A 144,179-nucleotide genomic window follows, 5' to 3' on the forward strand; every position below is an offset into this window, starting at 1 on the left:
CACCTGCGCCATACTTCACAGCAGGCGGCCCTCCATGCCCTGCGTGAGAGGAGGTTGGGTGGTTTTGTCCTGCGTGGGGGGAGGAGGGGCCAATGCACCCCCCACCCAACAGAAGAGGAGGGGCCCCATGCCCTGCATCAAAGGAGGCGGTGCTGCCATGCCCTGCCTGAGAGCAGGCGATGCACTTGCGCCCTGCTTGACAGGAGGCGGCGCTCTGAGCCCTGCGTGAGAGAAGGGGCTAATGCGCCCCACTCACTGTTAGAAGGGGCGGGGTCACAACGCCTTGCTTAAGAGGAGGTAGGGCCCCTTGCCCAGAGTGATAGGAGGTTTAACCAATGCCCCCCCACCCCACCATTTGAGCAGGTAGGGCTGTGGCGCCCTGCATGAAGGGAGGTGGGATGGCCACGCCCTATGGGGGAGGAGCCAGGATTCCTCAGCCAATCATGGGAGGAAGTGGGGCCCCCATGGCCCACGGCAAAGGAGGTGGGGCCCCGTACCCTACATGGGAGGAGATGGGGGCCTCAGTCTAAAGGGGGGGAGGTGGGGCCAATGCGTCTCACCCACTGTTAGAGGAGATGGGGCCACAACACCCTGCTTGACAGGAGGCATGGCCCCTTGCCCAGAGTGACAGGACGTTTACCCAATGCACCCCCACCATCGCTACAGCAGGCGGGGCCTTCGTGCCCTGCAAGAGTGGAGGTGTGATGGCCACACTCTATTGGGGAGGAACCAGGACTCCTAAGGCAGTCCTATGAGGAAGTGGGGCCCTGAAGCCCCACGGAAGAGGAGATGGGAACCCCATACCCCAGATGAGATGAGGTGGGGGCCCGAATCCACCATGAGAGGAGGTTAGGCTGCCGTACCCTGCGTGAGATCAGCCGGGGAACCTTGCCCAGAGTGAGACGAAGTTTAGCCAATGCATGCCTCAACCATGAAAGCAGACGGGGATGCCGCACGCTGCCTGAAAGAAGGTGGGATGACTATGTACTAGGGGGAGGAGCCGGGACTCCTGAGCCAATACTGGGAGGAAGTGGGGCCCTTATGCCCCACAGAAGAGGAGGTGCGGCCCCGTACCGTACATGACAGGATGTGTGGGCCCGAATCCAGCCTGAGAGGAGGTGGGCCTGTTGTGCCGTGAGTGAGAGGAGGCGGGGCCCCTTGCCCAGAGTTAGAGGAGGTTTAGCCATGCACTCCCTACCATTAGAGCAGGCGGGACTGCGGCGCCCTGCATGAGCGAAGGTGGGATGGCCACGCCCTATGGGGAGGAGCCAGGACTCCTGAGCCAATCCTTGGAGGCAGTGGAGACCCATGCCCCACGGAAGAGGAGGTGGGGGCCCAAATGGAGCGTGAGAGGAGATAGGCCTGCAGTGCTCTCCGTGAGAGGACGTGGGGCCCCTTGCCGAGAGTGAAAGGAGGTTTCGCCCATGAACATCCCCACCATTAGTGCAGGCGGGGCTGATGGGAGGTGGGATGGCCACGCCCTACGGGGGTGGAGACAGGACTCCTGAGCCAATCCTGGGAGGAAGTGGGGCCCTTTGCCCCACGGAAGAGAAGGTGGAGTCCCGTACCATATATGAGAGGAAGTGGGGTCCCAAATCTGGCGTGATAGGAGGGGGGGGCCTGCCGTGCCCTGCGTGAGAGGAGGGACCAATCCGTCCCACCCACTGTTACAGGAGGTGGAGCCACAATGCCCTGTTAGAGAGGAGGCAGGGCCCCTTGTCTAGAGTGACAGGAGGTTTAGCCAATGCATCCCCCCACCGTTAGAGCAGGCGGGGCTTTTCACCCTTCATGAATGGAGGTGGGATGGCCAGGCTCTATGGCGGAGGAGTCAGGATTCCTAAGCCAATCCTGCCGGGAAGTGGGGCCCCCATGCCCCACGGAAGAGGAGGTGGGGCTACATACCCCAGATGAGAGGAGGTGGGGGCCTGAATCCAGTGTGAGAGGACGGGCCAATGCGTCCTACAGGCTGGTAGAAGAGGTGGGGCCACAGAGCCCTGTTTTAGAGGAGTCAGGGCCCCTTGCCCAGATTGAGAAGAGGTTTAGCCCATGCAACACGCCCCCCGCCAGCCGCCAGAACAGGCGGGGCTACCGCACCATGCAAGAGAGGAGGTGGGATGGTCACGCCCTATGGGGCAGCACCCTGGACCCCTGAGAGAATCCTGGGTGGAGGTGGGGCCCCCATGCCCTGCAGAAGAGGAGGTTGGGCCCTGTATCCTATATGAGAGGAGTTGGGGTCCCGAATCTTGTGTGAGAGGTGGGGGGGGCCTGTGCCCTGCGTGAGGGTGGAAGGGGCCAACATATCCCACACACTGTTAGAAGAGGCAGGGACACAATGCCCTGTTTGAGAGGAGGCAGGGCCTCTTGCCCCGATTGAGAGGAGGTTTAGGCAATGCACTCTCAACACCCTTAGAGCAAGTGGGGCTGCTGCGTCCTACATGGGGGGAGGTATGATGGCCACGCCCTATGGGGGAGGAGCCGGGGCTCCTGAGCCATGCCTGGGAGGAATTGGGGCCCCCATGCCCGACTGGAGAGGAGGTGCTTACCCATACCCTATATGAGGATGTGGGAACCCGAATTATGTATGAGAGGAGGGCGAGCCATGTGCCCTGCATCAGAGGAGGCACGGCACCTGCGAACTGGTTAATATGAGGCGGCCCTCACTGCCCTGCGTGAGAGGAGGAGGGGATGCTGTGTCCTGCGTGAGGAGAGGAGGGGCCAATGTGCCTTCCCCCACAGAAGAGGACGAGCCCCGTGCCCTGCATCCGAGGAGTCCGTGCCGGCCTGCCCTGCATGACAGGAGGCTGGACACCTGCGCTGTGCTTCACAGCAGGTGGCCCTCCATGCCCTGCGTGAGAAGAGCTTGGGTGGTTTTGTCCTGCGTGGGGGAGAGGGGCCAAGGCACCCCCACGCCACAGAAGAGTAGGGGCCCAATGCCCTGCATCAAAGGAGGCGGTGCTGCCATGCCCTGCCTGAGAGCAGGCGATGCACTTGCGCCCTGCTTGACAGGAGGCGGCGCTCTGAGCCCTGCGTGAGAGAAGGGGCCAATGCGTCCCACCCACTGTTAGAAGAGGTGGGGTCACAACGCCTTGCTTAAGAGGAGGCAGGGCCCCTTGCCCAGAGTGATAGGAGGTTTAACCAATGCCCCCCCCACCATTTGAGCAGGTAGGGCTGTGGCGCCCTGCATGAAGGGAGGTGGGATGGCCACGCCCTATGGGGGAGGAGCCAGGATTCCTCAGCCAATCGTGGGAGGAAGTGAGGCCCCCATGGCCCACGGCAGAGGAGGTGGGGCCCGGTACTCTACATGGGAGGAGATGGGGGCCTCAGTCTAAAGGGGGGGAGGTGGGGCCAGTGCGTCTCACCCACTGTTAGAGGAGATAGGGCCACAATGCCCTGCTTGAGAGGAGGCATGGCCCCTTGCCCAGAGTGACAGGACGTTTACCCAATGCACCCCCACCATCGCTACAGCAGGCGGGGCCGTCGTGCCCTGCAAGAGCAGAGATGTGATGGCCATGCTCTGGGGGAGGAACCGGGACTCCTAAGGCAGTCTTATGAGGAAGTGGGGCCCTGAAGCCCCACGGAAGAGGAGATGGGACCCCATACCCCAGATGAGATGAGGTGGGGGCCTGAATCCACCATGAGAGGAGGTTAGGCTGCCGTACCCTGCGTGAGATCAGCCGGGGAACCTTGCCCAGAGTGAGACGAAGTTTGTCCAATGCATGCTTCAACCATGAAAGCAGACGGGGATGCCGCACGCTGCCTGAAGGAAGGTGGGATGACTACGTACTAGGGGGAGGAGCTGGGACTCCAGAGCCAATACTGGGAGGAAGTGGGGCCCTTATGCCCCACAGAAGAGGAGGTGCAGCCCCGTACCGTAAATGACAGGATGTGGGGGCCCGAATCCAGCCTGAGAGGAGGTGGGCCTGTTGTGCCCTGAGTGAGAGGAGGCGGGGCCCCTTGCCCAGAGTGAGAGGAGGTTTAGCCATGCACTCCCTACCATTAGAGCAGGCGGGACTGCGGCGCCCTGCATGAGCGAAGGTGGGATGGTCACGCCCTATGGGGAGGAGCCAGGACTCCTGAGCCAATCCTTGGAGGCAGTGGAGACCCATGCCCCACGGAAGAGGAGGTGGGGGCCCAAATGGAGCGTGAGAGGAGATGGGCCTGCAGTGTTCTCCATGAGAGGGCGTGGGGCCCCTTGCCGAGAGTGAAAGGAGGTTTCGCCCATGAACATCCCCACCATTAGTGCAGGCGGGGCTGATGGAACCCTGCACGAGGGGAGGTGGGATGGCCACGCCCTATGGGGGAGGAGCCGGGACTCCTGAGCTAATCCTGGGAGAAAGTGGGGCCCCCATGCCCGACAAAAGGGGAGGTGGAGCCCCATAACCTATGTGACAGGAGGTGGGGACCCGAATGCAGCGTGAGAGGAGGTGGGGCTGCTGTGCCCTGCGTAAGAGGAGGAGCTTATACATCCCACCCACTATTAGAGGAGGTAGGGCCCCTTGCCCAAAGTTAGAAGAGGTTTAGCCAATGCAACCCCGTACCTTTAGTGCAGGCAAGGATGCCGCACTGTGCCTGAGGGGAGGTGGGATGGCCGCCCCCTATGGGGGAGGAGCCGAGACTCCTGTGCCAATCCTGGGAGGCAGTTCTACCCATGCCCCACGGAAGAGGAGGTGGGAGCCCAAATGCAGCATGAGAAGAGGTGGGTTTGCTATGCCCTGTGTAAGAGGAGGCGGGGCCCCTTGACCAGAGTGAGAGGAGGTTTAGGACATGAACCACTCCACCATTAGAGCAGGCGGGGCTGTCGTGCCCTGCATGATGGGAGGTGGGATGGCCACGCCATATGGGGGTGGAGACAGGACTCCTGAGCCAATCCTGGGAGGAAGTGGGGCCCTTTGCCCCACGGAAGAGAAGGTGGAGTCCCGTACCATATATGAGCGGAAGTGGGGTCCCAAATCTTGCGTGATAGGAGGGGGGGCTGCCATGCCCCGGGTAAGAGGAGGGACCAATCCGTCCCACCCACTGTTAGAGGAGGTGGAGCCACAACACCCTGTTAGAGAGGAGGCAGGGCCCCTTGTCTAGAGTGACAGGAGGTTTAGCCAATGCATCCCCCCACCGTTAGAGCAGGCGGGGCTTTTCACCCTTCATGAATGGAGGTGGGATGGCCAGGCTCTATGGCGGAGGAGTCAGGATTCCTAAGCCAATCCTGCCGGGAAGTGGGGCCCCCATGCCCCACGGAAGAGGAGGTGGGGCTATGTACCACAGATGAGAGGAAGTGGGGGCCTGAATCCAGTGTGAGAGGACGGGCCAATGCGTCCTACAGGCTGGTAGAAGAGGTGGGGCCACAGCGCCCTGTTTTAGAGGAGTCAGGGTCCCTTGCCCAGATTGAGAAGAGGTTTAGCCCATGCAACCCACCCCCCGCCCACCGCTAGAGCAGGCGGGACTACCGCACCATGCAAGAGAGGAGGTGGGATGGTCACGCCCTATGGGGCAGCACCCTGGACCCCTGAGAGAATCCTGGGTGGAGGTGTGGTCCCATGCCCTGCAGAAGAGGAGGTTGGGCCCTGTACCCTATATGAGAGGAATTGGGGGCCCGAATCTAGTGTGAGAGTAGGTGTGCCTGCTGTGCCCTGCCTGAGAGGAGGAAGGGCCATTGCGTCCCACCCACTGTTAGAGAAGGTGGGGCCCCTCTGGCAGAGTGAGAAGAGGTTTAGCCAATGCCCCCCCACACTGTTAGAACAGGCGGGGCTGCCGCGCCCTGCATGACGGGAGGTGGGATGGCCACACCCTAGGGGGAAGGGTTTGGGAATCCTGAGCCAATAGTGGGAGGAAGTGGGGCCCCCATGCCCCCCGGAAGAGGAGGTGCGGCCCTGTACCGTACATGACAGGATGTGGGGGCCTGAATCCAGGCTGAGAGGAGGTGAGCCTGCCGTGTCCTGCGTGAGAGGAGGCGGGGCCCCTTGCCCAGAGTGACAGGCGATTTAGGCAATGCACCCTCCCCACCATAAGAGCAGGCTGGAGTGCCGGTCCTTGTTGAGAGGAGGTGGGATGGCCACGGCCTCTAGGGGAGGAGCCAGGACTCCTGAGCAATCCTGGGACAAAGTCTGGCTCCTATGCCCCGCGGAAGAGGAGGTGGGGCCTCGTACCCTACACAAGAGGAGGTTGGGACCCGTATTCAGGTGAGAGCAGGTGTGGCTGTTCTTCCCTGCATGAGAGGAGGAGGGGCCATTGCGTCCCACCCACTGTTAGAGGAGGTGGGGCCACTACAATCTCTTTGGGAGGAGGCAGGGCCCCTTGCCCAGAGTGAGAGGAGGTTTAGCCAATGCAATCTCACACCGTTAGACAAGGCGGGGCTGCCACGCCCTGCATGAGGGAAGGTGGGATGGCCACGCCATAGGGGGGAGAGTTTGGGACTCCTGAGCCAATAGTGGGAGGAAGTGGGGCCCCCATGCCACACGGCAGAGGAGGTGCGGCCCCATACCGTACATGACAGGATGTGGGGGCCCGAATCCAGCCTGAGAGGAGGTGGGCCTGTCGTGCCCTGAATGAGAGGAGGCGGGGCCCCTTGCCCAGAGTGAGAGGAGGTTTAGCCAATGCATCCGCACACCGTTGTTAGAATAGGCGGGGCTGCCGCGCCCTGCATGAGGGGAGGTGGGATGGCTACACCATAGGGGGGAGGGTTTGGGACTCCTGAGCCAATAGTGAAAGGAAGTGGAGCCCCCATGCCCCACAGAAGAGAAGGTGGGGCCCCTTGCCCTACATGAGAGTAGGTGGGGACTCAAATGCAGCGTGAGAGGAGGTGGGGCTTCCGTGCCCTACCTCATAGTAGGGGGGGCCCCTAGCCCACAGTGAGAGGAGTTTAAGCGAGTGCACCCACCCCACTTCTAGAGCAGATGGTGCTGTTGCGCCCTGGATGAGCGGAGGTGGAATGGCTATGCCCTATGAGGGACCACCCCGTCATGTGGGCTCTGGGCTTGTCACATGGCTGGTCACCTGGGCCCTGGGCTGGTCACGTTCCTGGTAACATGGGCTGGTTATGTAGTCACGTGGCTGCTAAGGTGATGGTTACCCAGCAGTAATGATTGTCAGGTGAAGATCATGTGATCATCACGTGGCTGCTCACCTCGGCTAGTTACATGGTCACGTGATTGTCACATAGCTGGTCATGTGCAGGTCATGGGATGATCATGTGGTGGTCACCTGAAGGTCACGAGGAGGTGACGTGGAGGGCACAAGATGGTCACGTGGCAGTCATGTGATGGCCTCCTGAAGGTCACGTGATCATCGTGTGGCAGTTACAGGGCAGTCACGTGATGGTCATGTGGCCGGTCCTGTAGCGATCGTGTGGCAGTCACGTGATAATCAGGTTATGGTTACAGGGCCAGTCACGTGGGCAGGTCACGTGACCTCAACATGACCATCACGTGACATCAACGTCATTGCTACGTGACCTCCACGAGACTACCACGTGATCACCAGGTGACCTCGACTTGACAGCCACGTGATTGCCACGTGACTGGCCACGGGAGCATCCCGTGACCACCAGGTGACCCTCATGTGAACAACATGTGACCGCCAAGTAACCATCACGTGGCCACATAACCAGCCCATGTAAGCAGCCCACGTGACCGTTACTTGACCAGGTGACCTCCCACGTGACAATTCCACAGCCATTGACCTTGACCCAACCCTAACTGTAACCGTAGCCCTAATCCTAGCCTTAACCCTAAACCGTAACCCTAAACCACAGGCCACGTGACCAGCCACCTGACCAGCCCACAGCCAACATAACCAGCCATGTGACCAGCCCACAGCCCACATGACCGGGTGGTCGCTCATACGGCATAGCCATCCCACCTCCCCTTGTGCAGGGCGGGACAGCACCCTCTGCTCTAGCAGGGGGGGGGTGCATTGGCTTTACCTCCTCTCACTGTAGGCAAGGGACCTCCCATCCTCTCACGGAGGGCACGGCAGCCCCCCCCTCCTGTCACTCTGGATTTGAGCACCCACTTCCTCTAATGTAGGGCAAAGGGCCCCACCTCCTCTTCCGGGGGGGATGGGGGCCCCACTTCCTTTCACGATTGCCTCAGAAGTTCCGGCTCCTCCTCCATAGGGCGTGGCCATCCCACCTCCTCTCATGCAGGGCGCAGCAGCCTCACCTGCTCTAACAGTGTTGAGACTGCATTGGCTAAATCTCCTCTTACTCTGCACAAGAGGCCCTGCCTCTTCTCAAACAGGTCATAGTGGCCCTACCTCTTCAAATAGTGGAAGGGACGCAATGGCCCCTCCTCCTCTCACGCAGGGCACGGCAGCCACACCTGCTCTCACGCTGGATTCAGGGCCACACCTCCTCTCATGTAGGGTATAGGGCCCGATTTCTTCCTCCAAGGGAAATGGGGACCCATTTCCTCCCAGGATTGGCTAAGGAGTCCCAGGTGCTCCCCTATAGGGCGTGGCCATCCCACCTCCCCTCATGCACGGAGCGAAAGCCCCACCAACTATATGGTGGGGAGGTGCATTGGCTAAAGCTCCTCTCACTCTGGGCAAGGGGCCCTGCCTCCTCTCACGCATGGCACAGGAGGTCCACCTCATCTTACGCTGCATTTGTGCCCGCACCTCCTCTCCTGTATGGTTCAGGTCCCACCTCCTTTTCCGTGGGGCATGGGGGCCACACTTTCTCCCAGGATTCGCTAAGGAGTCGGCTCCTTCCCCCATAGGGCGTGGCCATCCCACCTCCCCTTAGGCAGGACGCGACAGCCCCACCTCTCTAACGGTGGAGGGGTGGGTAAAACCTCCTGTCACTCTGGGCAAGGGGCCCTGACTCCTCCCACGCTGCATTTCGGCCCCACCTACTCTCATGTAGGGTACGGGGCCACACCTCCTCTTCCATGGGGCATGGGTGCCTCACTTCCTCCCAGGCTTGGCTCAGGAGTCCCGGCACCTCCATCATGGGGCGTGGCCATGCCACCTCCCTTTATGCAGGGTGTGACAGCCCCACCTGCTCTAACAGTGGGGGTGGTGCATTGAGTAAACCTCCTCTCACTCTGGGCAAGGGGCCCTGCCTCGTCTCAAACAGGGCGTTGTGACCCCACATCCCTCTAACAGTGGGTAGAAAGCATTGGCCCCTCCTCCTCTCACGCAGGAAATGGCAACCCCACTTCCTCTCATGTAGGGTATGGGGCCCCACCTCCTCTTTCGCTCGGCATCGGGGCCCCACCTCCACCCAGGATTGGCTCAGGAGTCCTGGCTCCTCCCTCATAGGACGTGGCCATCCCACCTCCCCTCAGGCAGGGCCCAGCAGCCCCGCCTGCTCTAACGCTGGTGGCGTGCTTTGAACAAACCTCCTCTCACTCTGGTCAAGGGGCCCTGGCTCCTCTCAAGCAAGGCGTTGTGGCACCACCTCCTCTAAGAGTTGGTGGGAGGTATTGCCCCTCCTCCTGTCACGCAGTGCACGGCAGCCCAACTTCCTCTCATGCTGGATTCCGGCCCCCATCTCCTCTCACATAGGCTATGGGGCCCCACCTCTTCTTCCGCGGGGCAAGGGAGCCACACTTCCTCCCAGGATTGGCTAAGGGGTCCCGGGTGCTCCCCCATAGAGCACGCCCATCCCACCTCCCCTCATGCAGGGAGTGAAAGCCCCGCCGACTATAACCGTGGGGGGGGTGCATTGGTTAAACCTCCTCTCATTCTGGGTAAGGGGCCCCGCCTCCTCTCACGCAGGGTACAGCAGGCCCACCTCCTCTTACGCTACATTTGTGCCCGCACCTCCTCTCATGTATGGTTCAGGTCCCACCTCCTCTTCCGTGGGGCATGGGGGCCCCACTTCCTCCAAGGATTGGCTAAGGATTCCCAGCGCCTCCACCATAGGGCATGGCCATGCCACCTCCCTTCATGCAGGGTGTGACAGCCCTGCCTGCTCTAATGGTGCATGGTGTGCATTGACTAAACCTCCTCTCCTTCTGGCCAAGGGGCCCTGCCTCCTCTCAAGCAGGGCTTTGTGGCCCCACATCCTCTAACAGTGGGTGGGAAGCATTGGCCCTCCTCCTCTCACGCAGGAAATGGGAACCGAACCTCCTCTCATATAGGGTACGGGGCCCCACCTCCTCTTCCGAGGGGCAAGGAGGCCACACTTCCTCCCAGGATTAGTCAGGAGTCCCAGCGCCTCCCCATAGGGCGTGGCCATCCCACCTCCCCTCATGCAGGGCGCGAAAACCGCACCTACTCTAATGGTGGGAGTGTGCATTGCCTAAAACTCCTCTGACTCTAGGCAAGGGGCCCGGCCTCCTCTCACGCAGGGCAAAGCAGCCCCACCTCCCCTCACGCTGGATTTGGGCCCTCACCTCCTCTTATGTAGGGGACGGGGACCCATGTTTTCTTTCGCAGGCATGGGGACCCCACTTGCTCCCAAGATTGGCTCAGGAGTCCCAGCGAATCCCCCAAAAGGCATGGCCATATCACCTCCCCTCATGCAGGGCGCGACAGCCCCGCCTGCTCTAACGCTGGGGCAGTGCATTGGCTAAACCTCCTCTCACTCTGGGAAAGGGGCGCGGCCTCCTCTCATGCAGGGCACAGCAGGCCCACCTCCTGTTATGCTGCATTTGCGCCCGCACCTCCTCTCATGTATGGTTCGGGCCCCAGCTCCTCGGGCCCCACCTCCTCTTCCGTGGGGTATGGGGGCCCCCACTTCCTCCCAGAATTCGCTCGAGTCCCGGCTCCTCCCCCATAGGGCATGGCCATGTCACCTCCCCTCATGCAGGGCAGAACAGCACCTCCTGCTCTAACAGTCGGGGGGGAGGCGGTGGATGGCATAAACCTCCTCTCAGTCTGAGCAAGGGGCCCCACGTCTCTTCCGGGGGGTCATGGGGGCCCCACTTCCTCCCACTATTGACTCAGGAGTCCCTGCGCCTCCCACATAGGGCGTGGCAATCCCACCTCCCCTCATGCAGGGTGCGGCAGCCCCGCCTGCTGTAACGCTAAAGGGGTGTATTGGCTAAACCTCCTCTGACTGTGGGCAAGGGGCCCCGCCTCCTCTCACGCAGGGCACGGCAGCCCCACCTCCACTCAAGCTGGATTCGCGTCCCCATGTCTTCTCATGTAAGGTATGGGGCCCCACTTCTTCTTAGGATTGGCTCAGGAGTCCAGGCTCCTACCCCCATAGGGCGTGGCCATCCCACCTCCCCATATGCAGGGTTCAGTAGCCCCGCCTGCTCTAACGCCGCGGGTTGCATGGGATAAACCTCTTCTGACACTGCGCAAGGGACCCCGCCTCCTCTCACAGAGGGCACAGCTAGCCAACCTCCTCTCATGCCGCATTTGGGCCCCCACCTCCTCTTCCGTGGGGCATGGATCGCACTGCCTCCCAGGATTGGCTCAAGAGTCTGGGCTCCTCCCCCATAGGGCGTGGCCATCCCACCTTCCCTCACCCACAGCGCGGCATCCCCGCCTGCTCTAATGGTAGGGGGATGCATTCGCTAAACCTCCTCTTACTTTGGGCAAGGGGACCCACCTCCTCTAACAGTGGGTGGGACGCATAAGCCCCTCCTCCTCTTACACAGGGCATGGCAGCTGCATCTCCTCTAACGCTACATTCGGACCCCAACCTCCTGTCATGTAGGGTACGGGGCCCCACCTCATCTTTCCTGGGGCATGGGGGAGGGCCTACTTCCTCCCAGGATTGTCTCAGGAGTCCCGGCTCCTCCCACATAGGGCGGGGCCATCCCACCTTCCCTTATGCAGCCTGAGGCAGCCCCACCTGCTCTAACGGTAGGGGTATGCATTGCCTAAACCTCCTCTCACTATGGGCAAGGGGCCCCGCCTCCATCACGCAGGGCATGGCAGGCCCCCATCCTCTCACGCTATATTTGGGACCACACTACCTCTCATGTAGGGTACAAGGCCCCACCTCCACTTCAGTGGAGCAAGGGGACCCCCACTTCCTCCAAGGATAGGCTCAGGAGTCCGGGCTCCTCCCCCACAGGGCGTGGCCACCCCACCTCCCATCATGCAGGGCACAACCCCACCTGCTGTAATGGTAGGGGTGTTGCATGGCCTAAACCTCCTCTCCCTCTGGGCAAGGGGCCCCGCCTCCTCTAATAGTGGGTGGGACACATTAGTCCCACCTCCTCTCACGCTGCATTTGGTACCCCATTGCCTCCCAGGATTGGCTCAGGAGTCCCGGCTCCTCCCCCATAGGACGTGGCCATCCCACCTCCCCTCACGCACAGCAGGGCATCGCTGCCTGCTCCAATGGTGGGGGAATGCATAAGCTAAACCTCCTCTCACTGTGGGCAAGGGGCCCCGCGTCCTCTCACGCAGGGCACGGCAGGCCCACCTCTTCTCACACTGCATTTGGGTCCCCACGTCCTCTTCCGTGGGACATGGGTCCCCTCTGCCTTTCAGGATGGGCTCAGGAGTCCTGGCTCCTTCCCCATAGGGCGTGACCATCCCCCCTCCCCTCATGCAGGGCGCAACAGCCCCGTCTGCTCTAAGGGTGTGTGTGTGGGGGGGTGCATTTGCAAAACCTCCTCTCACTCTGAACAAGGGGCCCCGCCCTTTCTAACAATGGGTGGGATGCATTGGCCCCACCTCCTCCCACGCAGGACACAGGTGGCCGACTCCTGCCAAGCAGGGCGTTGGTGCGTCGTCGTCTCCTTTCACAGAGGGCAGAGTCCCCGCCCTCCTCTGATGCAGGGCACGGGGACCCTCCTCTTCTGTAGGGGGGCACCTTGGCCCCTCCTCCTCTCACGCAGGGCACAACCACCCCACCTCCTCTCACGCAGGGCACGGAGAGCTGCCTTCTGTCAAGCACGGCCCAGGTGCCCCGCGTCCTGTCACGCAGGGCTTGGCGGCACCGCCTCCTCCGATGCAGGGCATGAGGCCCCTCTTCTTCTGTGCGGGAAGGCACATTGGCCTCTCCTCTCCTCACGCAGTACACAGCAACCCCACCTTCTCTCACGCAGGACACGGTGGGCGGCCTCATATCAACCAGTTTGCAGGTGCCACACCCCCTCTGATGCAGGCACAGGGCTCCCCCTCCTCTCAAACGTGATTCGAGCCCCCGCCTCCTCGCATATAGGGGACGGGGAGCCACCTCCTCTCCAGTCGGGCATGGTGGCCCCAATTCCTCCCAGGCATAGCTCAGGAATCCTGGCTCCTCCCCCATAGGGCGTGGCCATCATACCTCCCCTCAAGCACGGCGCAACAGCCACGACTGCTCTAACGATTGGGGGGTGCATTAGGTAAACCTCCTCTCACTCTGGGCAAAGGGCCATGCCTCGTCTCAAGCAGGGCGTTGTGGCCCCAACTCCTATCCCGCTGGATGAGGGCCCCCAATTCCTCCCATGTACGGTGCAGGGCACCGCCACCCCTTCCGTGGGCCATGGGGGCCCCACTTCCTCCCACGATTTGCTGAGCAGTCCTGGCTCCCACCCCATAGGGCATGGCCATCCCACCTCCCCTAATGCAGGTTGCGACAGCCCTGCCTACTCTAATGCGGGGGAGGGGTGCATTGGTTAAACCTCCTATCACTGTGGGCAAGGGGCCCCGCCTCCTCTCAAGCAAGGCGTTGTGACCTCGCCCTTCTAATAGTGGGTGCGACGCATTGACCCCTGCTCCCCTCAGGCAGGGCACAGAGGGCCGCTTCCTGTCAAGCAGGGCGCAGGTGCGTCGCATCCTCTCACACAGGGCATGACGGCACCGCCTCCTATGATACAGGGCAAGGGGCCCCTCCTCTTCTTTCAGGGGAGGCGCATTGGCCCCTCCTCCCCTCACACGGGACACAACCACCTAACGTCCTCTCACGCAGGGAATCGAGGGCCGCCTCATGTCAAGCAAGGCGCAGGTATCCAGCCTCCCGTCATGCAGGGCATGGAGGGACCGCCTCCTCTGATGCAGGGCACGGGGCCACTCGTCTTCTTTGGGGGCAGGCACAGGGCTCGCCTTCCTCTCACACGTGATTCAGGTCCCCACATCCTCATGCAGGGTATGGGGAACCACCTCCTCTCCTGTCGGGCATGAGGGCCCCAGTTCCTCCCGGGCATGGCTCAGGAGCCACCGCTCCTCCCCGATAGGGCATGGCCGTCACACCGCCCCCCATGCAGGACGCAGCAGCCCCACCTGCTCCAACGGTGTTGAGAGTGCATTGCCTAAACCTCCTCTCACTCGTGGCAAGAGGCCCCGCCTTCCCTCAAGCACGGCGTTGTGTCCCCGCCTCTTCTAACAGTGGGTGGGATGTGTTGGCCTCTTCCACCCTCACACAAGTCACGGGCTACCCCTCCTCTCACACACGATTCGGGCCTTCACCTCGTCTCATGCAGGATATGGGGCCCCACCTTCTTTCCGCGGGGAATCGGTGCCCCACTTACTCCCAGGATTGGCTCAGGAGCCCTGGCTCCTCCCCCATAGGGCGTGGCCATCCCACCTCCCCCATGTAGGCTGCGACAGCACCGCCTGCTCTAAGGGTGTTGAGAGTGCATTGCTTAAAACGCCTCTCACTCTGGGCAAGGGTCCCTGTCTCCTCTCAAGCACTGTGTTGTGGCCCCACCTCTTTTAACAGTGGGTGGGACGTGTTAGCCCCTCCTTCCCTCAAGCAGGGAATGCGTCCCCACTCCTCACGCAGGACACGGCAGCCCCACCAAAGCTCATCTGTTGGCTGTCCAGCGTTCTCTAAATCCCAGAGGTGGGAACTGACCTACAGAACAGGGCTCATCTGTGCGCTGTGTCAGGTTCTCTAAGTCCCTGGAAGGGACCAGCTGAAGACCAGGGCTCATCTCTGGGCCATATCAGGTTCCGTAAATCCCTTGGGGACTGGTGTACAGACCAGGGCTAAACTGTTGGGATGTCCCAGATTCCCTAAATCCCTGGGGGGACAGGCCTCCAGGCCAGGACTCATCTGTGGGATGTCCCAGGTTCCCTAAATCCCAGGGGGGCCTGGCCAATATAACAGGGCTCATCTGTACACTGTTCCCTAAATCTTGAGGGGACTGGCCTACAGACCGGGGCTCATTCTTGGGATATCCTAGGTTCCCTAAATCCCTGGGGGGACTGGCCTACAGACCAGGACTCATCTGTTGGCTGTCCCACATTTTGTAAATGCCAGGAGGGGGGACTGGCCTACAAAACAGGGCTCATCTCAGCAGTCTCAGGTTCCCTAAATCCCTGGGGGCCTGGCTTACCACCAGGGATCCTCTGTGGGCTGTCCCAGGTTCCCTAAATTACTGGGGGGATGGGGATATAGAACAGGGTCATTTGTGGGCCGTCCCAGGTTGCCTAAATTCAAGGGGGGACAGGTCTACAGGCCAGGGCTCCGGTGTGGCCTGTCCCAGCTTGCGCAAAACCCTTGAGGACTGATTTACACACCAAGGTTCACCTGTGGGCTCTCCCAGTTCCCTAAATCCCTGGGGCAGACTGGCCTAAAGACAAAGGCTCATATGTGGGATGTCCCAGGTTCCCTGAATCACTGGGGGGAGTGGTCCACGGACCAGAGCTGTCCCAGGTTCCCTAAATACATGGGGGGACTGGCCAAAAGACAAGGTCTCATCTACAGGATATCCCATGTTCCCTAATTTCCTCAGGGTCTGGCCTACACACCAGGGCTCATCTGTGGGATGTCCCACGTTCCCTAAATCCAAAGGCGCAACTGGCCTACATACCAGGGCTCATCTGTCGGATGTCCCAGGTCTTTAAATACCTGAGGGGACTGATCTACAGAACAGGGCTCATCTGTCGGTGGTCCCAGGGTCCCTAAATCCCTGTTGGGGAGTGGCCTACAGCCCAGGGCTGCTCTGTGGCAGGGCCAAGATTCCCTAAATATCTGGATAGGACAGGCCTATAAACCAGGGCTCATTTGAGGGATGTTCCAGGTTCTGTAAATCACAGATGGGGAGGAGTGGCGTACAGACAAAGGCTCAACTGTGGGATGTCCCAGGTTGCCCAAATCCCTTGGGGACTGATTTACAGATCAGGGCTCATCTGTGGGCTGTCCCAGTGCCCTAAAACCCTGGGGGCTTACCCACCAGGGCTCATCTGTGTGATTTCCCAGGTTCCCTAAATCCCTGGGGTGGACTGACTTGGAGAGCAGGGCTCTTCCGTAGGCTGTCCCAGGTTCCCTAAATCCCAGGGAGGGACTGCCCTACAGACAAGGGCTTATCTGTGGGCTGTCCTAGGTTCCCTAAATCTGTGGGGGGACTAACCTACAAAACAGAACTGTCCCAGGTTGCTAAATTCCTGGCAGGACTTGGCTACAGAGCACAGCTCCTCTGTGGGTGGTCCCAGGTTCCCTGAATCCCTGGAGGAGACTGGCCTAAAGACCAGGGCATAATTCTTGGATGTCCCAGGTTCCCTAAATCCCTGGAGGTCTGGCCTACAGACCACTGCTCATCTGTGGGATGTCCCATTACCCTAAATCCCTGGGGGGAACTGGCCTACAGAGTAGGGCTCATCTGTGGGCTCTACTAGGTTCCCTAAATCCAAGGGGGGTACTGGCCTGCAGCCCAGGGCTCATCTGTGGTATGTCCCAGGTTCCCTAAATCCCTTGCAGGACTGGCCTACAGACCAGAGCACATCTGTGGGATGTCCCAGCTTCCCAAAATCCTAGAGGGACTGGCCTACAGACCAGGGCTCATCTGTGGGATGTCCCAGATTCCCCATATTCCAAAGAGGACTGGCCTAGAGACCAGGACTCATCTGTGGGATGCCCCAGGTTCCCTAAATCCCTGGGTGGGAACTGTCCTACACATCAGGGCTCACCTGTGGGATATCCCAGGTCCTTCAACCCCTCAGTGTACCGATCTAGAGATGAGGGCTCATCTACGGGCTGTCCCAGGTTCCCTAAATCCCTGTTGGAGAGTGGCATACAAACTAGGGCTTATCTGAGGGCTGTGCTAGTTTCCTTAAATCACTGAGGGGACTAGCCTACAGACCAGGGCTCATCTGTGGGCTGTGCCAGGTTCTGTAAATCCCTGGGGGAAACTGGCCTACAGACCAGGTTCATCTGTTGGCTGTTCTAGGTTCCCTAAATCCCAAGGAGGGACTGGTCTATTAGCCAGGGCTCATCTGTGGGCTGTCCCAGGATCCCTAAATCCCTGGGGAGACTGTCTGCAGACCAGGGCTCATCTGTGTGATGTCCCAGGTTCCCTAAATACTTGGAGAGAATGGCCTTATGACCAGGGCTCATCTGTGGGCTGTTCCAGTTTCCATAAATCCTTGGCATTGAACAGACCTACACACCAGAGCTAATCTGTGGGCTGTCCCAGGTTCCTTAAATCCCTGGGGGGACTGTATAGACCAGGGCTCATTTGTGGCATGTCCCAGGTTCCTTATATCACTGGGGGGACTGCCCTACAGACCAGGGCTCATCTGTGGGCTGTGCCGGGTTCCCTGAATCCCAGGGGGGAACTGGCATGCACAACAAGGCTCAACTGTGGTATGTCCCAGATTGCCCAAATCCCTTGAGGACTCATTTACAGACCAGGGCACATCCGTAGGCTGTTCCAGTGCCAGAAATCCCTGGGACAGACTGGGCTACAGATCACGGCTCATCTCAGTGATGTCCAAAATCTCTAAATCTCTGGGGGGACTAGCCTACAGACCAGAACTGTCCCAGGTTCCTCAATCCCTGGCAAGACTGGGTTACAGAGCACAGCTCCCCTATGGGCGGTCCCAGGTTCCCTAAATCCCTGGGGGTGGGACTGGGCTACAGACCAGGGCTCATCTGTGGGCCATCCCAGGTTCCCAGAATCCCTCCCATACTGGCTTAAATACTAGGGCATAATTCTTGGATGTCCCATGTTCCCTAAATCCCTGTGGGTCTGTCTTACACACCACGTCTCATCTGCAGGATGTCCCATGACCCTAAATCCCTGGGGGGAACTTGTCTACAGACCAGGGCTCATCTGTGGGTCTACCAGGTTCCCTAAATCCAACAGGGGACTGGCCGGTAGGCCAGTCTGTAGACCAGGGCTCATCTGTGGGATGTCTCATGTTCCCTACATCCCAAGGAAAACTGGCCTACAGACCAAGGCTCATCTATTGGCTGTCCCAGGTACCCTAAATACTTGCGGGGTCTGACCTACACACCAGCGCTTATCTGTGGGCTGTCCCAGGTTGCTGAAATCATTGTGGGACTGTCTACAGACCAGGGCTCATTGGTGGGCTTTCCCAGGCTCCCTAAAACCCAGGGGGGTCTGGCCTACGCACCAGGGCCTATCTGTGGAATGTTTGAGGTTCCCTACATTCCAAAGGGGACTGGCCTAGAGACAGGGCTCATCTGTGGTCTGTCCCAGGTTCCCTAAATCCTTGGGGAGGGACAGCCATACACACCAGAGCTCATCTGTGGACTGTCCCAGGTTTTCTAAATCCCTGGGTGGACTGTCTATAGACCACGGCTGATATGTGTGATATCCCACGTTCCCTAAATCGCAGAGGAGACTGGTCTACAGACCACGGCTCCTCTATTGGAATGTCCTAGGTTTCCTGAATCTCTGGGATACCTGCCTACAGACCAGGCCTCAACTATGGGATGTCCCACGTCCCGTAAATCCCTTGGGGGGCTGGCCTACACACAAGGGCTCATCTGTGGGATTTCCCAGGTTCCCTAATAATTCCCTGGGGAGGACTAGCCTAAGAACAGGACTCATCTGTGGGAAGTCTCAGGTCCGTAAATCCCTTGGAGTACTGATCTACAGACCAGGGCTCATCTGTGGGCTGTCCCAGGTTCCCTAAATCCCTGGGGAGACTGTCTGTAGACCAGGACTCATCTGTGGCCTGTCACAGGTTCCCTAAGTCCCTGGGGTGACTGTTCTACAAAACAGGGCTCATCTGTGCAGTGTCCCAGGTTGCCAAAATCGCTGGTGGATTGTGTACAGGCCAAAGATCATCTGTGGGCTCTCCCAAGTTGCCTAAATCCCTGGAGGGAGGACTACAAACCACGGATCATGTGTGGTATGTCCCATGTTCCCTAAATCACATGGGGGCCTGGTCTGCAGACCAGGGCCCATCTGTGGACTGTCCCAGGTTCCCTAAATCCCTGAGGTGACTAGACTACAGACCAGAGTTGTCCCAGGTTTCCTAATGCCCAGGGGGCATGGGCCTACCCACCAGGGCTTATCTTTGGGATGTCCCAGGTTAACTAAATCCCTGGGGTGGACTGACTTGGAGAGCAGGGCTCCTCGGTGGGCTGTCCCAGGTTCCCTAAATCCCATTGAGGGACTGCCCTACAGACCAGGGCTTATTTGTGCACTGTCCTAGGTTCCCTAAATCCGTGAGGGGGTACCAACATACACAACAGAGCTCATTTATCGGCTGTCCCAGGTTCCCTAAATCCCTGGAGGGACTGGCCTTATGACCAGGGCTCATCTATTTGGATATCCCAGGTTCACTGAATCTCTGGGGTACTGGCCTATAAATCAGGCCTTAACTCTGAGATGTTTCACGTTCCCTAAATCCCTGGGAGTACTGGCCTACAGACCAGGGCTCATCTGTGGGATTTCCCATGTTCCCTAAATGCCTCGGGGAACTGGCCTACACACCAGGGCTCATCTTGAGATGTCCCAGGTTCCCTGAATCCCTGGTGTACTGGCCTACAAATCAGGGCTTACCACTGGGATGTTCCAAGTTGCCTTAATCCCTGGGAGGTCTGGCATACAGACTAGGGCTCATCTCTAGGATTTCCTATGTACCCTAAATTCCTTGGGGCAGTGACCTACTCTCCAGGGCTCATGTTGTAATGTCCCAGGCTCCCTAAATCCCTGGAGGGACTGGCCTGCACACGAGGACTCATCTGTGAAATGTCCCAGGTCACTAAATTCCTGGTCAGAATGATCCAGAGACCAGGGCACACCTGTGGGATGTCCCAGGTTCCCTAAATCCTTGGGGGTACCTGTATACAGACCAGGGCTCATCTCTAGGCTGCTAAGTTTCCCTAAATCTCTTGGGGGCACTGGCCTAAGGACCAGGGCTCATCTGTGGGCTGGACCAGGTTCCCTAAATCCCTGGGGGTACCTCTATACAGACCAGGGCTCATCTCTAGGCTGTTGAAGTTCCCTAAATCTCCTGGGGGCACTGGCCTAAGGACCAGAGCTCATCTGTGGGCTGTCCCAGGTTCCCTAAATCCCTGGGGGGACTGGTCTACAGACCACGGCTCATCTATGCAAATTATCAGGTTTCCTAAATCACCTTGGTGGAACTGGGACACTGAGGGACAGTCTCAGAAACACTTCCAGAAAAAGAAAACTGGAACCGAAGGGAAAGACACATTTTTCTCCCAGTTGGGGATGGTGGTGAAGTGGGCCTGGTGGATCGGACTGTCAGGGAGAAAGGTGTATTTCCTGATTTGGGGTTAACGGTGATGACCTGGGAGCGTGTGGCTGCTGCAAAACACATGGTAAAACACACGGGAGTACTTACCGTGAAGTAGCAGACCTCACACAGCAATGACGCTGGAGACTCTGAAGGCGGGATACAGAGGACTTGGCGCTGCGAAGGCACGTTGCCTGGAAGGATGAAATTCCTGTAGGGAAACTATGTTTGTGACCAACCACCTGAACACCCTACCAGTAAAACAGAGATGACAACGAACTCCCTCACAGAGGCTGAGCCAGACCCACATCCAGCTCAGAGTATGATACCCTATTAGGGTGGAGAGGCCACCGCGTGGACGTCAGACCCGTGGCCACCACGTCCTGGGCGTGGGGGACCTCAGTGTCGTGACAACTGTGGGTTCCCCATTTCCAAATGTCCACACGGAGCCCCTCCCGGGTCTTTGAGGACTGGCCGCCCCTCAGCAGGCAGCTGCGGACAGGAAGGCGGTGCCCGTGGGGCTCGGACAGGAAGGTTGAACTCACCCTCGGGGCCTCACGTCTGAGTGAGGACAAGGAGGTCGCACTCGCTTCGGGTCTGAGGCCCGGCCAGCAAGCGGCAGATGGCTAGTACTGGGAAAGCTAACATGGCGGCACTGCGTCCTCTCACGCCACCTGTAACGCCGCATGCAAAGCCGCGGGGCATGACGGGCGCTCCGCCCCCTGCCAGCCGGCACCGGCCCTGCAGCCCTCGGTGCTCATGAGGGGGGGGCGGTGGAGAGCACTCCCTCCTGGCCTTGCTGGAGAACCAGTTAAAATCCAAGTTAAGCGTCTTCGGAGCCAGGATCTGGAAATTCAAACTCAGATGGGCTCACTGTCCTGTGTCTTTCAGGAAAATGGGGAGGCCCCTGGGAGGGGCTTGTGCTGAAAGGGCCCCACCTAAAAGGGGTCTCACCTGGGAGGGGGATCACCTTTAACAGTCTCATCAGAAAGGGGCCTTATGTAAAAGAGGCCTCTGCTGAATGGACCTTCAGCTGGAAGGGCCTCACCTAAAGGGGACTCACCTGACAGAGACCTGCACTGAAAGTGTTCTCAGGTGAGTGGGTCTCACCTGAGAGGAGCCTCACCTGGGGGGGGGGGGTCCTCAGCTGAAAGGGCCTCACCTGTAAGGGACCTCTGCTCTTCTCAGAGATCCCTCACCTGAGAGGCCCCTCAGCTGAAAGGGCTGCAGCTGAAAAGGGTCTCGGCTGAGAGCGTCCCTCAGCTGAAAAGGACATCACCTGACAGGGTCCTCAACTGAGAGGGGCCTCACCTGGGAAGGGCCTCAGCTTAAAAGGGCCTCAACTGAGAGGTGTCACACCTGAAAGGGGCCCTCAGCTGTGAGTGCCTCAGCTGACGTAGCTACTGAGAGGACCTCACCTGAGCAGGCTTCACTGAGAGGCCTCACCTAAAGGAGCCTCATCGGAGAGGTGACTCACCTGAAAGCGGCCAAAGTTGAAGGGGCCTTACCTGAAAAGGACTGAAAGGGGCCTCACCTGACAGGGCCTCAGCTGGAGGGACCTAGCTAACAGGGCCTCACCTGAAAAGGACTTCACCTGAGGGGGCCCCAGCTGACAGCAGCCTCACCTGAGAGTGGCCTCAGCTGAAAGGGCCTCACCTGAAATGGCCTTTCCTGAGAGGGTCCGAAGGGACCTTGGCATTGCAGACAACCACGTGGCCATGGCAGATTCAGCGGCTGCCGATGCTGATGTCCTTGGTGCCGTAATAATACTGCACTGCAGGCCCCTGAGCGCCAGGGCCCAGGCTCACCCACCCGCGTCCCAGGACCTCAGGTCCCGGCTGCCCCCCAGAGCCGGCTCCCCCCCCCATCCGCCAGGGGCTGCCCCACATGCTAGACAGGGTGGGCTCACCCGGTGCATGACTGTGGGGTCCCGCAGCGCCTTGCCCATGAGGTGACCCAGCAGTGTGTTGGTGCGCAGGAAACGTAGGCGGACGTTGGTGGCTTTGGTGAAGTTGCGCAGCAGTGGCGAGTAGGAGTAGTTCATGGACCCTGGGCACTCATTCACCAGGGACACCATGATCTGCAGAAGGTGTGGACGGTGAGGCCAGGTGTGGCCACCAGGAGCAGACTGGCAGAACTCACCACTACGCTGTCCTCGGACTCACCTCGCCATTCTCCAGGGACACTATGCGTGAGTACTCAGTGGTGCAGATGGCGTCGTCATCCCACGTGACCGCGGCCCAAACCGCTCCAGGCAGCCCCTCTTGGAGGCTGCAGGAAAGGGCTGGAAAAGGAGTGCTGAGGCCACCAGAAAAGCCCGTGGGCCAAGAGGCAGGGCCCCTGGGCTCCCTGACTTCCCTGAGCCTGAGCACCTGGAAGGCTGCCTCTTGGACTGGTCACCTGAGCCTGAGCCCGGCCACCTCATCTTGAGGTGGGAATGCTGCGCCCTCGACGGGTCACCCAGCCAAGGCTCCACCAGCCAGTAGGACTTGGGGAAAAGGTCACTGAACCCTGCTGAAGGAGGAGCTCCTGCCCCGCCGGCCACGCTTGGTGTGCACAGCTGCACCGGCTCACCACCCACACCCCTGCACCCCTCTCCCTGGGACATGTCTAGACAGCAAGTATCTCCCGGTCCCCTTGGAGGACTGTCTTCATGTCCTTCCTTGGGGCAGTCCCCCACTGCCTGTGAGAGAACTGCCCCTCCTCCACTCTCGGGCCAGGGAGTTTTGGGGGACATGTGACCAGGCCGCCAAACTGGAGCATCCCCATCCTGCCAACCTGACCCATCAGGGTGGCAGGTGGCCAAAGGCAGCCGGTGAGTGAGTTCCAGGACCCGGCTCTCCTGACACAGGCAGCTGAGCTGGGAGGAAGCCAGCTGGGAGCCACCAGGGACCTGTGTCACCACCACAGGGAGCTGTCAAACATGAAGGCAGCGCAGAGGGAGCCAGGAGATGGCACCGAGATTCCTGCCACCACCAGCCCCTGGGCCTAGCTGTGCTGAAAGTCGGGGGTGACCTGATGAATTCCCCTTTGCTTCTCGGTCCTCACACAGATGGTCCTGACCCACACAGGGGTTGGGCATGAGGGCCGGGCTGCTGACCGAGACCTCAAGAAACCATGGTCACAGCGGCCCCGCTGCCCAAGTTTGCAAACTTGATGAGCACATAGGCCACGTGGAAAACTTGTGGGGACCGAGGGTATCAAGGTGCCCCTGCCAATCGGGAGGGCCACAGCAGGTGATGCAAGACACAGGTGCCCCACAGGGGCATATGTGGATTTGCCTGCCAGGGGCAGAAGGACCCAGGGGACAGGCCTGCACTGTGGACAGTGATGAAGATAGTTACCATCCCTCTGAGAAATCCCCTCCCGAGCCTGGGGTGTGTTGGCCGGAAGCTCGGGGTCACACTGATCCTTCAGGCTCTGTGGTTGCAGACAGGGCTCACTGGGGGAGGTCCCAGGCAGTGGGCCTGGCCAAGGTGGAGACACAAGCACATTCCAGTGTCCCCACAGCATGATGTCTGGCCAGGACAGGTGGCCAGACAGTGCCCCCACCACCAAGCAAGTCCAGCCCCCAGAACATCTGACAGTCAGTGCCGTCCCAGGACGGGCTCTGTCCTGTCACCCACTGACTGGCCCCCAGCCACTGAGTCCCGGGCCAGGTGGAATGAAGCAAGTTGGGACCCAGTGCTGCCATCAGAGCCCTGGGGGGAGACAGATTGGCAAATGGGCCCTTCTAGTGCTGAGCCAAGCTGGGAGGCCTCACTAGCCCAGGACTGGGGGCTGCAGCTTCCCTGTGGCCCTGGGCTCATGGGATAGCCCTGGCCCAGGGCAAAGGGAAACTGTTCCTCGAGATGCACCTGGAACCCCCAGGCCCTGCCCAAGGGGCCTGGGCCACCTTTCCTGCTTTCTCCCCATGTTGGCCCTGCCTGATCCCAGGGAGGTGCCCGTAGCCTTATTTCTCATTGTTCTAGCTGGAGGACCACATCTTGGGCCATCTCCTATGCCTGTGCCTGGGACTTAGTAGGGTCATTCCTCAGCACAGCCTTCGTAGGGCACTTTGGACACTGCCTCCGGGAAGCCCTCCCTGACTGCAGCCCATCCACCCCACCCTCGGCCCTGGGCATCCCCTCGCTGGTCATCACTGCCCCAAATGGGCATCTGCACACACCCATGATTGTCCCACTGGCCCCATGCCTACATCCAAGGCGCACACGCGCCCATCAGCCCAACAGCGTATGCTGGGCCCAGCTCGTCAGATCACCCAGGCCTGTTGGGACGAGCCCCTGAAGCAGCAGAGGCTCTTGGGGGCTGAGGGTCCTTCTGGGCTGGGGGCTGGGGGTGAGCTCATGCTGCCACAGGTGCCCCCCAAAGCCCCCAGGGACTTAGCACTGGGCAGGTCCACCCCCACCCACCACAGTAGTGGCTCCCTGCGGGTGAGGGCTATAGCCCCCCAGGAGAGGTCTCTGGCCCCTGAAAACCATCAAGGGCGACAGGCTGACCATGGAGTAGGGTAGGGGGGCACAGAGATCCTCCCAGGAGAGGACGAGTGCCTTGGTGGGACCCCACCGTCACAACCCCGGTGTGCATGTCCCATGTAGATGTCCCCACGTCCCATCCACCTGGGGGGCAGCCAGTGTCTAGGCTCAGCCCCCACATGACAATGAGGAGGGGGTGTAGTTTCCAGGGAGGGTGACAGGGCCCTACACACACACACTGCAGTGCAGGAAACAAAGGGGAAAAGGCCCCGGGGGCCTGCCGGGAGGTCCCTCCATCTGCCCCCCATCTGCATAAGAACCCAGCTCCCAACAGGAGTGGGGGGCTCCCGACACAGGGCAGAATCTCAGCTGGCGCGGACCCCTGCTCACAGGTGGGCTCTGAGCTGCCCGCCAGGCCTCTGAGGGTGACTTCAGACCCCAGGGTCCCCCGGCACCTTCTGTTCCAGGGGATTTCTCTGCGTAGGTGCTGCCGGGGACCTGGAGGTGCTGTTGGCCTATGGGTCTGCAGGAGAGAGTGGGGGTCCCTCCAGGGCTGCTCAAGGCCCGCAGTCACCCTTCCCAGACTGAGTTGGCTTGCGGCTGCTGTGCTGTCCCCTATGGAAGGACCACAGGCCCCTTATGGCTCCAGCCCTTGAGGGGCACATGCTGCCCAGAGTCCAGGCAGGACAGGGTGCCAGGACCCCAAGACACACCAGGCCTGAGTCCTGCTGGGAAATCTTGGCATTGCAGGGACACCGAGTGGAACCCAGCGTGGCCCCCAGGGGGTGGGGGTGGGGACACAGCTTATTCACCCGCTGCTAGGCTCTGAGGTCATCCTCCCCTCCCCCATGGGTGGGGACAGAGGGACCAGCACTGTCCGGCCAGGCAGGGCTTCCAGTGTCTTCGGGAACCAACCCTACACCCAGCCCCGCACCTTGGGCTCAGCAGACCCCTGTGGGCCCAATGCAGAGGCACTCCAGGAAGCCCGCACGCTGGGGCATTGACACAGCCTGTTCCTGGGGAACTGGCAGCACAGCCCCCCACCAAAGTCTCCCTAGGAGAAGGAAGGACCCCGCGGGCCCTGGGACCTGCCCCTGTCTTTTCCTGAGCACTGGGAAGGCTGCACCCTCCGATGTCCCTCCCCTCGCCTTTCCTTCAGGCTGGTGGCATTTTTCCCAGCTGAGAGCACTTGCACAAAGATTGACTGGCAGACACCGATCAATTGGCAGGGAAGGGCAGCATGGAAACTTTGCCCCCACACTGCTGGGATCCCGGCATGGGAGTACAAATACTTGTTAGAATTCTTGCTTTCACTTCTTTTGGGTATATACTCAGAAGTAGAATTGTTGGATTATATATTAATGCCATGTTAATGTTTTGAGCTACTGCCATATTGTTTTCCACAGCAGTGGTGCTATCTCACATTACCACCAGCAATGCACAAAGCTTCCAGTTTCTCCATAACATTATTATCTTCTCTTTTTTGGGTAATAGCCATCCTAATGCCTAGGAAGTGGTATCTCAGTGTATGTGTGTGTGTGTGTGTGTGTGTGTGTGTGTGTGTGTGTGTGTGTGTGTGTGTTTTGAGATGGGGTCTTGGTATGTTATCTACGCTGGTCTTGAATTCCTGAGCTCAAGCAATCCTCCTGAGTAGCTAGGACTACAGGAGCATGCCACAGCGCCTGGCTTCTCATTGTGGTTTTTTGTTTTTTGTTTTTTTTTTTTTGAGACAGAGTCTCATTTTATTGCCCAGGCTAGAGTGAGTGCTGTGGCATTAGCCTGGCTCACAGCAACCTCAAACTCCTGGGCTTAAGGGATCCTACTGCCTCAGCCTCCCGAGTAGCTGGGACTAAAGGCATGCGCCACCATGCCCGGCTAATTTTTTTTCTATATATACTTTTAGTTGTCCAGATAATTTATTTCTATTTTTAGTAGAGACGGGGTCTCGCTCAGGCTGGTCTTGAACTCCTGACCTCGAGTGATCCACCCACCTCGGCCTCCCAGAGGGCTAGGATTACAGGTGTGAGCCACCGCGCCCGGTCCTCATTGTGGTTTTGACTGCTTTTCCCTAATAAGTAGTAATATTGAACACCTTTTTGTGTGCTTATTGGCAACTTGTGTATCTTCTTTGGAGAAATATCTACTCAGATCCTTTGCCCATTTTTTATTTCGGTGATTTTCTTGTTGAGTTGTAGTTCTTTACATATTCTGAGTATCAATGCCTTATCAGATATATTTAAGTCATTAAATATGAAATGTCTAACTTTTTAATCAAAAGTATTGTTTATTATATCTTAAACAAGAAGTAGTACAATTAATCAAAGTATGTGCCTAAACTACTGACACAGTTTTGCCATCTTAATGGTAGCTTCTTTATGCCAGCAACGAAGAAGCCTGGAGAGCAAATGGCAATGAAATCTCAAAAGGTGTTTTCCATAGCTTGTTGAGAATTGAGTATTTTTCCTCACAAGATGTGGTCCAAACCCTGAAAGTGGTAGTCAGTTGGTACAAGGTCTGGTGAATACGGTGGATGACAGAGTTTCCAAGTCCAGCCTCTGCAGTTATAGCAGTGTTGTTTGTGCAATGTGTGGTTGAGCATTGTCTTGCAAGAGGACTGGCCTGTCTCTATCAACCAATATCACTGCTTAATTTCAAGCATCCTCATCATTTCATCCAATTGGCTGCAGTAGACATCCACTGTAATCCACTGACCAGGCTTCATGAAGCTGTAGTGGATAATACCAGCGCTGGACACCAAACAGGCACCATTAGCTTTTTTTGATGAATATTCAGTTTTGGACTGTGTTTTGGCACTGCATCTTTATCCAACCATTGTGCCAAATGCTTGCAATTGTCAAAAATAATACATTTTCCATCACACATAACAATATGGTGTAAAAATGGCTCATCTTTATGTTGTGACAGCAAAGAAAAGCAAGCTTTGGGGTGATTTCTCTCCTGACACTCATTTAATTCATGCAGAACCCATTTATCCAGCTTCTTTACCTTGCCAATTTGTTTCAAATGATCCAATGCCACTGGAACAGTAACAGCAAACCTTGCTGCTGGCTCATTCACGCATCCATTGAGATGGATTCATTTCCACTACAACTTTTAGCTCATCATTATCCACCTTGGTCTCAAGTTGCCCACGTGGCTCATTAGCAAGTCCTAAGAAATTTGAGTTGGTCTTTATTATACAAAGAAAGTAGGAGAAAGGGTATTACAAGAAACTTCTTATGGACATATTTTAGAGTAGGACTATACTTGTTTTTCACATATAGGATTTATAAAGTTTTACATACTCAAATTTATCAGTCTTTGTGTGCGTGTGATTTTTTTCCCCATTGCTTTAGGGCTTTGGATATTCTTCTCCATGCTCAATCTTACAAACAGGTGCCTATATTTTCTTATAGCTTTTGAAAAAAATCTTGTGTTTTTACAGTTGTATTACTTAAGTGATTTGGACTTTGTAAAAAGAGTGTAGTGTAATGTAAGGATATATTTAATTTTTACAGAGACAAATTTTCCACTCCAGTTTGTTGACTAATCCATGCTTTCTCTATTTATATAACATGTCTCAATGCAGAATCTGGAGAAGTGGTATACTGGTCAGGTGTTATGAAACACAGAGAGTGTTCGTTGGGGCAAGGAAGAATTTGGAGGGCCATGTCTGGGGGTCCTTCCCTAGGTGGTCCCGGCTCTGAAACTAGTTGATGAAAAACCATACCTCATGCCCCATTACTCTCCCTTTCCCTTCCTTCCCCTCACCACCTTAGTCTCTTGCCCTCTCTTCACAATCTAGTAGATAAATTCATAAATTCAACCTAATCCGAATTAGGTTGCATGGAAATAACTCTTTTGGTCTTCTGGACTTCCCCCCAACCTCCAGCCCCTGGCCACCAGACCCACACACACATTCACTCAGCTGAAGGACAAAAGAGATAAATAGAACCATTGTAAAGGGAAAACAGAGCCAAGGGTTAAATGCTAGGCAAAACCATTTAGAAATTCATAGATAAGTTACGTAATTTACATTAGGTTGAATGAGAGATGGTATGGGGGTACAAAAATTGAAATGATGCCCACAAAGTATAAGAGGAGAAAAATGTGCAGTTATGCAGCCACTACTTTCCTACACATATATGATGCTGTCTTACTCGAGTGGTCTCTGTGAAATATTAATATATAGAACCATACAGTCCTCTATTTTATAAATTAAGTACCAGACTTAAAAAAAAAGGCGATTCACTTAAAGCTTTTCATTGTTGGAAGTCCAATGTTCAAACCAGTTATGGCTTGCTTTTCTTCTCACATTCTTTAACCTCTCTACTAAATTTTAATGGCATATATTTATCCTTAAAATCAAAATAAGTTAAAATTATTTTGTGATGGTCTTTGAGATAGACAAAAACTCTGGGATGTATGAGAACAAGGGCTGTGAATGGTTTGAAAGATCATGTTTGACTGATGTACATCATAGACCTATTCAAGTACCACCTGTTTCTAAGTTCTAACTTAATCTTAGAGACCAGCAATGAAAGCTAATTGATAAATTGGATTAGATTCCCAAAATTTCTAGAACAGTCTCTTTCTGATGATTCTCAGGTATAGTGGGCCCCCCTTAAGCTGTAGGGGTTCCAAGACCCCCTGTGGATGCCTGAAACCAGGATACTATCAAACCTTACTTATACTATGATTTTTTCCTACACATACATGTTTATGATAAAGTTTAATTCATAGATTAGGCACAATAAGAGATTTACAACAATAATAATAAAATGGAAGAGTTATAACAAAATACTATAACAAAAGTTATGTGACTGTGGTCTCTCTCAAAATATCTTACTGTACTGTACTCGCCTATTTTCAGACCTCACTTGACTGCTGGTAACTGGAACTAAGTATAGGTGCACGTGCCCACTGATGATGAGAGCAAGACGTCTTAGCCAAAATGTCTTCCTTCCAAACTCCTGGGAGAAAGGACAAGAGGGAAAATATGCGAGCATTATAAAAGTATGCCTATTGCTGACACTTTCTTAAACCACAGGTGTGCGGGGTCTCCTCCCGTTAGATGTCAGATGCAGACTGACTGACTGATAGACAACCTACTTGGAACGCAAATTTGCGGTGCTCTTGCCAAATTGGCAAGGGCTGGTCCTGTTCTTGTTGAGGTGCTGCTTGCCTGTGCACGGAACGGGAGTGCAGCACCTGTCTGCAATTCCTCCTGACGACGGATTAAAAAGATGCTAGAACCAGGTGGCCGGTTTTGTGGCTGCAGAACCAGCGGCGCTGGGACCGCGGAGCCGGCTGCCCCTCGGCGCGCGTGCGGACGGAGGGCGCGTGCGGCTGCGCGGGAACGCGCTGAAGCGGCTGCGGGCAGCGCGCCGAAGCCGGGACGGAGCGGAGGTAGGAGCGGCGCGCGGGGCTCTGGCGGGCACAGCCCGGCCGGGCGGCAGGGACGGGCGGCCCGCGGGGACGCCAACCTTTCCGGCGACGGCGCCGAACTTCCTTTCCTGGCCGTGGCCACCGCTCAGAGGACACACAGACAGTGCGGACGCGCTGCCAACATGGCGCCCCCCGCGCCCGCCTGGCGCCGGCTCAGGCCCCAGAGGCGCCGGGCGGCGGGAACCGGCGGCTCCGGAGGGAGGGCCGGGCGTGGCGGCGGCGGAGCCGGAGTATAATGGTGGGGAAAGCTCGGCGGCGCGGGGCGGAGGCCCGGGAGGACGGCGCGGGGCCTGGTCGGGCCGGGAAGCTGCATAGTCGCGTGATCACGTCCGCCGGGCCCCAAGCCGCCCGCCCGGCCAGGCCTCCGGCCGTGCGCGGTGGGGCCGGCGGCAGCGCGGGCCCGGCGTGTGGACGGCGGAGAGGAGAGGACGCTTCGCAGTCTCTGGGCGCCGTGGGCGGTGGGAGCCGCGGCGCAGGGTTGGGCCGAGGCCAGGCGGGGGTCCGTGCCTGTCCCGGGGGCTGCGGGCGATCCCGGGGGTGAGGCCGCCGCTGCCTCAACGGGTCCTCGCAGGCCTCCGGGACTGTCCCGTGGGGTCCGCCGCCCTCCTCCCGCCGGAGCTCTGGGGAGAAGCTGCCGGGCCGCGCTGGGACGAGGGGGCTCCTTGGGGACGGCCGGGCCGCGAACTGTCCTTTGCTCTGTCCTCCCTTGCGGTTTTCTTCAGAGCCAGGCTGTGGAGGCGCTTTGCGGTGTGTGCACAGCACCTGGTGTTTTACACGGCGTCCTGTGCGGGGTTGTATGTGGTGTGTACTCAGAGTCATGCTGTGTGTGCACGGCATCCTTGTCCTTAAGCTGTGTATGCAGTACCGAGTGTCATATAGAGTATTACACAGTACCCAATGCCATGTACAGTGTGTTCATAGTACCTAGTGTTCTGTACTGTGTGTACACACTGTCCTTGTCACGCTGTGTATGCAAGCGCTACCGGTTGTCTCATACAGTGTATACGAAGTACTTGGTGTCATATACAACAGTGTATACATAGTTCTGCATGTCATACATGGTGTGTAGGGAGTATTCTCGTCACTTATGCTGTGCATACGGTACTCAGTGTCATAAATAGAGTATATACATAGTACTTGGTATCATGGGGTATGTACATAGTACCAAGTGTCATATAACGTGTAGATGGTATCCCTGTCATGCTGAGTACGCAGTATACAATGTATCGTATATAGCATATACATAGGACTGCTGTGTATGCAGTATCTTTGTCATGCTGGGTACACAGTACTCGGTGTCATATACATTATATACATAGCATCTGGCATCACATACAATGTGTACATAGTACTTGGTGTTATATACAGTGTGTACACAGTATCCTTGTCACTTTTGCTGTGTACCCAGTTCCCATTGTCATATACGGTGTGTATGCAGGACCCACTATCCTATACATTGTATATGTAATAAGTGTTGTCATATATGGTGTGTACAGTATCCTTGTCACTTCTGCTGTGTACCCTGTGTACATAACCAGTGTTATATACAGTGTATGTGCAGCATCTGGTGTTCTATGCTGTATACATACAGTACCAGTGTGCATGCAGTACCCAGTGTCATATACAGTGTGTATGCGGTACCTGATGCTCTATGCAGTGTGTACAAGGTACCCTGCTGTCATGTACAGTATGTATGCAATACTCAGTGTCATACAGTGTGTACCTAGCACAGTACCTGGTGTCACATATAGTGTGTCTGTAGTACCTGATGTCATATTTGGTGTGTATGTAGTATCCTTGTCACATAAGCTGTGTACCCAGCACCCACTGTCAGATGCAGTGTGTACACAGTCCCCAGTGTCCTATCCAGAGTATGTAGTACCCTATGTCATACAAAGTGTAAACATTGTCCCTGGTAATAAGGATGTTTGTGAGGTTGGAAGTGATGCCCAGGTGGCCCCCTCAAGGAGCGGGCATCCTACAGGCAGGCTGGGTTTTTAGGAAGGTCCTGGGTCCTTGCTCTGCCTCACTGTGGCATTCTGCACCCCACAGTCGCTGTGTCTCATGAGGCAAGACAATTCTTAAAAATAATCTAATTTGTTTGTCCACAGGCAGAAAATTAATGTTTACTTGTTTACTTTTAAACTGAGAAGCACAGTAGTATCAGCTTACTAATAATGGAACGTTTAAACTTTTCAGATTTTGGGGTCATTGGTTCTAATTAATGGTCTGAAGTTATCAGAGAGAGAATGTTGGTTGTACTTTAAAAGTTTAAAGGTTTGAGTGCTTTCTGGTAGGCAAGGTCATATTTGTAATTCTTCTGAATGTCTGATTTGTACATGCAGGAGATAAAATATGATTTTCTGTACAGGCATATTATTTTACTTGTCTTTGACTAATTGATGCAGATTACATTACAGTCATTATTTTTGGTTGACTCATCTTTATAAGATGAACAGGATACAGAATCAGATCAGAAGATATAGTTTGTAATTATGACAGAATCAAAATATTTTTCTTATTTAAGTATGAGATTAAGAGGATTTCTGTATTTTACAATGTCTTTGTTTTCTGTAGAAATTGCTGATGTGAAAACTGAATCTCCCTTTTACATTCTCTAAATTGGGCACCTTATTTTTGCAATTACCATTTGTGAGGTATTTAAATAAGCATACATGTCCTTCCAGCTTTACAAAGAAAAATCAATTAAAATGTTAAAATTTAGCTCTTTAGTTCATACTAAACATTCCTAGGATGTGGTTATGTTGGTGCTTTGAATAGATATCATCTTGCATGCTTCAGTAAATGACATATGTTTGTTTGAACTCTTACCGTTTTGTAACCCCCCCTTTTTTCTTTTTAGGGTTGCTCAGATAATGTATAATACGGGCATTCATATCCTTTGGCATACCTTAATTGAGACACTAATTGGAGCGAACTAAGAATTTTAACATTTGTAATAGAAGTATGAAATGCTGCTCTAACTTGCTTACTTAAAGCCCTAATGCTCTGATGTCAGATTGTCTTTGTCTTCCTTGTCCTTCAATTGAATTCTACACAGAGACCATCATTACATTTAAGCAAAGAGGCTGTGTCTTAAAAAAAAAAAAAATGGAGAAAATAGTCTTATCCTTGATAGTTAAAAACTTTTCACTGTTTGCAAACCTTAACTTGGATTTACTATTTAATTTTTTTTACAGGGTGATAGGGGTTTTTTTGTTCATTTGGCTTTTTTTTTTTTTTTTTTTCCTTTGTCATTAGAGGTAGCATGGCAAAATGATGAAGAGCACAGACTTTGAGACACAACAGCTCAGGTTTGAATCTCTCCTCTGTCCTTTACTAGCACAGTGACCTTGGGCAAATCACTTTAACTTGCCATGCCTTGTCTCAGTTTCCTTATATGAAAAACAAGGGGGATAGTAATTGCAGCAAACTCATAGGGTTATTGTGAAGATTAGATGAGGTACCATTTTTAAAGCACCTGAAACAGTGCCTGGCTCATAATGAGCACAGCAAAGATAGGTAAACACAAGTTGAGCTCCTTCTTACAATACATTATTTTCAAGTTGATTTAGGAAACACAGATCCTCAACCTGTAGTCTCAATAAAGGTATTTCCGTACTGTGTTCTGATATAGGCTGTCTTGTGTTCCCAGTGACAGTCTAACCTTAAGAATTCTTTCTAAATTTATTTGTTTTTTCTTCATTCTACTAGGAGAAGGAATATGTGTAATGCATGCCCGTCACTATTTTTTAAAAGCTGCCAGTATAAAAGTTGCCTATTAGAAATGGTAGTTTTAGTATTTGGAGCTCAAGTACCATGTACCTTAGGTTTTGAAACCTCATGTGCCCAAAGCATGGATTTAAATGAAATTCATAAATAACCTAAAACATCATTCATCATTGATTTTGACTGTTGTTTCCTATGATAGAAGTTAGACAGTTTCTGTGTTTAGTTTGCTTTGTTTCTGCTTTGCTTTTCCTAGTGTGCTCTTATTATTTTTTTATAAGTCATATTAAGAATAGAAGGAAGAAGAAAATGGACTGTCACATACATAGAAGGTACTCAAGGTGGTTTATGAGTCAAATCTAATTCAGGAAAATAGTAATTAAACTAGTGTGGAAAGGGATGAGATCTGAAATTATGGTATGATATATTCACATACGATATGCCTTGTCTTATTAATTTGTATTTAACTCTCATGACATACATCTGAATCTCTGCTTTTGCACAGTAGTTATCTCAGAATGTTGGAAAATAAGCATTCCTTACACTCCTGAGGGCTTGTTTACCTGAAGCAATTTTAATGTTTTTTATCATGACTCAATCTTTGACGAATAATACAAATATCTGAAATACGCATTGTGAGAGTTCTTATTTTAACCATTAGTTTTAAATTAATATTTCCCCCCACATCTGTCACCCTGTCTGTAATTGTTTCAGGTTGTATGTTTTATATTTGTTTGAAACAGACTTTTTGAATAAAGAAAATCTTTGTCACCTCTTCATTTGATCGTCCTTAATCCCTTACCAACATTTTTACTAGGAATTTTCACAAGAAGTAAAAAGTAACTGATTTGAGTTCAGTGTCTACCTGTATCTGTCATGTAATAACTTTGAGTTAGTTACTTGCAGTACCACTGTCACATTTCAAAACAAGTATGAATCTGCTTTGGTGCAGAGACTTTGTGCAGAGGTTGCACTGCAGGTTATGAGTGTTTTGCCCCCCAGTAGTCTTGGTTTTTGAAATGTTTTGGTGTCTACAATTTTATAACACAGATGAGTTATAATGATATATATTAATATCATGTATTGTCCATCTACTGTATGTCAGCCACTGTGCAATTATTTACATACATTATCTCACTTAAAACCCTTATGTATTATCATCTTAAAAGCATAGCAGTCCTCCTTTAAGTTATGGAAGGTTCACCTCCTTGTAGCACACCCCTCATCCCCTCCCATTGCAGGACAAACAGAAAAACACACAAGCAGAAGAGAAGTGGGTGAATCAGATGTTTTGAGAGAGAATGTGATCCATGTCACATGAAAGTTTGAGAATCCCTGGAATAAGAGGTAAATGATAGAAATGAAGATAATGGGAGGGACATAAGACTCTAAATTTAAATACTCAATAAAATAGTCTTTTTGAGTAATCACGGCTTAACTTTAATTTTTAAAACATACAGAAATGAATTATTGCTTTAAAGAAAGAGCTTATGTGTGTGTAGGTACCTGCTGTTATGTTTTTTCTGTAGGAAATTCATAAAAAGTTATTTAGTTTGTATTGTGAAAATGCTATATAAGCTTTAATATCAAAATTAGTTACAAATGGAAAGAAATAGTCTATAAAATAAAAATTATTTGGAATTTTTCTTAGTACTTGTATAATCCATTACATATTTTAGGAGGGAAATTTAGCAAATTAGATATTTAACTCAATTCAACAAATTATTTAGATATTTAGTTAATCTTTGTTTTTTGTATATTTTCTATTTCAGAGTAGTATTCTGATTTTTAACACAGGTTTCTTTTAGGGGAAATTTAGCATCTTGGAATGTATTTTCACAATTAAGGTGCAGGGTAAGATCTTTTAAATGTGTTTGATCAGATAGCAGTATAAATACCCTTATGTGCAAACACTGAAGTAATTTATTCACACTATTAAGTCATTGGAAAGTTACGTTTGCACTGGGTATGTGGCAGATTGCACTTAAAGTTGGTAACATCAGCAATTGTCCAGAGTGTTTGCTCCATAAATGGCTAAAAGTTTGTCTTTATGTAAAATTAAAAAGAGAAATGATGAGGGTAATAGAATACTGTTGCATCAGAGTTTTAAAGGAGTCATATAGACTCTTATCTATGTGTTCTTCAGAGATGAGAGTGATATATTTCCAGATCACATTATCTTATACATTAGTTGGAAAATGTGTTGCTGAAAACTTGTACACAAAGTTTTGTTTTTTAAACTGAATAATAAGTATAGTAGGTAAGCTAGTTTTATTTTAAATAAATGCTTTTATAGTTCAAGTTGCTTCATAATTAAATCTGTTTCATAAAATCATATTAAAAATTGCATTTTTGTACAAGTAGAATATATGCAATTTTAATGTCTTAACTTCATTTATTAATACATTGTTATTTATTGGAACTCTGCTATGTGCCATACACTTGCTAGGTGCTGAGGTGAACAAGATAAGAGTTCTAGCCATTGCAGAGTTTATAGTTCAGAGTAACACAATTACTGAAGGAAGCACAATAAAGTGTAACAGAAGAGAGTAAGTCCAGGGTACTGTGGAACAGAATCTGAAGTAAGATACATTGTATTTGAGTTAAGATTACTTGTGAGGTGTTACCACTGATGATTTAAAATTTATTCTAATTTGTAACTTTGAGATTTTACCGTATTAACCACCTGCGGGTTTTTAAAAGCAACTTTCTTTTTTTTTTGAGACAGAGTCTCACTCTGTTGCCCTGGCTACAGTGTCCTGGCATCAGCCTAGCTCACAGCAACCTCAAACTCCTGGGCTCAAGCAAACCTACTGCTTTAGCCTCCCGAGGAGCTGGGGCTACAGACATGTGCCACCATGCCCGGCTAATTTTTTCTATATATTTTCAGTTATCCAGATCATTTCTTTCTATTTTTAGTAGACCCGGGGTCTCGCTCTTGCTCAGGCTGGTCTCAAACTCCTGACCTCTAGCAATCCACCTATCTCAGCCTCCCAGAGTGTTAGGATTACAGGCATGAGCCACCACTCCCAGCCTAAAAGCAACTTTCTTATGTTAATTTTTTACAGTACTCTGTTAAAAAGTAGACCTGTATTAAATATCAAACATATATTATGTTCTCCAGATATTATCTGAGCATTTAAGTGAAACATACACCCATTTAAAAGTTTTAGTGTTTTTTTTTCCAGTTTGGTCAGCTTGTATGTTAAATAAATTTAAAATATAATTCAAAGAATGTAGGATCTTCTTTCTTAGTTTAAGCATTTATCATATGGACATAAAAGCAAGATATACAAATATTTTTCAATGGATTTCTGTTGAGAGCTTGTCACATTAATTCTCATAAGTGGGATTAAAAATACTATTTAAAAAATTCAGTTAGATACTATGGTTTATAGCAAGAGAATCTGACTTATATACATTTTAATTTGACTATGCACATTAGATCACTTTGCAAGTCCACTTTGCAAGCAGTTTCTAGCAAGCTAGGTTTTATCACAAACAGTGCCTGTGGCACTACCATCTTTTTTTTAAGATGTCCATCATTGAGCATCTTCCATACTAGGCAATGTATATTTTCCATTTAGTCTTCACAACAGCATCATGAGGGGAATGTTGTTATAACGATTTTACAATAAGGGAAGAGACACAGTTAAATTGCTGGTACCCAAGTTCACACAGAGTTAATCAAATTGGTTTCAATCCATGTGTATGATGACTACCAAACCTGTAGTATGTTATGCTAGCCTGTCTCCCTAAAACCCATCAACCTCTTGGGTCTTTGTACTGATATGCCTTCATCTTCCCAATGTATCTTTATAAGTCTGCAAAAGTATGTAATATTAACAAAATGTAAAAACTATGCTCATTCTACCTACAGAAGCAGAAAGTGGAAAGGCAGGGATATTAGGAAACTCCTGGTAATCAAAACATTCCACACATAAAATTCTGGTTAATTCCAGTTTCACTGGTGATGATAGCTGGCAATCTAAGAACAAGTGTGGGTAATTGGCTCATTTTCTTGCTGTCACTATGGTAGCTCACGTTAGTTATAAAGATAACTTGAGGCAGGAGCAGTGGAGGTGGGGAGACCTATGATCTTTATTTTAATACTTATGTAATGGAGAAAAATGTTTGAAAACACTTGGAATTAACTCCAACATTAAAGCATTCTTGTCTTCAAAGGGGAAGTCATTGTCTTGAGGAATCTTTTAACACCTTCTACTGGATAAGTTCAATTTAGATTGAAATAGCTAATTTCTTGAAAGCTGCGGTAAATGCTAAGGCTTCAGAATTCCATTAGGTGTGCACTGTCATCTAAAATAAAATACCCTTTCATGAGAAGCATGTGGTGAAGAGAGTAACAGACCAAGTGAGTTATAGCATCCACAGATCCAGAGCATCCTGACAGCCATCAATAGCAATGTTCCAGTGGGTTATTAAATGATTTTCTCATATTTGATAGCTATGGAAAGATTTTTAAAAAGAAATTTTTTAACAAAGGCTAAGTATAGAGAAGCTCTCTGAACTTGAAAGCTATTATGAATTTTTTACTTTTCTCTTTTTGTAGATTCTTGATTTACTTGCTTATTGTTTGTTTTTTGTATCTCAAAAGTGCATCTGAAAAATGCTGTTTGAGAGAGCAAGTCCTTAATTTTCAAATGAATTTTGACATGGGGCACTTCCCCAATTAATATAAAATATGCCTGTTTTAACTGTCCAGTCAAAAAATAAGAATAATTTATTTGGGGTTTCCATTGATGGCAAATTTAATAGGTTTTGGGAGGAGGTGTATTTACCATTAGAGATGTTGTCTTTTTAAATTATAGACAATATAAAGTCTAAAGTAATTTTTTTCTACTGTACTTATAATTTATCATTTCTCTTATATGTTTGGAAATACCAAGTTTAATATCACTTAATATCAACATACCTGAAATGTTTCTTTTGAAATACCTACTTATTTACCACTCTTCACATACATGTTCTACACAATCTTAAGAAGCCTCTTACTTGTGATTAATATTCATGTTGGTTTGTTTCAGGCAAGAAACTGCCATTTGAATCATTTGAAAGTTAAATTTTATGTTTTTTAAGGACTATTCAAATAAAATTAGTTTTAGTCCTAGTTATTTTGGTTTTTTTTTTTTTTTTTTTTTTTTGAGACAGAGTCTCACTTTGTTGCCCAGGCTAGAGTGAGTGCCCTGGCGTCAGCCTAGCTCACAGCAACCTCAAACTCCTGGGCTTAAGCGATCCTACTGCCTCAGCCTCCTGAGTAGCTGGGACTACAGGCATGTGCCACCATGCCGGGCTAATTTTTTTTCTATATATATTTTTAGTTGTCCAGATAATTTTTATTTCTATTCTTAGTAGAGACGAGGTCTCACTCAGGCTGGTCTCGAACTCCTGACCTTGAACAATCCACCCACCTCGGCCTCCCAGAGGCCTAGGATTACAGGTGTGAGCCACCACGCCCGGCCAGTCCCAGTTACTTTCAAGTGACTTAAAAGCCAAACGACCAGCACTCTAACATAAAGTTGGACTTTCTCTTGGTTCATCTGCATTTTTAGACAAATGCTGATTAAAAATGTACTATTGTAAGCCTTAGTTGCAGTAGTATTTGTACCGTATTGTTTTAAATGAATTCTTTGGGATTTTAGGTGACAGTGCTACACAAGTCACATTAGGAAGAAACAATATTTAGCATGCTGGTTCTCAATCATGAGTAAGCATCTAAATTGCTTTTTAAATTTTGTTTTATAAAAACATTAAACCAGAATCTCTGGGGATGGATCTATGCTCTAAGTTTTAAAAGTTACACTTTTTTAGGCCGGGCGCGGTGGCTCACGCCTGTAATCCTAGCCCTCTGGGAGGCCGAGGCGGGTGGATCGCTCGAGGTCAGGAGTTCGAGACCAGCCTGAGTGAGACCCCGTCTCTACTAAAAATAGAAATAAACTATCTGGACAACTAAAAATATATATAGAAAAAATTAGCCGGGCATGGTGGCACATGCCTGTAGTCCCAGCTACTCGGGAGGCTGAGGCAGTAGGATTGCTTAAGCCCAGGAGTTTGAGGTTGCTGTGAGCTAGGCTGACGCCACGGCACTCACTCTAGCCCGGGCAACAAAGTGACACTCTGTCTCAAAAAAAAAAAAAAAAGTTACACTTTTTTAAATGTTTACATTTCAAATTTTTTATTTTTCTAAGTGGTATTCATGCTTTCTTTTTAAATATTTCTTTTTGGAATAGATTATAGAAAATGGTGTACCCTGGGACCTTTAGCTCTAAATCTCAGAAATTCTCTTTCAAGAATCAGATCAATTAAGTTTCCTAGGGAAAAAAAGACGATAATCAAAGCAACCTGGGGGAAAAAAACACAACCTGAAAAATAAGTGCATCCTGGAAGAAAGCCTTAAGTCTTTTCAGGTTCCTCGGAAATGCTACTCTGTTGCTAGGTAAGATGGATAGCAAAAGTATCATTGACTGATGTTCCCTGATGGGCTCAGATATAGCTATAATCACAGGTAAATACGTACCGTATCTTGAGGTAGGTAATATTCAGGAGATAGGCTGACATCCAGTTTGAATGTCTGGGCATTCCAGTAATTGGACTGAAAAGCAGCAGTGTGGTGTTCCTGCCCCTTCTGCCCTCAGTGCTCTGGATTCCTCATAATCCTGTACGAAAATCAGAAAAGCTTGAAAGCCTTTCCCTAGGGCAGTCAGACCAGCCGTCTTGGGGTCACATCTGCAGTCCATGATGAGACAACCTCAGAAAGTTTTCCAGGCTCTGCCCTGCTCTCTGGCTAGCCCCCTCTTTTCCCTGGCCTTTGTCTGGATTTCAGATGATTCTTCCTGTCCCTTCAGATTGGGGGTGGCATTTCCACCTACAGGTGGTTCAGTGGGTATGGCCATCCAGAGGAGGAGACTCAAAGTCTTTCAGCTGAGCTCTAGAAGATTATTACTTACTTCCTTTGTCCTGGGAAGAAGTCCTTGAGCTGCAAGACTTACTGTGGCTTCAGCCACTACTGGACAATATCTGTGTTCACTCCTCACTAACTGTATTTCTCATACAAGCATTTTGAGGCTTCATAGTGATCCTAGGACCTAGACAGTTGTGATAATTTCCACAGGTTTCTTTAATTCCTCTTTAATATAGGTTCATAATTCTCCACCAGTTTCACAAAGTCAAGGTGCATGGCAGATGGGTTTTAAAGGAGGAGGGACATCTGGGAAGTGACAGGGAAGCCTCCCTGGGCTGGCACTGTTGACAGGGTGTTCAGCAGAGTCTGGTCCGTGTTCTTTATTTGCTTCTCCCACTGCATGACATGGCCCTTCCCCAGGTGGCTGGATTCCCAGTGGTATTAGTGTTCTGTCTTCTCAGTTTGCCTCGGGGATAACACACAAAGTTCTGTGTTTTTAAAGTGTGTTCAGTCAAATTTTCTAAATACATATCATTTTCTCAGTCTCAGATTATCAGATACAGTCAAGAATTATATTCTTAATTGCTGCTGTTAGAATTACATTTTAAAGAGAATATTTTTATAAAATTTGATCTTGAACAGAGTAGAAAATGTTAGGTGGCTATACTATTGTGAGTCAGTATTCTTAAGTAGGTACCATTTCATAGAATTATCCTAAATATTGTAAATAATAGGAAAGCAAAAGACTCTGAAGTATTAATCATAGAAAATAATTGGCTTTGAAAAATCTGAATTCTCTGAAAAAAGGCTAAACTGAAAATTGGCCACTTCAGTCTCTGGTCTCTGTCTCTGCAACTCAGTCCTCAGACTCCTTTTGGATTCTCTGTCCCTGCACTGTGGCCTGAGAACTGCTTCAAGGCAGTAAACTGGTTATTATTTTAAAAATATAGTTTACATTTGGAAGAGCAACACACTAGTAAAGTATAACTAAATATATTCAGTTACCTTGCATTTTAAATATTTGTACTCTACATTCTGGGTATGTTTTAGTGTATATGGGGATGGATTTTATACTTTATCAAGCCTTACCCTTTAACTAGACATTATATCACTTAGGAGAATGGCACTTTATTGTGAGAAAGGACAAAAGCTGAAACAGTCTAACGACGTGCATTGTTTTCACTCTTTCACTTCCTTTTTTATGGAACCCTGCTCCTTAGGTGATGTAATGGTCACTAGTTACCTTGCCCATCCTATCTTCAAAGATAGTGAAGGGGAAATTTGAGAAATGTCATTGTAAGTGAAGGAAATAGTTTGCCAGAATTCACCCAAAGTTAGCCTGAAAGTGTTACATGACTGGCCCAGCACCATCCTGGCAGGTTTGAGTGATTAGCCATGCCTCAGGCTATGGCCTGGGTCTTGGCAATTTCAGGAAAATAATTTAGATTTAAAATACATGGCACATGTTAATGAACTATTGTAGCACAAAAGGCTTATATAATTCTCTCTACTTTTGTATGCTTGAAAAATGTCCATAACAGATACTTTTAAAAGTTAATAGTAACAGTAACAATGATGAAAACTTTCCTAGAGGGTGGGGGAAAGTCGCAAAGGAAGGGGAGACACATGGAAAAATCAGGAATCATTGAAAATTCTTTGTAAATTGATAATTTTAAATAGAAGCTACAAAAATAATCCTCTGCTGACTCCCCACTTGAACAAAGTGACATGTAAATTGGCTCCAGTGACTTTTTTCTTTAAATATACAGTTCAGTGGTTTCTAGTATATTTACAAGGTTTTGCAGCTGTTACTAGTATCTGATTTTAGAACATTTTCACTGCCCCCAAAAGAAACCCCAGATGCAATATCAGTCGTCTCCCATTCTCTTCTCACCCCAGCCCCTGGCACTCACTGTTCTACTATTTGTCTCTGGATTTGTCTATTCTGGACATTTTATATGTGTGAAATCATATAATATATGACCTTTTGTGTCTGGTTTCTTTTACTTAGAACGTTTTCAAGGTTCATCCATGTTGTAGCATGTATCACTATTTCATTCCTTCTTATGGCCAAATAATGTTTCATTGTGTCAATAATATTCCATCTGATGTAACACATTTTGTTTATCCATTCATCAGTTGATGGACATTTGAGTTTTTCCCACTTTTTGGCTATTATGAATAATAATGCTGTGAATACACATGTACCTGTTTCTGTGTGGACATATATTTTCAGTTCTTTTGGGCATATATATAGAAGTGGAATTGCTGTGGTCACGTGTCAACTCTGTTTTCTTTTTGAGGAACTGCTGAACTGCTTTTGAAAGCAGCTGTACCATTTTACATTCCTACCAGCAATGTATGAGAATACCAGTTTCTCCTCATCTTTGTCAGCACTTGTTATTGTCCGGATTTCCTGACTATAGCTACCCTGGTGGTTGGGAATGGCATCTCATTGTGATTTTCATTTGCATTTCTCTAATGACTAATGATGTTGAGCATCCTTGTGCTTATTGGCTGTTTGTTGATCTTCTTTGAATAAATGTCTGTTCACATCGTTTGTCCATGTTTTAGTTGGGTTGTCTTTATATTGAATTGTAAAAACCTTTTATGTGTTTTGAGTAGAAGTCTTTTATCAGATGTAGGATTTGCAGGTCTTTTTGACCATTCTGTGGCTGTCACTTTCTTGATGGTGTCCTTTGAAGCACAAAAGTTTTTAATATTGACGTAGCCCATTTTATCCATTAAATTTTTTCTTTGGTTGCCTTTTGACATGATATGATCTCTTTTTTCTAGTTTGTTTGCATTCCACTGTGTAGATGCCTTGCACTGTATTCCACCAGTTAGTTCCTTGTGGATTTACTATTACAAATACTGCCATAAGACATGCATGTGTATGTATATCATTTTGTGATTTTTGCCAGTGGGATTGCTGGGGCAAAGAGAAAATGCATATGTAATTTTGGTGGTTATTGCCACATTCCCCTCCATAAACATTGGGACATTTTCTGTTCCCACCACTGCTATATGAGAATCCCTGTTTATAGTTTTGCTAGTCTGATAGGTATTAAATAGAAATGCTATATTAGATGTAGTTTAGAAATTGGTCTTCTCTAAGAGAAATTGTCTTTCCATAACTTGACCTTTTGTGTTGTGTTTTCTGTTTGTCTGTATCTTTTGCACATTTTTTTCATTGGGTTTTTGGGGCTTTTTCTGAAATTTTAGAGGTTTCTTTTTTTTTTTTTAACATACCAAGGATACTAACCCTTAATTCATAATTTAATTTGCAAAAATTTCTTTTACCTATCCCATTTGTCATGCATATTTTTACCTTGTTTATGGTGTATTTTGGACATGTAAAAGGTTTTAATTTTGCTTGTTTGTTTTTAGGTTTTGTGGGGTTTTTTTGTGTTTTTGTGTGTATGTGGTGGTAGTCCCATTTTTCAGCCTTTCGCTTGCTTTGTTTCTGGATTTGGAGTCATAGGAAAGGGTGAAGCAGGAGGATCTCTTGAGGTCAGGAGTTTAAGACCAGCCTCAGCCACATAGCAAGACCCTGTCTCTATAAAAAATAGAAAAATTATCTGGGTGGGGTGGCATGTGCCTGTAGTCTAAGCTACTTAACAGGCTAAGGCAGGAGGATGGCTTGAGCCCAGGAGTTTGAGGTTGCAGTGAGCTATGATGATGTCGCTGCACTCTAGCTCAGGCAAGAGTGCAAGACCCTGTCTCAAAAAAAAAAAAAAAAAACTGGAGTCTGTCTTCTCAAGCCCTGCTACTGCTTTATCAATTAAATTTATTAAATCCTTTGTTGTCATTTAAATGATGTTCACTGTATCTTCACCAGGAGTAGATTCTATTTCAAGAAACCACTTTCTTTGCTCATTCATAAGAAGCAACTTCTCACGTGTTAAAGTTTTATCCTGTGATTGTGGCAATTGAGTCACATCTTCATCTTCCACTTCTGGTTTTTTTTTTTTTTTTTTTTTTGAATTTAGAAGGCATTCTCCATGATTTTCTAGCTTCCAGGTTGCTACTGAGAAATCTGATACCAGTTTGTTTTATGACCTCTCCTGTCACCCACCCTGCGGAGCCTTTCACCTCCTCTTCGTACCACCAGTGTTTGACTTTCCAGGTGGATGTGCTTTGCGCTTCCTTCCATTCATATGCTGGGCATTTCATGGTCTTTGTCCATTTGCAGATGCCTATTTTTCATTGGCAGGCACTTTTCTTGAATAATTTTTCCCATTTTCATTCTGTAACTCTTGTTATGCAGATATTGTATCGCAAAGTTTTTTTCTCTTATCTCCTATTTGTGTATTTCTTGTCTTTTGTTTCTACTTTGTGCAAGATTGCCTCAACTTTATTTTCTAACCCTTTTACTGAATTTGTTTATCATATTTAAAGTTTTTTGAATATTTCTATTTAGAGTATCCTGTTTATGGTTTATACGTGCGATTCCATTTCTTACTTTTCCATGATATCAATTATATGTATTCTGTTTGCTCCATGTGGCCTCTTTCTCTCTTTTGTGGAGAAGCTGGTCTCAAATGTCTGGTGATTCCTGGCTGTCTGTTTGTATTTATGAGTGAGACATGGGGAAGCTAATTGGACATTCTTTGTGTGGGTTTTACTGTTGGGATGTCAGGTGGTCAGATGGCTTTTTCTTTAGGTTCCTTTAAATGTCAGTGTCTGAAAATTCTTTCTTTGGGATCATTTAATTTCTCCAGAAAGGTACTGTTTGGTCTCTTGTCTGTGCCTGAGATCAGGCAACTGGAATTTGGTGGTAGAAAGGGACTTTACCTGTTCATGATTCATTAGGTAGCTTTTCCCTTAAAAGCCCCCCGATGCCCATCCCACCCACTCCAGCTTAAAATCCCCACCTTGCTCACCTATCAAAATGGTATTAAGCCCAAGCTGCCCACAGTCTGCCTTCAATCCTGCGTGGCCTGATCTGAGTACAGTTCTCCACCTCCTTCATACTGATTCTCCTTATTCACCACACTCCTTCCACTGTCCTTTCTCAGTTATGTCTTTGCATGTGTTTTCCCCTTGGTGTGTCTAGCTCTTTTTCATCATTTAAGTTTTACTTCATTTATGATCTCCCTAACTTTCTATGATAGGCAGGATTGGTTAGGTTGTGCTCTGAAACAAGCAACCTCAAACCTCAGTGGTTCAAAAAATGGGTCATGCTCATGCTACCCATCCATCATGGGTTAGTGGGAGCTCTGCCTCGAATGGTCCTCATTCTGGTAAGAGGCTGACAGCAGCCACCATTGGGGCGTTGCCATTGCCCGTGGTATATAGAAAAAGCGTAGCAAATCAGAGTAAAATTCATGAATCTTCAAATGCCAAGTGTCATAAATCACTTTTTTAGGGTTGTGGGGAAGTGTGACAACCCAAATAGGTGGCCAGGCAAAGATCTCAATCAGTGGAGGGTTACGAAGCCAAAGTTCAAGGACAAACCACAGAAGCACCTGTGCTATCTGAAGAGGGATTTGGAAACTCAGTATTTAAAGAGTGAGGGCATATAGAAAGAAAAAAGGGGAGAGGGTGGGCCGTGATGCAAATGGTGACATTCTTGTGTTAGTGCCAGGAAATCTTCATTTTACACAAGATTAGGTAAATGTTTGAAGAGAAAAGGGAGTAAAGGAAGAATCGGTTATGCAGATGTCCCTGGGTAGCTGGAAGAAAGAATGGTCTTGTCTCTGTTCTGCACTTGGGAAGATAAACGTGTAATCCACATTATTAGTGTGGAATCAAAGTGGACTTTTGTTTTAGGAGCTAGAGTTAGCCTGCAGACCTGGAAGTTACAATTTGCATGTCCTCATTGATGGGAGGCCAGCAAACAGTGTCCTTATGGATGATCTGTGGGAACTGTCTGTGTAGATGCCTGAAACCTTTTACCTTTCTGTGGCGATCTGGCTAGTAGTGTTAGTAACAGCTGTTCATTTGCAAGAGGGTGTTGCATGACTCAGCATCTGGGCTTGACCTTCCCTTTTGGCATAAGGAGTTGGAGGGTCCTGAGGTTTTGATTTTCCTTTACAAGTGCAATACTGCTGTTGCTTAGGACAACTAGAAGTATTTAGTGAACAACACTGATGACCACCACAGCAACCTTGACCACCCAATCTAAAGTGGCCCTCCCCATTGCCTGCTGTTTTTTTCCTTTTCTTTTCTTTTTTTCACAGGACTTGTCACTATCTGAAATCATCTTTTTGTTTTCACATTTATTGTCTGTTCCCCCAATAGCCTCAAATATTAACACTAAGCCATATAAGTATAGGAACCTTTCTGAATCATTCACCACTATATCCTGAATACCTAGAGCAGTGCTTAGCAAATAGTAGGTGCTCAAAAACATTGGATGAATGATTCTAGGTTAATTTTTGAAATAACCAAAGTTTTACACTTCCCACTAACGGGAATATGCACTTTAATAGAACTGGGCCCTTTTCCTATTTTCTTTAATGTCCATTAAACAAAATTAGGTGTGCTTTTGATATGAATTGCTATAGACAACTGAGAGTAATTTTCTTTGATAGTAATAGAGTTATTTTTTAAGTATTCAAAAACATTTTAGGAAAAGTCTTTAGAAATGACCATCATTAATCAATACAAACCAGAAAGTTATCGCAAAAATACAATGTATTATGCTTATAATTCCATAAACTTCCAATTGCAGTATTGATTTAGATCACTGGTAAAAAACTTCGCTGGCCCAACAACGTGGAGTGCAAAATGATGCAAAATTAGTAGTGTTGTCTAACAGCAAATATTTCAGCTCTTAGCTATATTTTTATGAGAATACTTGTTTATCTTTGCTGAATAGGGAGATATTTATGTTATATTTAATCATAATTTTACATGACAAGATGTAAAAAAAAAAAAACCTTTTAACTTCCTTCTAGTTCTTTCTGTCCCTGCAGAAATGAATAGTCACTAATAATTATTACTCCCTTTTGCTTGTAAATGACATTCTTCCTTATGAAAGAGTTTTTCCTTCCTGTGAATAAAGAATTTTTTACATTTTGAAATTTTAGCTTTATATACTTATAGGCTGCTTTCTATTAGAAGTGTAAAATATTAGGGTTCTTAATGGAGGAAGTTTGTAACTTAATATTTGTTAGGTTTGGACACATAACCCACTTTGGATAAAACCAAAATAATTTATAGCAAGTAGAGAAACTAACAGCCTAGGTTTCATAATGTAGTTCTAAAATTTTTAGATTAACATGATATACTCATCTTTTTAATATAGTAAATTGTTGATAAGCTATTAGAACTCAAATCTCTTCCATAATTTATGATTTTTTGTAGACTTCCATTTTTATGGAGAAATGTGTAGACAGCAAAACTGCTTTAGGTCATTTTTGTATGTGATAATGTTTTTGACATGTTCAGAATGCAAAAATTTGGCTCACACCTGTAATCTTTGCACTCTGGGAGGCTGAGGTGGGAGAATTGTTTGAGGCCAGGAGTTCAAGACCATCCTGAGAAAGAGCGAGATCCTGTCTCTACAAAAAATAGAAAAATTAGCCAGGTGTAGTGGTACACGCCTGTAGTCCCAGTGACTCAGGAGGCTGGGGCAGGAGAATCACTGGAGCCCAGTAGTCTGAGGTTGCAGTGGGCTGTGATGACACCACTGTACACTGGCCCAGGCCACAGAGTGAGACTCTGTTTCAAAAAAAAAGAAAGAAAGCAAAAATTTGAATTATGCAATCTGCACCCAAAATTTCTGTTTATACAGATTATTTGCTTCCCCAGGATACAGTGTTGTACAGTGTTTTGGAATTATTAAATTCAGACTTTTCCATGTTAAGCTTGGATCCCATGCTGAATGGTGTAGGGTCTCTGTCCCACAGAATGTAAAGAAAGTGTCAAAACAAACTAACTCTTATGGGAACTGTGCTGTGCTCTGGCAGGTACAGTGCAGGTTGTATAGGTACGTAGGACATTTTTATGCATCAAATACTTGAGGCTAACAGAGAAGCCCTTTATAGTTCCCCACTCTTTATGATTAAGCAGGAGAAAATTGAATACTTTCTTTTAACTATTCTTTTATATTGATTTTAATAATTTTATGGCATATTCCTGAATTTCTATTTAGGAGAAAATAATTATTTTCCTTAGGATTCTTTAGATTTATAAATATTAATAAATTTTTTCAAATATGGCCAAAGTTATTAATTTGCATGTGATATACTTTTTTTTGTTCTTATTAAAATCTATGTTTTCTCTGGCTTGAATTTGATGTTCTGGCTTTTAAAAAAGTTTATGTCTTTTCTCTCTTATAGTCAACCTCATCCTCTCAACTGAATCTTTTTATAGGATCTCAAGCATTTTGAAGCCTTTAGTATTTGAAATGAATCCTTTGTTGAAACATGATTAACTGAATGTGCATTCTTTCCTGAAACCCTATTGAAATGAGTTTTGGGGTGTGTGTGTGTGTGTGTGTGTGTGTGTGTGAATCCATATATAGAGACAAAAAGAATGAGATAGACTAGAGTGTAGAAAAGATGACATTTTGGAAACTGGAAAGAAAATGGTGGAAGTGTCTTTTGATTTAGCAGGAAAGGTAAGTGCCTGAGAGGGAAGGTCAAGGAACATGCCAGTTTGAGCCTCAAAACCATGGAAATCTCAAGAATTAGAGGCACCAGGTCCCTCTGGGGGTGGGGAAGTGAAGGGGCTGAGAATGGGGTGATTTCTCCCAGTCTGTGGTAGTTACATGCGCAGAGTCCTTCCCCAGCACCTGCAGCCAGCTCGCTACCTTTTTCTATACTGCAAAAGCCTTGAGGTGTGTTTTCTGAAAAGGGCAAATGAGAACAGTTCTCATTTAGACTTTCTTGAAAGTGAGTGATGCCCTTCTAGAAACAGGGGTACTAGGAAACAGTCTAGACTTCTACTTCTGGCCATGGCAGAGCAACTGCTAATGGACTTACATTCCCACCATCCATGATGAAACTGGGTAAAATACACGAGGCTATTGTTTTCCGGCACTGGGCAATAGGCAGTATAAGACTGCAGTCCCAAGAGGAAGTAAATAGAGGAGATGAGCCCACAGTTGCCCTGCTCTGTGTCTGGGGAAATGTCTTGACTGGGTCTTGGGGCACTGGAGATGCGATAAGAGTTCAGAGCAGTTGTGAGTGTCAGCACGTTGTCCTGGTAATTAAAACAGTGAATGCTGGGCCAGGCGCGGTGGCTCACGCCTGTAATCCCAGCCCTCTGGGAGGCCGAGACAGGTGGATCACTCAAGGTCAGGAGTTCGAGACCGGCCTGAGCAAGAGCGAGACCCCCATCACTACTAAAAATAGAAATAAATGATCTGGCCAACTAAAAATATATATATATAAATTAGCTGGGCATGGTGACGCATGCCTGTAGTCCCAGCTGCTCGGGAGGCTGAGGCAGTAGGATCGCTTAAGCCCAGGAGTTTGAGGTTGCTGTGAGCTAGGCTGACTCCAGGGCACTCACTCTAGCCCGGGCAACAAAGCGAGACTCTGTCAATAAATGAATGAATGAATGAATGAATGATAAATAAAAACAGTGAATGCTGGTTTAATTAGAAAGTTGGGTATGACTTTATTGAGAAGATAAGAGGAAGGATAGTGTATGTGCATTTTTGTTGGGGGTGGGTGTATGTGGAAGAGATTAATTGACTTGAGGTAGGATGTCAGTAGGTAAGGGTAGGGCTTATAAATACAGAGGTAAGTACCAAAAAACAAAACTAAAATAGAGGGCAGGGATTGCCGTAGGGTAGCAGCAATAGAGGTACAGGGTTTGGGATTGTTTGATTTTTGAAAAATCATATGTACGTATTTGAATTAAAATGAGGATAAAATTTGCATAACCATAGACCTTCCTGTGCCTTCTCATCTCTTTCCAGGTCCTTTCCCATCTGCCTCCTCTCTTTGTTCAGTCTGTCTTCTGGGAAGAGCTCTATTTCTGTTTCAGTTTCTCCACCTGTCACTCACTCCTTCACCCACCCTGATCTGATTTGGAACAATATTATTTCAACAAAATAATATTACTCTTGCTAAAGTCACCAGTGACCAACAGTTTGCTAAATCTAGTGGACTTTTCACTTCCTTTTGCTTTTTGACTTTTCAGTGATACTCTGCACTTTTTGAAACCCTATCTTCACTGGATTTCTATAGGATAGCTCTCCTGGATTTGCTCTTAGTTCTTGGGGTCTAGGTCTCTTTCTGCCATATTCTGTCCTAGGGAAGTCAAATCTGCATTTATGGTTTTGGTTACTATTCTTGGGTGTCTCACAGATCTTCAGCATGTGCTCTCCTGAACTCCCCAGCTGTATCTCCACATAGCTGCTTGGCATCTTCCATTGGATTTCTAAAAGGCATCTGAACTTGTTCTGCCCCAAACTGAACTCAGCACACACCACTGCCTTCTGCAAACTTAGTCTTCATCCCACAGTCCTTACTTCAGTACCCTGTGTAAGCCAGAAATGGAAGCTTTGTCCTTGAGACTTGCCTCTCCCTCGTTCCCCGTCCAAAATTAAGTCCTGGTGATGTTTTCTCTACGCTTTTTTTGTTTTTGTAAGGCAAGCATGGAAATGAGGTTTATTGAGGAGAGAAAGATAGGATTATAGGGCAAGAGCAAAATACAGGTTTACAGAGTGTGATACATATGCCACACATGACAACCAGACCCATTGTCACAGCAGAAAAAGAGAGCTAGGCTTTTTTTTGCTTGACTTGTTTTATGATGAAATAAAATAAAAACCTTATGTGAGTTAACTCCAGAAGAACTCTCTGATACATAATCCTCTTGGGATCATTGTACTTTATTCTTGATCCTAATATAAAAATATATGAAGAAAAGACCTCTTAGGACTTTTCTGGCCCCCCCATGGCTCTTTAACAGTAAAATTTAGTATGTAATTAAAAAATAGCATCCAAGATTCATAGGTCTTAATATATTTAGTAACTCTTATCTATTTATCTTTATAAATTCTCTTCCTTTGTGCATGACTTATTTCTTATTACCTTCATGCTCTTATTTTATACTGATCTTGAATTAAATTGCTGAAGGGGATGTTACAATAGGGTTATTAAAAATATTTCAAAACTGTTAAAGTGGAAATAATTAAACTCTTCAAAACAGTTTCAAGAACAGTACAAAGATATCCTGTGTTCCCTCAGCCTGATTTCCCAGTTGTTAGAAATTTACCATATCTGCCTTATCACTCTCTCTTTCTCTGTAGATACAAGTCATTTTTTTTGGAACCATTTGACAGTAAGTCACAGACATGATGTCACAGGACCCCTCAATACTTCAATGTCTGTTTCCTAAAAAATAGAGACACTTTTCTACATGAATCACATTATGCCCATCAAAATCAGGAAATTAATACAATAGCACATTCTAATCCACAAACCTCATTCAAATTTTACTGATTTTCTCCAATAAAGTCTTTTATAGATCCAGGATCCAATATAGGATCACATGTTGCACTTAACTGTCATGTCTCATTAGTTTCCTTCTATCTGGAACAGTTCTGAGTCTCTCCTTCCTTTCATGACCTTGATATTTTGGAGAGGACAGGCCAATTACTTTGCAGAATGTCTATCAGTTTGTGTTTGCCTGATGTTTCCTCATGACTGGATTTAGGACATGCATTTTGAAAGGCAGCTGTGCTCACCACTATACCACCAATGTACTCAGGACATGCATTTTTGGCAGGAATACCACAGAAGTGATGCTGTGTTCTTCTCAATGCATCCTATCAGAAGACACATGATGTTGATTTGTCCCATTGCTGATGACATTTACTTTTATCATTTGGTAAGATGATATCTGCCAGACTTTGCAATGGAAAGTTAATGAATAAATATTGTCTGGAAATATTTTGAGACTATGTAAAAATCCTGTTCCTGATCACACTTTCACCCATTTATATTAGTATCCAGTTTTGCTCCTTGACCAAAACAATTATTATAAGGGTTACCAAATTGTAATCATCCCTTCCATCATCCTTCTACATTTATTAGTTGACCTTGTATTGTAAGGGAAAGCTTTCCTGCCTCTGTATCCACCCCCAATTTATTTATTAATTGATATCAGTATGGGTTCCTTGGTTCCTATTTTATTCAATGGGTTATAGACAATTGCTCTCATTATATCATTTCTTTGATGTTCAAATTGTCCCAGATTTAGCCAGTGGGAGTCCCTTGGTTAGCTCCAGTGTCATTTTGACATATCTCCATGATCTTTTGGGAATTTCCATACTTTATGACACATGATGTTCTAGGCTTATTAAATACTTTCCCTGCCTGAGCCCTGAAATTAGCCATTTCTCTGGTTCCTTTTGAGGAGAATAGTATTTAGAAACCAAAGTCTGGATGTCTGGCATGCTCATTGCTGCTGGTATACTCATCTTTGTGTTTATGTGTATATGTATGTATGTGTGTGCATGTATACATACATACATATACATTTGTCCCTTGTTCCTTAGTGGGGGATTCGGTCCAGGACCTCCTATAGGTACCAAAATCCATGGATGCTCAAGTCCCTGATATAAAATGGTGTAGTATTTGCATATAACCTATGCACATCCTCTTATCTACTTTAAATCATATCCAGATTACTTATAATACCTATAATACCTAATGCAATGTAAATGTTATGCAAATAGTTGTTAACATGGTTTAGGGAATAATGACAAGAGAAGAAAGTCTGTACATGTCCAGTACAGATACAATTTTTTTCTCAAATATTTTTGATCTACAGTTGGTTGAACTGTGGGGTTTACTTGGGTTTGTCAAGGAAAGGGAGGACTGAGGGGGCTGTGAAAGGAAGTGTGGAGGTGGGGAAAGAGGAGATTCACAGGGCTCAGTTGCAATCACGGAATACAGTGAAGTGCTGAGAATGAGCTTCCCTCGCTCATTCTCTTCCCTTATGGGATGGGAAAGGTCCGGGCAAGGAGATTTTAGGAATCCCAGAAGCTTTAATGTTTACTGTATTTTTAAGGCCTAGAATTTAAACAGTATTATAATCTGTAAGATTTAGAGATATGTTTCAGTTGTTCCCAAATGCTGGGGCTCATGATCTAACACAAAGTTCGTGGTGAAGGTTTCCTAGGCTCATGCTGTTCCTAACAGACAAGTCCCTCCAAGCTGAGTCAGGAGAGGCCTCTTCTGTGAAACCCTCAGTCATCAGACACCCGAGTGTAGCCCCAGGGTTTTCCCCAGTCTTGCCAGGCACAGGTGGAAAATCATCTGGAGGTCGGGTGACTATTTTCTTCTGTTAATCCAGAATACTGAAATTTGAATAAAATAGTAATGTTGTTTCTTAATAATGTAATAAATACCCCTGAAACTAACATCTATTCAAGAATATGATTGTTCCTAATAATTTGTGGCCCTCTGGTATCCTGTTTGCCAGCTTTTCCCATCTTACCCCAGAAGTAACTATTAATACTTTTTGCATTTTCTATTCATGGTTTTATTTTATTGAAATGCTTTCATTTACCAATATATGCATATACAATTGGGTTTTTTAAGCCATGATTATAATAAACCAAAGTACAAACAATTAGGGCATTTAAATTCCATTTTCTATTGATCAAATTACAAACAATGCATTATTGATAAATGTTGTCTTGTAATATTTCTGTGCATTAGAATAAAACTTAAATTTATTTAAAAACACATGTTGGCATAAGGTAGCCATTTGTTCTCCTTGGGAAAACCTTAACGCTTTCATTTTTAGACTCTCACTTTTTATGAAGTAACGAAGCAAATGGTAACTTGTATGAAGAAGGTGGTGAGGTGGATGGTAGGGAATGAGGCAGAAAGTTGGCAGAGCTACCTGCTACCTTGGTATGATCAGTAGTCAAGAGGCACTGATGATGTTACTCGCTTGTGTTAATAATAATTCAATTTGTAATCTTTTTTTCCCTTATGTTTTTATGTATTACTACAGCTAAAGAAGTAAACAGGTCATGGCACGTTTAACAAAAAGATGACAGGCGGATACAAAAGCTATCCAGCATCTTTGGGCAGCCATTGAGATTATACGGAACCAGAAGCAAATTGCCAACCTTGACCGTATTACCAAGTAAGTAAATTTAAACAAACAAACAAAAAAATCCTTGTAAAATTTCATGTGAGACCTTGGGGGAAAAGTCCAAAAATACTTTATTATGCTAATCAACATATATTACAAAGGACTGAAGTCACTTTCTTTGCAGCAGTATATAGTTGTTAGAAAAACAAATATAGAAACATACACAAGCAACTTGTGTTTATAAAATAAATATTAGATAAGTAAAATATCAGTATGTACTATTTATAATAGTTTTGCAGTTATCAGAATTTTTAACTCTTGGTAACTTTATTTAGGTCTTTTATTAAAATGGCTTTTAGTTAATCATTTGCTTTTATGTAGTGAAGCTGTCTAAAAATAGTATACTGTTCATTACTCATTGTAATACAGGACAAGCATGGTATGTGCAGTAAGTAAATAACATCTTGGCTGTGTGCTCACGCTTGTAATACTAGCACTTTGGGAGGCTGAGGCAGGAGGATATCACCTTAGCCCAGGAGTTGGAGGCTGCAGTGAACTATGATGATGGCACTGTACTCTAACCAGGGCCACAGAGCCCCTCAAAGACTCTCAAAACAAAACAAAGCAAAATTGTATTAGGTCATAGCCCACTGACAGCATTTTTAACAATTTCATTCTATATTTTAGAAATTATTAAATAAACCACTCGGTTTTGGTTTTTTTTGTTTTTTGAGACAGAGTCTCACTCTGCTGCCCAGGCTAGAGTGCCGTGGCATCAGCCTAGCTCACAGCAACCTCAAACTTCTGGGCTCAAAGCAATCCTTCTGCCTCAGCCTCCCAAGTAGCTGGGACTACAGGCATGCGCCACCATGCCCGACTAATTTTTCTATATATATTTTTAGCTGTCCATATGATTCCTTTCTATTTTAGTAGAGACGGGTCTCGCTCTTGCTCAGGCTGGTCTCGAACTCCTGAGCTCAAAAAATCCACCCGCCTCGGCCTCCCAGAGTGCTGGGATTACAGGCATGAGCCACTGCGCCTGGCCAAACCACTCAGTTTTTAAAAAGAAATTTCCTCCCCACCCCAGTTTGTAATGCTATTTATATTGGTAGACAAAGATTCAGGATACAAAAAAAAAAAAAATCAAACTAATTCATGACTCTTCTATTTACTTGTTATATACTAATTATAAGGATGCCTTAAAATAAGAACTTGGTTTTATTTTCTTTCTCTGGGTATTTTTAAAGGAATAAAGCCAAATTTATCCTAGCACTCTGGGAGGCCGAGGTGGGCAGATTGTTTGAGCTCAGGAGTTTGAGACCAGCCTGAGCAAGAGCAAGACCTGTCTCTACTAAAAATAGAAAGAAATTATATGGACAGCTAAATATATATATAGAAAAAATTAGCCAGACACGGCGGCGCATGCCTGTAGTCCCAGCTACTTGAGAGGCTGAGGCAGGAGGATTGTTTGAGCCCAGGAGTTTGAGGTTGCTGTGAGCTAGGCTGATGCCATGGCACTCTAGCCCGGGCAGCAGAGTGAGACTCTGTCTCAAAAAAAAAAAAAAAAAAAAGTCAAATTTATCTTTTTAAATGTTTGGAGGTTGGTTTTTTTGTTGTTGTTGTTAATTTAGATAAAATTTCTTTATACCTATTTCTCCATATTCTTTAAATGCTATTTGTAAAAATGGAAGCAGATAATTTACAAAAGCTCACTTAAACGCTTTTTGTTGGCTTTTGTTAATAAGTAACAAAATTGAATTCCATATATTTTTGTCCCTTCCCTGTATTCTGGTGAAGAAGATCATAAAATTACCTGCAAGGGAAGGAACAGAAGATGGAGAAAGGGTTCGGGCTCTGTGTGGCTCTGACTCTACACTCACCCTCAGAATACTTTGACGCTGACCATGTTCAACTCTTAGCTCCTGTAGGTTAGTGGAAGGAACAAAATAATACTGTATGAAAAGTAAGAATAAAATAAATAGTACATTGTTTTAATTATTATAGTTCTAATTAAAGCAAATAATTTGAGGTGTGGTAGCTAAATACAAATTACAGAGAGGTGATGTTCATAATAAAAACATTTAAAGAAATCTCAAAGAATAAAAAGTAGTATTTTCTTATGGTTGAGATTTTTAAGAAAACAGTTTTTGTATATCAAATTGCTCATAGAAGACTGCTGAAATAAAATACTGTTCTTTGGATTTGTTTTTAAAAATTAAAATCATGTAAGCTTGACTGAAACATTTCAGTTTTTCAGACTATTCCTTTTTCTCACGTGTAGCATCCTTCTAGAAGCTCTAGGGATGTTCCCTAGGAAGCTGTCAGACTCTCCCAGTGAATGTTGCTGTTAGATTGTGACCACCTGCTGTGTGGGAGTCAGAGAATTAACCCCACAGTGCCGGGTGCAGACGTCTGTTGCATTATCGCAACACTTATGTGTGTACGTGTGTGCGCAAGTTAAACTGTGACAAAAGATGCGAAGGTTGTTAAACAGGATTGCACACACCTTCTCCTTTTGTATCACAGCTTGTCGGTAAGTGTTCCTTTCTCTCCTTGCTTCAACGGTATAGCCTTAAATGATGCCAAGGCTTATTTTCCTTCATGTTGTGAGGTCCATAGTTCCTAATTAAATATCAATAAATTTATTTTACCTAGTAAATAGTCTTAGTTTTATTAGTGTCATCTAAAGATAGATGAAAAGAAAGGAAGAAAATCGGAGGTTAAGTGCTCAGGAGGGGTTCCCCGTGTGTCCTCTGCCTCATCCCCTCTGAGAGCTGTGCCGTATTTCCTCCTATCACAGTGGCTCACGTCTCAGCGTTCTGTGCTTTTTTCCCAACATCAGTCACAGTCGTAACTATTTCCCTGCTGGACAGTTGGCTCCAGGGGGACTGTGCAGAGAACTGCCTGACCCAGTGCCTTTGCTTCTTGGTTAACGTCAACTTTCTTGCCTGTTGCGCTTTCCTGAGGTCAGTTAGGAAGTAGCGTGGGATGAGGACAGGCACTCTGATCTTTTGCTGTAAAGCCTGATATTCCTATTCTGCACTCTCAAGCCTTGGATTCATTTTAAGTCAAGTTGTTCTGCTTATTTACAGGTAAGTCTGAACATAGAGGTGTCTTTTAAACTTTAGAAATGGCAGAAGTTACCGAAGGCTGCAGAAGAATTATTGTTAGGATTGCATATGTAGTCATTAAGTTTCACTCTTTATTTTGACTGGTGACTCCGTTATAAAAAAAATTGAAAGCTACATAGTTTGAGTCATGCATTCAAAGTTATGGGAGTTGGTGTGACTCCCTCTTAGGCTATCCTGCATCCTGCATCCTAAACATTATCATTTACTTTGGTATAATGGCTCCATTCTGCTTGTTTCTGTTTTGATCTGTGGATTTCTCATCCATCTTTTTTGTTGTGGCTTTCATTTGGGATTTATTGATTGGGGAAACTGGGTCATTTGGTTTCTCGCAGTCTGGCTTTTGAGGATCGCAGCTCTGTGGTCCAGTTTGACCTGCTGCTCAGTCCTCTGTATTTCCCGGAAATTGATGGTTGGTCCAGAGGCTGTGGGTCGAGGCTGTTGCACAGGCTGTGGAAAGTTGTGTTTTCAGGAGGCACACGTGTCAGTTATCTCGTTTTGTGATATATGTAGCTATTGATGCTAGATCCAGTAATTCATTAAGAATTGCAAAATGGTGGTAATCTAATTTTCTTTCCTTTGCTAACTGGAATGCCTCTGTAAGGACATAGGCTTCCCATTATCTGCTATTTGGTTATGCTGTGGTATGGTTCACATGGGAAAAGTAGGAGAAGTGTTTAATTCCTTCTCTTTATGTATTTACCAGTTTTCAAAATAGCATCCTCCAGTGGTAACCAGCTAGGTTTTTTCTTTTAGTTGTCATTTTTTGTCAAAATCCTTTCTGATGCTGAGGTTTTCCCATCTTTGACCAGTGGGGGCCTCTGTGTTGGATCCCAAAGTTTGTTCCTGCTTTCTCGGGTGACAAGGTTTAAGGCCCATTTTGTACACATCCTAAACCACTGCTTTCTTCCAAGGGCTCTGGTTTTTTTTAGTTTGAAATTGTATTTCAAGAGTACTTTCTGGCCACTCCGTGTTGCTACTGTGTTGTCTCTCTAGGCCTTGGAATGGACAGAGTTAGGAAATCAATATACTTTTAAAAGATAAAAATACCTCATTAATTCATACTGATATTTTCCATTGAAATTTATGGCTACTGGGTTTTATGTATCTCTTCTATCTAAAATCTTACCTCCTCTCTGACATGGTGAGAATTGTGGATATCATGAACAACAAAATTTTAGAATATCATATAATTAGTCAATATTTTATGCAACATTATATACACAGCTATCTGAGAATAAGAAACAAAATTGTATTATATATAGTTATGATTATATTACTATTATATATATTTAGTTTATATTATTTGAGGCCTGTCTTAGTGTGTTCAGTCTTCTTTTTCTGTCTTCTGTTTGTAATTTTCAATTGAATTCTTTTCATCTTTTTTTCTTTTTGATTTTTAATTTTTTCATTCTTTGCAACTTATGTTTATCTGATATTATCTGCTGTATAATCACTCTTGTGTAGCTTCTAGTTTAGACTTCACTTCTGAAGTGATTTCTTTTTCATTTACTTCAAATGTTTAACCCATTCCTGAGTTTTTCTAATTCTGATTTACAGCATTCCTATTATATCATTTTCTTAATGTCTTTTCTCATTTCTTGAAACAGTGGATCCTGGTTTTCTTCTGTTTTGCAGGCATATCTTTCTGACATGCCTTCATCTAAGGGTGTCACTCTGTCCTGTGAGCCGCAGTCCTTCCTGTTGTCATTCTGGTGTGAAAATCTGTTTTCCCAAACTTGTAGCAGGTAGAAGTGGGTCTGAATCCTTTTACTAGATTTATGGCTCTAATGCTCTTCTTATGCCAGTTTTGTGAAGTGCCAAAAATATGGCCTCATATTTCTTGAGATTTCCTAGGTTTTTCTCTATCTTTCCCCCATTTTTCCTTGAACCACCCTTTCTTATACTAAAGGTCTTTTTAACTGACTCCAGTAGTATTTGATATTTTAATTCCTCACACTTCTCTATAATGTGGGGCTTTGTCCTGGAAGGGAGCTTTGCCTAATTTTGGGTGTTCAGAGGACTGTCGTGATCCAGCTCCTGAGGACTTTACCATGGATCCATGCGTTACTGTGAATCGTCTCACGTGAGGGTGTCTCACCCTGTCCATTGCAGCTGCAAGGTTGGTCCTCCTGTGCTCAGCTCCCCTAGATCCCCACTGTGTCCCTCCTTGTCCTCTGTAGCTGTCAGTACCGATTGCAACTGTAGCTCTTGCAGATTTGTCCTGACTGCTCAAATTTTGGGATTCACAGGACTCCTTATCACTTAATTTTTTTGGTACTGTATATGTTGCCCCAGGGCCTTTTGCTTTGTTTTGTTTGCTTCTCTTCCAGTAACTCTGTCTAGGAGGTTCAGGGGTGAGTTTAAAACTGTTACCTCCACCATCTTCCCAGCTGACAACAATCTTGTGATTTATCTTTAAAAAAAAAAAAATTTGTTGCTAAAGGCACTGGATATTTTCTGAAGTTCAAAAGCAGAGCTAAAAGCAATAAAAAAAAATCCCTTTTAGCAGAAACAAACCCAAGGCATGTTCTTTATGTTTGTATATAACACTGGACGCCTCAAAATCCACAGCAATCTCATCATCAAATACAGGATCCTGAATGTTGTAAGACTTACATTGCAATTTTAAAAGGAAATTCCATGAGTAGAATTTGTGGCCTTTTAAAGTAGTTAAGCCTCAGATCCTCATAATTGATTGAACTCTTAGGAACTAATAATAATCTTTTTTTTTTTTTTTTTTGAGACAGAGTCTTGCTGTGTTGCCGGGGCTAGAGTGAGTGCCGTGGTATCAGCCTAGCTCACAGCAACCTCAAACTCCTGGGCTTAAGCAATCCTACTGCCTCAGCTTCCCGAGTAGCTGGGACTACAGACATGTGCCACCATGCCCGGCTAATTGGAACTAATAATAATCTTCTTATCTCAATAACAAAATAGGAGAACATATCTGTGTTCATTCTAGATGTTTATTCCACCTAAGTATGATGATATCCAACATTCAGAGTTCATAGCAGTACCTGTCCATGATACCTCCCCAGGAAAGAGTGTTCTGAGTCCTTTTTACCATTTTCTTTTGATTTTCCTTTTTTAAAAGAACTGCTAGTGCTGTATCCAAGAAAGTAGGAAAGGTGCTGTAAGTTACAGAATCACTGCTGAGATTTATTCAATAATTCAAATCTTTAAAAATATATACCTAAGGGAAACTTCTTTCACAAGTTTTATTATTTTGCTATGGAAAGTATTTTTACTAAAAAGATCAATCTGAGCTCAAAATACATATCTGGGATTAAGTCTGATGTTTTGATTAATGGTGAAGCTGTCCCTCTGATTTACAGCTCATGTTTATAAATTAATGATAACATAAATTCTATAGATGACTTCATTTGGGAACTAAATAAGCATGAATTTTGGCCTCTCAGTAAAAACGTTTTACATTTCTAGAAATGGAAGGATGTCTTCTAATGTTTAATCATCGTAAAATTGAAACAATTGAGTCATTTTATTATTAAAAAAGGAAATACAGTAGTCAGTTGAGGGTTGTATGAAGATACGCATGATAATAGTAGTCCTCTTTTCAGTTTAAATGTCTGTAAACACTATAGTTGTCACATGAATTCATCACTTTTATGTAATTTGGATAGGTGTCATTAAAGCTTTGAAATACTCAGTTACTTAACATTTCTATTAAATATTTATAAAATATTTTTATGCTTCAGATGATGCCCTTGTTTTACAGATTTCCAATCAAGATGTAAAGGGTGAAGAATCAAAGAACAAAGAATCAGTAACAAGTGAAATTTAAGCGTTCAGTCATGCAGATTCCTAATATTCATAACTCATTGTCATGTTATTTCTCTAAATGCCATGTATAGTTTAATGTCCAATAAAATCAAGTTACATATATCACTTCCTTTTCTTTAATCCAAACAAATTATGCACATCTAATTTGGGTAATTATAACATGGCATTAGAAGTTTATAATTATTTTAAGTAATAGTTATAGTTTAAAGACATGCTTTTGAAACAGATATGGATTTTTTACTAGTCTCTGCTGGCATTATTAGCTAGGCAGTGTGATTGGGGAGGTTAACTTATTTTTTATTGACTACTGGGAAAAAGCAATCAAAATAGTCAACCTATGTGTTTCCTTTCTGTCTTGAGTAACTTTGACTTTGTGTTTTTAGAGGTGATCACATTGTGACTAGCATGATTAGACTAACAGCGGATTGGTAGACTAGTCCCAATCAAGTTAATGTTTCAGAATAGGGCATCAATTAATTACATGTATTGCTTACTTTAGGGTCAAACCCAAGTTAGAAAAATGTGACCTCTGACCTCTTGTGACATGTTTGGCATTGAAATTTCTGAGTTCTCCTGGAGTTCTTCCTGTTGCTACAGATACACATAAGCCCAAACTGTAAGTCCTCTTTGTGTGTAGCTTGACTTTGAAGTTGCAACTAGGTACATATTATTTCTTTTTTTATGTATTATAATTTCACTTGTTGAAGCCCAATTTCCAGAAACTGTTTATTTAAGTTAAAGTTTGCTATGTCTCTCTCTCTTAAAATTATTAGAGAGGAGGAGAATGGCCACTCCTAAATTACTTCTTTGTAAATAAGTTAGTTTGGAAAACTACTTGTTATTATGCTGCTTATGTAATTCCAAGGATTCTTCATGGAATTACTCATTGTATTCTCCTTTCAATCTATATTGATTTATTCTTCTTACGTATCTTATTGTGAAAGTGGATTGGCAGGTATACTTTACAACTGTTATCATTACTATTTTATTTTACCTGATAGCCTTACAGAAGAAGTAGCTAATTCTGAATAACCAAAGTCCATGGTGAGTTTTTTCCAGGAAGCCAAAATCTTCTGACATTCATCTTGCCTTGGATTGTCTAGCTGCAGTCATGTGCTTGACATTTCTTTGCAGTTCTATGAAGGAAACATACAGACAAGGCACATAGAAATGTAAACAGTTGTTAAAGAATCATACAGTAGTACCTAGTAATAGGAGAGGGTCGTTACCACATGATGAGGGTTTATTAATTTACAACACTGGAGGCTTTGTTTGAGGGGAGAGGCACCAGGAGAGCTCGGAAGGCCTTGTGGGTGGCATGGAATTAGTCAGGCCTCAGTCATCAGATGGGGTTTGACATGGCAGAGAGGACAGTCCAAGTAGAGGGACCGTGGAGTGTAAGGAAAGTGGATAAAAAGGCAGAGAGGTCAGACTAGGAAGGCCTTGAATGCTAGCATTGACATTTTAATCCATAGGTAGAAGGGAATAGTGAGTGCTTTTTGAATAGAAAAATGGTAAAAAATAGAACATACTCATTTTTTTCCCTCCCAGGCTAGACTGAATGGTCCCCTCAAATGTCTCTTGAGTCCATCTGCTCTTCCCTCTTCTGGGCTGAGTTTTCACTCTTGTGATTTCCTACCTGTTCCTCCAGCCCCTGTTTTTCCACAACGTCATCTTCTCAGATCGCTCTACCATCGCAGGCCTTTCTCTCTTGCCCTCGAAGCCCACATTCCTGGGCAAAGGTGTTGCTGTCTTGGCCTGTGTCTTCCACATCACCTCCGCCGCCCCCACTCTGCTATGCTCCAGAAGCCAGAGATGCACTTGGCAGGTCCTCAGGTCTGTGTCTCCCACACACCACCTGGGATGACCTTCCCAGACTCTTCTTCCAAATGTCATCCCTGGGAAGTCTTTCCTGGGACTGTTAAGTCAACCTAATTTTACCAGTTATTTTTCCAAATTTTAGGTCTGATTGTGTTCTTTAATCCTCTTTTGATTTCCCTATTGTGCATAAAGTCCAAATAATGGAGCAGGGCATTTTTATAAAGCTCTTCACAATTAGATCATAATATTTCTTCTTTTTACAGCCAGCCTTTCCCCTCTCAGTGTTCCATCTGATGAGACAAGTCTCAATGGCCTGAGCACTCTATAGATTTTTTTTTTAAGAGATGGGATCTCGCTAGGTTGCCCAGCCTGGACTCGAACTCTTGGATTCAAATGATCCTCCCACCTCACCCTCCTGAGTAGCTGGGATTACAAGCATGTGCCATCATGCCTGGCTTGGATTTTTAATTTTGTACTTTTCCTTCATTAATGGACAAAATCATACCCAGTCTTTCAAGATCCAACTAAAATATCATCTCCTTTGAGATTTTGATACATTCCTCATTGTAACCAATCCTGTTCCCCTTTGTCTTTATTCTCATAGTAATAGATATAAAATTTGACTTTATTAGTTATTGTAGTCTCCTATGATCTTTGAAATATATTTCCATTTCTTTTATTGACTGTGAGAACCTTAAGAGTAGGGAATATGTCTTTTCTATTTTTGTATCTTAATGTGAAACAGTGATTGAGACGTTAATAATATTCAGTTTCATTAACTGCAGAAGTGGTTTTAAGGAGGATTATAATAATTGGTAACATTAAATGAGCCATTATTTTGTGACAAGCACTGTGCTATACATAAGTTATTTATCTCATTTAATTTTCACAGCAACGCAGGCATGTGGTCATTACCCCCACACTGCTGAGAAGGTGCTGTAGTGAGAAGGTGAAGTAGTTGCCCAAAGTCATCCAGGTTGTTAGTGGCAGAGCTAAAATTTGAATATAGGTCTATCTAATGTTGGAGTTCAAGCTACTAAACATTTAAAATTTTTTCTTCTGGTATTTAAGGGGTTTCTATTTATATCTTTGCAAACTTTGAAGTTTTCAAAACATGATCCATCTCCATGGTACTTACATATCATCTCATTTCATCCTCACAACTGAGTTAAAACTAGCCCCACTTCATAGGTGAAGAATGCAGCTCTCAGAGTAAATTCTTTGTCCCAGGTTAAGTGTTAGAATTAAGAAGAACCTAGTGCTTCAGAATATATTCTAGAATTTTAAAATTAACTCCATTTGATAGAGAATCTATAAAGATGCTGTTTAGGTTTTGAAGTTTAACACTTGTTGTTCAATGCAATTTTAAAGTAAAATATTTGTTTGCCATGAAATATTACATTTCTAAAAGTAACATAACCATATAACAGGATACTCGGAAAATAGAAAAACAGAAAAATAACCACCTATAATTTGTCTACCCAAATTCAAGTAAGGTACTCATTTTGATGTTGTTCTTTCTAGTCATTTTCTGTATATGTATGTGTTGTCTCAGCATGGCTGAGTCGTCCTCCATGTTGTCGCGTGGCCACCGCAACATGTGATGGTGGCAGGGGGCTCCCCCTGGTAAGACGGCGCCTCCCCATACCTGGGAGGGAGGAGAAGCGAGGTGAACGAGCACTTGTTATGAGGTTTGCATTATCTCATTTACCCACAACACAGCCACATGGCACTGGCTTTAATGATTCTCTAGGTGCGCAGGTGGAGATGCGGGCGGAGTGAGGGCTTCTCCTGCCGTACAGCGGCCGCTGTGCACAGGGGACCCGCAGACTCCAGAGGCCTCGCCTCCCCCGGGCGCTCACGTGGCCGCCGCATCTTCCATTAAGTTCTCGTAACAAAGCTTCGTGCTCCAGCTGCACAAATAAATAGTGGGGTGAAAGCTCAGAGGGGTAACCTATACCAAGGAGCAGGAATTACTTTTGTAGGACTAAGGGCAAGGGACTGGGCACTTTACGTGCATTACCTCATCTGGCTCTGTCTGCAACCCTGAGGTGAGTGTCCTCTGCCTTTTTCATCACGGTGTTGTCACCGTCGCATGCTAGGATAACCTGGGTGTTTTCACCATGCTCCGTGTCCCCTCGCATCATACCCTTGCCTCGTGCTTTGAATTATTTCCCTACTGTGGACACGCAGGCGAGTGTCTCTGGCTTCCTTCCAGCACAGATAACTGTGCATTGCCCCAGCTCTTCACGGCCACTCACTGGGATGTACGTCCAGAAACAATTCCTCCGTGGTGATGCCATACGCATATGGGTACTTAATTTGACTAAGCTCTTAAGAAAGGATGCCTCAGTCTAAAAGTTCGGTAGTGCTGTACACATTGGGTTTTGTTTTCCTGTACATCTGCATATACTTGACATTCACTTGCCCAAATTTTGTCATTCAGAGGGATGTTTTAATTTGCATTTCTGTATTTGGTTTAAGCAGCTCATGGTGTTCTTATATGGTTCTGGGCTTCCTTTGCTGCGGGTGCCTGTTACTGCCTTCTCCCCATTTCCCACTGGGATTGCTGTCTTTTCCTGTTGATTTGCAGAAGCTCTTGTTACACTGGACAATAATTCCTTTATAGGTTTTATGGTTTGTAAATCTTTTCTCTGTCATCTGTTTATTAATTTTTTCCATAGTTTTCTTTACTGAACAGAAACTTCTAATTTGGATGTGATCAAATTCAGTCTAGTTTGCCTACTGTTTTATGCTTTTGAAATTTTATTTAAGAAGTCCTTAAGGCAACAAGAATATTCCCTACATTTTCCTTTACTAACTTTATAGTTTTACCTTTCATAGGTCTTTAAACCATCTGTAGTTATCTTTTTATGTGTTAGGTAAGGATCTACCTTACTTTATTGTTTGTTGTGAGTCTACCTTCTTCTTTAGACTTTAAACTTAAAAGTCTTAACAACTCTTGTGGGAGATACTTTAGGGGCCCCTGTAGCAGACCATGTGGTTGAATTGCTTGTTGGCAGTGCCATAGTGTTCTTTGCCCTCTGCGATGAAACCTCTTCCCACCGGTGTGTGGTCTCTGTGAGGTAGGGGTCTCTGTCGCGTGTGGCTGGCATGTGGCCCTCACCCAGCTGTCTCCAGCAGTGTTTGTTACATGCTGGGTGCATGTGAGCTCTTTTCCTGCAGCCAGTTTGTCCTTCTGAGAGAAAGCTTGAAAATGTTAATAGACTGAGACTAATGCTAATATTGCTCTACTATTAACTGGCTGTGTTTTCTCGAGGAAGTCATTTTTCTTACTTTGTCTGTAAATCGGTGCCTCTGTGTCACCACCATCTCATTCAAGATACAGGAAGTTACCTGTGCTCCTGTGTGGCCAGCCCACTCTGCCCTCCAGCCCCACTCCATCACCAATTGGCTTTCTGTCACAGTGATGAGCTTTGCCTGCTTTGGAATTTTATATAAGTGGAATTATACAGTGTATTACTTTCCATGATTGGCTTTTTTGATCAACATGTTTTGAGATTCATCTGCTTAAGGATGTTGGTGGTTCATTCTTTTTCATTGCTGAGTAGTAGTCCATTGTGTGCATATATATATACCATGATTTTTTAAATCCGTTTAGCTGCTGAAGGGACATTTGGGGGTTATTATGACATAAGATAGAGTGTGCTTTTATGTACAGGTGTAGGCGTGTATTGGGATAAATACCTAAGAGTGGAATCACTAGGCCATATGATAAATGTATGTTTAACTTTATTAGAAACAGCACAACTGTTATCCAAAGTGAAGAGTTTACATTTCCACCAGCAGTATATGAGAATTCCAAGTTTTCTACACCTGGTATTGTCCATCTTATAAAATTTGTGTCATTCCAGTGGGTTTGTTATGGCATCTCACAAAGTTTAAGTTTGCATTTTCCTGATGTAAGCACCTTTTAATGTGCCTATTGACCAATGATATCTTCTTTCACAAAGTGTTCAGTTCCTTTGCCCATTTCTTAGTGAGTTGGTTTATTTCAGCATTCTTACTGAAGTGTTATAGAGTTCTTCATATGTGCTGGATACGAGTTCACTGACAGATCTATATATCTGTGGTTCTAGAAGCAGATAATAGAGGAAATGAGGAAGAATCACTATTTATAGAGAGATTGGGTAAAAGATACTAGTACTCAATCCAGGAAGCCCAGTGCAGAACAAATCAAAAGGATATCCACATTTAGCCATATTATAGTGAAAACTGCAGAATTTACTAGAGGGAAAGAGAAAACCTTAAATACAGACAATAGATTTTTGAAAAGACATCATTTATAAAGGTGTGGTAGTTAGACTCATGACTGACTTCTTAACTGCAGCACTGGAATTCAAATGACTGGAACAATAGCTTCAATATGTCTTGAGAGATATTAACTCTCAGCCTAGAATTACTTACCTTTCAAGTAAGAAATTGAAATAAAGGCTTTTTTAGACAAAGTCTGAGAGAAAAGAAATTCTTAATGGTTTACATTAGGTAGAAAAAAAATGATCCCAAATGAAAGTTCTGAAATGTAAGAATGAATAAGGAGCAAAGTTGATAAGTGTGGTTAAAATTAAAGCATGAACTATAAAATATAAAAATAACATTCAATTTGTGAAAAATAATTAGGCCAGAGCAACTGTAACACCAGCAGCAGAATATAGAAACAACAAAGGATCATCAGCGGCATAACAGATAGTCATATGTTTATATAACAAGCTATTACACTACAATAAAAATAAACTGTCGCCTCACACATCAATATGGATTAATTGCAAAAATGTAATGTCAAAGAAAGGAATCAAATTACCAAAGAATACTTGGAGAATGACTCCATTTCTGTAAAGCTCAAAAACCGGCAGCACAGAGCAACGTGTTTTTAAGGAATGCACATACACAGGACCCAACGGTATGAAGACAAAAACGGGGAGATGGTTACCACAGGATTAAGGACACTGGCAGTGGTGGCAGGAGCCAGCAGGAGGGGCCTATCCAAGGAGCTTCTGCTCTTTCTGAGGCGAGGTGGTGGTTTCTCTGGTGTTTCTTTTATTCTTCAAACTGCACATATTTTAAAATACTTCCTTGTATGAGTAATTTCTAAATGAAAAATTTTAAAGAAGGAGTAAGTGGATGATAAACAGGGGTCAGGAGGTGGGATATGTAATGAAAGGATTGATTATCCTGCCTGGTCGGATCACTGTTGTGTTGCCAGCAGAGCTTTCCTTCTGTTCCCAGATGTGCACATCTCAGTCACATTCAGGCATTGACAGCCTATTCCACTATGTTTTAGGGAACCGGTTCATTCAGTAGTAATCATCATCATTTAAGTCAACTGTTTCTTTTTAGGTATTTCTCTTTTCTTCCACTGAAGACTTTTCTATGCGAGATTATCAAACTGAAAATGATATCCTAATTACATGGAAACTACATTATTTGAATGCCGTGTGTTTTTGAACACTTGGCACTATAGAAAGAAGTGTATTTGGCTGAGTGTTGTGAGTAGAATTCTATCAAGTGTTATCAAGAGAAATTTCATACAGAATTGAAAAAGAAGGCCTAGTATTTACCATTAATTATTTTTCTCTGACAAATAGACAAAGCATATAATTTTATTGTGACCTTTTTTTTAGTTTTTATTTCAATAGATTTAGGGGGTACAAGTATTTTGGGTTACATGGATGAATTATATCATGCTGAGGTTAGGGCTTTTCAGGTACAATGTACATTATTATGATAATATTTTATAATTGAGTTTAAAATGAAAATAGAAGTTTTAAAAATGTATATGATTTAGAAAGATGTAATTACATAATTTATTTTGAAAGAAAATCCATTCAATAAAATTAGTAGGTTATACATCATAAAGTTTGCTAATCATTGAAAGTTTGTCTTAGAGTTCTGTTAAAATAGATTGTGTACTAAGTGTTGTACAAAATACAGTTAGATTTGGTTTAGGGCTAGTAAATGTATATAATAAGAAAAACATATAACAAATATTTTCAATGGTGGAATTGAGCTTTAATGTAACATTTTGAAACATCTCATTTCATTATGAGACATTGATTAATTCCTATTCTCAACTGCTGAGGAATGGAGAAACAAAAGAGATGGGAATGTTTGCCACTGGCCAAGAGTGAGACTGGCGCTGTCACCAGTGCTGTCAGTGCAAGACGCAAGCCACACAGCGCAGGAAGCAGGGTCCCCATCATCCTGAAGGAAGAATAAAATTCGGTTGGCTTCTAATCCATGTGTGTGCATGTGTGCACATTGTCCTCATGTGTATCAATCAGTATACATGGTATATTTTATTAGAGCTTTTGTTCCAAAAATATTTTGAGGACAATTAGAAAAGAAGATACAGAGTAAGGCTATATATATTAGAAGGGGATGAGAAGGATGAGGAAAAGAGAAATGAAGTTTAGGATCTAAAATAGAGCCAGGAGGAAACCTAATACGAGAAAGTCTGCCATGAATTCCTACAGCTTGTTAAGGATGTGTCACAAATTTGGGTTTTGGTATAAAAGGACAAGCTCAACATTTTAGTGATGGCCATAAAGCAAATTTGTTGCCCAGGTGAACCGTAGCTATTATTCACAATGCTAAAACCAGAAAGAAATTTATCCTGAGAGTTTTCAGAAAGGTAACCATTTTCTAATTGATGGCAGAGCATAGCTAGTCAAGGTTGGGCTTTCGGGTGCGATTTTGACTAAACTGTCAGTGGTTGTGTGATGAAGAGTGTCCCAGGACAGTCCTCTGCTGTTGCCTGTGCTCTTTTTCCCAACTACCAAGGAAATGGACTGTACAACTTACAGTATATTTTAGGCCTGGTGCAGTAGCTTGTGCCTATAATCCTAACACTTTGGGAAGCCAAGGAGGGAGGACTGGTTGAGGCCAGCAGTTCAAGACCAGTCTGAGCAAGAGCGAAACCCCATCTCTACTAAAATGGGAGGGGGGGGGAAGCCAGGTGTGGTGGCATGTGCCTGTAGTCCCAGCTACTGGAGAGCCTGAGGCAGAAGGATCACTTGAGCCTAGGAGTTTGAAATTGCAGTGAGCTGTGGTAGTAACACTGTACTGTATCCCAGGTAACACAGTGAGCTGTGGTAGTAACACTGTACTGTATCCCATGTAACAGAGCGAGACCTTGTCTCCAAAAAAAGAAAAAAGAAAAAGACACCCCCCCCAAATTTACAGTATGTTTAATCTTCAGATATGAAACAAGTACATTATTCTTGAACCTATGGTGAGTTTTGCATCGTTACACAGATATGTCATTTTCATCAGTTGTGTCATTGTTATAGACTGGTAAGTTTTTAAAAAGTTGGTAAAACTTGGGGCTAGGTCTAATTTAATTGTGTAAAAAGATTAGAGCAAGCTATAAAATGTACAATTCATCATTACTGAAATCACAACTTAGAATTAAAAATACTTTTTATAAAATGGAACCAATGTTAATAATGTAAGTAGTGTATGTGTCACAGTAAAAACGGTTTATTTCTCCCAAATGAAAACTCTGCCTGTTATGGAAGGGATAGTTAAGTCTCTACTAACTTTAAGATAAATAAATGTTTTACTTTTCTACTTTTAATTAATGTCACTGCATAAATAAGAGGTCAAAATCTAATGTAATTATTTGCAGTGTAACCTTTGGGACAATCATAATAGAGAAACTTTTTACAGAGAAAGTATTTGTAATGCCTTCACTATTCATAAAAGATATAATGGAAAGAAAAGGGATTTTATTGGTTAGTTAATCCCCATAAAATCTACATAATCTTTCACATATATTTTTATTTCTCTTGGGTATACACCTAAGCGTGGGAATGCTGGGTCCTACGGGAGGTAAACACTTAACTTTTTAAGACATTGCCCAACTGTTTTCCAAAGTGGTGGTTCCATTTTACATTCCTACCAGCCGTGTATGAGAGCCCCACTTTCCCCCATCCTTGCTAACATGTGGAGTCGAGACTGGCTATATAATTTGCTGGGTCTGGGGCAAAATGAAAACGCCGGGCTCCCTGTTCTAAGATCATTAAGGATTTCAAGATGAAAACAGGAGGGCATGAAACAAGGCGCAGGGCCCTCCGTGCAGGGGCTCTGTGTCACTGCACAGGTCACAGGCCTGCACAGCCAGCCCTGCGTGGCCTGCCAGTCTCTTTCAGCCACTCGGGCAGGTGCACAGCAATTCTCACTGTGGTGTAAGTCGCAGTTCCCCCACAACTAATGACATTGAGCATACTTACTTGTCTTCTGAGCATCTTCTTTGGTGAAGTATCTAGCCAAATTTTTTGCTCATTTTGTTATTGGGTTGTTTACTTTTTATTACTGAGTTTGAGACCTATTTACATATTCCGGATACAAGTCCTTTATCAGGTACAGGCTTTGCAAATATTTCCTGCCAGTCTATGGTTGGTATTTTCACTCTAACAGTGTCTTTGGAAGAATATAAGTTTAAAATCTTGATAAAATTCTGTGTGCTCTTTCAGAAAACCATGCTTCAGGTGTTATATTTAAGACGTCTTTGCCTAGCCCAAGATCACAAACATGTTCTATTTTCTTCTGGAAGTTTATAGTTTTACATTTATATTGATGGCCCAGTTCGTGTATGTATGAGATGTGGAATGAGTTAAATTTTTTTTTTGATACATGAGTAGCCACATTTTCCTGCACACTTTATTGAAAAGACAATCCTTTTTCCCCTGCATGGCCTTTGCTCATCTGTAACACATCTGTTTTCCATGCATGAGTGAGTCTATTTCTTTTCCTTTTTTTTTTTTTTTTTTTTTGAGACAGAGGCTTGTTCAAGTCACTGGGCTAGAGTGACATGGTGTCTGCCTAGCTCCCTGCAGCCTCTGGCTCCTGGGCTTGAGTGATCCTCCTGCCCCAGCCTCCTGAGTAGCTGGGACTGCGGGTGCCACCACCACACCTGGCTAATTTTTTTTCTATTTTTAGTAGAGACGGGGTCTCACTCTTGCTTAGGCTGGTCTCGAACTCCTGACCCCGAGTGATCCTCCCTCCTTGGCCTCCCAGAGTGCCGGGATTGCAGGAGTGAGCCACTGCGCCCGGCCGTGAGTCTGTTTCTGAACTCTCTATTTCGTTCTATTGATCTATTTGTCTTTATACCACTGTCTTGATTACCATAGCTTTATTAAAAATCCTGAAATTGAGTGGTATTAGTCCTCGAACTTCTTTTTTTTTTTTCTGGAGGACTTATTCTATATCATTTGCATGTCCACATGAATATTAGAATCAGCTTGACAATTTCTATAACAGAGAACACTTAGATGTTGACTGGGCTTGTGCTGAATCTGCAGATCAATTTGGTCAGAACTGATGTCTGAGTGTTTTTCTGACCTGCGAAGAAGGTGTATCTTTCCCTTTGCTGAGGTCTCCTTTATTTTTACTCTGCAATGTTTACAGTTTTTATAGTACAGGTCTTTTGTAGTTTTGTCAGATTTACCTGTAAATATTTCTTTTTAAATGCTATGACAATCTAATGCCACCAGTGGTATGACAAGAGGTGGAGCCCAGGTGGCAATGTGAGCGATGGTTTCCTCCAGAGCAAATGTTCCAAGAGACAGGCAGTGGAAGCTGCTGGTTTCATGAGTCCTGGGCCTGGAAGCTGATACCATGTCATTTCCACCATGTTCCATTCACCAAACACCTCCTGTACGTTTTCTCTTCATCTCATCAGCTCTTTGCTCTGTTTTCTTTTATGACTTCATTTGCATTGAGTATTTTTTCATTCTTACTTCCTTTGTGGCCCATTAGCTATAACTTTTTGTTTTACTGTTTTAGTTATTTAGCTTTAGGGCATGGTTTCTCAACCTTACATTTTGGGTTGGATAGTTCTTTGTTTGGGCACCTGTCCTGTGCAGCGTAGGATACGAAACAATACCGTTGGTTTCTACCTTCCAGTGATATGACACCACTTTCTGTGCCGTGTAAGAGCCATACAGAATGCTCCACACTTCCATCGCTTCCCCTCGGGTCTCTATGGTATTGTCATACATGTTACTTACACATGTGTTATACACCGCAATTTCATTATTGTTATTTTTGTTTAAAGAGTCAATTATCTTTTAAAGACGTTTTAAAAAGAAAAAAAGTCACATACTACCCATTTGGTTACCATGGGCAGATCTCTAAACATAATCTCATCTGGTATCATTTTTCTCCTGCCTAAAGTACGTCTAACATTTCTTGCATTTTAAGAGTGTGTTGCTGATTGATTCTTTCAGCTTTTATGTATCTTAAAAAGTATTTCACTTTAAACCTATTTTTCTTCTGATATACACAATTTGCCACTGTAACCATTTGTAAGTGTAGTTCACTGGCGTTAAGTAAATTCACAATGCTGTGCAACCATCATCAATATATATGATCATCATACCAAGCGGAAGCTCTGTAACCATTAGGCGATAACTCCCATTTCCCCTGCCCTCAGCCCCGGGTAACCTCTAACATACTTTGTCTGTATGAATCTGCCTATTCTAGATATTTCAAAGAAGTGGAATCATATGGTATTTGTCCTTTTATGCCTGGCTTATTTCATTTATCATGATGCTTCCAAGATTCACCCATGCTGTAGCAGGTGTCATATAACTCCATTCCTTTTCATGGCTGAGTAATATTCCTCTGTGTGTACTTGCCACATTTTCTTTATCCATTTATCATCTGTTGATGGACATTTAGGTTGTTTCTGCCTTTTGGTTAGCATGAATACCGTTGCTATGAACATTAGTATGCAAATGTAAGTTTGAATCTCTGTTCTGAATTCTTTTGGTTACACACCTGTAATTGGACTTGCTGGATCATACGGTAATTCTATGCTTAACCTTTTGAGGAACCACCAAAGTGTTTCAACAATAGCTGCACCATTTTCACTCTCATCAGCAATATATGCGGTTTCCAGTTTCTCACAGGCGGGGGGGGGGGATGGAGGGATGGGATGGAAGATGCCTGCGCGGGGAGTCGGTACCCAGTGTTCCCTCCTGGTCTTAGATCAGGCTCCTCATCTTCTTGGCCATCGGAGCAGGGCTGCTCCCCATACCCACTGTGGCAGTCCCCTGGAGTCCCCCAGGCTTCACCAAGCAGCGTCCAGGTGACAGGTCCCCAACAACCCCCTTGGACATGCTCAGACACTCCGGGGCCTTCAACAATTAGAAGCCTGCCCTCTGCCGGCTGCTCAGTGACACAGACCCCAGGACCCAGCAACAGAAACAGGAACGCGCAGGCGCGGCTCTAGCAAGGCGGAGTCTGCGCTCCACTGCCGGCTGTGGTCGCAGCACTTCCGGCTTCTGAGGGAAAGAGGCCGAGGCTGCGCCCGAGGATCAGGCCGGCTCAGCCACGGTGAGGGAGCAGGGCCCACCCAAGCCGCAGCCGCCTCCGCCCCCGCGTGCCTGTCGCACCCTGGCTCAGGCATCCCCCTCAGGCTCGTGCCTTCGCCCAGAGCCCCTTGCTACCATCCGCTCGGTGTCCAGTTCCCCCTTCCCCGTGCAGCCCATTCACCTGCTGGGGTAAAGCCCTGTAGGTGGCACCGCCTTAACCTCCCTTCCCAGTGACAGCCTTTCCACGTTCTCTTTGCCACCGTCTCCCCGTCCTTTAACCCTGACCCTTTCTTCTTTTTCTCTTCCATTTTATCTTTCTCTCTCTTCTGTGATCCTCACTCCTTTCTCCCTGTTTTTTTGCTCTTCCTTCTCATCCCCCTCACTGTTTTATCTCCATTGACCCCTCCTCTCCATGTCCCTTCTCGAGTCTGTCCCCTCATTGGACGTCCTTCCTCACCCGCTGCCACACCTGTCCCCATCTCCTTCTCCAGGCTTCAGGGGTCTAAGCAGGAACAATTTGAGGACTGTCTCTTCCCAGGAACTGCAGGGTGGGCAGATGGGGATTTGTAGTTTTCATCTTCCTTTTGTGTTTGGAGAAAGGGGAGCTTGGAGGCGTTGAAGAGAGCCTGGAAGCCTTGTTACCTACTGTCACGGCAAAACCCAAGAGATGGTGTGTTACAGCGTGATAAAGAGAGGGCCGACATGCATACTGAGACCTTACAAAATATTTAGCTTTTTGACAAAAGTAGCTAAAAAATATTTTGATTTATTTTTTTTTAATTTTGAGCATCTTTTAGTGGGGAGATACAGCTTCGGAAATTTAAAAATATTTATTTACAGGCTTGAATATTGTAACTTAGAAAAAAAATGATTTTTTTTTTTCTTGGAGGCAGAGACCAAGGGCATTTGAGAACTGACAATGACCTTGCTTTGCAGTCAGATTGTGACAGCCTCTTTAATACCTTCCAAAGGGTGCGTATGTTTTGCCTTCTCTGCTTTAGCTGGGAAAACCTTATATTTGCAAATTTTCTCCTTCCTGTTTCAAAATAGCTTGAGATTTCAGTTGGTTTTTTTTTCATTGAGTTGGATTACACGTGGTTTGCTGTACATTTATTAAAAACATTGCTCCATAATATGCAACAAGCTAAATGTTGGTCTCCCAGAGGGACAGACATTCTAGTCAATAATCATATTCTCATAGAATGTTAGTCATTTCCTATTTTCCCTCCATCTGTTCTTTAGGAAAATAGATTACTATAAAATCGTTTAATCTATGAACTTTCCCTAACTCACTGGCTCCTGCATTTTTAGGTTGTCATTTTCCTGTGTCTGTCTCCTTGGCTTTCACAGCCCATCACCCTGTTATTGTGTGCTGACCTCTTTCTCTTTGTGGAATATGAGTTCCTATGGGCAGCAGCTGTGCCTTAGTCCTCCTATTCCTAGTGCTGAGGCCAACTAGGTGATTGAATGATTTACTTTATGGTCTCATTTTCCCTCCTGACAAGTATAATCTTAAATTGAAATTTGAGGCAACTGGACTACTCAGAGTGACTTTGAGAATCTTATTTTTGGTGCAAAAAGAAATTTTAGTGAGATATAATGATACTCTATTCAGAATAACAAGCCATCCTCCCTAAGACATGAACTAGCTAGGTTTTTGAAGTGTAAGCCCTTTGGTTTTTAATAAAAGTATAAGTAATGAGGGAGGAGTTATGTTACTCCTATTTGGGTATTTAGGGCCCCAAAGTGTCATTTGGGCTGGGCCTGAAAGACAAATAGGATTTATCTAGATCATTTTGGGAAGAGAAAGAATGCTGCACTGTGAATGTGAGTACAAAGTGCTAAGGAATTAGGATGCATTGTAGGAAGCAGGATTACCGTCACATAGCGTGGAAGAATGCAAGAAAGAAGATATATAATAGGAAATGAAGCTAGAAAGATACTATCTTAGTCCATTTAGGCTATGGTAGCAAATACCATAAAATCCTTGTAAACAAAAGAAACTTAATTTTAGGATAAAAAGACAAGGGAGAAGACCCTTTAGGATGCACCTCCAAATCTAAGTTAGGATCCCAAACAATTCCTAGGAAAAGAACCAGCTCAGAACCATCAAACAAAAACGGTGCTCGGGACGACCCACCAGTCCCACTGGAGAAGAAGCTCGGAGTCAGAAGGTCCAAAGGGGCCATGCCGGTACTCGGTGCCGACTTCGTTCCCTGAGCCCCGAGCCCCACGCCCGGGCGTCAATCTCGTCAACAGAAAACAAACCAAACTCTGTAACATAATATGAAAGAGATTTAATCTGAGCCAAATTTGAGGCTCATGACCCGGAACCATGCCCAAGAGGCCTTGAGCAAGTGGACTCGCTGTGGCCGGTATGTTCTACTTTGGTTTTATACATTTCAGGGAGACAGGGGTCATAGGTAAAGTCATAAATCAATATGTGGGAGGCACACATCGGTTTGGCCCAAAGAGGTGGGCCATCTGGAAGCGGGCGGGAGCTCACAGGTTATAGGCGGCAGCAGCGGTGTGTGTCAGGGGGGGTTGAGCCTCAAAACTTTACTTTAGTTCGCAAGTCCCCCCGTTTTGGCCAAGATACGTCAGAGAGATGGCATCTATGGCAAAACCTTTATGACCTTTAACTTTCACATCCACTTAATTTTTAATGACCATTGACATATTGAAGTTTACTTTCAAAGATCAGTGAATTAGACAAAATCATCTTTTCACAAAATACTTATATCTTATGATATTTTCATTAAAAAATTTTGTATGGAATTATTTTCATCTACAAGTTTTAATTACATACATATACAGATGATCACGTCAACTCTTAGAAAAACCTAGAAAGTTAAAGTAACTTTGAAGTGTTAACGTCGCCCATTTTATTGGCATTCCTAAATACAAAGATAACAAGGTATAAGCTTTAAACTTATGTTTAAGAACTAATGTTGTAGTATTTTACCTTATAAACGATCCAAACATTTTATGATTATCTCTTTCAAATTAACATAATGACTTTAAGATTCTCAATTATAGGAAAATTTTATTCATTTGTATTTACCTACTTTATCTTATCTATTCATTTACCTTAGCAGTTTACTTAGATTCCACCTATTCATTTAAGTTACTTTTCTGTTTGCCATTTTTGTACCCTGTAAATTAGATCTGTAACACAGAACAGGGATTAAAATATAGTTTAAGTTATTGGCTTTTCAATCTTAAACTTGCAAATCTTACCAAAAAAAGCAAGTAAGTCCTTCAGTAAGACTTAGTAAACAAATATGACATCACTTTAAAATGCTATAAATGTAGTAGATGTTTTAGAACATCCCATTAGTTCATTAGATCCTTCCAAAATGTCACATCCCGAAACAGAATTTATTGACATCAAAGTGTCTCTGGTCCCCAAAGTCTGAGAGCAAATGCCCCCAAAATGTCCCCGTGAAGACATGTTGAGAATTTACTGCCAAGAAGATTACTAGGAGAAAGGAATGAAACTTATGCATGCACACCTTCAGAACGAACACTCAAAGGTGCAGGGGAAACTGTCCATTATTTATGTGGAAAGCATGGACAGTGCAGTAGAAATGACTGGCCCAAAAGTGGGTGCGTTCATTCTAACAGGCCGAGTGGCACAACCAGCAAGGTTTTTACATTTAGAATCTGCTTGGCCTCTGCCCTTTCTGGCACGGGGTTTTATGGTAAAACAAAGAAAGAACAAAGCAGGTCAGATAATTACTTCAGGGCCATTTTACATAGACTAAGTTTGGGTTTTAAGTCTAGCTTTTGAAGAACAGGAGTTGTTTAAAAAAAAAAAGTGTGCTCTCCTTGATTCTAACGGATGCTAATTGCTTCTGTAAATATGGCTTGCTGACCTAGCTTAAGTGAAGCCGAGATGGACTCGACAGGCCGGGGGGGGGGGGGGGGGGGGGGAGATAACTGTAAGTTACTTCCTGATAAAGGGCTACAGAGTCCCTGGGCCTTCCAACCAATTAACCAGATAAGAAGGGCAAGGCGTAATCAGAAGCCGGTCCTGCAACTTAAAAACCAACCAATCAAAAGCCAGTCCCACGGCTTGAAAACCAACCAATCAGGAGCCAAGACAATCAGCCACTTTTGAAGGAGCAAATGAATTAAGGGAGGGAGGGAGGGGGGATGGTATACCCTGTGCATGTAATCTGCTGAAAAGTACAAAAGACATTCACCCCCCCCTGAGCAGGGTCCCTGCCCAGGGAAAGAGACCACTGCGTTGGTGCTCAGGGCTTGGACCCCAGCTCAAGCTAGTCAATAAAACTCCTTTGCCTTTTTGCAGCCTCAGTGACTCTGTCTTTCTGTTCCTGGGGATGAGGGGAACCAGCTTTAACACTTTCAAAAAAAAGGGGTTCTGGTTTTTATGGCCAGCTTCAGGGAGGGATTGGTATAAGCAAGCACACGAGGCAAGGTCACAACATTTTTGCTGCTGAAGCATTCGTTTTAAGTTTTCTGAATCCCATATCAACATAAGATCACCTGAGTGTAGACTGAGAGAGAGAGAAAAAAAAAAAAATTCTCAGTGCCAGTCCCCAGCACCTCAAACAATGCTACAAAGAAGTAGCATGCTTTTTGCATGAGGATCAAGATTAAGTTGTCTGGAAAAGAATCGAAATGGTCTCAGAACAATTCTTTTTTTGGGGGGGGTGTACTTGAGTACCCGCAATATTTATAAAGAGTAAGACTGTTTTCAGATCCTCTAGACTGTAATCATCATTCACTTTTCATCTTAAAATAAATGACTACACAAAAATTAATAATTTACAAACGTTTTCCCCAGGCACAAACTTTGTTACAGCCACATAATGTACACATAACTGGCTCGCTTGTAAAGAGTGGGACAAAAATGGACGAGACCAAGGGAAAACAGAAGCTTTCAATTTAAGCTCTTCTAACCACAACTTGTAGGACAACTCTGAGTCCCTGAGGGTCGGGTTAACATTACATGACAGTGCATTTACAAACACCTTCTGTGTACCTCTCTATAGACGCTGAATCAGTGGAGGTAAACTCTATCTGCCGTTAGGGTTAAAAGACGAAAACGGAAATATTTTCATAAACCTTTGACCAATAAATGGCATCAGGATCTCCACGAAGCCTTTCCATTGTAAATGCCATAAAGAATGAGTTATCTGGACATCAACAGAAAAACTTAGCAGGGTTTAGAGTAGCCAGAAAAGAAGAGAGAGAAATAGCTCGAGACACTTGAAATCTATAGTGCGGTAGGTCGACCGTTTCGGCTCTGAATTTTCCTGGATGTAACTTGCCCTTTTGTAAAAACTTGTGCACAAGCATTAGCTATAACCAGCTGGAGCCCTAGCAACACCTGGCATGCCTTCCACTCTTTTCACTTCCAGAACTACTTGCAAGTAGAGGCACCACACACCAACTGCGGTGCCCCATGGGGGTCATTCTCCCTTGTCTTTCCTCGATTTTAAAGGATGTCCCATTTTTTCTTTAAAAGAAGCAACCGAACTGTAACACGGGGTTTGGTGTCGTGGATCAGAGTGTGCTGCTTGTGGGTGGGGCTCCTCAAGGTCTCACCACTGAGTCGCTCCCACCCTCTTAGGTGTCTCAGGTTTCTCTCTCGGAGGTCTAGCACCTCCGAGAGGGCTCCAAACGCCGAGTGATCAGCTCTTATATGCGTTTCCTGGAAGAGCCTTCTTTTAATTAATGTGTGTGTGGGGGGGTTCCCTATGGGGCCACTCGCGCCTCAGGGAATCGCCCCAGGCAACTCCCACCCGGGACCCCGGTCACCCGGGACCCCGGTCGCCCGGGTCTCCCAAGGCTGGGAGGAGTAAGGTTGCCCCTTCTCTTCGGAGCTGAGGAACTCAGTCTCTCATTTATCTACCAAAAAGACAGTTCAGTTTCCTCTTTCAAAAATGCACAGCAAAGCCAATTGAGATTAATTTTAGGATAAAAAGACAAGGGAGAAGACCCTTTAGGATGCACCTCCAAATCTAAGTTAGGATCCCAAACAACAATTCCTAGGAAAAGAACCGGTCCAGAGTAAACCAAGACCATCAACCAAAAATGGCGCTCGGGACGACACACCAGTCCCCCACCAAAGGAGAAGCTCCGAGTCGGAGGGCCTAAAGGGGCCGTGCCGGTACCCGGCGCCGTGTTCGGGCTGCTCCTTCGGTGGTCCTGAGTCTTCCCCGAGCCCCACGCCCAGGCGTCAATCTTGTCAATGGAAAAGAAACCAAACTCCGTAACATAATTTGAAAGAGATTTAATCTGAGCCAAATTTGAGACTCATGACCTCGAACCACGCCCAAGAGGCCTCTAGGTAAAGTCATAAATCAATACGTGGCAGGTACACATCCCTTTGGCCTGAAGAGGTGGGCCATCTGGAACAAGGGGCTTGCAGGTTATAGGCAGTGGTGGCAGTGTTGGGGGAGGGTGAGCATCAAAATTTTATTTTAGTTAGCAAGTACCACTTTTGGCCAAGATATGTCAGAGAGATGGCATCTACGGCCAAACTTTTATGACCTTTAACTTTCACATCCACTTAATTTTTAATGACCATTGACATACTGAAGTTTAGTTTCAAAGATCAGTGAATTAGACAAAATCATCTTTTCACAAAATACTATATCTTATGATATTTTCATTAAAAAATTGTGTATGGAATTATTTTCCTTTCATCTACAAGTTTTAATTACATACATATACAGATGATCCCGTCAACTCTTAGAAAAACCTAGAAAGTTAAAGTAACTTTGAAGTGTTAGTCGCCCATTTTGAATTGGCCCATTGGCATTTCTAACTACAAAGATAACAAGGTATAAGCTTTAAGCTTATGTTTAAGAACCAATGTTGTAGTCTTTTACCTTATAAATGATCCAAACATTTTATGAGTATCTCTTTTAAGTTAATTTAATGACTTCAAGATTTTAAAATATAGGAAAATTTTATTCATTTGTATTTACCTACTTTATCTTATCTATTCATTTACCTTAGCAGTTTACGTAGATTCCAGCTATTCGTTTAAGTTACTTTTCTGTTTGCCATTTTTGTACCCTGTAAATTAGATCTGTAACATGGAACAAGGAGAAAAATATCATTTAAGTTACTGGCTTTTCAATGTTAAACTCGTAAATTTTACCGAGAAAAGCAAGTAAGTCCTTCAGTAAGAATTAGTAAACAAATATGACATCACTTTTAAATGTTATAAACGTAGTAGACGTTTTAGAACATCCCATCAGTTCGTTAGATCCTTCCAAAACGTCACGTCCCAAAACAGAATTTATTGACATCACAGGGATCAAAGTGTCTCTGGTCCCCAAAGTCTGGGAGCAAGGCCCAAAAAGGTCCCCGTGAAGACCTGTTGAGAATTTACTGCCGAGAAGGTTACTAGGAGAAAGGATTAAAACTTACGCATGCACACCTTCAGAACGAACACTCAAAGGTGCAGGGGAAACTGTCCATTATTTATGTGGAATGCATGGACAGTGCAGTAGAAATGACTGGCCCAAAAGGGGGTACGCTCATTCTAACAGGCCGAGTGGCAGAACCAGCAAGGCTTTTACATTTAGATTCTGCTCGGCCTCTCTCCAGTGTGCCTTCCTCCCTTCTGGGCGGCAAGGCCCTTTCTGGCATGGGGTTTTACAGTAAAACAAAGTAAGAACAAACCAGGTCAGACAATTACTTCATGGCCATTTTACATAGACTAAGTTTGGGTTTTGAGGCTAGCTTTCAGAAAAATAGGGGTTCTGGGTTGTACGACCTGCCTTGGGTAGAAGGATTCTGGTTTTTATGGCTGGCTTCAGGGAGGGATTGGTAAAACAGGCAGCCAGACAAGGCAAGCTCAGAATGTTTTTGCTCCTGAAGCCTTCGTTTTAAGTTAAGTTTTATGAATACCATATCAACATAAGATCACCTGAGTGTAGGCTCAGAGAGAGAGAGGGAAAAAAAAACAACTCTAAGCACCAGTCCTCAGCAACTCAAACAATGACACAAAGAAGTAGCATGCTTTCTCCGTGAGGATCAAGATTAAGCTGTCTGGAAAACAATCTAAATGTTCTCCAAACAATTTTTTTTTTGGGGGGGCTGTACACTTGAGTACACGCAATATTCATAAAGAGTAACACTGTTTTGAGATTCTCTGCATTGTAATCATCATTCACTTTTCATCTTAAAATAAATGACTACACAAAAATTAATAATTTACAAACGTTTTCCCCAGGCACAAACTTTGTCACACCCCCACAATGTACACATAACCGGCTCGCTTCTAAACAGTGGGACGAAAATGGACAAGACCAAGGGAAACCGAAGCACTCACCTTAAGCTCTTCTAACAACTTATAGGACAACTCTGAGTCCCTGAGGGTCGGGTTAACATTACATGACAGTGCGTTTACAAACACCTTCTGTGTACCTCTCTATAGATGCTGAATCAGTGGAGGTAAACACTATCTGCCTTTAGGGTTAAAAGACCAAAACGGAAATATTTTCATACCCCTTTGACCAATAACTGGCATCAGGATCTCCACGTAGCCTTTCCATTGTAAATGCCGTAAACAGTGAGTTGTCTGGACATCAACAGAAAAACTTAGCAGGGTTTAGACTAGCCAGAAGAGAGAGAAATAGCTCGAGACACTTCAACTCTATAGCGCGGTAGGTCGACCGTTTCGGCTCTGAATTTTCCTGGATGTAATTTGCCCTTTCGTAAAAACTTGTGCACAAGCATTAGCTATAACCAGCTGGAGCACTACCAACACCTGGCATGCCTTCCACTCTTTTCATTTCCAGAACTACTTGCAAAGTAGAGGCACCACACACCAACTGCGGTGCCCCATGGGGGTCATTCTCCCTTGTCTTTCCTCGATTTTAAAGGATGTCCCATTTTTTCTTTAAAAGAAGCAACCGAACTGTAACACGGGGTTTGGTGTCGTGGATCAGAGTGTGCTGCTTGTGGGTGGGGCTCCTCAAGGTCTCACCACTGAGTCGCTCCCACCCTCTTAGGTGTCTCAGGTTTCTCTCTCGGAGATCTAGTACCTCCGAGAGGGCTCCAAACGCCGAGTGATCAGCTCTTATATGCGTTTCCTGGTAGAGCCTTCTTTTAATTAACGTGTGTGGGGGTTCCCTATGGGGCCACTCGCGCCTCGGGGAATCGCCCCAGGCAACTCCCACCCGGGACCCCGGTCGCCCGGGTCTCCCAAGGCTGGGAGGAGTAAAGTTGCCCCTTCTCTTCGGAGCTGAGGAACTCAGTCTCTCATTTATCTACCATCAAGACAGTTCAGTTTCCTCTTTCAAAAATGCACAGCAAAGCCAAATGAGATTAATTTTAGGATAAAAAGACAAGGGAGAAGACCCTTTAGGATGCACCTCCAAATCTAAGTTAGGATCCCAAACAACAATTCCTAGGAAAAGAACCGGCTCAGAGTAAACCAAGAACATCAACCAAAAACGGCACGTGGGACGACCCACCAGTCCCACCAAAGGAGAAGCTCCGAGTTGGAAGGCCCAAAGGGGCCGTGCCAGTACCCAGCGCCAAGTTCGGGCTGCTCCTTTGGTGGTCCTGAGTCTTCTCCGAGCCCAGCGCCCGGGCGTCAATCTTGTCAATGGAAAAGAAACCAAACTCCGTAACATAATTTGAAGGAGATTTAATCCGAGCCAAATTTGAGGCTTTATGACCCCCAAGCCACGCCCAAGAGGCCTTGAGCAAGTGGACTCGCTGTGGCTGGTATGTTGTACTTTGGTTTTATACATTTCACGGAGACAGGGGTCATAGGTAAAGTCATAAATCAATACGTGGGAGGCACATATCGGTTTGGCCCAAAGAGGTGGGCCATCTCGAAGCAGGCAGGGGATCGCAGGTTATAGGTGGCGGCAGTGGTGTATGTGTGTGGGGGGAAGCCTCTAAATTTTATTTTAGTTCACAAGTCCCCCCCTTTTGGCCAAGATATGTCAGAGGGACAGCATATATGGCCAAACTTTTATGACCTTTAACTTTTATATCCACTTAATTTCCTATGACCACTGACATATTGAAGTTTAGTTTCAAAGATCAGTGAATTAGACAAAATCATCTTTTCACAAAATACTTGTATCTTATGGTATTTTCATTAAAAAGTTTTGTATGGAATTATTTTCCTTTCGTCTACAAGTTTTAATTACACACATATACAGATGATCACATCAACTCTTAGAAAAACCTAGGAAGTTAAAGTAACTTTGAAGCATTAGTCACCCATTTCATTGGCATTCCTAAATACAAAGATAACAGGGTATAAGCTTTAAACTTATGTTTAAGAACCAATGTTGTAGTCTTTTACCTTACAAACGAGCCAAACATTTTCTGATTATCTCTTTTATATTAACATAATGACTTTAAGATTTTCAATTATAGGAAAATTTTATTCATTTGTATTTACCTACTTTATCTTATCTATTCATTTACCTTAGCAGTTTACTTAGATTCCAGCTATTCGTTTAAATTACTTTTCTGTTTGCCATTTTTGTACCCTGTAAATTAGATCTGTAACATGGAACAGGGATTAAAATATAGTTTAAGTTACTGGCCTTTCAATCTTTTTTTTTTTTTTTTGAGACAGAGTCTCACTTTGTTGCCCGGGCTAGAGTGAGTGCTGTGGCATCAGCCTAGCTAAGAGCAACCTCAAACTCCTGGGCTTAAGCGATCCTACTGCCTCAGCCTCCCGAGTAGCTGGGACTACAGGCATGTGCCACTATGCCTGGCTAATTTTTTCTATATATATTTTTATTTGTTCAGATAATTTATTTCTATTTTTAGTAGAGACGGGGTCTCACTCAGGCTGGTCTGCAACTCCTGACCTCAAGCAATCCACCCACCTCGGCCTCCCAGAGGGCTAGGATTACAGGCGTGAGCCACCGTGCCTGGCCTTGGCTTTTCAATCTTAAACTCGTAAATCTTACTGAGAAAAGCAAGTAAGTACTTCAATAAGACTTAGTAAACAAATGAGACATCATTTTTAAATGTTATGAACGTAGTAGACTTTTTAGAACATCCCATTAGTTCGTTAGATCCCTCCAAAACGTCATGTCCCCAAACAAAATTTATTGATATCACAGGGATCAAAGTGTCTCTGGCTCCCAAAGTCTGGGAGCAATGGCCCCCAAAAGGTCCCCATGAAGACCTGTTGAGAATTTACTGCCATGAAGATTAACTAGGACAAAGGATTAAAACTTATGCAAGGACACCTTCAGAACGAACACTCAAAACCGTCCATTATTTATGTTTAAAGCATGGACAGCGCAGTAGAAATGACTGGCCCAAAAGTGGGTGCACTCATTCTAACAGGCCGATCGGCAGAACCAGCAAGGCTTTTACATTTAGATTCTGCTTGGCCTCTCTCCAGTGTGCCTTCCTCCCTTCTGGGCTGCAGGGTGGCAAGGCCCTTTCTGGCACGGGGTTTTAAGGTAAAACAAAGTAAGAACAAAGCAGGTCAGATAATTACTTCATGGCCATTTTACATAGACTAAGTTTGGGTTTTAAGGCTAGCTTTCAGAAAAAAAGGGGTTCTGGGCTGTATGACCTGCCTTGGGTAGAGGGATTCTGGTTTTTATGGCCGACTTCAGGGAGGCATTGGTACAAGAGGCAGGCAGACAAAGCAAGGTCAGAACATTTTTGCTCCTGAAGGCTTCGTTTTAAGTTTTCTGAATCCCATATCAACATAAGATCACCTGAGTGTAGACTGACAGAGAGAGAGAGACAGAGAGGGAGGGGGGAAAAAAAAAACCTCTCAGCACCAGTCCTCAGCAAATCAAACAATGATGCAAAGAAGTAGCATGCTTTTTCCATGAGGATCAAGATTAAGCTGTTTGGAAAAGAATCCAAATGGTCTCAGAACAATTTTTTTTGGGGGGGGGTGTACATGAGTACAGGAAATATTTATAAAGAGTAAGACTGTTTTCAGATCCTCTGGGTTGTAATCATCATTCACTTTTCATCTTAAAATAAATGACTACACAAAAATTAATAATTTAGAAACTTTTTCCCCAGGAACAGACTTTGTTACAGCCACATAATGTACACATAACCAGCTCGCTTGTAAAGAGTGGGACAAAAATGGATGAGACCAAGGGAAAACCGAAGCACTCACCTTAAGCTCTTCTAACAACTTATAGGACAACTCTGAGTCCCTGAGGGTCGGGTTAACATTACATGACAGTGCGTTTACAAACACCTTCTGTGTACCTCTCTATAGACACTGAATCAGTGGAGGTAAACTCTATCTGCCTTTAGGGTTAAAAGGCCAAAACGGAAATATTTTCATGCCCCTTTGACCAATAACTGGCATCACGATCTCCACGTAGCCTTTCTATTGTAAATGCCATAAAGAATGAGTTATCTGGACATCAACAGAAAAAGTTAGCAGGGTTTAGAGTACCCAGAAAAGAAGAGAGAGAAATAGCTCGAGACACTTCAACTCTATAGTGCAGTAGGTCAACCGTTTCGGCTCTGAATTTTCCTGGATGTAATTTGCCCTTTCATAAAAACTTGTGCACAAGCATTAGCTATAACCAGCTGGAGCCCTAGCAGCACCTGGCATGCCTTCGACTCTTTTCATTTCCAGAACTACTTGCAAGTAGAGGCACCACACACCAACTGCGGTGCCCCATGGGGGTCATTCTCCCTTGTCTTTCCTCGATTTTAAAGGATGTCCCATTTTTTCTTTAAAAGAAGCAACCGAACTGTAACACGGGGTTTGGTGTCGTGGATCAGAGTGTGCTGCTTGTGGGTGGGGCTCCTCAAGGTCTCACCACTGAGTCGCTCCCACCCTCTTAGGTGTCTCAGGTTTCTCTCTCAGAGGTCTAGCACCTCCGAGAGGGCTCCAAACGCCGAGTGATCAGCTCTTATATGCGTTTCCTGGAAGAGCCTTCTTTTAATTAACGTGTGTGGGGGATCCCTATGGGGCCACTCGCGCCTCGGGGAATCGCCGCAGGCAACTCCCACCCGGGACCCCGGTCGCCCGGGTCTCCCAAGGCTGGGAGGAGTAAAGTTGCCCCTTCTCTTCGGAGCTGAGGAACTCAGTCTCTCATTTATCTACCATCAAGACAGTTCAGTTTCCTCTTTCAAAAATGCACAGCAAAGCCAATTGAGATTAATTTTAGGATAAAAAGACAAGGGAGAAGACCCTTTAGGATGCACCTCCAAATCTAAGTTAGGATCCCAAACAACAATTCCTAGGAAAAGAACCGGCTCAGAGTAAACCAAGAACATCAACCAAGAACGGCGCTCGGGACGAACCACCAGTCCCACCAAAGGAGAAGCTCGGTGTCAGAGGGCCCAAAGGGGCTGTGCCGGTACCCGGGGCCACGTTCGGGCTGCTCCTTCGGTGGTCCTGAGTCTTCCCCGAGCGCCACGCCCAGGCATCAATCTTGTCAATGGAAAAGAAACCAAACTCCGTAACATAATTTGAAAGAGATTTAATCTGAGCCAAATTTGAGACTCATGACCTCGAACCACGCCCAAGAGGCCTCTAGGTAAAGTCATAAATCAATACGTGGCAGGTACACATCCCTTTGGCCTGAAGAGGTGGGCCATCTGGAAGCAGCGGCTTGCAGGTTATAGGCAGCTGTGGCACTGTTGGGGGAGGGTGAGCCTCAAAATTTTACTTTAGTTCGCAAGTCCCCCCTTTTGGCCAAGATATGTCAGAGAGACGGCATCTATGACCAAACTTTTATGACCTTTAACTTTCACATCCACTTAATTTTTAATGACCACTGACATACTGAAGTTTAGTTTCAAAGATCAGTGAATTAGACAAATTCATCTTTTCACAAAATACTTATATCTTATGATAGTTTCATTAAAAAATTGTGTATGGAATTATTTTCCTTTCATCTACAAGTTTGAATTACACACATATACAGATGATCATGTCAACTCTTACAAAAACCTAAGAAGTTAAAGTAACTTTGAAGTGTTAGTCGCCCATTTTATTGGCATTCCTAAATACAAAGACAACAAGGTACAAGCTTTAAGCTTATGTTTAAGAACCAATGTGGTAGTCTTTTACCTTATAAACGATCCAAACATTTTATGATTATTTCTTTTAAATTAACATAATGACTTTAAGATTTTAAAATATAGGAAAATTTTATTCATTTGTATTTACCTACTTTATCTTATCTATTCATTTACCTTAGCAGTTTACGTAGATTCCAGCTATTCGTTTAAGTTACTTTTCTGTTTGCCATTTTTGTACCCTGTAAATTAGATCTGTAACATGGAACAGGGATTAAAATATCGTTTAAGTTACTGGCTTTTCAATGTTAAACTCGTAAATTTTACCGAGAAAAGCAAGTAAGTCCTTCAGTAAGACTTAGTCAGCAAATATGACATCAATTTTAAATGTTATAAATGTAGTAGACATTTTATAACATCCCAGCAGTTCGTTAGATCCTTCCAAAACGTCACGTCCCAAAATAGAATTTATTGACATCACAGGGATCAAAGTCTCTCTGGTCCCCAAAGTCGGGGAGCAAAGGCCCAAAAAGGTCCCCGTGAAGACCTGTTGAGAATTTACTGCTGAGAAGGTTACTAGGAAAAAGGAATAAAACTTATGCATGGACACCTTCAGAACGTACACTCAAAGGTGCAGGGGAAACTGCCCATTATTTATGTTGAAAGCATGGCCAGTGCAGTAGAAATGACTGGCCCAAAAGGGGGTGCAGTCATTCTAACAGGCCAAGTGGCAGAACCAGCAAGGCTTTTACATTTAGATTCTGCTCGGCCTCTCTCCAGTGTGCCTTCCTCCCTTCTGGGCCGCAGGGCGGCAAGGCCCTTTCTGGCATGGGGTTTTATGGTAAAACAAAGTAAGAACAAAGCAGGTCAGATAATTACTTCATGGCCATTTTACATAGACTAAGTTTGGGTTTTGAGGCTAGCTTTCAGAAAAACAGGGGTTCTGGGCTGTACGACCTGCCTTGGGTAGAGGGATTCTGGTTTTTATGGCTGGCTTCAGGGAGGGGTTGGTACAAGATGCAGGCAGACGAGGCAAGGTCAGAACATTTTTGCTCCTGAAGCCTTCATTTTAAGTTTTCTGAATCTGATATCAACATAAGATCACCTGAGTATAGGCTCAGAGAGAGAGAGACAGAGAAAGGAAAAAAAAACAAACAAACAAATCTAAGCGCCAGTCCTCAGCAACTCAAACAATGACATGAAGAAGTAGCATGCTTTCTCCGTGAGGATCAAGATTAAGCTGTCTGGAAACAATTTAAATGTTCTCAGAACAATTTTTTTTTTGGGGGGGGGCTGTACACTTGAGTACACGCAATATTCATAAAGAGTAAGACTGTTTTCAGATTCTCTGGATTGTAATCATCATTCACTTTTCAGCTTAAAATAAATTACTACACAAAAATTAATAATTTACAAACGTTTTCCCCAGGCACAAACTTTGTCACAGCCACATAATGTACACATAACCTGCTCGCTTGTAAAGAGTGGGACAAAAATGGACGAGACGAAGGGAAAACTGAAGCTTTCACCTTAAGCTCTTCTAACCACAACTTCAAGGACAACTCTGAGTCCCTGACACTCCGGTTAACATTACATGACAGTGCGTTTAGAAACACCTCCTGTGTACCTCTCTATACACACTGAATCACTGGAGGTAAACTCTATCTGCCTTTAGGGTTAAAAGACCAAAATGGAAATATTTTCATACCCCTTTGACCAATAACTGGCATCAGGATCTCCACGTAGCCTTTCCATTGTAAATGCCGTAAAGAATGAGTTATCTGGACATCAACAGAAAAAGTTAGCAGGGTTTAGAGTACCCAGAAAAGAAGAGAGAGAAATAGCTTGAGACACTTCAACTCTATAGGTGGTAGGTAGACCGTTTCAACTCTGAATTTTCCTGGATGTAATTTGCCCTTTCGTAAAAACTTGTGCACAAGCATTAGCTATAACCAGCTGGAGCCCTACCAACACCTGGCATGCCTTCGACTCTTTTCATTTCCAGAACTACTTGCAAGTAGAGGTACCACACACCAACTGCGGTGCCCCATGGGGGTCATTCTCCCTTGTCTTTCCTCGATTTTAAAGGATGTCCCATTTTTTCTTTAAAAGAAGCAACCGAACTGTAACACGGGGTTTGGTGTCGTGGATCAGAGTGTGCTGCTTGTGGGTGGGGCTCCTCAAGGTCTCACCACTGAGTCGCTCCCACCCTCTTAGGTGTCTCAGGTTTCTCTCTCGGAGGTCTAGCACCTCCGAGAGGGCTCCAAACGCCGAGTGATCAGCTCTTATATGCGTTTCCTGGAAGAGCCTTCTTTTAATTAATGTGTGTGTGGGGGGTTCCCTATGGGGCCACTCGTGCCTCGGGGAATCGCCGCAGGCAACTCCCACCCGGGACCCCGGTCGCCCGGGTCTCCCAAGGCTGGGAGGAGTAAGGTTGCCCCTTCTCTTCGGAGCTGAGGAGCTCAGTCTCTCATTTATCTACCAACAAGACAGTTCAGTTTCCTCTTTCAAAAATGCACAGCAAAGCCAACTGAGATTAATTTTAGGATAAAAAGACAAGGGAGAAGACCCTTTAGGATGCACCTCCAAATCTAAGTTAGGATCCCAAACAACAATTCCTAGGAAAAGAACCGGCTCAGAGTAAACCAAGACCATCAACCAAAAACGGCGCTCGGGACGACCCACCAGTCCAACCAAAGAAGCTCCGAGTCCGAGGGCCCAAAGGGGCCGTGCCGGTACCCGGCGCCACGTTTGGGGTGCTCCTTTGGTGTTCCTCAAGCAAATTAATCTGTCAAACTGAAAATACTGTAGAGTCAGAATTCAGTAACACAAAGCCAAATGCGGGCAGAAAACTGTCATGTGCAGAGAGGAGGAGGAGAATGAACACACAGAGATGCAGAGGCAAGAAACCATATTAACTGGTACATGAGAAAGGAGAGGAGAAGCCACAGTTCCCAAACCTTCTGTTTAGGTCCCCATGTAACCTAATTGTACTTTCTTTCCTTCCTTCCTACTGTGGAAGGAAACAAAAAATTCACCCTCCATGTGAAGTGTCACTGAGATGAGACGAAAAGAGTTTCCAGAAAGAAATGACTAATTTAAAGAGGCCAAGGAGTCACGAAGGCAGATGGGGAAAGACCATTGACAACATCACCAGTGACAATGGAAAGAGGAGTTCAAGTGAAATTGTAAAGACTGAGGACAGATTATTAGGACAAACGAGAGAAGCAACCAAAGAAATTGAGACATTGGATATAAATCACTTCATTGAGAAGTCTGGCAATAAGAACACAAGACAGATAAGGATAGTAACGTCAAAGGAATGCAAAGTCAAGTGAAAATCCTGTCGGGATAAAGAAGGGCTATGCCTGACTGAGAGTAGAGACAAAGGTCTGTGAATGGAAACGGTAATGCTATAGAAAAGGAATGTGATAACTCCAGGAATTAGGAAAGGATTGGAAAACAGACAGAGTTGAAAGAGATCCCTATATCTTATTAAGGGAAAAATTTAGATTCATTTATTCAATGAATATTTTTCTTTCATCCATTTATTAAAAAGGGATTTGTGCTGATCTGTAAATTCAAAGTAACTCCAGTAAATATCCAAGTAAGATTTTTGTTGTAGATAGACAAGTTGAATTATAAAATTTATATAGCAAGACAAAACAGACTAGAACAGCCACAATTTTAAAAAATAATAAAGTTAGAGGACTCATTCCACCTGATTTCAAGAGTTACTATAAAGCTACAGTAATCAAGGCCATGTAGTATGGGTGGAAAAATAGATAGAGTTAAATGGAACTGTCACAGTCTAGAAATAGATCCACACAAATGGGGCAACTGATATTTGGCCAAGGTGCAAAGGTAATTCAATGGACATTAGACAGTCTTCTCAACAAATGACACTGGCACAATTCCATATGCAAAACAGAAACAAATACAAAGAATCAAAACCACCACAATTCAACCTCAAACAATTTATAAAAATTAACTCAAAACCTTTGTGACCTTGAATTATGCTAAGAGCTCTTAGCTACAACACTAAAAAGTTACAAAAGCAAAATTGATAGTTTATACTTTATGAAAATTAAAAACCCCTGCTAAGAAAGACACTGTTAAGATGAAAAGACAAGGCACAAGCTGAGAAGAATTATTTGCAAATCACATATCTATCTGATAAAGAATAAAAATGAGGAATACTTGAACAGGAATGAAATACTTACACACACAACAGCATGGATCAACGTCAAGTGCATTAAGCTAAGTAAAAGAAGCCAGACTACTGGGGATACATAGTATGGTTTCATTTACATGACATTCTGAAATAGGTAAAATTTTAAGAACAGGAAATTTATCAGAGCATGAGAGAATTTTCTGGAATGAGGAAACTGTTCTGTATCTTGATTATGGTGGAGGTTACTTGCCCGTATGCCTTCATCTAAAGTCATGGACACCAAAATGTGCATTTTACTACATGTACATTGAAAAGAAAGGTCTGTGGATGCCTACGGGATCCCAGGCATTTTGCTGAGAAGTGGAAAGAGTGAACAAAGCAAACTTCCATCATTTTCCACATCGTGTTTAAAACTTCAGTGAGGTAAAGATGAGGGCATAAAAAAATAAAATGACTGCATTTTATGGTTTCAACAATTATGAGATAACGTTAGCTATAAAAAGTGATGAAAGTATAATAATTGGTCACTTATAGAGTAGCACTATTCAAGAATAAAGAATAAAAAAAAGACTGTAAAGCACCAGTCCCCCACCTTTTTGGCATCATTCCTTTCACAGCCATCTTTACATCACTGTTTTTTTTTTTTTTTGGAAAGCAAGAGATGCATATCTAAAATACAAAAGCAGAAAACCAAAAGATTTTTCATTAATGACTTTAAATTACCTCAAACTTAATTTTGTAACCACTGGCTCAAATATAGTTTTCACAATAATAAATGCTCTTATAAAGGATGATATACTAAGCCGGGCAGGGTGGCTCACGCCTGTAATCCTAGCACTCTGGGAGGCCAAGGCGGGTGGATCGTTCAAGGTCAGGAGTTCGAGACCAGCCTGAGCAAGAGCGAGACCTGTTTCTACTAAAAATAGAAAGAAATTATCTGCCCAACTAAAAATATATGTAGAAAAAATTAGCCAGGCATGGTGGCACACGCCTGTAATCCCAGCTACTCAGAAGGCTGAGGCAGTAGGATTGCTTAAGCCCAGGAGTTTGAGGTTGCTGTGAGTTAGACTGATTCCAGGGCACTCTAGCCCGGGCAACAGAGTGAGACTCTGTCTCCCAAAAAAAAAAAATGGTTGATATACTTAGCTTGAAATCAGGAAGAATGTTTATTTAGGATAACTAAATAAAAACCAAATTAAAGATGAGAAATAAAAGATAGTAAGCATTTCTCATGAATTATCTCTTATTAATTTTATATTAAAATTTAACATAAAACATTTGCAAAGCTGATGTATGATAAAGTTGCAGAGACTAGCAATCTGGGGACTATTTATAGTAAAAAAATTAAAATTAATTCCTATGTTCAAACATAACCTCCAGATGACCCAAAGGCCTGCAATGTGAAAGTCAAAATTTAAAACATTTACCAGAATATTTCAGAGAATATCTTTATGGCCTTGTTGTAGGGAAACATGTAGAGCAAAAACAGAGCTGGAACATCTAATCAGAATTTTAGCCATATAATTGAGGCAGTCGAGCAAGAGCTATTCCTATAAAAGCACAGACCTAGATAGTGGCAGGATACGTATCAAATCTAAAAAGTGGTTGTTTTCAAATGATGCGACTATGGATAATTTTTTATAACCTCCTTGTATTTTTGCATTTAATTATATTTCCTAAATTTCCACACAGTATGTATAATAATTAAGAAAAAAAACCCCACAGTTTGTTTTAAGGATTCAACAAGATATTGAAAGAATCTTTCACATCAGGTAATACTATTAGAATTATAATACTACTTTACTATAATGAAATGTATTAATACCACATTAATGAGTAAAATTTAAAAAGCACATACTCTTAGGTGACTCCATTAAATAAAATTAAACACCTATTTTTTAACAAATTTCAACCCCAACTACAAACAGCATTCTCTTAATTGATAAAAGATTTTCATATTTGAAATGAACAGCCATCACTTTTTCTCAGAAGATAGTAAAGGTATTTCCATCACCACTGTGATTTGAATGATCTGAGAATGTCACAAAATAGAAAGTACCAATGTATATACTGGAAGAGATTATATATAGATGATGTAGCTATCTACCTAAAAAGTATAAAAGTGTCATCTAAAAAGCAATTAAAATTAGAAATAATAGAATACAATTTTCTGAGCATCTACTATGTGCTAGGCTTTACTCTTAGTGCTTTCCATACTTAACTCATAGTTTCACAACAATGCTATGACAGTACTATTAAACTCACTTTATAGACAAAGAGGAGGCTGAGGTACAAAAAGATTAAGTAAATTGCCCAAATTTATTCATAAAGTTGAAAACAGACCTGGGAATTGAGCCAAAGTTATCTATTTCTGGAGCCCATTCTCCTTAACTAAGGCACTCTAATGACAAGCTACAAAGTATAATCAAAGAAAGATCTGATTAAGAACAGCACAAACTAATGACTGCAGCTATTTGTCTATAATGACTGCAACTATTTGTCTATGTGTCCCCCTATACTAGCCTGGGATACTCCTGTGGGAATGGCCTTTGACTTTATCACCACTGTGGCCGATGTCTGCTACAGAACCTCTAGTGAACAGCAGGCACACAGTAATGCACATTTGACTGAATTTGGGAAACACACCTGTAATTAGTAGAAGAATCATAAATTGAAATTTCAGAAACTTGGTATTTCTGGAAATGAGACCTTCAATCAGCATAAAAAAAGAGAAATAACTTTGTGAAAAGTACAAACACAACAAATGATCATAATATGAACAATTAACAAACTTAAAAATGAAGTTCGAAAAAGAAATCTTGGCATACCTCAGATACTGAAGGACAGAGACCACCAATATGTACCAAATAACCTTTATCTCTTCGTAAGCGTTCGGCATTCATTTCTGCTTGTAGAAAAACACAATATACCACAGAAAAGATCATTATTGTATTGAGAAGTTTAAGAGAAAATGAAAAATTGCTAAATATTTCATGGTTTCTTTTTACTATCACAAAGCTTATTATAAAGTTATCAGCAAATATCAGCAAGACCAGACTAAAGACCAAAAGCCTGGAGTACAGTGCTAAGATTTCTGGGCCTTAATCATATCTTAAAAAATAAATGGGTTGGATTAGTTAATATTAAGTCTCTCATAGCTCAAATGAATAAATTACATCTAAAAGGAGTAATCAGTTACAGCTGATTACTGTCCCTTGGTATCCCTGGGGGACTGGTTCTAGGACTCCCTGCAGATACCAAGATCTGAGGATGCTCAAATCCCTTATATAAAATCGCATAGCATTTGCATATAATCCACACACATCTTCCTGTATACTTTAAATCATCTCTAGATTACTTATACTACCTAATACAATGTAAATTCTATGTAAATAATTGTTATGCTGCATTGTTTAGCAAATAATGACAAGAAAGTTGGTTGAATCCATGAATACAGAACCCATGGGCTGACTGTACATCATGATTAAAAAAGTCTGTCATTTGTCCTTGGTTCAGAGAAGTGCTGTGAGAACACTGGATGTACACAGGATCTTAACTCCTTAGTGTCAGCACTGGATAGAGCTAGTGGTTTCAGAGACCTCTTTACACACATTCCTTTGCTGGGGAAATAGCACACCAAGAAAACCTTTCAATCAGACAAATATCAACAGCAGGTATTATATAGCTTGTGATAATGTTAAGAGCACATACGAAAAAGAGACAAATTACTTGAGTTAGACAGTATGATTTTGGAAACCACAAATACGAGGATTATAGATAATTTTTTTCTTGCTTGACAAAAAAAAAATGGAAAATTCTTAGACTGCAATCTCATAGTCAATATTATGAAGGGAACCTGGTCTGAAATCAAAAAAGATTCAGTAAATTGAGATTTGATGGCCGGGCGCGGTGGCTCACGCCTGTAATCCTAGCACTCTGGGAGGCTGAGGAGGGCAGATTGTTTGAGCTCAGGAGTTTGAGAGCAGCCTGAGGAACAGCAAGACCCCGTCTCTACTATAAACAGAAAGAAATGACTTGGACAGCTAAAAATCTATATAGAAAAAAATTAGCCGGGAATGGTGGCGCATCCCTGTAGTCCCAGCTATTCGGGAGGCTGAGGCAGAAGGATTGCTTGAGCCAGGAGTTTGAGGTTGCTGTGAGGTAGGCTGACACCACGGCACTCACTCTAGGCCGGGCAACAGAGTGAGACACTGTCTCAAAAAAAAAAAAAAAACATATCCACACAAAAAAACCTGTACATGAATTTTCATAGCAGCGTTGTTCATCTTAGTTGTTTGGGTTCACTCACTCACTATCTATTCATTAGTGAATACGTAAGTCAAATGTTGTATATCCTACAATGGAATAATATTTAGCCATAAAACAGGATGATGTACTATTGATATACACTGTCCAGATCACACTTGAAACATTATGCAAAATGAAAAAAAGCCAGTTGGCCACACAGCATATAATTCCATTTATATCACATGTCCAAAGAGGCGAATCTAGAAAGATGAAATATGTTAGTGGTTGCCAGGGGCTGAGGAGAGGGAAGAATGGGGAACGACTACTAATTTCTTTTTTTTTTTTTGGGGGGGAGGTGATGAAAGTATTGTAAAATTAGGTAGTGGCAAGGGCTATATAACTCTGACTTATGTACTTTAAAAAGGTGTTTATGTTATGTGAATAATCTCAGTAAGGCTGTTACAGTAAAAAAATTATTTCTCCCCTCATTCCCGCAAAACAGAAAAATCGGTTACTTAGGATGTACTCTCAGAAGTACTAAGTTCTGCTCTGTGACATTGCCAAAGTGCTTCTGCAACAGGTTCCACAGATTTGTACTCCCTCCAGCACTGCATTTAGCACCTGTGTCACTGTGCGCACGTCTGAATCAGCACCATCTCTTAAATCTGATAAAAAAAATTTTATTATTGGTTAAACACTTTCTTCTCCTATTTTCACCATATATTTCTTTTCAAAGGGTCAGTTCTTAGCCTTTAAAATTCACCATCTTTATGCATACAGCACAAATGCTTCAATTTCTCAGGAAATGTAGAAATAGTTATTTTCTTGCCATTTTGGTCAGCAATAATTAACTCATCCCAATGGGTTCCATTTCAGCTTTTAACAATAAAACCTGACTTGAAGTCAAATATTTTGAACAGTTATAAGAACCACTCTGCTTCTCAGACAGGGCAATTAAGAGGGTCACTACAATATGAGTCCACCTGGGTTACGTCTATTTCCAGTTTCCTGACTGCAATTCACTTTCAAGTGAAATGTCCAAGTGGCTCCCAAGATATTTTAAAACCATAAGGTGTAGCAGAAAGGAAGTGAAACATTTATTGGCATCTTCTACAATCCAAGTGCTTTATGTGTATTACTTCATTTAATCTTAATAAGCCTATTACCCTCACTTAAATGAAAAGAAAAATAAAAATCACCAAGGGTAAGAACTTGCCATGCAGCAAATATGTGCCAGATTTAGGGATCAAACTGAGGTGTGTCTAACTCCAAAGTCCATATTCTTTCTGCCACTGTACAGCGCTTCCCAAGCTTACTGACTCTGAAAAATCAGAAAGGACTTCAAATGTGAGTTCTGCCACTTACTGTGTGACTAGTTTCTAAGCTTCTTTAGAACAGTTTACAAAAACAAAATAAATGTAAAAAGAGGAGGCTAAAAACTCACTGTGGTTTTTAAAACAGCAAAATGTATGGAGTAATTCTAAACACTTTCCTTGAATTTATCTCAAGATTCACTTTACCTTCCAACAAACAGAGACACCTGCATATCCATTCACAAACATATAATGTGGATGAAAAACATTTTTTAGTGACTACACCGCCAGTCTCTAAACAAGAAATACATCATTTCTCAGTAAAAAAAATCCACATTGACTACACTGCTTTTTATTTTTCTTTACCATGTGAGAAGTGCTTTCTGCAACACATGCACCGTCCAGGATGTAGCATTGCGGGGTAAGAGAAATGGCTACTGAACAGAAAAAGACTACAAGAGCTTGCGAGCAAGCAGTAATACAACACAGAAAATGACATAGCTAAAAACAAGGCAAAACATCAACAGCCTACTTCTGCCCTAGGTAACAGGTACCTTTCCTGTGGCAAAGGAAAAAACATTTAAATTATAAAACCCTTAAAGGATATTTGATTGGCTTTAAAAATTGCTACTTTAGGCCCAACACAGTGGCTGGCGCCTGTAAGCCTAGCACTCTGGGAGGCCGAAGGGGGAGGATCCCTTCAGCTCAGGAGTTCAAGACCAGCTTGAGCAAGAGTGAGACCCCATCTCTACCACAAACAGAAAAAATTAGCCTGGCATGGTGGCGCATGCCTGTAGTCCCAACTACTTGGGAGGCTGCGGCAGGAGGATCACTTGAGCCGAGAAGTAGGAGGTTGCAGAGAGATATGACGACTCCACCAGCACTCCAGCCCCAGCAACTGAGTAAGAGCTGTCTCAAAAAAAAAATTGCTGGCCGGGCACGGTGGCTCATGCCTGTAATCCTAGCACTCTGGGAGGCCGAGGCGCACGGATCGTTTGAACTCAGGAGTTCGAGACCAGCCTGAGCAAGAGCAAGACCCCGTCTCTATTAAACATAGAAAGAACTTATACAGACAGCTAAAAATATATATAGAAAAATTAGCCGAGCATGGTGGTGCATGCCTGTAGTCCCAGCTACTCAGGAGGCTGAGGCAGGAGGATTGCCTGAGCCCAGGAGTCTGAGATTGCTGTGAGCAAGGTTGATGCCACGGCACTCTAGCCCAGGCAACAGAGTAAGACTCTGTCTCAAAAAAAAAAAAAAAAAATTGCTACCTTAAGACCTAAACAATTACTTGACAAGATTGGGACTGGTAATTTCCAAGAATGCAATACACCAATACATATCAGCAATTCTTCCACAAGAATTTTCAGTCATAAAACAAAGTCAAATCAAACATTAACATAAGAATTCTTACATGCTAAATTTTCTTTTTCTAAAAACTCCCTCACTCTGACACATAAAAAGGGTAGCAATACCTAATAAAACTGTCATACTACACATAGATGAAGGATGTCAAAAAAAACACATTTTTCTTCTAGAAGTTTTTAATATTAAGACATCAGTAGGACTTGGGCAGTCTAAAAAATATGAAAATATTTACAGGCCCATATTTCACCATACGGCTATTTAAAATAATTCTACTTTACATAGAGTCAGGAACGGTTTTTGTTAGCTAGTATAAAACAATCAGGCTATTGTACAATGGTGAGACAGCTCCTAAGAAAAAAATTACTGCTTAAGTAATTCTTGTCTCCAGTTTACTGCCACATTCTGCTCTCCATAAACACCATTGTTTTTAATCACAACTTTACTGACAGCTTTACCCTTGTCAAACAAAATTTTCACTTTCCAATAAGACCCTTTCAAACTGAAGTAATAAAAAGCAATGCTTATATGATCATAACATTTGCTAAGGCAAAATGTTATAGAATAGTATGTAGAATAAGATCCTACTTTTGTGAAAAAGCATACATTCACTGATTTATCTGGAAGGACACTCAGCAAAATATTACCAGCGGTTGGTTATCTTGCAGTGGTAGGCGTAAAGGTTTCTTCTTTACCTTATATGTACTTTCTGATGCTCTCTATTAAACACTTCTTTTTCATACGCACATAAGAGAACAATTTGAGTTAAAGGATAGGAAACGTGGGTGTCATATTTTATAATAATTCAATACCACCAGTTCAAATCCACTTATTCAGAATTAACATAAAGCAAATGTTGCTCAAAAAATACCAATAAATTCCTCTGAGCCAACTAAGTTCAATTTTTAAACAATAAACTTCCTCAGATAAGAAAATGATGCCTGTAATTTCATGTCTCTTTACTGGAGAGCTGGGGGGAGGGTTGGAAATGGGCTGGAATGTCCAGGTAACCACAGGAAAGATAACAGGAAAAAACTCTGAGAAACAAGACAAAATCATTTCATTGATTTAGTGACATTTATTTGTAGAAGAAATCATGGAGTAGCGAAAGTAAATGATCAGAAAATGTAAGCAAGCGCTTCAAGAGTAATAATGGGCAAAAGAAGAAAAAAGCCAGAAAAAAAAAACCCAAAGAACTGAACTCAGACATATTTATGTAAATCATTCTGGGGGGGAAAAAAAGGGTAGATAATGCCGTATCACTAACTGAATTGGATCTGCTTTCTTGACTACAAAAGGAACACCTTTCAAAAGGCTTATTTACTGCTCAGTAGCAAAACCAAGAACATTCTCAGAGGAATCTGAAGATCTTTCGTGCCTGCTTTGGAATAAGCTAAACTATTAGATATACAGTTAGATAACATACAAACATATAAATAGCTGATTTTATGCATTAAATGAATCTCAAGTAATCATCAGATGTGAAGGGAACATAATTTTGAAAAAGAAAGAAGGTAAAGCACTGAGGTAATTTCACTAACTCCTACAAAGAAATTATCTTTAAACCAAACCAACTAACTCTACTAGGTTAAAACATAAGAAATTGCCAATATTCAAGCAAAAACCAGCAATTTCACATGGGCCCACCCAGTGGTCTCCTGATAAATACTGAACCACCACCTCTTTTGAAAGAAAGAGCCCTGATCTGCAGCTTTTGCTCACTCCTGTGTTGTAACTGTCCCCCCACGGCCAGTCCAAGCTGCAGACGAGGCACCGGGCGCGGACTCGGAGCGAGAGGCACAGGCACCCACCGACGCCAGCACCACTGGCTCCACGGGACACGCTGAGGACCAGAGCAGGTCCCAGACTGTCTCACCCTTTTCTAAAACCAGGCTTTTGTCTGACCGATCCAGTTTCTGTCTTCCCCAGGTCAGAAGAAATGTGCTGTTGACAGTTTAAAATACTAGTACACTAAAATCATTCATAACAGAACAGCTGAGACTGGTACCCGGTTTCATCAATTCAATACTTCACTGCACACCTGTTTGGTGCCAGGTAGCATTCTGGGCATTGTGGACAGCAGGGAACAAGACAAAGGAGGTCCCTGCTCTCATAAGAAATATATATAAAAATACTTAATTTCAAGGACTGAGAAATGTCATGAAGAAATTAAAACAGTAATGGGGAAGCTATTTTAAACTGAGTGGTGACTTAGGTGATATTTAAGCTGAGACCTTAAAGTTAAGGGGCCAGGCTCAAGATCTGGGAAAGACCATTCAGACAAAGGAAAGGACTAGTGTAAAAGTCCTAAGGCAAGACCAAGCATGGCATGTTTGAGAAATTGAACAGACTAACTTGGATAGAGTGTAATGAGCAAGGGTGAGATTGTCTGAGAGGTTGTCAGAGGCAGGAAAATCTCCTGAGCCCAAGAATTCAAGACCAGCCTGGGCAACACAGCAAGACCCCATCTCTAAAAAAAAAAAAAAAAATTCTGCTCAGCTGGGCACGGTGGTACACGCCTGTAGTCCCAGCTACTCAAGAGGCAATGGCAGGAGATCGCCAATGTAAAAACCTCCAATAGAAGTCTCATAGTTTTAGGGAGGGATTTTCAGTGTACAAAAATGTATTAGTATACCTGTCCTCTTGGTACTGTACTGCCTATTTAGTCCCCCCTTAAAAAAGGAGAGGAATATAAGTACATTTATTGTTCTGCATGGCAAATTAGTAGCTAGCTACAACAATCCCAGGAGTTATGATCACACCACTACACTCCAGCCTGGGCAACAGAGCAAAACTATGTCTCTTTAAAAAAAAAAAACAAAACTGTGACTACAGCTGAAATAAACTTAGTGGTAGGACTACACACCAGCTCAGAAATAAGGATCTTATTAACCCAAGATGGTTACTTCATACGTGAAATGCTAACATATGAATTCAAGTACATCAATGTTGAATTCTAATGAAGATGACCTAATTAGTCCATAAAATAAATTCACTATGTTGTTCAGGCTAGGATTATTTCAAAACCGTAGGCAAACACTTCTAGTGTATCATCCAAAATCATTTTATTTGGTATGTAAATAGACTTTTTAAGAATTATAAAGGTCATGTTGATTTTAAAGTGAAAGAAAAATATAACACCAAATCCGATTTTTGTTCAAATTAGTGCTCAGGAGTTAAAGTAAAATATCAGCATATCAGTCTAAATTACATGTTCATATTACAAAAACTGTAAAGAAATACACACATATACACCCACAGTCCCTATAGCCATGAAAACCAAGTCCACATTATGGCCGCATAAAAGTCCCCCAAGTCAATAAAGACAAATTTTTGCATATTACACAAAAATAGGAAACTGTGGAGACTGGTTTAAGGAGAATTTATACTTGCACATAAAATTATTTATTCATTCAGGAACTACTGAGCTACTCATTTCAACAATTTATCTAAAAGATTTTTTTTTTTTAATCAACCAACAGGAAATCAGACCTACAGCTCAGGGAAAAAGGTTAAAAGAAAAAAATCTTGTCTTAGCAGAAGGAAATACTAAAAATCTGTATATCATTAATTCCCCTTGCACTCTCATTTCCCAACTAAATATCAGTTAAACTGCATTTTTAGACTATGCATTTAAGTCTGTACAAGCATTTTTCTTTTTTTTTCCCATTTAAGAGCACAAATAAGTATACGCATTTAATGCTACTCAATAAACTTGTGATTATTGTAGCTAGCTGCTAGTTTACCGTGCAAAACAATAAATGTACTTATATTCCTCTCCTTTTTTAAGGGGGGACTAAATAGGCGGTACAGTACCAAGAGGACAGGCATACCAATACATTTTTGTACACTGAAAATCTCTCCCTAAAACTATGACACTTCTATTGGAGGTTTCTACAAAAAAAATAAAAACTGCTAAGAATACCATTAGGCTTTCTCAGTAATTTCTCCTTTTCTTTAACAAAAAGAGTTGAGCAAAACACAGAAGAACAATGAAGTTTTGGCTTCTGATCTCACCTGAGCCTACATCCCTGATAAAAAGAAGGGTATCATATAGTCCAACTTGAAGTGTCTAGTCCATGAAAATCACCAACACTCAGAACTCAAGAAATGGAACTTAAAAGAAACATGGGGCAAGCCCAAAATACATTTTTTACACGTTGTCACCCTATTTCCAAACCAGGTTTTCGTCTTCTTTATTTCATTTGCCTTAGCTCTCTTCATTCCTTTCCCACCTCCTCTGTTCCTTACCATTTCACTGTGTATTTTCACTTCCCATACACAAAAATTGACTTAAAACTTACTTTACATTCTTGTATCTAAATTTGTTTGTACTTAATTCTTACAGGACTATACAGTTTTAAGTGAAGTTCAAATACTTTTGTTACAGAAACATGCATATAGGCTGTAACCAGAATCAGGAGTAACAAGACAAGCAGTCATTCATTCAGGAACTGTGAGTGCCCATCATGAGCCAGCCATGGCCCTGGGGACTCTGCAGTGAGTAAAACAATGCTCTATCCCTGAGGGCATGAAAGCAAGCCTGCACTTGGCAGGTTCAAGAAACCTGGAGGATGCCTGGGGGCCAGAGTAGAGGAAGCCAAGTAGAAACCTGATTGTGTAGGACACAAAACCAGAAAGGCAGGAGGTATAGATCAACAGAGGCTCTTATGGGCACAGTAAATATTCTGGCTTTTACTCTCAAGGATATAGAAAGCCACTGAATGGTTTGAACACAAGAGTAAAATAATCAGACTTTCATGTTAAAAGGATCACCCTGGTTGCTGGGTTGAGAATAGAAAAGTACAGAAGCAGCGGGGAGACTAGTGACTATGAAAATAACACAAGAGATTATGGTTGCTTACAGGGGTGGCAGCAAATTGTGGTTCCATTTATAGTTATGGCAGCATTTAAAGTACACAAAGAATGTACTTTCATGATAATTATTTGAATTAGACATGGGAGTATCAGAAGGAAAGCAGTCAAGATGTCTATGAGGTTTGGGGCCAGAGATACTGCAAGAGCGAGTGGACATTTAAAAGATGAGGAAGAATGGAAAGGAAACTATTATTGGAGGGGGTGGGAGAGAAGAAGGAGGCGACGAGTTGTTCAGTTGTGACATGTTAAATTTGGGATCTAGATGTCTAGTTAAATTAGACATCTAGCTGAAAATGTTGAGTACACAGACGAACATACAAGTCTGGAGATTAGGAAAGAAATTCAGACTAAAGGTAAAATTTTTAGTTAGAAATATATAATTCTAGCTAGATGAGATCAAAAGGGACTAAATATAAATACAGAAGAGGTCTAAATATATATACCTGGAACACTGCCTCATTTTTTAGAAGTTGGAGTGATGAAAAGGAACCAGCAAAAGAAACTGAAAATAAGCAGTAATATCACAGAAGCAAAGGGAAGAAGGTTTCAAACAAGAGAACATTATCAACCACATCAAATGCTGTTATTGCTGCTATATTCACTGACATTAGAATTCACCAAAGAGGTCACTAGTAACCTCAAAAAAGAGCTGCTATGGTAGAATGGAAGAGAAAAAAAACCTCACTGTAGTGGATCCAAGAGAGAGAGGGAGTACTGAAGACCACAAATGTCAACTTTTCTGGAGAGTAGTAACTAAAGAAAGATGTGAACAAGGTTTTTTAAAGATGGGAGATAGCAGTATCTATATGCTGCATATATAGCTATACGCTGACAGAAACGATCCAGCAACTATTATAAGCATTGACAAGTCAAAAGGGTCCACCAAAATTCAAAAGCTAACTGCAAAAAAAATAGTAATCTACATTATTTTGTAAAGATCAAGATTGGCTTTAGAGTGCATTAACTCAGACTTCTGAAGAGGCCAAATATTGTTTTTAAACATATATAAATAAAATAATAATAGGCAATGCAACCTTAGAATAAATGCAATACTAAAAATTTCATTTTCTTTTTAATAAGCAGTTCTATCAGTTGTAAAACTATAGATAAAGTCCATATATGGAACCACAAATTATTACTAATAATCCTTCTAATTTCAGCATTATCAAGTTAATCCTGTGTTTGTACATAGTAAAGGACAAAATAAAATTCCTGAAATGGTGCTTTAATTAAAAACGTTCCTTATGGAAAAGTAATCCAATTTTTAAACACAGAAAATATTGTTGTTGCAAAGATTATTTACAGAACACAGACCCAGAAGTACAAGACCTTTCAATAAATATGCTGTCCTAAAATCTTCTTGTAAGACAGAGATAATAAAAACACCAGTTTGTTAAATCTCTTCCTCCCTTGTTTTTAAAATGTAGATAGATTTTACTAAACAGACAATAGGAAAGTGTAACCCAATGATCTTAGCCCTTTTAAGTTACTTATTAACTTTTAAATAGACTGTTAGGAATTAACAGTTCCTGCAGTTCACCTGCCATCTTTCCCAACTTAAAGCAGGCATTAGGCATTTAAGACAGCTTCCACTTGCAACATCGATCATAAGAACTTTATGCTCGTTTTAAAAAAGGATTATTGTGAGTTTTGTTCATCCCCAGAAACAGCACTCAACACAGATCTCAGCACATAATAGATGCTTAACGAATATCTGTTGAGTAAATGGTAATGTTTAATTGTATTAGTGCAACATTAGGTTTTTTTTTCTCTCCTTCAATTTACAGTTCTCCCTTGTAGAAAAAGAAACTCAAGACCATAGCAGTCCCTCAAAAACACATAACAACTTTACTCACAATGAAAAATAAAGCCGGGTCTCAAAATACAATCCCAGCGCCTCTTTATGTTCTCCATTATTTTTAAAGAAAATGAGATATAAAGCCTGTTTTTAAGAAATAGATAATGTATACCAACTTTTCTCAAAATAAAAAATTCACATTTCAAACTTATTTTCTATGTTAGTAACACTGAGAGTAACAACTGATTTTCCAAAGTATGCATATATTGGGTAAAAATCAAAAACAAGCACATAAACAAAACTACATGTTTTCTGCCAACGTTTTTTCCTTAATCTTAGGCAAAAGCCTAAATTTTACTACATGTGAGACCTGCTTGGCCTGATGTTTCCAGATTCATTCGTTCAACAAATATTTTAAGGAGCATCTACTGTATTCCAAGCCCTTTAACGTTTAAATTTTTTAAGCTGCACACCACCACCAAATTCCTCTACGAAGCCTCATCATTTAAAATAATTGCAAGGTAATAAGGAATCTCAACACTGTTTCTTGCACATATTTAAGTCAGTGGATTGGGGCGCTTTTTCAGCTGTTAAAGCGGCAGAGCGAGCCGCTACCCACCACACCCGGAACCCAAAGTCACAACCCGCAGCCACAGCCGGTGAAACCACCTGCGGGAGTCACCCGCGCTCCTCCGACGAGGCGGTGGGACTTTCGCTCCGAGCCCAGCGAGCTCCGCGGCGGGACCCGAGGGCGGGACGCGCCGGGCGCCTTGGGCGACAGTCGGGGCTCCGGAGCCCGGGTCCCCGCCCCGCCAACCCGCACCTGGAGACCCCGGGCGTCCCCACCCGCCCCCTCGCACCACCCTCGCGACCGCCAGACCCGCCAAGTGGGGGAGGGGTCCGCATTCCCGCGTCCCCGCGGCGGGCGCTCGGCCGCCTCGGTGCCCGCCTGCCTGAATTCCGAGCTGCGCTCGCGTCCCTTCCTCAGAGAGAACGGACGAAACCCAAAGGGCGGTCCTCAGGGAAGAGACCTCGCCCAAACCTGGAAACGGAGCCGCAGGCGCAGCCCGCAGCCCGCAGCGCGCGGCTGGCAGGGCCGGGCCCCCTCACCGCGGAGCCCTCGGGGACCGGGGTTCGGGGCTTCAGGCCGCCGCGCAAGGGCCCAAGCGGGCGAGGCGCGGGGCCGGCGCTGCACTCACCGTCGCCTTTGTCTCGGCCGCCCGCTCCGGCAGCCCCGTTCTCGGGAGGGCTCTGCGGCTCCTGCCGCCCCCATGCCCGCAGCTGAGCTCCAGGCGCGCTCGCCGCTTCCGCTTCCCGGCTCCCTCCGCCCCGCCCAGACTCCTGCGCAGGCGCAGCCAGAGGCCACGCACGTTCGGAGACTGGCGGGAAGGCGGGGCTTCGTGACGCAACCGCCGCGGCCGCCATGACGGCCCCGCCCCGGCCAGGCCCCGCCCCAGACCCGCCCCCGCCTCGGGATGGGCGGCGGCGGCTCCCCCACCCCCGCGATGCCCAGCCGCTTCCGAGGCGAGCCGCCCGCGGGCAGCAGGGGGTGGAGCCTGCGCGGGAAAGAGCGCGCGGAAGATGGCGACCGAGCCTGGGCGGGAGCGCGCGGGAGCCTCTTCCCCGCCCGGCCTGCAGGCGGCTGCGGGTGGCGCCCGCCCGGCCGCGGAGGGACGGCGTCTGCGCGCGGTGTGGGCCGCGGCCGCGCCCTGACAAGGAAGCGGGGTGCCGGGCTGGCGGGGGGCGAGGTGTCTGTCGGTGGCAGGTGAGACCTCAAGGTCCAGAAACCCTCTGACCACTGTTTTTTTCAATGTATCAGTCAGAATCGTTTTGTCATTCACTGGCTTCAGGCCAAGCACATTCAGCTGCCTTTTTTTTTTTTTTTGAAACACTGTGTCGCTTTGTTGCCCAGGCTAGAGTGAGTGCTGTGGCGTCAGCCTAGCTCACAGCGACCTCAAACTCCTGGGCTTAAGCGATCCTCCTGCCTCAGCCTCCTGAGTAGCTGGGACTACAGTCATGCGCCACCATGCCCGGCTAACTTTTTCTATACATATATTTTAGTTGGCCAGATAATTTCTTTCTATTTTTAGTAGAGACGGGGTCTCGCTCTTGCTCAGGCTGCTCTCAAACTCCTGACCTCAAGCGATCTACCCACCTCGGCCTCTCACAGTGCTAGGATTACAGGCACGAGCCACCATGCCTGGCCCTGGATTTTTTAAATAGACTTCATTTTTTGGTATTGAGATATTGTATCACAAAGTTTTTTTCTACTATCTCCTATGTACTACACCATATTAGCATAATGAAGGAAAAATATCACATCATCATATCCATTCTTACAGAAGGAGCTTTAAACAAAGTACAACACCATTTTTTTATCTAAAAACCAAACAAGCTAGGTATAGAATGCAATTTTATTAGTATGATAAAAAGCATTTATGGAAAACACACAGTGAACATTATCTCAATAGTGGGGACTGAGAGCTTTTACCGCTAAGATCAGGGACAAAGCAAAGATGCTCACTTTCACCTCTGCATGCAACATTATACTGAACAACAAATCTGGAGGTATGACATTACGTGACATCAAATTATACTACAAGGCTACAGGAACCCAAACACCATGGTACTGGTGTAAAAAACTGAGACTGATCCAAGGGAACAAAATAGAGAACCCAGACATAAAACCATCTACCTAGCACCAACTGATTTTTGACAAAGCAGAAAACACACTGAGGAAAAGAAGCCCTATTTAATACACAGTGCTCGGAAAATTAGATATCCATACGCAGAAGAAGGAAACAGGATCCCTCTCTCACTACATACAAAACTCAATTCAAGATGGATTAAAGACTTAAATGAAAAGCATGAAACCATAAAAATTCTAGAAAAAAGGAGGAAAAACTTTTGAGACTTCAGCCAAGTCAAAGAATTTATGACTAAGACCCCAAAGACAAATAGCAAAAACAAAAATAAATAAATGGGACTTAATTAAATTAGAAAATTTGTACACAGCAAAGGAAATAACCAACACCCTGAATAGACAACCTACACGATGGGAGAAACACTCATAAACTATACATCTGACAAAAGACTCATACCCAGAATCTACAAAGAACTCAAACAAATAAGCAAGAACAAAATGAACACCCTCATCCGAGAATGGGCAAAAGACTGAAACAGACATTCTTGGAAAGAAGATAGACAAATGGCCAAGAAACATGAAAAACTGCTCAACATCACTAATGATCGGAGAAATGCAAATTAAAATTACACTAACGTACCACCTTACCCCAATCAAAGTAGCCATTATTAAAAAGTCAAAAAACAGGGCCGGGCGTGGTGGCTCATGCCTGTAATCCTAGCAATCTGGGAGGCCGAGGTGGATGGATTGTTTGAGCTCAGGAGTTCGAGACCACCCTGAGCAAGAGCGAGACCCCGTCTCTACTAAAAATAGAAAGAAATTATCTGACCAACTAAAATATATATATAGAAAAAATTAGCCGGGCATCGTAGCGCATGCCTGTAGTCCCAGCTACTCAGGAGGCTGAGGCAGGAGGATCGCTTAAGCCCAGGAGTTTGAGGTTGCTGTGAGCTAGGCTGACGCCATGGCACTCACTCTAGCCTGGACAACAAAGCGAGACTCTGTCTCAAAAAAAAAAAAAAAAAAAAAAAAAGTCAAAAAACAATAGATGCTGCCACAAATGCATAGAGAAAGGAACACTGATACACTGGTGGGACTGAAATTGGTAGAAACTCTATGGAAAACAGAATGGAGAGTCCTCAAAGAAACAAATGTAGACCTACCATTGGATCCAGCAATGCCACTCCTGGGTATCTACTCAAGGGAAATGAAGTCATTTTATCCTGCACTTGAATGTTTATAGCAGAACAATTCACAATTGCAAAGATGTGGAATCAACATAAGTGCCCTTCAATTCATCAGGGAACAAAAATGTGTGTATATATGTGTGTGTGTATGTGTGTGTATGTGTGTGTGTATATATACATATATATATATATATATATATATGTATGTATATAAATCATGAAGTACTATTCAGCCATAAAAAGGAAGGAAACACCAGCCAGAGCAAGAGTGAGACCCAGTCTCTAAAAAAAAAAAAGAAAGAAAAGAAAAAAGAAAAATAAGGCAGGCATGGTGTCATGTCCCCATAGTCCCAGCTACTCAGGAGGCTGAGAAAGGAGGATCACTTCAGCCCCAGAGTATGAGGTTGCAGTGAGCTATGACCATGCCATTGCCTTCTATCCCAGGAAACAGAGCAAGACCCTATCTCCAAAAAAAAAAAAAAAAAAAAAAAAAGGACTGAAGTAATGTCATTTGCAGCAATGTGGAGGGAACTAGAAACCATTATCCTAAGTGAACTATCTCAGGAATGAAAAACCAAAAACCATATGTTCTCACTAATAAGTGGGAGCTACTAGATGGATATACATGGGCACAAAGCGATATAAAGGACATGAAAAACCTATAAGGGGGGAGAGAGGGAGAGTTGTTGTAAGATAAAAGCTTGCCCACAATGAACACTATTCTGGTGATGGACACACTGAAACCCCTGACTTCAGCATCATACAAGACATCCATGCAACAAAATCACTTGTACCACTTTAATTAGCATTTTGAAATGAAAAATAACATTGTACTGAAAGTTCTGTCCAGAACATTTACATAAGAACAGGAAATAAAAGGCATCCATATGTGAAAGGAAAGTAAAACTATTCACAGATTCCAAATCACATGATCTTAAGTATAGAAAATCCTAAGGAATTAAAAAAAATTATTTGAGCTAGCAAACAAATACAGCTTAGTCACAGAACAACATATCAATGCACAGAAATCTATTTTATTTCTTTACACTAGTAATCAACAACGGGGAACTAAAATTAAGAAATAAAATCCATTTGAATAACATCAACAACAATAATCCAGTTAGGAAAAAACTTAACCAAGGTGCAAACCTGTATGTCAAAAATTACAAAATGCTACTGAAAAAATTAAAGAATTTCTAAATAACTGTAAAGACAGTCCGTGCTCATGGACTGGAGACTGAATGTGTTTGAAGATGGCCATACTACACAAAGTGATCTCAAATTCAATGCAATTCCTACAAAAACCCAAAACGGCCTTTTGGCAGAAATGGGCAAACTGATCCTAACATTCGGATGGAATTTTAAGGGAACACAAATAACCAAAATCTTCTTGAAACAGAAAGACACACTTGGAGGCTCACACTTCTCAATTTTAAATCTTAAACCTTACTGCAAAGCAACAGCAATCAAAACAGGATGATACTTGCATGAGGGTACACATATAGATCAATGGAACTGAACTGACAATCCAGAAATAATTCCATACCTTTATGGTCAATTGATTGTAAACAAGATCCGAGGTCACTAAATTCAACAAGTGACGTTAGAGAACTATCCACATGCACAGGAAGGAAACTATACCCTTACATCACATCATACAGAAAAATTTAACTAAAAATGCTCCAAAGTCCTAATGTAAGAGATAAAAACATAAACTCTAGAAGAAAACACAGAGATAAACCTTCCTACCATTGGGTTTAACAATGGCTTCTTAGATCTGACACCATAAGCACAGCAAGTAAAGAAAAAATTTCCTCAAAATTAAAAACTTTTGGGAATCCAAACACACCACCAAGAAGTAAGATGACAACCCACAGAGGCATGTTATATATGTGATGAGGGTCCATTATCAAGAGTATGTAAGTAACTTTTAAGACTCAACAGCAAAAAGACAAACAACCCAATTACAAAACAGACAAAGAGCTTAAAATACACACTGCACAGAAAAAGACAAGCAAATGGCCAACAAGCATGTAAGAAGATAGTACACATTATGAGTTATTATGGAAATTCACATTCCAACCACAATGACATACCCACTCACACACACTAGAAAGGCTACTGTTAAAAAACATTAAAGATATGTGTTGGCAAGGATGCAGAAAAACTGGATCCCCTTAAACACTGCTTGAGGAAATATAAAATGGTACAGCCTGTGTGTAAAATAGTTGAATGTTCCCCTCAAAAATTTATAAGTAGAATTACCATGGCTCAACAATTCCATTCCGAAGTATACACCACAAAGATTAGAAAACAAGTGTTCAAACAAGAACTTGTACATGAATATTTATAGCAGCTCTGTTCACAATAGCCGAAAGGTGCAAACAACCCAAACGTCCATCAACAGATGGATGGATAAGCAAAATTAGATAAATCATAACCTAATATGTTTATTATTCAGCCATCAAAGGGAAAGAGAAAACTGAAATGGAGCAGTTGTTATGGAACACAATATGGCAGTACCTCAAAAATTAAGGATGGAATTAACTTACAACACGGTGATTCTACTTCTGGGTATATACTGAAAAGAACTGAAAACAGGGACTTGAACACCCACGTTCATGGCAGCACTATTCACTGTGCCAAAAGGGCAACACAAGTGTCCACTGACAGATTAGCAGATAAATAAAATGTGGTCCATCCACACAGTGAAACATAAGTCAGCTTTAAAAATGAGTAAATTCCGACAAACGTAACAACACAGATGAACCTTGAGTCATCGTGCTAAGTGAAACAACCCAGGCACACAAGGACAAACAGAGTATGCTCTAGTTATGAGGTAGCTGGAGTAGTTCCCAGGGGCTGGGGGAGAGGAAATAGGAAGTGGGTGTTTAAGGAGTACAGGGTTCCACTTGGGGAACATGAAAGAAATTCTGGAGACGGATGGTGGAGATGGTTACATAACAATGTGCACGTGGTTCATGCCACTGAAGAGTGCACTTAAAAATGGTGAAAATGGTGAATCCTGTATGTATTTAATTATACAGGAAAAAGGAATGAAGTACTGATGTATATTGCAACATGGATGAACCTCGAAAACATCCTAAGTGAAGGAAATCAGACACAAAAGGCCATATATTATATGAGTCCATTTGTATGAAATGTCCAGAGCAGGCAAATCCATGGCGATGAAAAATAGATTAGTGCTTGCTAGGGACTTGGGGGACAGGGAAAGGAAAGTGACTTTGTAATGGGCTCTGAGTTTCCTTCAGAGGAAGAAAAAAAATATCTGGTACTATTAATAAATACATGGTTGCACAACACAGCCAATGTATGACATTCCATTGAATTATACATTTACAAATGGTAAAAACGGTGAAATTTTAAAAGTTGCTTTCCAATGTTTATATACATTGCCATAGGATGGACTAGGACTTTGTCATATTGACTGGTGATGTAAACATAAGTGTGCAAACCTGAGATACCTCGCAACTGGTGGACACGTGTGCACACACACGGCTAGAGAACACAGCAAGGTAACATGGGGTTCAGTAAATTCTTATGAAATTTCCATGATCAATTAGGCCATTTGCCTTTCATTTGGCAGTGAGATTTAATTTTTCTTTACTAATTATATAAAATATAAACTGTTTTTGGCTACTATTTCCTTGGTCTATATATAAATCAAAGCTGAGTCTCACAAATGATACACTAAAGAGTGAATTTTTTTGTCTTTTGAAAACTCACATTATCAACTTTTCTACTGTTAGATACCACAAACTGCTGTGACTTTAAGGCTCTAGCTGGGCAAACCCTTGGAAAACTTGCTAAGGGTGTCCACTGGGTGGATGCGTTGAGGGAACCTGAATAAAAACCCTGAGACACCAAAAACCGGCTGTGTCCCTGAAAGTGAGAGAAGAGTAGACTGCAGGCAGCTGGGGTTGACTGTGTGGGAGAGGGGAGCAGGCAGGACCGCTCAGGGTCTGGAGGCCACGGTCAGTCCTGCGTTGTTTCTCCAAGGCCAGTGGGAAACCACTGGCAAAGTTATAAATCAGGAGAGCGACATGACGAGACTTGAGTCTGTAAAGCGCTGTTTGCCTTTGTCAGGTTGAGACCACCAGTGTGTGTGTGAGGGATCTGCGCTCCCCCTGGGGGGCTGCACTGAGAGAGCATGGCATAAACACAGGGTGTTCCTACCCGGAATGTGGGGTCTGCGTCTGCTCAGGAGGAAGTGCTGCCCAAACCAGCCTTGGAGTCATCTCTGCTCTTTAGATCTGCCAAGGCTGGGAAACTGAGGGACAGGCTCAGGAACAGTTCCAGAAAAAGAAAACTGGAACCAAAGGGAGACAAACGTAAGTGTGCAAACCTGAGATACCTTGCAACTGGTGTGCATGTACATGCGCGCACACACAGCTAGAGAATTACAGTAAGGTAATACGTGGCTCAGTAAATTCTTATGAAATTTCCATGATCAATTGGGCCATTTGCCTTTCATTTGGCAGTGAGATTTTTCTTTACTGATTATCCCAATTATGAACTCTGTTTAGCTATATTTCCTTGATTTATATATAAATCGAAGGTGATTCTTACATATATCAAATAATATATATATTTTTGGGGGGCCAGGTGCTGTGGCTCACGCCTGTAATCTTAGCACTCTGGGAGGCCGAGGCGGGTGGATCATTTGAGCTCAGGAGTTAGAGACCAGGCTGAGCAAGAGCGAGACCCCATCTCTACTAAAAATAGAAAGAGACTAGCTGGACAACTAAAAACATATAGAAAAAATGAGCCAGGCATGGTGGCACATGCCTGTAGTCCCAGATACTTGGGAGGCTGAGGCAGAAGGACAGCTTGAGCCCAGGAGTTTGAGGTTGCTGTGAGCTAGGCTGGTGCCACGGCACCCTAGCCCAGGCAACAGAGTGAGACTCTGTCTTAAAAAAAAAGAAAAAGAAAGAAAGAAAAAAAGAAATTTTTTTGTCTTTTGAAAAATCACATCACCCACCTTTTCTACTGTTAGATATTACAAACTGCTGTGACTTTAAGGGTCTAGCTGGGCAAAGCCTTAGAAAATTTGTTAAGGGTGTTTACTGTGTGGACAGGTTGATGGAACTCGAATAAAAGCCCTGAGACACCAAAAGCCTGCTGTGCACCTAAAAATGAAAGCAGAGTAGACTGCAGGCAGCTGGGGTAGACGGCATGGGAGAGGGCAGCAGGCAGGACCGCCCAGGGTCTGCAGGCCATGGCAGTCCTGTGCTGCTCAGGAGGAAGCGCTGCCCACACCCCCCCTGGAGCCATCTCTGCTCTTTAGATCTGCCAAGGCTGGGAAACTGAGGGACAGTCTCAGAAACAGTTCCAGAAAAAGAAAACTGGAACCGAAGGGAAAGACACATTGTTCTCCCAGTTGGGAAAGGTGGTGAAACAGGCCTGGTGGATTGGACTGTCAGGGAGAAAGGTGTATTTCCTGATTTGGGGTTAACAGGGATGATCCGGGAGCGTGTGGCTGCTGCAAAACACACGGTAAAGCACACGGGAGTACTTACCGTGAAGTAGCAGACCTCACACAGCAATGACACTGGAGACTCTGAAGGCGGGACACAGAGGACTTTGCGCTGCGATGGCACGTTCCCTGGAAGGAGAAGATTACTGTAAGGAAACTACGTTTATGAACAACCACCTGCACACCCTGCCAGTGAAACAGAGATGACAACGAACTTCCTCCCAGAGGCTGAGCCAGAGCCACGTCCCACTCAGAGTCTGATACCCCATTAGGGTGGAGAGGCCACCGCGTGGACGTCACACCCGTGGCCACCATGTCCTAGGCATGGGGACCCCAGTGTGGTGGAAACTGTGGGTTCCCCGTTTCCAAATGTCCACATGGAGCCCCTCCCGGGTCTCTGAGGGCTGCGGACAGGAAGGCGGTGCCCGTGGGGCTGGGACAGGAAGGTTGAACTCACCCTCGGGGCCTCATGTCTGAGTGAGGACAAGGAGGTCGCACTCGCTTTGGGTCTGAGGCTAGGCCAGCAGGCAGCAGGGAGGTGGCACCTGTGGGCGACGCTAACATGGCGGCACCTTGTCCTCTCCCACCAAGTGCAAAGCCGCGAGCAATGCTGTGGGACATGATGGCGCTCCGCCCCCCTGCCGGCCCCCACCGGCCCTGCAGCCCTGGGTGCTCATGGGGGGGTGACATGACGAGCACTCCCTCCTGGCCTTGCTGGGAACCAGTTAAACTGCAAGTTCAGCATCTTCGGACCAGGATTTGGAAATTCAAACTCAGATGGGCTCACTGTCCTGTGTCTTTCAGAAAATCAGAGAGGCCCCTGGGAGGTTCCTGAGCTGAAAGGGCCCCACCTAAGAGGGGTCTCACTTGGGGGGGGCTCACCTTTAAGGGCCTCATCAGAAAGGAGCCTCATGTAAAAGGGGCCTTTGCTGAAAGGGCCCTCAGCTGGAAGGACCTCCCTCACCTAAAGGGGACTCACCTGACAGGGACCTGTGCTGAGTGTTCTCAGGTAAGAGGGTCTCACCTGAGAGGAGCTTCACCTTAGGCGGGGGCCTCAGCTGCGAGGGGCCTCACCTGAAAGCGGCCTCAGTTGAAGGGGCCTTTCCTGAAAAAGGACTGAAACTGGCCTCACCTAAAGGGGCCTCAGCTGAGAGGGGCCTCACCTGAAAAGCCCTCACCTGACAGGGCCTCAGCTGGAGGGTCCCCTCATATTTTGTGCCTCATCATACCCGATAGCAAATTTGAACTTGCACAAAGTGAACAATCCTGAAGAGATGCAGATGGCTTCATTTGGTTATTTGTCTCAACATGTGCTTTGTTGAAGAGTGAAGGAGGGGCCGGGCATGGTGGCTCACACCTGTAACCCTAGCACTTTGGGAGGCCGAGGCAGGTGGATCATTTGAGGTTAGAAGTTAAAGACCAGCCTTAGCAAGAGCGAGACCCCGTCTCTACTAAAATAGAAAGAAATTATATGGACAACTAAAAATATATATACAAAAAATTACCCGGGCATGGTAGCACATGCCTATAGTCCCAGCTATTTGGGAGGCTGAGGCAGGAGGATTGCTTAAGCCCAGGAGTTTGAGGTTGCTGCAAGCTAGGCTGACGCCACAGCACTCTAGCCCGGGCAACAGAGTGAGACTCTGTCTCAACAAAAAAAAAAAAAAGAAGAAGAAAGAGAAAGACCTCAAGTAGCCAAACCAATCCAGAGCAAAACAAAGCTGGAGGCATCAAACTACCTGACTTCAAAATCTATTACAAAGCTATAATAATTAAAACAGTATGGTACTGGCATAAAAACAAACACAGTGACCGACAGAACAGGACACAGAACCTAGCAATAAACCCATAACTTTATGGTCAACTAATTTTCAAAAACGTTGCCAAGAACACAAAATAGAGCAAGGACAATTACTTCAATACAGTAGTCTCCCCTTATCCAAGGGCAATACATTCCAAGATCTCCAGTGGATAGTACTGAACCCCATACATACTGTGTTTTTTCAATCTGATAACCTAGAAGCCACATAAAGAATATATACCGTAGAATCCATCTATATAAAATTCTAGGAAATGGAAACTAATCTCTAGTGACAGAAGCAGATCAGCTTAATTGCCTGGGAATGTGGGTGGGTGGACAAAAGCAGGACCTACAAAGGGCTGAAAAGAAACTTTTGGGGGTGACAGACATTTTCGATATCTTGAATGTGGTGATGAATGCACAGATGTGTACATATGTCAAAATTTATCAAACTGAGCTCTTTAAATGTGTAATTTTGTGTTTAAAACAAAGTAACTGACTACATATTAATAAGTGGTAACAAGTCTGATTTATATGAAAAGCTGGACCCTCCTTTCAATGCTTTAAGTTTGAAAACTATGGCCACAATATTTCTCTTCAGAAAATAACTCTTCCAAAAGTATAATATCTCAATGCTAAGGATCAGAAACATGACTACAGATCACAAAGGATATTGCAAAAATAGCACTCTAACCTAGTATAATTTAGCATAGACAAAAAGGAGACTTAGTGGATTTCAACATTATTAATTCAATCGTTTGCTTTCAATAAATTCCTTCTCATCTACCCCATTTTCCAAGGCAGAAACAAGATGTTATCCTTAATTTCTGCCTTAACCTACAGCCAAACAACTACATTATCTCAACTATTTTTCCAATCTGTTTCTTGCCAACCCTACAAGCCACTAATCAAGTTCTAGGTACCACCTTCATCTTTTTATCAAAAAACAAAAAAAAACCCATAATGTGTGCTAACTAATCCTCGCTCCTCCAATTTGTTCCCATTTTGGCTAGAATGATACTTCTAAAATGAATGTCAGATCGTGTTACCCCTGACTAACGTCCTCAGGAAAAGTTCATTGGCCTCATATGACTTCTAAGCGCCTTTGCCATTTGATCCCCACTTTTCATTTACTGGCTCTACCACTTCATGCCCCATAATTGTGTCATTCAATCGTTCCCAATTTCCTTCTGTTCTTCAGATACACCAGGCTCTCTCTCTCTTGCCTATAGGACATCACACTGTTCCCTTCTGCCTGGCTTACTCTTCAAAACTTGATATGGCCATCACCTTCAGGAAGCTTTTCCCAAATCCCCAAATCTGTCCAGGCACTCTTCCAACATATCTTGTACCTTCCCTCCAGGGCACTTACATTACAGACATTATCACTCCTGGCTACACCTCCAAATCATGGTGGGAACTTAGCCCCAGAATTTCAGATTCAGAAATTCAAGAATATGGCATCCAGTTCTGGGTGGTTTTTGTTTTTTGTTTTTTTTTTTTTTGAGACAGAGTCTCAACTCTGTTGCTCGGGCTAGAGTGCCGTGGTGTCAGCCTAGCTCACAGCAACCTCCAACTCTTGGGCTCAAGCAATCCTACTGCCTCACCCTCCTGAGTAGCTGGGACTACAGGCATGTGCCACCATGCCCAGCTAAATTTCTCTGTATGTAGTTTTAATTGTCTGGTTAATCTCTTTCTTATTTTTTAGTACAGATGGGGTCTCGCTCTTGCTCAGGCTAGTCTCGAACTCCTGACCTCAAGCGATCCCCCCACCTCGGCCTCCCAGAGTGCTAGGATTACAGGCGTGAGCCACCACGCCCGGCCTGGGTGTCATTTTTTAAGAGACATTATTCATTAGAATGTATCCAGAGAAGAGAAAGCAGATGGAAGAGTCTGACAATTACGTCACATAAGCAAGAGATAAGGAAACAAGAGAGATTTAGGCTACCAAAAAGCACAGAGGAAGAAAGGACACCCTTCAAATATTTGTAGGCCTCAGCATAGTACAAGAAACAGGAAGCAGACTTCTTATGAGTTGCCAAAGAAGGTGGAACCAAAGCTACTATGTCGAAGTTTGAGGAAGGCAATTTTTGGTTTGAAAAAAAGAACCACCTGAAAGTCTAACCACCCCCCAAAAGATAATGGGATGCCTAGAAAAGTGGTGAATTCATAATCACTACAGGTTTTTAAGTATCAGGAACACTAAAAGGATTTCTATATTTGGGCAAATGTCACATTAGACAGTATCGAAGGTCCAAATCAATTCTAAGAGTCTACAACACCTAAATTCATGAAATATTTTAAATATAACTGGACAGTAGCTTAATGAAAGCACATTACCCTAACCCACCTTAACAAGAAGCATAACTTCCTAAAATGTGAGATTTAATTGCTTGTTTTTCAAAGAACTCAGAATTACTCATAAAAATAGTGATAACATTTTCCTGTATTAATGAAATTTTTAAGAAAAACATGAAACATGTTCAATAAGATTGTAAGGAGAGTCTCCTAGTTATTTGACGCTGCATAAAAAAAGAAACCTAGATGTCAATTTGTCACTCTATTATTTCTCAAAGGGTAAAATGACATCAAAAGGGCTTCTTTTTAGAATGTAATAACTTTTTGTCAAGATAAAGACAATTTATTACCAAGTCTTTTTGGCATTTTAATTCAGAAACCCCATTTGGATGCAGTCACAGAGCAGTCTCAAGTAAATTCTAGTCCATTCATAATTTGGTAGTATTACAGAAAGATTCAAGCATACTTAAGCTTTGAATTGAGGCAGCAAGTTAATATTTAATATGCTAAATTCCAAGTTTTTACAGGTAGTATGAAAAAAAAAATCAGAAAAAATGCTATCACCTAACTAGCAATTAAGCATTAAGGATAAGCACATGTTTTACTCAGTTCCTCTCAAGAATACACAGGGAACCTACCGTGTCCCATTCTGACATAGACCTAAAACATTACTAACATTTAAGATTCAATAAAATGTTAAAATACTTGTTTCATAAAAACTGAGATAAAAAAAACACTAAAACAGACCAGGTGGGGTGGCTCATACCTGTAATCCCAGCAGTTTGGGACGCAGAGACTAGGAGTTCCAGACCAGTGTCGGCAACATAGCAACACCTTGGCTCTACAAAAAATTTGAAAATTAGCTGGGCATGGCAGTGCAAGCTTGTAGTCCCAGCTACTCAGGAGGCTGAGGTAGGAGCATCGCTTGAGCCCAGGTGTCTGAGGTTGCAGTGAGTGATAGTCATGCCACTGCACTTCAGCATGGGTGACAGAGTGAGATCCTGTCTCTAAAATTAAAAGAAAAAAAAGTACAACACATCAAAACCAATAAGCATGTTTCACCCTGAGCGAAAAATCTTATAAAACCTTAAAAAATCCCAGATTCATCCTAAAACAGATGAGAAACCTAAACATTTTCATGTTTTTTAAAAAGACAACTGGGAATTAAAAACATAATAGCAACCTAGAGAATAAACGTGAGAAATTTGTTATATACCATTTAAATAAAAATTTTAAAATTCAAAAATGTTTTCTACAAATGCTAATTGATAAACTCTCAAAATCTACACAGGCAAACATGGGCACAGCTGCAAATGCCACATTAGCATCATTCTTAATCACTAGATTAATTACATCTGAGAGAAAAGAAATTCCTTCTAGATCACTCTGAAGGGTCTTAACAAAAAAACGAACCAACCCCCCCCCCAGCAGACACATCTACCTCGATGAAGAAAACACCAACATTTCAAATATTCCAACAATTACAAAATAGGATAATCCTGGAATTTACTTAACCTCAAAACATTATGAACTACTCCAACACAGGAACAATACTTTAAAAACATTTACAGTTTTCTAAAGTACAAAAAATATTCATTATGAATTCTGATTTCTTGGAAAACTTATTTTAACATGTCTCAATGCTGTTGATTGTCAAGAATTCTGATGATGTGCTTATCCAAAAAAAAACATGCCAGGCACTTTTTATTTAACATATAACAGCCTGCTTACATTGTTCTTTATCATCACTATTAGATTTCTTATCAACACCAGACTGATAGTGGTAAACTGTCAAGAAATATCCATTTCTTCCTCCAAGGAATACACATTTAACAAAGAACTATCACAACCCTCTACCACTAAAATCTGAGGGATTCCTTTTCTTATTATTCCTAGGAACATCATAAAACACTAATAGCCAGTAAGTCTAAAATCTAAAAGTTCTATTTGAATGTATACATTATTTTCAACAATGTATAAACTATTATAAGCATTGACAAGTCAAAAGGGTCCACATAAATACTATTTTTTTTTGCATTAGCTTTTGAAATCTACATTATTTTGTAAACATCAAGATTGGCTTTGGAGTGCATTAACTCCGACTTCTGAAGAGGCCAAACATTGTTTTTAAACATACAGAAATAAGATAAAAAATAGGCAATGCAACCTTAGAATAAATGCAATCCTAAAAATTTCATCCTCCTTTTAATAAGCAGTTTTATCAGTTGTAAAACTACAGGTAAAGTCCATATATGGAACAAGTTATTATTAATAATCCTTCCAATTTCAGCACTATCAAGTTAATACTGTATTTGTTTGTAAATAGTAAAGAAAAGGACAAAATAAAATTCTTGAAATGGTGCTTTACTTAAAAACGTTTCTTATGGAAAAGGAATCCAATGTTTATCATCACTGATTTTTAAACATAGAAAATATTGTTGTTGCAAAGATTATTTACAGAACACAGAACCAGAAGTACCTTTCAATAAATATGCTGTACTAAAATCTTCTTGTAAGAGAGAGATAATAAAAACACTAGTCTGTTAAATCTTTCTCCCTTCTTTTTAAAATGTAGATAGATTTTACTAAACAGACAATATGGAAGTGTAACCCAATAATCTCAGTCCTATTAAGCTACTTATTAACTTTTAAATAGACTGTTAGGAATTTACAGTTCCTGCAGTTCACCTGCCATCTTTCCCAACCTCAAGCAGGCACTAGGGGTTTAACACAGTCTCCACTTGCAACATCGATTATAAGAAAGAACTTTATGCTCATTTTAAAAAAGGATTATTTTGAGTTTTGTTCATCCCCAGAAACAGCACTCAAAACAGATCTCAGCACATAATAGATGCTTAACGAATATCTGTTGAGTAAATGGTAATGTTTAATTGTATTAGTGCAACATTAGGTTTTTTTTTTTTCTCTCCTTGAATTTACAGTTCTCCCTTGTTGGAAAAGAAACTCAAGACCATAGCAGTCCCTCAAAAACACAAAAACAACTTTACTCACAATGAAAAATAAAGCCAGGTCTCAAAATACAATCCCAGCACCTCTTTATGTTCTCCATTATTTTTAAAGAAAATGAGATATAAAGCCTGTTTTTAAGAAATAGATAATGTATACCAACATTTCTCAAAATAAAAAATTCACATTTCAAATTTATTTTCTATGTTAGTAGCACTGAGAGTAACAACTGATTTTCCAAAGTATGCATATATTGGGTAAAAATCAAAAACAAGCATATAAACAAAACTACATGTTCTTTGCCAACATTTTTTCCTTAATCTTAGGCAAAAGCCTAAATTTTACTACATGTGAGACCCGCTTGGCCTGATGTTTCCAGATTCATTCGTTCAACAAATATTTTAAGGAGCATCTACTGTATTCCAAGCCCTTTAACGTTTAAATTTTTTAAGCTGCACACCACCACCAAATTCCTCTACGAAGCCTCATCATTTAAAATAACTGCAAGGTAATAAGGAATCTCAACACTGTTTCTTGCACATATTTAAGTCAGTGGATTGGGGCGCTTTTTCAGCTGTTAAAGCGGCAGAGCGAGCCGCTACCCACCACACCCCGGACCAAAGTCACAACCCGCAGCCACAGCCGGTGAAACCACCTGCGGGAGTCGCCCGCGCTCCTCCGACGAGGCGGTGGGACTTTCGCTCCGAGCCCAGCGAGCTCCGCGGCGGGACCCGAGGGCGGGACGCGCCGGGCGCCTCGGGCGACAGTCGGGGCTCCGGAGCCCGGGTCCCCGCCCCGCCAACCCGCACCCGGAGACCCCGGGCGTCCCCACCCGCCCCCTCGCACCACCCTCGCGACCGCCAGACCCGCCAAGTGGGGGAGGGGTCCGCATTCCCGTGTCCCCGCGGCGGGCGCTCGGCCGCCTCGGTGCCCGCCTGCCTGAATTCCGAGCTGAGCTCGCGTCCCTTCCTCAGAGAGAACGGACGAAACCCAAAGGGCGGTCCTCGGGGAAGAGACCTCGCCCAAACCTGGAAGCGGAGCCGCAGGCGCAGCCCGCAGCGCGCGGCTGGTAGGGCCGGGCCGCGCTCACCGCGGAGCCCTCGGGGGCCGGGGTTCGGGGCTTCAGGCCGCCGCGCAAGGGCCCAAGCGGGCGAGGCGCGGGGCCGGCGCTGCACTCACCGTCGCCTTTGTCTCGGCCGCCCGCTCCGGCAGCCCCGTTCTCGGGAGGGCTCTGCGGCTCCAGCCGCCCCCATGCCCGCAGCTGAGCTCCAGGCGCGCTCGCCGCTTCCGCTTCCCGGCTCCCTCCGCCCCGCCCAGACTCGTGCGCAGGCGCAGCCAGAGGCCACGCACGTTCCGAGACTGGTGGGAGGGCGGGGCTTCGTGACGCAACCGCCGCGGCCGCCATGATGGCCCCGCCCTGGCCAGGCCCCGCCCCGGACCCGCCCCGGCCGGGCCCCGCCTCGGGATGGGCGGCGGCGGCTCCCCCACCCCCGCGACGCCCAGCCGCTTCCGAGGCGAGCCGCCCGCGGGCAGCAGGGGGTGGAGCCTGCGCGGGAAAGAGCGCGCGGAAGATGGCGACCGAGCCTGGGCGGGAGCGCGCGGGAGCCTCTTCCCCGCCCGGCCTGCAGGCGGCTGCGGGTGGCGCCCGCCCGGCCGCGGAGGGACGGCGTCTGCGCGCGGTGTGGGCCGCGGCCGCGCCCTGACAAGGAAGCGGGGTGCCGGGCTGGCGGGGGGCGAGGTGTCTGTCGGTGGCAGGTGGACCTCAAGGTCCAGAAACCCTCTGACCACTGTTTTTTTCAATGTAACAGAATCGTTTTGTCATTCACTGGCTACAGGGCCAGCACATCCAGCTGGCATTTGAAATGCGAAAACTGTTGGAGCCCCAGACCTCTGTGACTCCTCTGGCCGGATCCCATAGGTCCCAGAAGTCGGGACACGTGACAGTGTCCCAGTCTAGCGGCCAGTACTCCACCAAAGTACCCGCAAAACTCTGCCTGTGGTCAAAAGGACAGAGAGAGCCAGGTGCTGGTGTCAGGACATCCTTCTAGATGCTCAAGCCACAGACTTTGGCATCATCCTTGGTTCCTCTCACACTCTCATTTTCACTTCCAATCTGCCAAGAAAGCTCGTTGGTTGTACTTCCAAAATAAATCAGACTAGTTCTCACCTGCTCTACTTCCAGCATCTCGATTATACCTCAGTGGCCTACTAAACTACAGGGCCTCCCTGCCCATCATCTACTCTGTTCATTGTCGAAACAGCAGCCGGAATATCCTCTCACAAGGAAATTTCATTTAGCGTTGATACTTAGCCTGAGCCAGGTATTTAAAATTACAACCGCCAGACACCAATTCTCCATGCCCCCTACCTCATTCTTTTTCTTTTCTTCCCATGACACTTCACACCTGGCAGCAATCTCTATGGTAAGCTTTCCGGATCTATGGTTAGGCATTGACAGATTCAACTAAATGCAGATCAAAAATATTCGGGGAAAAAAAATTAAATAACACAAAAAATACAGTATAACAACTATTTATATAGCATTTACATTGCATTTGGTATTGTAAGTAATCTAGAGATCATTTAAAGTATACAGGAGGATATATATAAGTTATGCACAAATATTATGCCATTTTATATAAGGGACTTGAGCATCCACAGATTTTGGTATCGGTGGGGATCCTGGAACCAATCCCCTAAAGATACTGAGGTATGACTGTATTTATTTTGTATGTTTATCCTTTAGTGTCTCTCTTGTCTTCGCCGGTAGAAGCTGGGATTTTTGTCTGTTTTGTTCAACTTATGTATCCCAAGTGCCTAGAATAAATGAATTTTCCCCCCCCACCCGGGGCCTCTAACATGGCTGTTCTCAGGGCTCGGATGAAAAATATTTAAATTCCCTGAGATAATAAAAAGTGTAAAGCAACAAAAAATGACCCGTTTTGTATTTTAAATTTCCTCTTGGTTTCCATTTCTATCAGTTAATTTGGTCAATATTATATTGATAACACTCTCTTTACATATTTAATTTAGCCTTTAAGATTTAAAACAAAACAATTTAAAGCCACAGATTATACAACACAGTTTGGATTTTTTTGTTTGTTTGTTTCTTTCTTTCTTTGAGACAGCGTCTTGCTCTGTCACCTGGGCTAAAGTGCAGTGGTGTCATAATAGCTATCTGCAACCTCCAACTCCTGGGCTCCAGGGATCCTCCAGCCTCAGCCTCCTGAGTAGCTGGGACTACAGGCACACGCCACCACACCTGGCTAATTTTCCTTTCTAGTTTTTGTCAAGACTGGGTCTCACTCTTGCTCAGGTTGGTCTCAAACTCCTGACCTCAAGTGATCCTCCTGCCTCAGCCTCCGAGAGTGCTAAGATTACAGGCACGAGCCACCATGCCTGGCTCTGGATTTTTTAAATAGACTTCATTTTTTGTTATTCAGATATTGTATCACAAAGTTTTTTTCTACTATCTCCTATGTACTACACCATATTAGCATAATGAAGGAAAAATATCACATCATCATATCCATTCTTACAGAAGGAGCTTTAAACAAAATACAACACCATTTTTTTATCTAAAAACCAAACAAGCTAGGTATAGAATGCAATTTTATTAGCATGATAAACAGCATTTATGGAAAACACACAGTGAACATTATCTCAATAGTGGGGACTGAGAGCTTTTACCGCTAAGATCAGGGACAAAGCAAAGATACTCACTTTCACCTCGGCATGCAACATTATACTGAACAACAAATCTGGAGGTATGACATTACGTGACATCAAATTATACTACAAGGCTACAGGAACCCAAACACCATGGTACTGGTGTAAAAAACTGAGACTGATCCAAGGGAACAAAATAGAGAACCCAGACATAAAACCATCTACCTAGCACCAACTGATTTTTGACAAAGCAGAAAACATACACTGAGGAAAGGAAGCCCTATTCAATAAATAGTGCTGGGAAAATTGGATATCCATATGCAGAAAAAGGAAACAGGATCCCGCTGTCACTATATACAAAAATCAATTCAAGATGGATTAAAGATTTAAATGAAAAGCATGAAACCATAAAAATTCTAGAAAAAAGTAGGAAAAACTTTTGAGACTTCAGCCAAGTCAAAGAATTTATGACTAAGACCCCAAAGACAAATAGTGAAAACAAAAATAAATAAATGGGACTTAATTAAATTAGAAAATTTGTACACAGCAAAGGAAATAACCAACACCCTGAATAGACAACCTACACGACGGGAGAAACACTCATAAACTATACATCTGACAAAAGACTGATATCCAGAATCTACAAAGAACTCAAACAAATAAGCAAGAACAAAATGAACACCCTCATCCGAGAATGGGCAAAAGACTGAAACAGACATTCTTGGAAAGAAGATAGACAAATGGCAAGAAACAAATGAAAAACCGCTCAACATCACTAATGATCGGAGAAATGCAAATTAAAATTACAATAACGTACCACCTTACCCCAATCAGAATAGCCATTATTAAAAAGTCAAAAAACAATAAATGCTGCCACAGATGCAGAGAGAAAGGAATGCTGATACACTGGTGGGACTGAAAATTAGTAGAAACTCTATGGAAAACAGAATGGAGAGTCCTCAAAGAAACAAATGTAGACCTACCATTCGATCTAGCAATCCCACTCCTGGGTATCTACTCAAAGGAAATAAAGTCATTTTTATCCTGCGCTCCAATGTTTATGGCAGAACAATTCACAATTGCAAAGATGTGGAATCAACGTAAGTGCCCTCCAATTCATGAGGGGACAAAAATGTGTGTATATGTGTGTGTGTGTGTGTGTGTGTGTGTGTGTATATATATATATATATATATATATATATATGTATATAAATCATGAAGTACTATTCAGCCATAAAAAGGAGGGAAACACCAGCCAGAGCAAGAGTGAGACCCAGTCTCTGAAAAAAAAAAGAAAGAAAGAAAAAAGAAAAATAAGGCAGGCATGGTGTCATGTCCCCGTAGTCCCAGCTACTCAGGAGGCTGAGACAGGAGGATCACTTCAGCCCCAGCGTGTGAGGTTGCAGTGAGCTATGACCATGCCATTGCCTTCTATCCCAGGAAACAGAGCAAGACCCTATCTCTAAAAAAAAAAAAAAGGACTGAAGTAATGTCATTTGCAGCAATGTGGAGGGAACTAGAAACCATTATCCTAAGTGAACTATCTCAGGAATGAAAAACCAAAAACCATATGTTCTCACTAACAAGTGGGATCTACTAGATGGGTATACATGGGCACAAAGCGATATAAAGGACATGAAAAACTTATAAGGGGGGAGAGAGGGAGAGTTGTTGTAAGATAAAAGCTTGCCCACAATGAACACTATTCTGGCGATGGACACACTGAAACCCCTGACTTCAGCATCATACAAGACATCCATGCAACAAAATCACTTGTACCACCTTAATTAGCATTTTGAAATAAAAAATAACATTGTACTGAAAGTTCTGTCCAGAACATTTACATAAGAACAGGAAATAAAAGGCATCCATATGTGAAAGGAAAGTAAAACTATTCACAGATTCCAAATCACATGATCTTAAGTATAGAAAATCCTAAGGAATTAAAAAAAATTATTTGAGCTAGCAAACAAATACAGCTTAGTCACAGAACAACATATCAATGCACAGAAATCTATTTTATTTCTTTACACTAGTAATCAACAACGGGGAACTAAAATTAAGAAATAAAATCCATTTGAATAACATCAACAACAATAATCCAGTTAGGAAAAAACTTAACCAAGGTGCAAACCTGTATGTCAAAAATTACAAAATGCTACTGAAAAAATTAAAGAATTTCTAAATAACTGTAAAGACAGTCCGTGCTCATGGACTGGAGACTGAATGTGTTTGAAGATGGCCATACTACACAAAGTGATCTCAAATTCAATGCAATTCCTACAAAAACCCAAAACGGCCTTTTGGCAGAAATGGGCAAACTGATCCTAACATTCGGATGGAATTTTAAGGGAACACAAATAACCAAAATCTTCTTGAAACAGAAAGACACACTTGGAGGCTCACACTTCTCAATTTTAAATCTTAAACCTTACTGCAAAGCAACAGCAATCAAAACAGGATGATACTTGCATGAGGGTACACATATAGATCAATGGAACTGAACTGACAGTCCAGAAATAATTCCATACCTTTATGGTCAATTGATTGTAAACAAGATCCGAGGTCACTAAATTCAACAAGTGACGTTAGAGAACTATCCACATGCACAGGAAGGAAACTATACCCTTACATCACATCACACAGAAAAATTTAACTAAAAATGCTCCAAAGCCCTAAATGTAAGAGATAAAAACATAAACTCTAGAAGAAAACACGGAGATAAACCTTCCTACCATTGGGTTTAACAATGGCTTCTTAGATCTGACACCATAAGCACAGCAAGTAAAGAAAAAATTTCCTCAGAATTAAAAACTTTTGGGAATCCAAACAAACCGCCAAGAAGTAAGATGACAACCCACAGAGGCATGTTATATATGTGATGATGGTCACACTTAAAGTATTTTTTTTAGGTTAAAATAAACTTTTATTAAATGTTAGAAGAGAGTTATACATAATTCACAAATTCTTTACAAAGAATTGCCAATCCTTGTCCACTTTTGTAATAATTCCTGTACAGATTTAGAAATTTTGCTGTGAAATACGGTCTAGAAAACATTTCTTTAGAAAGCATCATAATGCTAATTTTAGGCAAAATAATGTTTAAAAGTGAAATCTTTGCATGAAACTGAGCCGAGACACCCTTATTCTTTATCCCAGTGACAAAATAATGGTAAAATAAATATTAAACTGAGGAAACCATAAGTATCATGTAAACTCCTCAAATTCACCCAAAACATTTGATTACTTTCAGAACCAGTGCCATTACAAGGTATCAAAAATCATAGTATGTACTCAAATAAAATGAATGTTAATTAAATTAACATTCAAAGAATAAAGATATTGTCACAAAGAAGTACCCCTTATTGTAAGATATATTATAGAGGTCTTTGTACATTGAAGACTTATGGCAAGAGCCATAAACCCTACAGAAGATAGTCTCCTCACACAGAATAATGATAATTCATCCATTTTAGAAGTGAATAACATCTTCTTAGTAGTGCTGCTGGTATAAAAAAAGATACAAATTCAAAATAAGCTGGCAACATACAAAAGTAGCCAATGGTTTTGGTCTTTGTCTAAGAGTACATTCCCTAGTTTAACAAAGACTGGCTTTGAATCTCCCATTGAGAAGCACACGGTCACCACTTAAACATGGTGAAAATGGTGAAAATGGTGAATGCTATATGTATTTAATCATACAGAAAAAAGCAATGAAGTACTGATGAATATCGCAACATGGATGAACCTCGAAAATGTACTAAGTGAAGGAAATCAGACACAAAAGGCCACATATTATGAGTCCATTTGTATGAAATGTCCAGAGCAGGCAAATCCACGGTGATGAAAAATAGATTAGTGCTTGCCAGGGACTTGGGGGACAGGGAAAGGAAAGTGACTTTGTAATGGGCTCTGAGTTTCCTTCAGAGGAAGAAAAAAAACATCTGGAACTATTAATAAATACATGGTTGCACAACACGGCCAATGTATGACACTCCATTGAATTATATATTCACAAGTGGTAAAAATGGTGAAATTTTAAAAGGTGCTTTCCAATATTTATATACATTGTCATAGGATGGACTAGGACTTTGTCATATTGATTGGTGATGTAAACATAAGTGTGCAAACCTGAGATACCTCGCAACTGGTGGACACACGTGTGCACACACATGGCTAGAGAACACAGCAAGGTAACATGGGGTTCAGTAAATTCTTATGAAATTTCCATGATCAATTAGGCCATTTGCCTTTCATTTGGCAGTGAGATTTAATTTTTCTTTACTAGTTATCTAAAATATAAACTGTTTTTGGCTACTATTTCCTTGGTCTATATATAAATCGAAGCTGAGTCTCACAAATGATACACTAAATAGTGAATTTTTTTATCTTTTGAAAAATCACATTATCAACTTTTCTACTGTTAGATACCACAGACTGCTGTGACTTTAAGGCTCTAGCTGGGCAAACCCTTGGAAAATTTGCTAAGGGTGTCCACTGGGTGGATGCGTTGAGGGAACCTGAATAAAAACCCTGAGACACCAAAAACCGGCTGTGTCCCTGAAAGTGAGAGCAGAGTAGACTGCAGGCAGCTGGGGTACACTGTGTGGGAGAGGGGAGCAGGCAGGACCGCTCAGGGTCTGGAGGCCATGGCCAGTCCTGCGTTGTTTCTCCAAGGCCAGTGGGAAACCACTGGCAAAGTTATAAATCAGGAGAGCGACATGATGAGACTTGAGTCTGTAAAGCGCTGTTTGCCTTTGTCAGGTTGAGACCACCAGTGGGGGGGGATCTGCGCTCCCCCTGGGGGGCTGCACTGAGAGAGCATGGCATAAACACAGGGTGTTCCTGCCCGGAATGTGCGGTCTGCATCTGCTCAGGAGGAAGCGCTGCCCAGACCAGCCTTGGAGTCATCTCTGCTCTTTAGATCTGCCAAGGCTGGGAAACTGAGGGACAGTCTCAGAAACAGTTCCAGAAAAAGAAACTGGAACCGAAGGGAAAGACACATTTTTCTCCCAGTTGAGGAAGGCGGTGAAACAGGCCTGGTGGATTGGACTGTCAGGGAGAAAGGTGTGTTTCCTGATTTGGGGTTAACGGTGATGACCGGGGAGCGTGTGGCTATTGTGAAACACAGTGAAACACACGGGAGTACCTACCGTGCAGTCGCAGACCTCACACAGCAATGACACTGGAGACTCTGAAGGCAGGACACAGAGGACTTTAAGCTGCGACGGCACGTTCCCTGGAAGGAGAAAATTACTGTAAGGAAACTACGTTTATGAACAACCACCTGCACACCCTGCCAGTGAAACAGAGATGACAACGAACTTCCTCCCAGAGGCTGAGCCAGACCCACGTCCAGCTCAGAGTCTGATACCCCATTAGGGTAGAGAGGCCACCGGGTGGAAGTCACACCCGTGGCCACCACGTCCTGGGCATAAGGGACCCCAGTGTGGTGGAAACTGTGTTTCCCCGTTTCCAAATGTCCACACGGAGCCCCTCCCAGGTCTCTGAGGACTGGCCGCCCCTTAACAGGCGGCTGGGGACAGCAAGGCAGTGTCCCCAGGGCTGGGACCGGAAGGTCGCACTCACCCTCGGGATCTCAGGTCTGGGCATGGGAAGGCCTCACTCACTGGCAGCCGCATCCTTTCACACAGGGCGTGATGCCAGAGGACAGGAGCAAACAGATGGTATATCTGACATACCATCAAAACAGAAAATAAAATAACTTTTTCAGACCAAAAAATGAAAGAAATTATCACCACCAGATTCTCATTACCAAAAAAAAACTAAAAGAAATTCTTCAAGCAAAAAAACATTAACCAGCTGGAAAGGTGGATCTGCACAAAACAACGAGGATGACAAGTACTATGCCCTGTTCCCATCCAACGATCCTGCGTTTTCAAACCAACTCGCAGAGTCCCAGAGGGAGAGACCGTCTCACCCACGCGTGCAAACGCTAACCTCGGTGACGGCTCCGCCGGGTCCCCCACGACGGGGCCGACACAGACTCGGCAGTGGCGGGTCAAGGCAGGGGCGGCAGCTCTGCCTGGGCGCCTCAGCCCTTCCCACGGGTCAAGAGAACAGGACCTCCCCGGAGCCCAGGGGAACTCAGGGCTTCACGGTGAGTCCCCACCCCCGCGGGCCCGGAGGGCAACGCCGGCTGAGCTGTGGCCGCCTCCTCCAGGGACACTGTCGCTGCGGCCATCTGGGAAGGGAACGCCGGCACCTGCCCTGTGCAGAGCGCGAGAGCGGAGCACTGCTCCCCCCCACCCCATGCAGAGAGAGAGACTGAGTCAGAAGCCAAGGAGGGCCCTGCTCGCCCCTGGTCACTCGGCCACAGGGGACAGCTCCAGGGCAGGGACCCGGTGGTCCAGCAGCTGAGGCCCCAGCGGCAACGCCCTCTGCCCCCCACCCTGGCGCCATCTGCCACCTCATGGCCAGGCCGGGGCATCCGCCCCCCCACTGGCCGCCATCGGACAGACGTTACCCGCACTGTAAGGAGCGCAGAGAAGACCACAGCCTCTCAGCAGCCCCTGCCGGCCCGTCACACTCGGCTTTCCCACGAGCCCCCGGTGCTGCCTGTGCCTGATGCCTCCAGACCAGAAAGCGGCCTCTCAGCTGAGCTGTGGGTTTGCTGTGCTGTTACCTTCAAAGGCCAGGGAGAGGTTCACCTGCTCAGGCGCCAGAGGAGTTTGCGCACACCTGGTGAGAAGCTCCCCAGGTGACCCAGGAGTTCCCCCACAGGCTGCTCAGACGTGGGTGCAGGTCCCTGCTGCGTCCTCCCCGTCCACGGCCCAGGCGGGAGCCGACAGGCACCAGAAGCTGCTGTGTGGTCAGCACACGGCTGGGAGAAGCCCCTGGCACTGGAGCTGTCCAAGCCCCGGGGACAGGCAGGGCCAGACCAGGCCCGCATCGGGACAATTCAGCACTGGCCATGCAGGAGCCCAGGGCAGGGCAGAACCCCAGCTGGGAACCTGACCCGGAGCCCCAGCCATGCCCCCCCACAGTGCCCTCCCCACAGTGCAGACGCTGCCTGCTTCGTGGTTCTGTGAAAGAGGAAGTAAATCCAAACGTTGTCCTTGTAAGGACACAGCAAGGGCAAACCCCAACCTGGGAGAGCTGGAGGCTGTGCAGCGGCCAGGCCATCCCTCCTGCTTCCCAAGTATTTTTCAGCTCAGACAAGGTAGTTTTCATTTATGTAAGTTTCATTTGGGTCTTCTTTATTTACATCTTCTATACCTTTGCTTTGAACACGTTGATGCAGTTATGACAGCTATTTTAATGCCCTTGTTCTCTGCTGACATCTGTATCAGTTCTGGTTTGCTTTCAATTTATTGACTGCTCCTTAGTATGGGGGTCATATTTTTCTGCTTGCTCAGACATTTCGTTGGATGCCAGACCTTGTGGATTTTACCTTGTTGGGTGCCAAGTGTTCTTACGAGGCTTCGAATACTCTTGAGTTTTGCTCTGGGATGCAGCTGGGCTTCTTGGAAAGCATTGACCAATTCGCATTGACCAATCAGGACTCAGCCTCACTGACCAATCAGACTCAGCCTCACTGGCCAATCAGGACTCAGCTGCACCACCCATTCAGATTCAGCCGCATTGACCAATCAGGACTCAGCCACACTCCAATCAGACTCAGCCGCATTGACCAATCAGGAATCAGTCCCACAGACCAATCAGACTCAGCCACACTAACCAATCAGGACTCAGTTGCACTGACCAATCAGACTCAGCTTTAGCACGTCTGGAGCTCACATGCATTAAGCAATTAGAACTGAGATGCACTGATCAGTCTCAGCCACACCGACCAATCACACTCAACGGCATTAACCAATCAGACTCAGATCCATTGACCAAACAGGACTCAGCCGGACTGACCAATCAGATGCAGCTACATTGACCAATAAGGACTCAGATGCACGGACAAATCAAGTCTCAGCTGCATTGACCAATCAAACTCAGCCTAATTGATGAATCAGGACTCAGCCGCACTCCAATCACACTCGGCAGAATTGACCAATCAGACTCAGTCTCACTGACCAACCAGACTCAGCCACACTGAACAATCAGGACTCAGCCTCACTGACCAATCAGACTCAGCCTCACTGACCAATCAGGACTCAGCTGCACTCCAATCAGACTCACCCGCACTGATCAATCAGGACTCAGCTTCCCTGACCAATCAGGACTCAGCCGCACTCCAAACAGACTCAGCAGAATTGAGCAATCAGACTCAGCCTCACTGACCAAGCAGATTCAGCAGAATTGACCAATCAGGACTCAGCCTCACTGACCAATAAGGACTAAGCCTCACTGACCAATCAGATTCAACCACATTGACCAATTAGGACTCAGCCTCACTGACCATCAGGACTCAGCCTCACTGACATATCAGAGTCAGATGCACTGACGAATCAGGACACAGCTGCACTGATCACTCAGGACTCAGCTGCACTGATCAAACAAGACTCAGCCGCATCGACCAATGAGATTGAGCCGCATTGACCACTCAGGACTCAGCCTCACTGACCAATCAGGACACAGCCACACTGACCAATCAGGATGCAGCTGCACTGGCCAGTCAGGACTAAGTCACATCGACCAATCAGGATTCAGCTGCATTGACCAATCAGGACTCAGTCTCACTGACCAATCAGACGTAGCCACATTGACCAATCAGAACTCAGTCTCACTGACCAATCAGACTCAGCCACATTGACCAATCAGGACTCAACTTCCCTGACCAATCGGGACTCAGCCTCATTGACCAAGCAGACTCAGCCGCATTGGCCAATTAGGAGACAGCCTCATTGACCAATCAGGACTCAGCCTCCCTGACCAACCACAGTCAGCTGCACTGACCAATCAGGAATCAGCTGCACTGACGAATCAGAAGTCCGATGCGCTGACGAATCAGGACTCTGCCGCACCGACCAATCAGGACCCAAGTGCACTGACCAGTCAGGACTCAGTCGCACCGAACAATCAGATACAGCTGCATTGACCAATCAGGACTCAGTCTCACTGACCAATCGGAATCAGCTGCACTGACCAATCAGGACTCAGCCTCACTGATCAATCAGGACAGAGCTGCATTGACCAATCAGGACTCAGCTTCACTGACCAATCAGGACAGAGCTGCATTGACCAATCAGGACTCAGCCTCACTGACCAATAAGGACTCAGCTGCACTGACCAATCAGGACTCCGCATCACTGACCAATCAGGACACAGCCTCACTGACCAATGAGGACTCAGCCTCACTGACCAATCAGACTCAGCCACATTGACCAATCAGACTCAACCCTATTAACCAATCAGGACTCAGCCTGACTGACCAATCAGGACTCCGCCCCACTGACCAATCAAGACTCAGTCTCAGTGACCAATCAGGACTCAGCCTCACTGACCAATCAGGACTCAGCTGCACTGACCAATCAGGACTCGGCCGCACTGACCAACCAGGACTCAGCATCACTGACCAGTCACGACTCAGCCTCACTGACCAATCAGGACTCAGCCTCACTGACCAATCACTACTCAGCCTCACTGACCAATCTGGACTCAGCCTCACTGACCAATCAGGACTCAGCCTCACTGACCAATCAGACTCAGCCGCATTGACCAATCAGGACTCAGCCTCACTGACCAATAGGACCAAGCCAGTGAATCCCTCATTTGTATAATGAACCTGACCGGAGCCTGGGCGGGAACTTCCGCTGTGTGACCTGAGCCTTCCCTGTGCTCTCTGGAATGGCCACCCTATCACACGGAAGGCGGGGTCTCTGGAATGAGTCTCTTTCCTTCAGACTCCTTTTTAGAGAACTTCTGTTCCTGGCATGGCGCGTGTCCAGCAGACCTTCCCCCAGCTGTCCATACCCGTGGCCGGCCCGGCCCCGCCATGCACCCTCCCCAGACCTCCCGCTCAGGCTGCAGCTCATCCCTACTGGGGCTGCACGGGAGCTACTGGAGCCCCGAGGGCACGGACCTCGCTCACTCGGCAGTGGGCTGCATGGTCGCGGTGCCCGGCAGAGGCTGCCTGGCTCCGGCACATCACCTGGTTCTGGCAAGCAGTGGGGTCGCAGGGTGTGCTCCCTGGCGAGGGCTGTCATTGGGAGTGTGCAGATATCCTGGGGACACCTGCTCCGGACACCAGCTCCGCCCTTTTCCTCTCACTTCCTCGGGAACAGTGAAGGAGACCTGCTGGGCTTCGTCCTTTCCAGCCTCCAGGTTGCCCGAAGGAAGGGCAGGCACACCTGGCACCCTCGCGGGGCTGGGGCAGCACTGGAGTCAGAGACCTCGTCCCAGCGACCTTCTGGGCCAGTAAGTAGCCTGAGGCCGGGCACCTGGGCTGGGCTAGAGCTCAGCAGCCCAGCCGTGCCTGGCCCCTGGGTGGCCTGTGCCCACAGGGTGCGGGGACAGCGCTGTGGCTCACAGCGGCTCGAGCTTCCGTGGCTCCTGCTGGGTGTGCGGGGGAGGCACAGACAGCCAGTGCCGCTCTGTGCCACCCTGGGAAGCTCTCCCTGTCTGGGGCAGCGGCCGCAGCCACGACAAGTGGCCACTCACATGGAGTGTCCCGAGGAGAGGCGGAGGATTGCCCTGCTGTGACTGGAAACACGGACAACCGCCCCAGGGCCCCTGCGCTCGACTGGACTGTGACAGAAGAGCTGAGAACGCCCAGTGTGGGAGCTTGGTGCCGTCTGGGGCGTCCACAGCCTCTGAACGGCCTTTGTTCCCCTGGGCCTGTTCACTCGGGCCCTGGGGACCCGGGAAGCGCTGGGCTCAGGGACGCAGCACAGGGAGGTGAGTTCTTCAGGGGTGCCGGCCACTTGCTCCCACCAAGGGCAGTAGGGAGCCTCCCTCCCCCAACTCCAGACTGCTGTGGTCTTTCCATTTCACTGTCCCCAGGCCTCACTGTTACCACCAGGGATCTCGAGAGCCCCGAGCAGCCGTGGCCCAAGAGCGGCAGGCAGGTGCCTCCACTTGCCCCAGGGCCCGGCCTCCCTCTCGGGTGCTGCAGCTGGCTTTGGACTTAGCTGGGGGCTGTTCCCCTCCTGTCCCCGTCTCCTCTCCCCTGCCCCTTGTCAGCTTCCAGGGACCAGGCCATCATGGGGCCCAGGGCATGTTCTGGAGAGGCTGTCTGGGGCCCTGGCAGGACTTGCCTCCCTGGAGACCCGGAGGAGCTGGAGCTCCTTCCCTTTCCTCCTTTTCCTTCTGCCCACTCTGCGCTGGGCAGGCTGCCTCTGAGGGTCCAGTCACGTCCTGCCAGGCACAGGGCCTCCACAGGCATGTCCTTCACTCAGCTCTGAGTCCGAGGGCGATGGCTGGAGGGGCCCTGTCCCCAGGGCCTGGCCGAACCCACGGTCTGTGCAGAGCCAGGCCTTGTCCGATCCTTGGGACGCTTCCGTCTCCAGGACACACGGGCCGTCCCTGCCTGCAGCGGTGGCAAGACGCCCAGTGTTGCCTGCCCAGGAGTGGGGTCTGTCTCAGCAGGTCCTCCCTCGGTCTGTGGCCACACCTGGTCATGGTGAGCAGCACGGGCTCAAGGTGTGCTCCGAGGTGAGGACACGATGTGAGGTGGCCCAGGAAGGGTCCAGGGACTCCGGGAGGGCTGCAGGCCGCTGCCCCTCTGGGTGGAGGGAACTACCCTGGACAGGGCTTGGGATAGAGATTGGAAGGGTCCTGGTGGCACCACAGCCCCCAAGCCAGCCCTGCGGAGGCTGGAGCATTGAGGGGAGAACCACGGATGGCTGTAGGAGCCGGCAGCCCCCGGAGGGGGGGCGCCCAGCAGTGGCTCAGGAAGACCCGCTTTAGGAAGCCCTGCCCACCTGCAGGGCCTGGGGCTGTCACCAGCCGGGAGACACAAGCTCCTGCCAAGCACAGCAGCCACCCAGCCGTTTCTCAATAGTCTGGCAACACAGCTCAGCCCGCACAGCTCCCTGGGCTACGGCACCCTCAAGGTGCTTGACGCTTTGCCCATAGACGGAAGAGGTCAGTGAGAGGTGCCCAGGCCAGGGCACTCACACACAGGGTGCTGATTGCTGCCAGGCAGAGACACGCAGGGCGAGCCGAGAACCTGAGTTATGAAGATTTAGGGGTAAAGGTCATGATGCCAAGGTCACAGAGTATCTTCATCCGCAGGGATGGGTTATCCCCATGGGACAACCTGGTCCTAGTGACAGGCCCCTGGTCCTAGTGACAAGACTTTGTCCTAGTGACAGGAACCTGGTCCTGGTGACAGGCCTCTGGGCCTCCAATCCTAGGGACAGGAACATGGCCCTAGGGACAGGAACGTGCTCCTACTGACAGAAACCTTGTCCTAGTGACAAGGACTTGGTCCTAGTGACAGGGACATGATCCTAGTAACAGAGACCTGGTCCTAGCAACAGGTCCCTGGTTCTAGTGACAAGACTTTGTCCTAGTGACAGGTCCCTCATCCTAGTGAAAGGCCCCTGGTCATAGTGACATACCCTGGTGCTGGTGACAGACCCCTGGTCCTAGGGACAGGGACGTGGTCCTAGTGACAGAGACCTGGTCCTAGTGACAAGACTTTGTCCTAGTGACAGGAACTCAGATTTAATGACAGGAACCTGGTCCTAGTGATAGGCCCTTGGTCATGGTGACAGGTCCCTGGTCCTAGTGAAAGGCCCCTGGTCATAGTGACAGGCCCTTGGTGCTGGTGACAGTAACGTGGTCCTAGGGACAGGACCTGATCCTGCTCACAGGCTCCTTGCCCAGGTTGCTGTCACCTCACTGGCACCCCAATTTCCAGTCCTTCTGTTGGTGTCTCTGCTCTGATGCTGCCATGGCAGCTGTCCCTCTGCCTGTGACGTGTTGGATCACATTTCCACAGGTTTTGTTTCAGGCAGGCGAGTGGCCAGGAAGGTCCAGGGAGATTCATTGTGGGCTGTGGGTTCCATGGGGCCTATTCTGAGCAGGGAAGGCCCGTGAGCTGGTGGGCAAGGCCAGTTCAGGTGTCTGAGCCCAGTGGGGCGAGGGCAGAAATGTCCAGGCCTGTGGCACTGCGGGAGGGCACTTGCTCCCCCACAGCGTGACATCGCTTACCTGTGTGTTCGCACCTCTGCTCCCGCCAGAAGGAAATCCTCACGAGGGCAGGACTTGGACCTGCGCTCGGTCCTCACGCCTCACTTTGCCCTGAAGGCCGATCTCTAAGCGGGCTCAGGCATCCTGCGTGATTGCCAAGGGCCATCTCGAGAGCCAGACTCAGCTGCACTGACCAATCAGGCCTCAGCCGCACTGACCAATCAGGCCTCAGCCGCACTGACCAATCAAGACACAGCCGCACTGACGAATCAGGACTCCGCCGCACTGACCAATCACGATACAGATGCACCGACCAATCAGCACCCAGCTGCACTGACCAGTCAGGACTTAGTCGCAACGGCCAATCAGATACAGCCGCATTGACCAAGGAGGACGCAGCTTCACTGATCAATCGTAGTCACCTGCACTGACCAATCAGGACTCAGCCTCACTGAAAAAATCAGACTCAGACGCATTGACGAATCAGGACAAGGCTGCACTGACCAATCAGGACTCCACTACACATACCAATCAGGACACAGGTGCATGGACCAATCGTGACTCAGCCTCACTGACCAATCATGACTCAGCCTAACTGACCAATCAGAACTCAGCCTCAATGACCAATCAGAACTCAGCCGCACTGACCAGTCAGGACACAACTGCACTAACCAATCAGGACTCAGCTGCACTGGCCAATCAGAACTCAGCCACACTGACCAATGAGGACTCCCCTGCACTGACCAATCAGGACTCAGCCTCACTGTCCAATCAGGACACAACTGCACTGACCAATCAGGACTCAGCTGCACTGACCAATCAGAATTCAGTCACACTGACCAATCAGGACACAACTGCACTAACCAATCAGGACTCAGCTGCACTGACCAATCAGAACTCAGCCGCTCTGACTAATCAGGAAACAACTGCACTGACCAATCAGGACTCAGCTGCACTGTCCAGGTGCTCTGTCCAGCCCTCGCTCCCGTCTGCACGGACCCCCATCATGGTGTGGAGGGCGCCCCCCTGCCCCCCGGGAGGGGAAGGGACCCGCAGTGCCGCCGGCCAGGGTGGCCTCTGCACACCTGGCTGAGGCATCGGCACCCAGGCGGGCCCTGGGGACGCCTCGGGAGGGTCCTGCCATACCCTGACCTTCGTTCCTATGTCACCGAGGCTGCACAGGAAAGGAGCAGACACATGACGCCAGAGGTGATCAGGCGAGTCATCCTTCCAATGTCACAGAGCACATGATGGGGACTCCTGGGACTGCAGGACACGGTCTGCCATAAGTGTCCAGGGTGACAGGGTCTGACAATCGGGGGAAGGCATCTTATTTCCAAACTCCTTTTACTTGGGGGACCAGAGAGAAGGCTGTCAACACCCCGATACATTATTAAGAATGTATCACCCCCACCAGGAGACTGCCAGGGCCTCCAGAAGGGGTGGCAGGTCCTTCAGGCGTGGGGAGGCGGCGTGGGTGCCCGTGCTCATGGCCCATTTGCTATTTTAAAAACTACCCGTGAGAGGAGCCCCCACAGCAGAGCTGCACCCCTCCCACCGCTCTCCTGCAGAGAGACTCGCCCAGGGCCCACGGGGGTCCGCAGGTGATCCAGGGGCCGGGTCTGCCAGTCATCCCGCGCTCTCCTTGCAGAAACTGCTGCGGGACCCTGGTCCCCCTTCCCTGGGTGGGCTCTGGGTCTGGAAACCAGCTTGGGTTAGAACTGGGCGTGAAAAAGTCATTTTCCACTTGCCCCCACCAAGGCCACCTCGGGCAGAAGAGCGGTGACGTCCTTTTGTTCTCAGATGTGGGTCCCAGGGTGCCCTCACTCTCCCCAGCTCTGCACCACCTTTGCTTCCTTGTCTACGGCGGTACCACCCTGATTGCGCCCGGTCTTGGCTGATCTCGGACGCTAAGCAGGATCAGGCCTGGTTAGTACACGGTGACCCCACCGACCCCAGCCTCCTGTAAAGGCTGCAGTTGCCCCGCCCTGTGGGCGGAAGTCCTGTGCCAACCCCACATCCACAGCCCTCGCTGCGCTCCCTGACTGACCCTGGACAGACCCAGGGCCGGTCCTGGGGCAGGACCCCAGGCACAGGCTCTCTGAATCATCTCTGGGTGTCTGGAATAGGTTCTCTGCTCCGACCTGCAGGGCATTCACACCCTGCTTCCCGAGGTCCCGGGTGCTCCTTGCCCACAGGACTGGCAAATAGTGGCAAAATACTGAAATTGTCACCTACAGGTACATCCGTAGTCAAGTGTGGGAGGCGAGTAAGTAGCTGCTTCTAAGCGTGTTGCAGAACCTGGGGGAAAAGGGGAAAGCCCCCAGTTTAGCACCAAAGGTCCTGGGCAAACTGGGACAGTTGCCATACCAGATGGAGACACTGCTCCAAGACCAGGGAAGCAGGCTGGGAGCGCCCGAGTCCCAGCCCCTGTCGGTCTCCTGCACAGAGGTGCAAAGTCTCCGGGCCCCAAGCAGCCCGGGGAAGGAAATCCCTGCACCTCCTCTGCAGCCAGGCCTCTGGCCCAGGGGGTGTGACCCTCAGTTCTCTTAGGCAAGGGACCTCCAGCCAGCCTGTGGCAGCGATCAGGCCAAAGCTCTGCCCACCCCGCTCCCCGCAAGGACTTATTTGGCCTCTGTCGCCTCACCGAACGCTGCAGATGGAGCAGCCTCTGCCAACCAGGGAGGGCTGCATGTTCCTGGGAGGGGAGGGCACTGTCCCAGGCCAGGGCCTGCCTTCCCACCTGAAGGACCGCAGGGCCAGCACGGATCCCATCCCCGGGGTACAGGGGTACCAACCTGGCCCTGACTCCAGCCCTGCAACGTGCACACACGTGGGCATTTAGGGCTGCACTGGCTCTTGTCCCCAGCAGTGACAGAAGCTGTGATCGAAGCTCTCGCCAGACCCGTCCAAGGCACCCAACGCCCGGGCTCAGTCTCAAGCTCTGGGTGGACTTGGCTGAGCCTGAGCAGGCTGAGCCCCCGTCACTAGGAAATTTACCTAAAATCAGGAACTTGCTCACCACTTTGAGTCCCCTCGACGTTGGCGAAACTAATAGTAATTGCATTGAAAAACGTGTCTGCCTTTACTCTTACCTGAGACTTTGACATTCAAAGGGTCTGTCAGTTCAGTCGTCAAGAGTAGTTACTGCTGTGTCACATTTAGGTGGGTCTAAGCTGACATTCAGGCCAGACGAGGGTCTGGCGAGGGCTGGGTGAGGGCTCAGGCCCAGCTCTGGTTGGTGCTGTCCAGGGTTTCAGTCCCAGGCCCGCTTTGGCCTTTTCACTGGTTTGTGTGTCTCAGTTTCCCCACGAGGACGACCAGAATAGCTAGTGCGTGTTAGCGCTGTCCCCGCGGACCACGAGCACGCGCTGCACGATCTGTTTCCGCCAGCCACGTTCAGCGACTCATTACAACGACCGTCACGATGCTGCTCGCGGGGAGTGTCAGGCTTGGCCCGCCCGGGACCGCGGGGTGCCCCGGCCCCGACCCCACTCCTCTCCGCTGTCCGCCCCGGCCCCGCCCCTCCCGTCCGCGCCCACCCCCCAGCCCCGCGCCGCGGCTCCGCTCGTCCCCCCGCGGCCACACGGGGGCGTAGCCGGACAGCGGGCGGGGGCGGGGCGGGGCGGGAGTACCGTAATGGGGAGAGGATGGAGAGGGGCCGGGAAGGGGGCGCCGGGGAGGCCGGGGTCTGGCGTGTGGCGGGGCAGGTGGGGGATGGGAGGGGTGGGGGCGTGGACGGGCAGGTGGAGGATGGGGCGGGAGTCGGGCCCAGGAGGTCGGGCCTCGGGCGAAACATGGGGAGAAGGCCTGAGGGGTCACCGGGAGGGGAGCCTTCAGCCCGGCGGCGTTTCCCTGCCAGGGCCGGGGGTGCGCTGGGCCCCACGGCCCCCTGGAAGGGGTGCGGGCTCTCGGGAGCTCCTGCCAAGGCTGCCCCGCCCCGGGCCGCGGGCAGAGGGTCCCAGAGCCGGGCGTGCAGCTGGGGGCGCCGGGCCCACCTGGGAAAGCCCAGGCAGCGCCGGAAAGTGGGAGGCGGGGCCTTTCCCTCCTCCGCGTTTAAGGCTTCAGGTGGCCCTGTGACCTGGCGGGCCGTGGAAGGCGGAGGAGGTGGGTGTGGTGGCCCCTGCCGGGCACCAGGTGCTCCTCCCAGGCCCACCCCAGCACCTGGCCGGGTGCAGACGGGTGCGCTGCTGTCTGCCCAGCCCCCACCCCGCTAGGTCCGTGGCTCAGGGCAGATTCCCAAACCTACCCCAGGATGAGGGCAGCTGCTGCCACACTGCACTGGCTGTTGAGAGGGCAGGGACGTGGGCTCCTTCCTGGGGACCTTCTC

General features: G+C 45.4%; 2 long non-coding RNA genes across 4 annotated transcripts; one reads left to right on the top strand and one right to left on the bottom strand.

Moving 5' to 3' along the window:
• The first annotated feature begins 29,788 nt into the window (after nucleotides 1-29,788).
• On the top strand, nucleotides 29,789-61,913 carry LOC123634914. Of its 2 annotated transcripts, none has more exons than XR_006734006.1 (3): nucleotides 29,789-30,173; nucleotides 54,799-54,933; nucleotides 61,727-61,913. It is a non-coding gene; the product is annotated as an uncharacterized LOC123634914 (long non-coding RNA). The 2 variants fall into 2 exon arrangements; XR_006734005.1 differs by having other exon boundaries at nucleotides 61,747-61,913.
• LOC123634912 lies at nucleotides 56,496-108,072 on the bottom strand. 2 transcript variants are annotated; one of them, XR_006734004.1, is made up of 6 exons: nucleotides 107,936-108,072; nucleotides 95,963-96,039; nucleotides 93,727-93,803; nucleotides 75,429-75,616; nucleotides 62,806-62,947; nucleotides 56,496-56,804 (listed from the first exon to the last, which is right to left on the bottom strand). It is a non-coding gene; the product is annotated as an uncharacterized LOC123634912 (long non-coding RNA). The 2 variants fall into 2 exon arrangements; XR_006734003.1 differs by lacking the exons at nucleotides 56,496-56,804; nucleotides 62,806-62,947; nucleotides 75,429-75,616 and adding an exon at nucleotides 67,369-67,728.
• Nucleotides 108,073-144,179: the final 36,107 nt, after the last annotated feature.

This window comes from Lemur catta, chromosome 3 (genome assembly GCF_020740605.2).
Source record: "Lemur catta isolate mLemCat1 chromosome 3, mLemCat1.pri, whole genome shotgun sequence".
NCBI lineage: Eukaryota > Metazoa > Chordata > Mammalia > Primates > Lemuridae > Lemur > Lemur catta.